Here is a 144,179-nt window from a genome sequence, read left to right as displayed (position 1 = left end):
TTTGCCAGCGCTAGACAAGGGCGGAGACTGAGCTGATGTCCCAGCCTGTGGCTCACTCGCCCGGCCGAGCCTCAGCTAATTGGCTTCACCCACATTCTCAGTCCACTGATTCAGGGGCAGCTGTTTAGGCACAGTTTTTCCCCACAGCAGGCACCAGCCTGGGGCTCTTTCTAAATGGCTGGAGTGGCCAGGAGCAAAGCCACTGTCAGACCCCTCCTCTACTATGGAAAGAGCTCATGGTGACAGGCTGAAATTGGGGGTTGAACTGAGGCAGTGTTTCTTTTTCCCAAGTGGAAAAACTGAATAACCTGTGTTTGTTGTTTGGCTATTTTAAGTACAGCAGAATGCTTACTAAGTTGATTTCACAACGTTCTGGACATGTTTACACAATAGAAGCATTTATATGAAGACTGTCCTTTTTCTTATCAAAAGATTTTCCCCCTCCCTCTAAATATTGATGCCTGATGGCTGGGGGCTTTCTCATATTTCCTCAGCTGAGTGTCCCATCCCTACCCCACCAGCCAGTTACACATGGGTCTTCCAAACCTTCCTGCTCAAAAATTTCCAGCCTCAAGACTCATCTTTGAGGGACCTCACACAAAACATTCTCTAGCTAAGCCAAGCCACAAGTCCACCTGACATTTTTTGGCTCTCAGACCGCCACTGGAAACCACAGAGAAGCACACTGACCCACAGGTGATGGGGACCAATCTGTCCTCAGCTTCCTTTAGCAGCAAGTCTCTCTTTCCCCCCATCCCCAACCTCCAACAGGCGAGCACAGACTCCTCTGCCTCTACTGTGCAAAGGAGCCCGACGTGACAATATTTGATTGACCCCTTGCAAAGTGGCCATTTGTTGTAGACACAGCTTGACCTCAGGATTCGCCACCAGTGCAGTTCTGCCATTTACTTCCTGGTCTACGATCATGAGTAAGGGTCATGCCTGAAATATGCCTCGGACCTCTGCAAAAGAACCCGAAATTCACATTACCCTGGAAACTAAGGACATAATTAATCAAGAATTGAATATCAGATAAAATGAAAACTGTAGAGAGATGTTATCATTGATGTTCTTTTTTGTAATCATGGCCTTGCTATCCCAGAGATTATTTCCTCAAAGAGCTATGTGAGTTGTGTCCTAGGATGGTAAATTGTACACTTTTTAGTGTTTATCTGATGGTATGTTCTAGTATCTTTGATTTAAAAACAGTGGAAGAGATGTCGCGGGATGTTACCTGTGTTACTGCCAAACAAGGCATGTATGGAATTGCTAAGTCTTCAAAGAAAGTAGGAAAGGAAGATGTTTTGATCTTTACTGGGTGCCTGGCACTAACCTGCAAGACTGAGTAGGGGCTTAAATTAGTTGGGAACGATCCATTCCTGGCTCCTCTCCATCTGTCTCACCCTATATCCAATCCAGTATGGTCCCTCCCCTGCATTTTCACTGCCACCATCTCATCCATCATTTTTCCTCTGGACTACTTCTACAGCCACCTACTGGTCTCCCCGCTTTAACTCCTGTCCCCCTCCCATCTGTTGTCCATGTGCAGCAATTTTTTTTTTTTTTTTCAGTATGCGGGCCTCTCACTGTTGTGGCCTCTCCCGTTGCGAAGCACAGGCTCTGGGCGCGCAGGCTCAGTGGCCATGGCTCACAGGCCCAGCCGCTCTGCGGCATGTGGGATCTTCCCGGACTGGGACACGAACCCGTGTCCCCTGCATTGGCAGACGGACTCTCAACCACAGCGCCACCAGGGAAGCCCATGTGCAGCTTTTTAAAGCATGCATCTGATCACACCACATGCTCTGCCAGGTGCCCTCCTCTCTCACTCTCAAAGGACACCGGACTTCTCCTATTTTTCAGGTCTTAGCTTAAAGGTCACCACCTTCTCTAAGTGCGTGCTCCCTGTTATTCTATCTCATTGCTCATTTTTTATTGCTTATTTGTTGGCTTTCCAGTTACTTGTCTGCCTCCCTCTACACGCTGTGACCTCCCCCGGGGAAGAGAGCAGGCTTGTTTGTTCACCAATGGGTGCCCCAAACCTAGCATGTTGATTGGTATGAACTAGGTACCCAATAAATGTGTGTTGGATGAATGACAAAGAAGAACTTGAATTGGGTGTTGATGGTAGAAAGGATCTGGCATTCAGAGGTTAAGATGTTGAAATTCATGGTAGTAAAAGGGCAAAGGTGAAGATGAAATCATAAAAGAGAAAAAGAGAAGTTGGAATGTGGCACATGTGTGAGGGCATTGGGGGCAGTCCAATACCCAGAAGATCTGGGTAAGGAGCAGTGGTAGGCAGTCTGAGTAAAGTAGGCCAGGGGTGTTGGGCCTTATTGTTGCCTGGGGTCCACCCTCTGGTCTGGTACTGTATATCTTACATGGGTGCCATCAACTTGGACCTCAGATAAGAAGCCAGAGTGAGAAATCCCAGAGACAACGCCATGATCAATTTTCAAAAGCACATATCCCGGGCTTCCCTGGTGCTGCAGTGGTTGAGAGTCTGCCTGCCGATGCAGGGGACACGGGTTCGTGCCCCGGTCTGGGAGGATCACACATGCCATGGAGTGGCTGGGCCCGTGAGCCATGGCCGCTGAGCCTGCACATCCGGAGCCTGTGCTCCACAATGGGAGAGGCCACAACAGTGAGAGGCCCGCGTACCGCAAAAAAAAAAAAAAGCACATTTTGAGACATTTCACATCCAAAAGATGATATTCTATACATTCAAAAGAAATGTGCCTTACACGCCTCACAGGGCTGTTCCATAAGGGATTTACAAACAAGATCTGAAAGAAATTTCAAAAGGCCTTCAGAATGCAAGTACCTACACTCAGGAAATGACATGAAAAGAGTGGCTCCTGGTACAGTGGTGATATATAACCCAGCCATTTACTAGAAGTATGGGGTTGGAGGTGAGAACTAGCTAGGGATTTGAGATGTCATTGAGAATCAATTTAATTCTCTACCTCTGTTGTTGACATGGAATTAAAACACCAGAGCAACAGAATACCTGGTCTCTTAAAAGTCTCTGGGGAGGAATAAATTACGGTGTTTACAGTAAATCTGATCTTTGTCACAGGATCTCCAGCCTTATTTCAACACAGTAATCCTATAGTAAAAAGGCCAGGTGGATGGGAGACAATCCTTGTATTCACAAGTGTTTCAGATCGCAGCCAAGTCTGTACTGATTTGATTAAAGTTATCTCACACCCAAGGGACTAGGTACAGATGTTGGTCAGCAAAGTGAGACTGGGGTGATGGTACTGGGTTTCTTAGGCCAAAGGAAAGTCCTTGACCCAGGAAAAGAAAAGCTAATGATAAAACCGTAGAGGAACAATCTCAGCCTTTATCCCTTTGATTTGAAAGGGCAGATATGGGAGAGTAATGTTGGCTTAGTTCCCAAAATGTTTATTAAGCTCCAGAAGAGAATGGTATTGGAATTTTAAGTACAGTGTTGTATGAGTTGCTCACCTGTAGGAAATTGTAGACATATACAACAATACCTAAATTATTTACTCCTTTCAGCTCACTGACTAATGGGTCACCATTCCACCCTAGCATGTTCTGACGTGCGTGCCAATGAGCAGAGCACAATAGAGAACACGCCCCAAAGATCAGGAGTGTCTGATCCAGAGAGTTATGTGAAAAAATAGTAAAAATCTAGAAGGCATTAAGGATTAGGCTTTAAGTTTCAAGATGTTGGATTCTTGCAGTGTTTCAAGGCCAGACAAGTGATTTGATATAAATAATCATGTTAAGAATGTTTGGGGGGGGGCTTCCCTGGTGGTGCAGTGGTTGAGAGTCTGCCTGCCGATGCAGGGGACACGGGTTCGTGCCCCGGTCCGGGAGGATCCCACATGCCACGGAGCAGCTGGGCCCGTGAGCCATGGCCGCTGAGCCTGCGTGTCTAACAGGAGAGGCCACAACAGTGAGAGGCCCGCGTATGTATAGGGAAGGGCTTGGAATAGCATGGGGCAGAATGAGATGATCCTGGCCAAATAAGTCCCATCTCTGTTCCTGAAGTTTGGATTCAATATCAAGGACTAGAATCGGGAGCATCATATTTGACCCCAGAGATGATCATTCTCAAAAGTGTCCAGTTTCCAAGCCGAGCATCTGCTGGGAGAATATCAACCGTGAGAGGGTCTGCTCATGGGCTGCAGATTATCACCTCCATTCATGCATCTCCTTTTCCATTTGTGACGCACAATAGACTTAACTATCTTTCCAGAGGCATACACGTCCGCCGGCTCCCACCCAAACACCGTTGCAAGTTCCCTCAAAAGCCCAGTAAACTAGCAACAGCTCCCTTCCCAAGAACTCTGGCTACAGCATATTAAATGAATATTTTATTACTAAAAAGAACACTAGGAACTTCCCTGGTGGTGCAGTGGTTAAGAATCCATCTGCCAATGCAGGGGACACGGGTTCAAGTCCTGGTCCGGGAAGATCCCACATGCCGCAGAGCAACTAAGCCCAAGCGCCACAACGACTGAGCCCATGCACTGCAACTACTGAAGCCCGTGCACCTAGAGCCCATGCTCCGCAGCAAGAGAAGCCCCTGCTTGATGCAACTGGAGAAAACCCAACACAGCCAAAAATAAACAAATAAATTTTTTTAAATTTTTAAAAAGGAACATTAACAAATATTACATACCCTGAGGCTGGCACATTACAGTAGATTAAGGTCCCAGAACCCATTAAGTCCCTGCAACAAGTATCATCTAATATCACTTAATCTCTTAGCAAATATTGCTGGCAGAAGTATTCGTTTCTCCCTGTACATGGCCAGTGATTATAGCTCTACTTGCAGAGCTACAGCTCTAGGAATATGGTAACAAAGCATGGAGTCCCTTCACTAAATGATGAGCATCTGATGGGCAGAGGAGAGTATGTACAGTGGCTGCCTTTGCATATGGAGGGATTTGGGCAAGAACAGGGTCACTATCTTAAGACCTACTCCCTCCACCCTTGGAAACACGGGGCAAATGCTGCCCAAGGTGGGTTACAGGGTAGGTAATCTCATCACACAGGCTTTTCTGATGAAGTTCCAAATATTGGCTGTCTTGATCTTGGATCTTAGACCTCTCCAGTGCTGAGAGGAATGGGGATGTGAGGAGTAACCAGGAAAGTAACAGTTGGCTTAGGGCTGGTTATCAGTCAATACCCAAGCTTGCTGTGTAGGAACCGGGTATACTGTTTCCTTCCATGACATCTAATTTTAATTGCCTGCATGTCTTAATTTACTCCCATCAGGTCTTTTATTAACTTTGTGGATGGGACACAGGCCCTGGTTTTTAGGGAAAGCTTCCAAATTAACAATTTCTCAATTAATTGAATTGGGCTAGTGTCAACTCATAGACTGTAGGATTCTCACCTTTATTCGTACAACACCTGTTTATGTCAAACAAGCACAATAGACACACATTATCTTTTAAGAGACATTTCTATTGGCTCCCACCCAAGTGCACTCAGAAATTTTTTTCCCAGTCACAAACCTTTAAGTTACCTTTGCCCTTTGAATTACCATTTAATCTATTCTCTCCTCCAGTCTCTGTATCTGGCCATTTTGGTTTTCCCACCAGCTTGGAAACTTAAAATGAAGGCTCTCTTCATATCCTGACTCCTAAAGCCACAATTAGGACCTTCAAACAATCATGCACAGTAACACAAAATAAAATTTTAAAATAAATGTCACATCCAAAGCAGCACCCAGAGTATCTCCAATCAATGTGTCTCCTTTTTATGTCATACCTGTCACCTCTCTCTTGCTAGGGGTCTCCTCCAAACAATAGCCTCCTCCCCTGTTGGGGAGAACCTCAAAACTACTATCTTTCTAGTAGGTTAATTCTGATGTGAATCATCTACCTGATTACTGTTAAACTCAATATCCCAAGTTTCTCCCATTCTTACTCAATTTTTCCCTAATCTTACTCAGAACTCCACCTGAAGAGTATATGTGAAGGGACTGTCTATTCCTCTACTATCATCTTGGTAAGATGGACCTATGTGTTTCTTGAAATTTTATGTAAACAAAGAGTACTACATGCAAATCCATTTGAAGAAAAGCAGTACATCATATGATACAGTGGTTTCTTTCTTTTTTTTTTTTTAGACACAGGGGAAATGTTTATTACATAAAAGAGCAGAAAACAAAATGGTATGTATATATTAGCCAATTACATAAAAAAACAGATACATGGAGCCAAGGGCTAATAAGTTATATGAAAAATGAGAATAAATTTTATGGTTATGACATCATAGACATTTTCTTTTCAAAATATTTTTACAGTTGTACATAATTTTTTTCAAAAATAAGTCATGTGAAAACCAAGAAGAAAAATCTAAAATCACTCTTAAAATATTCTTTTTTTTTTGAGGGATCATTTTTTTTTAACATCTTTATTGGAGTAAAATTACTCTACAATGTTGTGTTAGTTTCTGCTTTATACCAAAGTGAATCAGCTATACATATACATATATCTCCATATCTCCTCCCTCTTGTGTCTCCCTCCCACCCTCCCTATACCACCCCTCTAGGTGGTCACAAAGCACCGAGCTGATCTCCCTGTGCTATGCAGCTGCTTTCCACTAGCTACCTATTTTACGTTTGGTAGTGTATATATGTCCATGACACTCTCACTTCGTCCCAGCTTACCCTTCCCCCTCCCCATATCCTCAAGTGCATTCTCTACATCTGCGTCTTTATTCCTGTCCTGCCCCTAGGTTCATCAGAACCATTTGTTTTTTTTTAGATTCCATATATATATGTTAGCATATGTTATTTGTTTTTCTCTTTCTGACTTACTTCACTCTCTGTATGACAGCCTCTAGGTCCATCCACCTCACTACAAATAACTCAATTTCATTTCCTTTTTATGGCTGAGTGATATTCCATTGTATATATGCGCCACATCTTCTTTATCCCTTCATCTGTCGATGGACAGTTAGGTTGCTTCCATGTCCTGGCTATGATACAGTGGTTTCTAAACCTAGTTGATAATAAATCACTTGTGAAGTTTTTAAAACTGGAGGTTCTTGGCTTTTATCCCACAAAATTCTAGTCAAGTAGGTCCAAGATGGGGTCAAGGAATCTGTATTCTTACAACACCCCCCTGCCCGTCCCGCAAATAATTCTGACTACCAGCTGGGCTTGGGATCCAACCTAAGGTATTACTACCTTTCTAGAATAATCACTATGACTTTCTGGGGTTTGTTGTTTTGCTTTTTTTAAACTTTCTATTTTGAGATAATCATAGATTGACTTGCAGTTGTAAGAAACACAAAGAGATTCCACATACCCTTTACCTAGTTTTCTAGTTTCCTTCAGTAATAACCTAGTTTCATTTACCTAGTTTTCTTCAATAATATCTTGCAGAACCATAGGACAATATCAGAAGCAGGATATTAGCTTTGATACAATCCACCTATCTTGTTCAAATTTGCCCAGTTTTATTTATACTCATTTGTGTTTGTGTGTGTGTATTTAGTTCCATGCAATTTTACCTATGTGTAGACGGTGCCTGTACCACCACAGTCAAGGTACAAAGTAGTCAAGACACACCCCTTGTGTTGCCCTTTTAGAACCACATCTACCCTCTCCCCCTCACCCTGGTAACCACTAATCCGTTCTTCAGTTCTATGATTTTTTTTCATTTAAATAATGTTATAGAAATCAAATCAAGCAGTATATGTAATAGGCTGAAAAATGGTCTCCCAAAGATATTCATATCCTAATTCCTTGAACCTGTGAATACATTACCCTACATAGTGAAAGATACTTTGCAGATGTGATCATGTTAAGGATCTTCAGAGAGGGAGGCTTTCCAGGATTATCTGAATGAGTCCAAAAGTTCTGATTAGAGGGAGGCAAGAGATCAGAGATATAGTAGTAGGAGATGTGATGGAGACAGAGGTTGTGGGGATACAAGGAAAGGGCCACAAGCCAAGGGATGTAGATATCCTCTAGAAGCTGAAAAAGTCAAGGAAACGGATTTTCCCTTAGAGTTTCCAGAAGGCACGAACCCTGTCAACACCTTGACTTTTTAAAGCTTTAGAGGTTGATTTCAGAGTCCTAACTTCCAGAGCTATAAGATTAAAAATTTGTGTTTAAGCCACTACGTTTGTGGTAATTTGTTGCAGGAGCAACATAAAAGTAATACAGTATGTAACCTTTTGGGATACTGGCCTTTTTCTAGCTCAGTGTAATTCCACTGAGATTTATCCAAGTTGTTGTGTGAATCAATGTGGTCTGTTCCTTTTTATCGCTGAGTAGTGGTCCATGATGTTGATGTACCATTTGTTTATCCATTCACCTACTGAAGAACACTTGGGTTGTTTCCCCTTTGGGGCTATTACAAATAAAGCTGCTATAAACATGTATGGGTTTTAGTATGAAAATAGCTTGCATTTCTCTGGGATAAATGACAAAGACTGCAATTGTTGGGTCAAATGGTAATTAAGAATTTCATTTTATAAGAAACTGCCAAACTCGTTTTCATTTTGGATGGTACTATATAGTCCATTTTACATTCCCATCAGTAATGTACAAATGATTCGGCTTCATCTCCATCATTTGGTGCTGTCACTGTTTTTTCTTTTAATTTCAGCCATTCTGATAGGTATTTAGTGATATCTCATTTAGGTTCTAATTTTCATTTCCCTAATAGTGATTGATGATGAGCATCTTTACATACATGTACTTGCCTGTAAGTCTCCTCTGGTGAAGTGTCTGTTCTTGTCTTTTGAATGTTTTCTAACTGAATTATTTGTTTTTTCACCATTGAGTTTTACGAGTACTTTATATAGTTTAGATATTAGTCCCTGGTCAATATGTGGTTTGCAAATATTCTTTCTTAGTCTGTACCTTGTATTTTCATCTTAACAGGGTCTCTTGCAGAGTAAAACTTTTAAATTTTGATGAAGTCCATTTTATCAGTTTATCATTCTGGCAACAAGTCTAAGAACTCTTTGCCTAGTTTTAGATTCTGAAGATTTTTCTCCTAAGTTTTTTTCTCAAAGTTTTTAAATTTTACACTTTATTTTTCAGTTAGCGATCCATTTGGAATCAACTTTTGTACAATGTGTGAGGTTTAATTTTTTTAACCTATAGATGTTCAATCATCCAGCAACATTTGTTGAGAAGGCTATCCTACATTGAACTGCTTTTCCACTTTCCTCAAAAAAATCAAAGGAGCACATCTGTGTGGGTCTATATCTGGTTCTCTACTCTGTTCCGTGATGTACTGAAAATATGTCTATCCATCTGTTAATACCACATTGTCTTGATTCCTAGAGCTCCACAGTGAGCCTTAATAGTAGGTAGAGTGATTCCTCTCTCTTCATCCTTCTTTGTCAAGATGATTTTAGCTATTCTAGGATTTGCACCATAAATTTAGAAAAAGGTTGTTTATGTCTACAGAAAACTTTGCTGGTATTTTGATAGGAATTACATTAAACCTATCGATCAATTTAGGAAGAATTGATATCTTTACTATATTAAATTTTCCCATCAGTGAACACAGTATATCTTTCCATTTATTTAGGTGTTTTTTGATTTCTTTTATCAGCATTGTATAACTTTCAGTATATAGATCTTGTACATGTTTTGTTTAATTTATACATATTTTATTTGGGGGGGGATTTTCTACACAGACAATCATGTCATATGTAAGAAGGAACTTGCACTGATTTTCTGAGCCAATCAGAAAACCCTAATAGAAAGCATAAAGGATTCTGGACTGAAGAGTGCTGCCATGGAAAGACAAGTGATTGTTCTATGGAAGCAGAAGGGCTGGAGGTTTTTAAAAAGAGCGCTTGTCTCTATTCAAATACACAGAAAAAACTGTCAGTCCCACCATACCAGATTTCCTCCGTGTTGAGCTGGTCACTATGTCACAAGATAAAAAGCAGGTTGCCTTTGATTCCCGTAATTGAAACTGGCCCCATCAAGTATGACTTACACCGTCCTCTGCTTTGTAGATGAGAAAGTATGGGCCAACTGTGAAACTGACCTTTCACTCGGCCTGGGCTTGTGACTTCTCCACTTTTAGAAGCATCTTCTTACCATCACAAGGGTCCCAGAGTATCAGAAGCTATGCTCATCTAAGTAGGAAACAGACCTGGTCTCTTGGGCTCTGAGGGGTGACAGCAGAGAGCCTAAGACTGACTGAGTGTGTCCGCAGAGTCATGCCAAAAACAGAAACAAAGCTTCTGACATTTAGTTTGCCAATCTAACCACCAGCCAGCGTTTCCTCATTTTCATTTCCACTCTGTCCTTCACATAAGTACATCAATGCTTCACTGTGTTTATGATACATGGTGTGGATTAAAGAGCTGAAGGCAAAATGTTCTGCCTGGGAAGGCAATTACTTTGAACAACAGTTTCAGTGGGATTGAAAGGTGATCTTAAGCACATTAAATCCAGGTTCATATATTAATAAGGCTTCAGGGCTATCTCCCAAAACCCAAGGTCAGGGACGCCACAAGTCCCCAGGAAGGGATTGCAACTAGGGTTTGGAAATCTGTCAGGACTCCCTCTGAATCTCATCTCTTCTCCCAAAGCCTTACTTCAGATCTCTCTCTCTCTCTCCCTCCACGACCCCGTCCCCTGTCCCAACCCCCCACCTCCTTCCCCCTGTCTCTCTCTCTCTCAGTCACTCTCTGTGTTCTTCTGCTCTGAAATCCATGTGAAGAGAACCATGGTCCCAGAAATCTACCCATCACAGGCCTATCCACTGGAGAAGACTGCATCTCCCTCTGCCTGTGACTCCCAGGGAAAGGACTCTGATTGGTTGTTTGGTTGGGGGGGTGGGTCTACACTAAGAGCAAAAGTTGAGGCCAGGAGGGTGGGAAATTATTGTATGAAAAAACTCTGAAGAATTATTAAAGGATACGTTGGGGGAAAAATTCAATAAGGTCTGCACAGAAAAAAAATCAGTTAGATACTAAGACTTCTTTCCATCATAAACTTGGAAATAGAAATCCCCTAAGTCCCTATTAAGTCGGTTTGTTTCTGAGGCATCTAGGTTGAGTCTTACCATGCTGTCAAATCTGTCACACCTAGACTCACAACCCAACAGACTGGTCACAGTTTTATTTCTACGCTAAAATTGCAAAACTTGAAACATAAGAATATTAAAATTTTAAGCAACTTGGCTCAGAAAGTAAAGACAGATTTAGTGATGTGATAAAACCCTGGCACCAAAGAGGAGTGAAAGACATTAAAAATTATCATAAACCAAGGGTTTTAAATCTTCTTTTCCAGACGGTGTGGCCTAATATAAATCCTTTAACTTTTCTGCTTATTTATTTCTTAATTTATGAAATAGAAAAAATAACAGCTATCTGGCTTACCTTCTAGTATTTTTTGTAAATATCAAATGAGTTAGCATATATTTAAAAATGCTTTATAAACCATAGAGCACTATAAAACCATGCTACCGTAATCATGCTTGTCTTGGGATTCATGTTACTGAAAATAAACATAGTAATCCTATAAAACATCTTGTCTTTATTTACTTTAACACAAGGAGAAGTAAATTATATAAATTGTTCATACTTATTTTTATAAGACCCGTTTCAGGCTATTTGGGGCAGAAAATATTGTCATCACTTTGTTGGAGGCAAAAATGAGGACCAAATAAAATTACTTGTCAAATGTCACATGAATAGTCATGGAACAAGACCTTTTGGCTAGAATATGATATTTAAAAAAACAGCATCAAAACCTTGGTCCAGGTCATCATCCTGTTTACATTACAGGAGAAAGGTGTTCCTTTGTAACAAAAATGCCCAGGAAATGACCTCTGAGCCAATGCTTCTGGAAGATGGAAACACGGAGTTGAACAGTAGCTCCCTGAATTTCTAGCCGACCTTGCTCTGTTTTCTCCTAACAAATGGAAAGCACCACTATCCTTGGTAGTTTGGGCCCTCCCTACGCTTAATCCAGGGTGCCTCCAGCTCTCCAGGCCTCTGGGAACTATGCAAAAGACTGCTCCTCCCAGGATGTAATTTCCTGCTCTGAAGTCAAAAATGCTCCCTTGGGTACATTCAAGTTTCTCCCAACTGGTGCAAAGATTCCCGAGATGCAAGAAACAACAAGGTACCTCCCTCAGGCCTAAATTTTAGGGAGTGAGGTATTTGATTTCGGCAGGAAAAGTACCCATTAGAAAAGAGAATGTTTTTGCCCATATTCTCTTTTAAAAGACGAGCAGAATCATATGACACTTTTATAAATACTCCTGCAAAGAGACCAAAAAAATCTGCTATTCTAACACACCTCAAACGTGAGTCTAGCTTCAACAACCTGCCTTGGATAATATGGCTGAAACTGACAAAGGATTTTCCTTCCTGTGCACTGACTCCACCATGGTTGTCCTCAATCATGAGTGGCCCTTGTTTGTTTTTCTTCTCTTTAATAACTGAAATAGCTCTGAGAAGGTCTGAAACTGGAAAAACCAAGAGCCATTTCATGGCAATGGTATCATTAAAAGCATCTGTTGTTCTTTATTAGGGTGCATCCTACAATGAAAATGCCCAAAGAATCAGCCTGTGTTCATCTATTGTCAACACAGGTATCCCAGATTTATTCTGCTGGGTCAGGTTAATTGGAACATTATTGAAAAATACAGGTTTCCAATGAGAAGTGATTGAAAGTCTAGATAAATCACTCCAAATAATATATGGCTTTTTCCTATGAAGACCATGAACAATTTGTATGCCGTTTGATTTCCAAGGACAGAGGGTTTTCTGTATTAAACTGAAATCTAAAGTAAGGTACATTGATTTACAGGAAATTGTTCCTTTATACACAGATTCATCATTTACAAATACTATTTCAGGGGCCAGATTGAAGGCAGGCTTACGTTTTTCAAGCCAACTGTGTCATCAACTGTGTCCTTGTCTGTTTATAAACAGTTCTTCCCAAATTGAGGATCCAAGCTTCACAAAAATATTTGTTTTAACTCATTTCAAATAAGCAGCATAAATTTGAGTCTTGGGGCTCACTTCCAGGGAAAGCTGTATTCACACGTATTTCATAGAAAAAGAGAAGGGTGGACGGGGGTGGTTAAGGCATAAAAGGAGGAGCCAGTTAGGACGTTAGTGCCATTTTCCCGGGAAATTGTGTTGGCTCAAACTAAAAACGAATGATGTGTGTCCCCATCTCCTTTGATGTGAGAACTTTGAAAATCCCCCAGAATTTTCCATTTGCCACTCTGAGCTCACAGACAGACCTTTTATTGCCTTGTATATTTATTTGCAGATCTTAAAATGTCCATATGTCATGGAAGACATGAGTCCTTGATGACAGGTACTAAGACGTGTCCAAAACCTACCTTTCCAGGGCCCAGCGCCTGCGGTCTTGATTTAAGGGAAATAAACAGTGAGCACAGCCAGTGGCTTGGACAGGGCTCCCTCCTTTCAGTTTCATCTGAGATAAGATTGCAATCGAGTCAGGACATTCTCCATTTCTAATTCTCCTAATCCAAAGCCTTTCTTCTTTTGGTTAGGAAATTTTTCTTCTTTTTGGAAAAGCGCTGGAAGAAGGAAATTGTGTTGAGAACACCAAGAGGTGGGAGGATCTGCCCATCTTCCCGGGACGTGTCCACCTGCTGTGCCTATTGAGGAAGGTGGTATTATCAGTGTAGAGAAGACACAGTGGCAGGACGTGGTGGGCGGGGAACCTATTTTACGTCTGCTGTGTCTTTCCTCTTGAGTTTCAAAGAAAAATATTCAGTATCCAAAGCATGTGTAGTTCTAACAAGCCTGATGCCTTCCTGGAAGCCACAAACTATTCAAGGATGATGGAGAAACACCACAGTTTTGAAATTCCATGGAAGACGGCTGTGGTAGGGAAGGCATTTCCTGATACTTGACCAGGACACTGGTGACTTAGATTTCATTTGCCTTTGCCTTGGCTAGCTAATCATATGCTGAAATGAAAAGAAAGAGGGCATCAATCATCAGCCTTGATTCTGAAAGCTTATTTTTCATTCATATTGCCTTGAAAATAAGGTTTGATCTGGGTTGGTTTCCAAAGCAATACTTTATTATGCTTTGCTCCCCTGTGCCCTATCTCAGCATTTTGGAATTCAGGTTCTATCACAGGCAGAGGAAGGCAGCACCGGTCCCTTTACTTCATTTAGAATACAAAGAACCCTCCCTCTAACCCCATTCCCCATAGTCCACAGGTGACTGTACCAGAGAGAAGGAAAGAACAAGGGAGGCCTGTGCCCCTCACCCATCCTGCCCGCTCTCCCCAAATACAACCATCCAGCCTCGATGCCAAGGGCTTCAGCAGCAGAGAGGCAACATCTGCTTTGCTCTGCTTTCTACTGCAGACGAAGTGGATGGTTCTGATTCATGGCTCATTGTGTTTTACTTGGTCCTCCCCAGAATCTGATCCTATGTATTCTAGGACCAACTGTAAAGCTGCTCATTAAGATTGTGTTTGCAAGAAGCAACCAGATAACCATTTTGGCTTAACTGCCTGTGTAATTCCAATGATCCATTTGGTTGTGGAGAGAAGAGAGGAGGCTTTTTTGTTGTTGTTTTAGTTTAGTTTAGTTTTTTTTACTCTAAATTAACTAGGGTTCTTTTTGTTTTTTGTTTTGGTGCAGGGGAGGGTGTGGGGTTTTTTTAACTGATTTTTTAAAACTGTATCTCATATATTCCACTCCCTTTACCCTTTTTGCTTCTCTTCCTTCTTTCTGATTATGTCATGCTCCTTCTGTTTATAGACCAATGTTAATTTCCCTTTTGCATCTCTTCAGTTTCCACTGCCACCCACAGTCATAGATGTGTACTGATATTATAAATGTTGCAGTTTATAAACCTACTGTCCTCTCTGGAGGTTCTCAGTGCACACTTGACACTGATCACATTGATGTATCACACCCCTGAGGGACATCATGCCCCATGGGCTTTTCTTTCACAGTTTTCAGTTTTCTTTCTTATGTATTTTTTTCATTCTTTCTTTTTGGGGGGACACTATAGGTTTGGGTTTTGCATTCTTTCATTTCAAGCCTCATGTCCTTTAATTCTCCAGCTAACTGATGTTAACTGTGGCCCAGAACGTCCTCAGATTGTTCCATCTGTCCCTTGCCAACCTTTTTTATACATTACGCTATGAAGACACCCTAGGAGGTAAATTTGTTTCTATTTCCTTCATTTCACACATGGGGAGGCTGAAAGCAGAGAGAGCTTGAGTCTAGAGCACCAAACTAGAGGTAAGCAGTGATTCAAACTCCCAGCCCTTGCTTCTGGCTGCTCTCACCCAAGGGAGTCTGCTGTCTTCATCCAAGTTCTCCATCGAGTCCCAGGGACTATCCTTCCCTTTGTAGACCAGATTCTTCCACCTTTCACATCAGAAGATGCTCTATTCCAAAGCCCTGGGCACCCGTACCTCTCCTTCAATGTACACTGTAATGCTGGGACCACATTTGGGTCCAGATAAAATTATTCTTTAACTGGTCTTGGGTGGTTACTGTTTCATGATCCCTGACCTCCTTCCTCCCACCCCAGATCCCCAAAAGCCAAGAAAGAACATGATCACTTCTGCCCGCTATTTCTTTATTTAACCTTCCTGCCAATCAAACGCTTACCATCCGTTTCAGGTCATGACAGAAAATCTTAACTGTGGCGATTAGCCACAGCTCATCAACAGCTACAAGAACCCACTGGAATTTTTCTCAGAAATCAGTGCACTCATCTGTGATGTGCTGATTGAGATAATGAGCTGCAAGATGAAAATTAAGGAATAATAGAATGGATATCTTTTTTTTTTCCCTCCCACTAAGTAGCCAAAGGAAAGCAAAGGGAAAAGGAGACGGGGGAGGAAGTTAGGAACTAAAGTTTATTTTCTAACACATTCCTCATTTATTTTTTCCCACCTGAATCTGGTTAAGTCCACCTCTGTCCGAGGCTTTTGCAAATTTCTACCAGTTGTGGCTTTCAGGCTGGAGAAGAATATCTTTGGAAGAACGTAACTTGAATTTGTCTTTGGCTGCTTGAGTCTTTAAAGCTACGGGGCCAACAGCTTTTCTCCAAATCCCTTTCCTTTCACTCCTCCTTTTCCAAAGGATCAGCTTCAATATTGGCTTTTGTTTGGCTCCAGTACCTCGTATTAGATGTCTGAGCTTTAGTCATTGGCACACAGACACAACCCACAGTGCCCATTTGCCATTGTCCCCCTGGAATTCCAGAGGCATCTGAGCCCTGTCCCCCCAGGGCTCTCCACCAGGGGACCCAGTGTATTGAAGCAAATTCCCACATTGCCACATCCTGGCCCAGCCCCCATCCGCCACTCCCAAAGCAGGATGGAGTGAGGGTGAGAGACAAAGCCTGTCCTGGAGATTTTGGTCTTTGAAGGAAGAGCCCATCTCTTAGGGAGAGCAACAGAAGTGGAAATCTTCCTCTTTTTAGCTTTTTCAGTCACACAACCTCAGTTACAAGACTGTACGGTTGCAATGGAGGCTTTGGGAGATAGTGTGTGGGCATATTGTGGGCGAGTGTGTGTGCATGCGTGTGTGTGGGTAAGGTGGATGCTAGTGAAGAAGAAAGAATTTCTGGTAAATATCTCCAAAAAAGTTCTTTTTCAATTTCAGATTGCTCACATTCAAGACACTTTAAATACAGAGATGACAATACTTTCCCTAATCTTCATTGACCCTGTGGCTTATTTACTGAATTGTCTTTCATCTTAATGGGTAACTTTATGTATAGTCTACATTAAACATTTATGGTGTTTATTGCACAAGTAATTACACCACTCACCCCTCCAAATATAAAATGCATATGCATATACATACATACATCAACAGCTTGAAATGATATAGATATGTATATATATGTAATCATCAACAGCTTGAAACTAATTAAAAGTGAGGCATAAACTGATTAAATTTCACATCAAAAATATTGCTTCCCAAATTCATTTTAAAAAATATGTATATATAGTAAAATACATATATATGTATGCGTGTGTGTATGTGTGTGTGAAGAGAGAGACAGAGAAAACATTAATATTTGCATGCATGTTTCTCCTTTTCTATCTAGTTTTCTGTCATTTTCTTCTTTCTTTGCCACTGACCTTCTCTGACCCAGGGAAAGACTCCACTGATGAGACAAGGCAGTTGAGCAATGAGGAGAAAGCCCCAGCTCAGTCCCAGTGGCCGAGCCTACCGCTCTACCCCCAACAAAGCACATGACCCGAGCACATTTCCTTAAGGCCCTGTGCCTCACTTCTATTAACAAAAGAGCCTTATACAACTGGGTGGTGGGGAGATAATGGCGGATCACCCATGGCGTTGCAAACCCTCTCTATTGAGATACACAGTTTCATCATCCTTAAGGTCTTTAACATTTTAATGTCTCTGAATTTACAGTTCATTTTACAATGGATGATGCATCATATTGAGCAGCAGCATCTTTTCTTTCTTAATGTACATAAAACAGTAGCGTTTCTTACAATGGAGGATGGCTAAATTTAATAAAATACAGTTTGGGTTAAAAGTATTTTGCAGGTTTATGCTATTATCCAAAATTCACGTGCTTTCTTGTAAATACAAGATGAACCATGGAATTAGTCTCCCTGGCCCATTCTGAACAAGTAAAAGCATTCCCTGAGTGACAAAGTACCCGGCTGAACTAGAGGGAGGGACTAGACAAGTAGAAGGAAAAGTGTCTCTCAAACAATGTCATGCTTAGAAGAGGCCCTCACTCGGCTTCATGGCCTGCTGTCACTGTCCTGAAATTCTTAACGTTTTGAATAAGAGGCCCTGCGTGTTCATTTGACACTGGCCTAGAAAAATTATGTAGCCTGTCCTGATGGGAAATGTATTTGGTTAAAAAAATGAAAACCTATTCCATTCTTCTCACATTCACCTTCTGGCTGCTGGCATGAGAGACTTTCAATTTCTTAAAAAGAGTTCTGAACTTTGTAAGTACTTGAATCAGAGCATCTTCAAGCACATGGGGTTCTGTTTTCAGTCTGTATCATCTCCAGCTCACTTGGAGAGCAGCGACATACTGACCTCAGGATTTTGAAGGTTAGAAAAGGAGAAAATACTTCAAATCAAAACCTTTATCTTTTAAAATAAAAATCCTGAGGACTTCCCTGGCGGTCCAGTGGTTAAAACTCTGTGCTTCCAATGCAGAGGGCATGGGTTCGATCCCTGGTTGGGGAACTAAGATCCCACATGCCGCGGGGCATGGCCAAAAAATAAAAAAATAATAAAATAAAACAAACAAATAAAAATCCTTAAGAAAAGCACTTAAATTATTACAATTTGAGGGAGAAATCTCCCTTAGACTTCAGGATATCTTTTCATACACCCATGTTATATACGGCATCTCATAAAGTTTCTTTTTAAAAAAGAACAGTATTAAAAATAGAGGTAGTATAAGAATCTATTCTGGTTATTTTTTTTATCTCCAGACAATATCTACACATTTTGTTTTATTGGGGACCAATATGGTCCAAGCACATGGACAAATTTCTCTGCTAAAACCAAAGTGCATAAGGGAATTAAAGCTTTGAAATTTGTCATTTGGGTCAAATTTGATCCAGCAACAAGTTGTGAATATGATTCTATAAAATACACGCCATAAATTCAGAATTTCTGGCTGATTTGAGTGAGAATGTTGATGAGATGAAATGAACAGACTTACTTAGAATAACATGTTGGGTCTGTAAAACTGTCATAAGCCTATAGAGATTTTGCCCAAGTAGAAGACTAAATCTTGTCACTTTTCAAGCATGTTTCAAAATCTAGTATTTCTAATGGCTTCACAGGGTGACTGGCCTGCCTAAAAGCTTTAGGAAGCAAGAAGACACATAAAGCCTCTGGTAAAAGTCTCTGCTGCTATTTGAGCAACAAAAATTCAAACTAATGAACAAAACAAAGATAACAGTGTTAAAAATAAAAGGCAAAATTTTAAAAGATCGTGCAAAGGACACCAAGAATACCCAAACCCAGACATTTATTTTCTTCATGGCCCAAGGGAAATACACGCACTGCGGACAAGAACCAAAGGACACCCTTTATTACGATTAACGCTGGGGCCCAAACCACAATGTAAAACTGAAATGAATTAGGCTGGATTTGGAAGAGTTCCAAAAACAGACTCAACGATGTCTACCTTTATCTCAACAATCTAGCACAATCTGCCTAACATTAAGAGCTTAAATTCAGTGTTTTCAATATATTACATAAACAATGCAAAAGGTAGAGGGCAAGGTGTGGGATAAAGAGGAATTTAAAATCAGGGTCCTTGGGTTCTGGTTCTTCAGGAATTTCACATTGGGTCTTTGGATGGTTTGTCTCTTATCCTCACTGGGAGTCATCTCGTGATACTTGAGACTCTTCCTTCCGCCAGAGCCATATTTCTTATGGGTGTTCCCTTTCTATAACTACATCAGCCTCTAAGATTGTAGAGGTCTGCTTCAGGGGTCCAAAGTCTAGGGTACATATCTGAGTCCTTTAGTGTATTCTTCTCCAGGACAAATATAAAGAGGACATAGTCACCTTCTTCCAAAATGTCTAATATTATATATCACCAAGCTCCTTATTTTTCTGAGTTAGAATTTAATCTAACATCATCATTCCTCATCTTGCTTTCTCTGTTTCCTCTTAAATCTAGCAATCTCCCAAAAATGCATCATCGTATCTTGAACCCTACAGAGGGAACCTCCACCTCCATTCCTTTTACTTTTTATGAAGGTTCTGGAAGAATTGGGGTACGGAGAAGAAGAACAAAAGAAAAATAGAGGGAACAAGAGTCCTGCAAACAGGTCCTTTAAAAAAAAAGAGTCGCCTTTATAAAGTGGTCACTACTGTTATATCAAAAATTCATCATTAAAAAAAGTGTAGGGGACTTCCCTGGTAGCGCAGCGGTTAAGAATCCGCCTGCCAATGCAGGGAACACGGGTTCAAGCCCTGGTCCGGGAAGATCCCACACGCCGCGGAGCAACTGAGCCCGTGCACCACAACTACTTAGCCCGCGTGCAACAACTACTGAAGCCTGGGCACCTAGAGCCCGTGCTCCGCAACAAGAGAAGCCACCGCAATGAGAAGCCCGCACGCTGCAACGAAGAGTAGCCTCCGCTCGCCGCACCTAGAGAAGAGCCCGCGCGCGGCAACGAAGACCCAACGTGGACGAAAATTAATTAATTGATTAATTAATTATTAAAAGTGTAATACATATTAGGGGCCATATAACCGTAAAATTTTAACACTTTCCTTTTTAAGGCAAGCGGAAAATAATGTTTGAGAGCCAATAATTTAGAAAAATTGGTCTTAATGAATAAGTGCCCCAAACAATATTGTATTTCAGCGGTTCTCTGCCAGGAGCGATACTGCTCTGCACCCTTACCCCAGTGGGCATTTGGTAATGTCTGGAGACATTTTTGATTGTCACAGCTAAGGGGGCGCTACTGACATCTAGTGGGTGCTAGCCGGGGACGCTGCTAAATTTTGTTTAATGCACAGGGCAGCCCCCATGACTAAGAATGATGTGGCCCCAAATGTCAGTACTGCCAATGTTGAGAAACCCTGCTCTATGTTCCTGACAGACAAACAACAAAAAGAGGAGGAGCTGACTCATTAGGAATTGGCTTCACAGTCCTTAAAACGGGTGGTTTCAACTCCAGAGGAGTTGGCTGCTCGGGCCTGGACTTACGGACACAGACGTCCAGAGTCCAGTCTGCCTGCGCCTCTCTCCTTCACTCTTTGTCTCCCTAACTACACGTGTTTCTAGAGCCTCCATCTTCTCCAACAATAGGACACACTCTGCCCCCTGTCTATGACTTAAACAGCTGGAAGCTTGACGTTGATACACAGAAATCAGGAGCCCTGAAGCTCGAGGAAGCAAAAGTCTGTGCAGATGCTTAAAAATAGCTTGGCTCAAAGAGTGTCAAGAGGTAGACACTCTAATCATAAACACCTGGGAGCAGATTCTAAAACCGTTCCAAGTAGAATCTTAAATCTGACAAAGTCCTTTCTTGGTTTCATTTCACATGAAAATCAGAGTTTGAGGCGGTTGAGTTTATACCACTGATTTGTAAGAACTTTCAACAAGAATGCTGTCTTACTCACTTTAACTTTTAACAATCACCCCCCCCCCAGTGTTTTGGTTCTTTTGTACACATTTACTAACATCACACTTCTGCTTCTGTTTTTTTCTCTGATGTAATGTGGGGGAAAGACTTCTGTGGACATTCCTACTGGTGATATTTGCATTTTTGAACATTATCTGAATGACACCATGTTCCTCACACAATTGAAATCACAGAGACTTGCAGGTAGAAATCAGGATAGTTTCATACAGATAGAAATTATTACGCTGAGCAGGAAACCATAGTAATGGCACTCTAAAGTAGAAATCAGCTGTAGAAGAGCAATAAGAAGCAAACATTTATCTAAAAAAAACAAACAAAAAAATTAATTTAGAGTTCTATTATTCTACTGGAGCCATTTGTATTTTTCTTTTGTTTTTTTAAATAACAACAATGGTATTGAGCACATAGTATTGTTGTTGTTATTTTTAATTAATTAATTTATTTATTTTTGGCTGTGCTGGGTCTTTGTTGCTGCGCTCAGGCTTTCTCTAGTTGTGGCGAACGGGGGCTACTTTTCATTGTGGTGTGCAGGCTTCTCATTGTGGTGGCTTCTCTTGTTGCGGAGCCCGGCTTCTAGGCATGTGGGCTTCAGTAGTTGTGGCTTGCGGGCTCAGTAGTTGTGGCTCGCAGGCTCTAGAGCGCAGGCTCAGTAGTTGTGGTGCACGGGCTTAGTTGCTCCAACGCACATGGGATCTTCCCAGACTAGGGCTCGAACCCGTGTCCTCTGCTTTGGCAGGTGGATACTTAACCACTGCGCCACCTGGGAAATCCCTGTATTTTTCTTGTATACAAATGTATGTTTGTTTATACATGTGTGAATATATATGCATGCAGACTATACATATATATGTATATATATACACACACACACACACACATATATTCCTCTTGAAACTTCTCAGTTATTGATATTCATATTCTTATCAACAATAACTGTAAACTATGTAGTTGTGGGCATTATAAAAATGAGTCCCTACTTTAATATTTCCATACTAAAGTAGTGTTCCCTAAAGATTATGTTTTCTTTTCTGTCAGCCCAGAACCCAAAGAAGGTAGTACAGTTGACCCTTGAACAACACAGGTTTGAACTGCACGGGTCCTTTTACATGCGGATTTTTTTCTGTGGTAAATACTACAGTAGTTGGTTGAATCTGAGGATATGGAACCGTGGATATGGAGGGTGGACTGTAAGTTATACGTGGATTTTCAACTGCACGGGTGCTGGCGTCCCAACCCCTGAATTCTTCAAAGGTCGACTGTATAAGTGATCAGTTCTCAAGTTTCTGCTGTCCCCCTTAATCAATATCAATAATAAGCGAGGTCACTCTGCCCAAAAGAAAAAAAGAAAATATAAGAGATGAAAAGAAATAGCTGTGAGAAGAGAGTGATGTCCAGTAGGACCTGATATTACAGAAAAGGCCACAGGGCTTCCCTGGTGGTGCAGTGGTTGAGGGTCCGCCTGCCAATGCAGGGGACACGGGTTCGTGCCCCAGTCTGGGAAGATCAGAGCGGCTGGGCCTGTGAGCCATGGTCGCTGAGCCTGCGCGTCCGGAGCCTGTGCTCCGCAACGGGAGGGGCCACAGCAGTGAGAGGCCCACATACCGCAAAAAAAAGAAAAAAAAAAAGAAAAGGCCACAAAGTCATAGGGAAAAGGTTTCTAGCATAGATTTCAAAATATCTGTATTTTACTTCAGCGTCCCCACCCCTTTCTTTTTTTCTCTTTTTCTTTTTTCTTGGACAAGCCACTTCTTTGAGTCCTAATTTCCTCCCTTGTAAATAGGATAAGTGAATATATGTGAAAGTGCTTTGAAAGAGCAACGCACACCCACCAGGTTACATTCAACAACCTGAGATTATTGGAAGAATATGAACGCATGCCTCCTGCACCTCATAACCAGCCTTAAAACACTCTTTGCCGGCCAAACTTCATTTCACAAAATCAGCATTTCCATTTTAATGGGAAGGGTGTGTCCAATTCCAATTTTGAGGACTCTCATCTACCTTACAAGCCCCAGAGGCATCAGCCGCTGGGGGTGGAGCATTGGGGGGGTGACAGATACCTGAAGTGTGGTGGCAGAAACAGCTCTCTCCTGGCACAGACCAAGACCAGCAGGACCTGTGGGTCCTCCCCAGACGCTGTCATCTGCAACATATCTTCTCAAGAAACACAAGGCACAGACGTCCTTCCTCAGTGGTGACCTCTGGGTGGCAGGGGCGCTGTGTAAGACGCAGAGGCAACAGAGGTCTCAGGGGCTTCCGATGGGGAGCCTTGGAACTTCGTTAGACTGTGTCACTTGGTCGGGGGGCGTGGCTTCATATAAAGAATGTGGGCATTGAAGTGGCCTAGAGAAAACTCCCTAACCTCGCTGAGACATGAGGTGCCCTGCCTCGGACAGGCAGCTCTTCAGAAGGACTGAATGTGACAGCGGACGTACAGCCCCCGGATCATGCTGATCACCTGGGGACACCCCAGCCGACGCTGGGCTTGGGCTTCTTCATCCGCATCTTCCCCTTATGCACTAAGCTCGTTTTAAAAGGACCTGTCTCAGGGAACAGCGAATATCAGGGCGGCTCATGTACTGGGCCCGCTCTCCACGAAGGCTTGCGGAGGCAGGAGGAGGAGGTGGGTGTGAACTTCCTGGGATAAAGTGAGTGGTGATGGGTGAAGACAGCTGAATCTTCCCTGGTGGCTACAAGGAACGCAGGGAGAACGGGCTGAGCCTGAGGAAGCGCCCCGCAAGTAGCACTATATCCTGCTGGGGGAAACCTGGGATGCCTAGAGCCCACACCCATGTCTCTATGTACATGCTGCCCAGGACTTTCTTCCACTTCCTACTTCCTCCTTTGCTCCACCATGTAGCCTTTCTGTGCTTGTCAAAGGACAGGTTGGGAAAAAATTAAAGTACGGTGAAACTCCAACTAACCCACTAGTCCAATGACTCTCTGCTCAGTTAAAAAGATTTACTGAGTCAGGAAGGTCAAACAGTGGTCATTTTTTAAAAAGTTATGTAGAGATATTCTTCATCAATGTTTTCTCTCTCTTTACATCAAAAAAACAAAGGCTGGTTTTATTCCTTTCCACACAAAGCATCTGTAACAAAGCAAAAGGAGGATTTCAAATGACAGTTTCACCGTGGGGAGTGGCGGGTCTTTCGAGGACATTTAGCTTTTATGGACAAAACCCACTGAAGGTAAAACACATAAGGGCTTAGATACATAAAAATTGCCAGCATCAAGAAAAAGGCACAGGCTCATATTATCTGTGCTTATTTGCGGTATTACATAATTTATTGTACTTTTCATAAATATGCTGGCCTTGTGAATTGTCTTCATTTCACTATAGAAATTATGTTGAGTCATTTGCTATCTTGGTGCAGGATTTTCTTTTCTCTTTTCATATTTATAAATTTGTCCTCCTGGAAAATATCAAGGTCAATTTCTGCCATTTGTTGCAAAATGTAGAAGATTTAACTGAAGGTGATGTTGATTATGCATGCATTCAAAGGTAGATCTGGGTCTTAAATATTTATTTAAAAACTGAAAACACTTAGATAGGAACACATACAAAGGAACAAAGTAAACAAAACAAAAAAGTGGAAAATGAAATCTGAAATATGTTTTCTTAACCCTCAGTGTCATGCTATCTCAGGCGGAAGGATCTAATCTCTGCAAACACTGGTTTTTGGTTAATAATAACAGTCTAAGATGAAAATTATGAAGGTAGCATAATAGCTAACAAGTTAAGTTTTCAAACAAATAGAGGTTTTTATTTAGTTGCTGTTTTGTTCTTCTGGGGATCTACTTTTAAAAAAAATTTTAAAGACCAGAAATAGCAAATCCAACTCCAAAGCTATTCTGAAATGAAACAAAAAGTCAGGGAAAGTTAAGACTATGGACAATTTACAAAGCCACTTTTTATACAGTTGGGTTATAGCTCTGGAGTTCCAACGATTTCCTGGGCACAGCAGGGAGCAAAGGATTGAACCCAGTAGGTAAACATGGGAAGAAAACATCAGTGAACGGTATTCACCAATTGTCTTGTTCATTTTACAAAAACATGTAGCGGGACACAGTCTTCAAGTCAGAAATCAGATTCACTAAAACCTACAAGATAGAGATGATGGACAGAGGTTGAGGCATAAGGACAAAGGGGTGATGGAACAACTAAGAAAGAACTGCCTTGGAGGCTAGAAGTAAATGGAGAAGTTCTGAGGAAAACCGAACCACAATTTAGCTAAGGGCAAAAATAAAGACATTCTGGAACACACAACGATCCAGAAGATTAAATACCCATGCATCCTTGCATAGAGAATATTATCCACCTAAACAAGGAAATAAATCAAGAAATAGATTAAGGAAGCAGTGGCCCCAACAATAGAGCTGGGCAGGGGAATCCCTGGATGACCACTGAGTCTCTGGAGATCATTAATGCATCCACATTAGAGAAAAGAAAGGAGGCCCCCAGGAGCAAGTTTTCCAGGAAAAAAAAGCAAACTTGATGGGTCATCTGATCTAATAAAGCTCTTTCTTTTTAAGATTTGACTCTTTTCTGGCATTATTAATTTTTGGGGTAAAATATACATAACAAATTGTACCATTTTAGCCATTTTTAAGTGTACAGTTCTGTTGCAATAAGTACATTCACATTATTGTGCAACCATCAATTACTATCCATCTCCCAAACTTCTTCATCTTCTCCAACTGAAACTTTCTACCCATTAATCATTAACTCACTATTCACCCTTCCCTCAGACCAGAGTAACCACCATTCTACTTTCTGTCCCTAAGAGTTTGACTACTCTAGGTACTACACAAAAGTGGAATCATATACAAATTTGTCCTTTTGTGTCTGGCTTATTTCATGTAGCAAAATGTCTTCAAGATTCATCCATGTTGTAGCATGTGTCAAAACTTCCTTCCTTTTTAAGGCTGAATAATATTCCATTGTATGCACATACCACATTTTGTTCATCCATTCATCCATTGAAAGACACTTGTGTTGTTTCCACTTTTTGGTTATTTTGAATAGTGCTGCTATGAACATAAGTGTACAAATATCTGTTTGAGTCCCTGATTTCATTTCTTTTTCATATATATCAGAAATGGAATTACTGGACCATATGGTAATTCTATGTTTAATTTTTTGAGGAATCACCATACTGTTTTACATGACAGATCCACTCTTAACATTCCCATCAGCAATGCACAAGGGTTCCAACCACTCCAAAAGCTTGTCAACACTTGTTATTTTCTGTTTTCTCAATAATAGCCAACCTAATGGGTATTAAGTGGTATCTCATTGTGGTTTTGATTTGCATTTGCCTAATGATTAGTGATGCTGACCATCTTTTCATGTGCTTATTGGCCATTTGCATATATCTTCTTTGGAGTGATGTCTATTTAAGTCTTGTGCCCATTTTTTAATTGGGTTGTTTTTTGTTGTTATTGTTGAGTCGTGAGAATTCTTTATATATTCTCTGTAAAAATCCTTTATCAGATATTTGGTTTGCAAATATTTTCTCCCATTCTGTGGGTTACCTTTCATTCTGTTGGTGTACAAAAGTTTTAATTTTGAAGTCCACTTAATTATTTTTTCTTTTATTCTCTGTTTCTTTAGTGTGATATCCAAGAACTCATTGCCAAATCAAAAGACACAAAGATTTTCCTCCATGTTTTCTTCTAAGAGTTTTATAGTTTTAAATCTTATGTTTAGGTTTTAATCTATTTTGAGTTCATTTTCATATAAGGTAAGGGTCTAATTTCTTTCTTCTGTATGGGGGTATACAGTTTTCCTAACACCATATGTTGAAAAGACTGTCTTTTCTGTTTTTCTATTCCTTATTTTATTTATCTCTGATTTAATCTTTATGATTTCCTTCCTTCTACTAGCTTTGGAATTAGTTTGGTTTTTTCTAGTTCCTTAAGGTATAGGGTTAGGTTACTGATTTGAGGCTTTTCTTCTTTTCATGTATTTATAACTATAGATTTCCCTCTTAGAACTGCTTTTGCTTCATCCATTAAGTTGGTATGCTGTTTTTCTCATTTTCATTTGTCTCAAGATATTTTCTTTGTAATTTCTTCCTTAATCCATTGGTTGCTTAAGAGTATTTTGTTTTATTTCCACGTTTGTCAATTTTCTAGCTTTCCTTCTGCTGTTAATTTCTAGTTTCATTCTACTGTGATCAGAAAAGACACTTTGTATGATTTCAATCTTGTAAAATTTATTAAGACTTGTTTTTTGGTCTAAAATATTGTCTATCCTGGTTAATGATCTATGTGCAATTGAGAAAAATGTCTATTCTGTTGTCACTGGATAGAGTATTCTGTAACATTTTTATTAGGTCCAGTTGGTCTATAGTGTTGTTCAAGTCCTGTATTTCCTTTATAGATCTTCTGTCTGGTTGTTGTACGCATTATTGCAAGTGTGATATTGAAGATTCCTACTATTATTGTAGAGTTGTCTGTTTCTCTCTTCTATTCTATCAATTTTGCTTCATATACTTTGAAACTCTGATGTTTGGTATATAAATGTTTATTAATATCTTCTGGTGAATTGACCCATTTGTCATTATATAATGTCCTTCTCTGTGTCATAAGTTTTTTATTTAGTGTGTTTTATCTAATATTTGTATAGCCATCCTGCTCTCTTTTCATTACTATCTGCATGGAATATCTTTCTCCGTGCTTTCACTTTAAACTTATGCATGTCCTTACATCTGAAGTGTAGACAGCATAGAGTTGAATCTCATTTTTTTATTCCAATCTATATCTTTTGATTGGGAAATTTAATTTCTTTACATTTAAAGTGATTATTGATAATGAAGGACTTACTTTTGACATTTTGGTTTTTGTTGTATTTTCTTTTTTTTAATTTATTTTATTTTATTTTTAATACAGCAGGTTATTATTAGTTATCTAATTTACACATATTAGTGTATATATGTCAATCCCAATCTCCCAATTCATCCCACCATTTTGTTATTTGTTTTCTGCACGTATTATAGCATTTTCCCCACATTTCCTCCATTTCTGCATTTCTCTGTGTTTAGTTTTTTGTAGTGACACACTTTAATTCCCTTCTCATTTCCTTTTGTGTGTATTCTACAGATATTTTCTTTGTGGTAACCATCAGGATTACATATAACATCCTAAATTTATAATAATCAATTTTAAATTGATACCAACTTAACTTCAATCACATACAAAAACTATTCATTTATAGCTCATTTATAGTGGTCTTTTATTTCAGCTTAAAGGACTCCCTTAAGCATCTCCCGTTGGGCAGGTCTAGTGGTAATGAACTCTCTTAGTTTTTGTTTGTCTGGGAATCTCTTAATTTTCCCTCATTTTTTAAAGACAGTTTGACATATATAGAATTCTTGGTTGACAGGTTTTTTTTGTTTGTTTTGATTTGTTTTTTTTGCGGTACGCGGGCCTCTCACTGTTGTGGCCTCTCCCATTGCGGAGCACAGGCTCCGGACGCGCAGGCTCAGCGGCCATGGCCCGCGGGCCCAGCTGCTCCACGGCACGTGGGATCCTCCCGGACCGGAGCATGAACCAGTGTCCCCTGCATCGGCAGGCGGACTCCCAACCACTGCACCACCAGGGAAGCCCAACAGGTTTTTTTTCTTTCACCACTTTAACTATATTATCTCACTGCCTCTGGCCTTCAAGGTTTCTGCTGAGAAATCTGCTAGAAATCTTACTGAGGCTCCCTTGTGCATGATGTCACTTTCCTCTTGCTACTTCCAAGACTACGTCCTTGGTTTTTGACAGTTTAACTATAATGTGTCTGCATTTGGATCTCTTTAGATTTATCCTACTTAGATTTCAATGAGCTTCTTGAATTAGTATAACCATGTCTTTCCTCTAATTTTGGAAGTTATCATCCTTTAATTCTTCAAATAATCTTTCTGTTCTCTTCTCTCTCTTCTTCTTCTTCTGGAGTTCTCATAATGCATATATTGCTTTTTTATGGTATCCCATAAGTCCCTTAGGGTCTGTTCAATTTTTTTATTCTTTTTTCTTTTTGCTCCTCAGACTCAGTAATTTCAAATGACCTATCTTCATATTTGCTGACTCATTTTTCTGCCTGTTTGAGTTTGTCTTTGAATCTCTCTAGTACATTTTCCAATTCAGTTATTGTATCCTTCAGCTCCAGAATTTGTTTTTTAAATAATTTCTATCTTCTTGTAGATGCTCTCATTTCATTCAAATATTGTCTTCCTAATTTCCCTTAGTTCTTTGAGCATACTTAAGATAGTTGTTTTAAAGTAAGTCTGAAGCATATGCTTTTTCAGGGACTGTTTCCAGATATCTATTTTGTTTTTTTGAATGAGTCAAATTTCCTTGTTTCTTTGCGTGCCTGTGATCTTCTGTTGAAACTGGGCATTTGAAAAAACAGCTACCTTTTCCAGTCTTTGCAGACTGGCATGGAAGATCTTCACCAATTTGCAGGCCCCTGAGCCTTGAGATCAGTCTAGAATGAGAGCTTAAGGTCTGCCATGTAAGGACACAGTGAAAAGGAGGCCATGTACAAGCCAGGAAGGGAACCCTCACCAGGAAGTGACCACGCTGGTACCCTGACCTTGGATTTCCAGCTTCCAGAAACCATGAGAAAATAACTTTCTATTGTTTAAGCCACCAAGTCTATGGTATTTTGTTATGGTAGCTTGAGCCAACTAAGATAGTGTTTATTGAGCACTTTCTATGTGCCCAGTACTGGGTTAAACCATGAGAGTGAAAGAAAAAGAAAACATAGTCCTTGATCTTAGAAATCATGGAGTCCAGCTTGGGAAACAGACATATAAACCAATCATTTCAACATAAAATGATCAATACTTCTGTAGACACAAAACATAGAGCACCATGGGAGTACTGAGGAGGAAGGCTTTAAATCTGCTTATCATTGAATGGATCTATTTCATGTTTGGAGAGGTTCTTTTTTAAAAAAAAAAGAATTGTGTCTTATTCTTTTTTTTTTTTTTTTTGGCTGCGTTGGGTTTTCGTTGCTGCACATGAACTTTCTCTAGTTGCGGTGAGCGGGGGTTACTCTTTGTTGTGGTGCGTGGTTTTCTAGTTGCAGGGGCTTCTCTTGTTGCAGAGCACGGGCTCTAGGCACATGGGCTTCAGTAGTTGTGGCACGTGGGCTCTAAAGCACAGATTCAGTAGTTGTGGCTCACGGGCTTAGTTGCTCCACAGTATGTGGGATCTTCCTGGACCAGGGCTCGAACCTGCATCCCCTGCATTGGCAGGCGGATTCTTAACCAGTGCACCAACAGGGAAGCCCTGGAGATGTTCTTAAGCCCTTTACATTTATAAAATCCCAAGGTCCTATGTAATAGTGAGTTTCCATGTTGTGAGTTTGGGGCTGTTCTCTTCCTGTCCTTCAATGGGAGGTGCATCGGTGCATGAGTCAGCTGCTCTGCATTTTCTTGTCACTTTGGCATTTGATTTAACTCTGGGACACAGTCAAACCTCTCCAACTTTTTGTTTCTCAGTTTCTCCATCTATAAATTGAGATGCTGATACTTGTCATGAACTTCTACATAAGAGTAAATTCAATAGAGGCATAATGCTAGAAGTGAAAGGGAAAAACAAATGTGTGTTCTATTACAGATGATAAAAATGACATGGGACTATTACTAACAAGTATAATCAATAAGGCTAATTCTCTAAGTCAGCGCTTCTTGGATTATAATGGTCACAAAAATTATATGGGGATCTTGTCAAAATGAAGGTTTTGATTCAGAAAGTCTGGGTGACCCCAAGATTCTGCATTTCAAACAAGCTCCTGGAAATTTTATTGCTCCTGCTACATGGATTACACTTTGAGGAGCAAGAACTTTAATGATTTTAGGCCCTACTGTGAGTGCAGATGTAAGTTTCACAATTTCTAAACATGTATTTACTAACCAAAGCCATCAAAGCATCACTTAAGGTAGCAGTTCTCAAACTTTTGGTCTCAGAACCTCTTTTATCATCTTAAAAATTATTGTGAAACCAATAAATCATACCCATCTGTATTCACAATATTTGAAATTAAATCTGAGAACATTTTGAAACACAAGAATACATCAGCATATATCCTATTATCTGTCAGAATGATAATGTCATTCTACAATCTCGAAGTCTCAGGAAAACTCCACTATCCACTCATGAGAGAATGGGAATAAAAAATCAAATAATGTCTTTTTACTTGACAAAACTGCTCATTTAAGACACTGATTCTTTTTTTTTTTTGGTGTACACAGCTGTACTACAAACCCTACTAAATGAATCAGATAACAATTTAGTTTCTAATTCATTTAAAGATGTACTTATTGGGGACCTAATATACATAACTCAGCATGTTAGGTGCTAAGGCTGTTTCTCAACCCTGGGAACTTTTAAAAAATACCAGTTGGAGCCGCATTCAAACAGATTAAATTAGTATCTTTGGAAATTAATACTGTTTAAAAAGTTCAACAGGTAATTCTAATGTGCAGCCAGGACTGAAAACCATTGGGTTCAGAAGGCAGGGTATAAATAACAGAAGCCCAAAGTAGAGGAAGTATACACACAGGGTAGGCATTGCTTAGTGGGGTCATACGGGCAGGTTAGACTATTGGTTCTAATGCTAACTAGCTTACAATGTGCTTATCCTCCCTCATCACCAATTTCCTTAAATCAGAGATTTAATTTCCATAAATTGGGTTAGTAATGGTTCCATCTTAATAGAGTTGTTCTGAGGATCAAATGAGGTAAGGCATGGAAAGCACAGCTCCTGGCACACGGTAAAAGCTCATTAAATGTAAGCATTAGTAATTGCCCTGCAGAATCTTACCAGATAAGATGTGAATTAAGCCAGTCTTGCAGGGTGGAAACATTTCATAAGAACACTGGAGGAAGATAGAATTAATCTGAATGCAATCAGAACTCTCATTCTTGCCCCAACAGAAATGGGCTTAACACAGCTCAGGGGTGTGATTCAATAGGGTGTTTTTGTTTTTGTGTTTGTTTCTTTAATTCTTGATGGAGGAAAGGACCCAAACTAGTACATGTGGCTGGATGGAGAGGGTTTTTGGCTACTGTTGATGGGTTCTGAAAGAGTTTATTAATCTCTTAACACTAGAGCTTTCATGTCCTGAGAAAAGGGCTCCCCTGAAACCATGACAAGCCAGTCTGGCTATACTGCATAAACAGTCCAGTTTACTGTTAGTATATAAACAGTGCTTTGGCATTAACATAGAAAATCTGAATCAGAGTGTCCTATTCATAAATAAAATATTTGGATAAGAAGTGAAGCCACCACAGAGTTAATTTTTCTGTAAAGTCAAGAAGAAACAAGAGGAATAAATAGAAGAGCTGGTGTCAGCACCAGGTAATACTTTGGATATATGGCAATTACCTGGTTAATGTAGTCAGCGCAGAAAAATTCAAGAACGCCTCCAAATTGGTTATCCACACAGACTGAAGTATTCAAACAATGAACAAATCTCTACTTTGTGTTGGGTAGATGGGTAATGTTCAAAATATGTAACAAAATAGTATGGTACAGAAACTAAAAATCAGAACAGATACTTGCCCAATCCAATTCAATGTCATCTGTAAATAGGTGGTTCATCTGTACCTATGTGTACCCACTATCAGCTCTGGGGTAATTACCCTCTCTTGTCGCTTTTTTCTTACCACTCCTCCATGAAAATTGACTCTTCAAGATGTTTTACCTAAAATTTTGATGATCCCAGCTGCCTCTCCACACCCATCAGTTTAACCACTTCACATCAACAAAAATTTCTCCATTTTTTTGTTGCAGAGATATCGGAGAGAGGAAGAAAGGTTTTTTTAAATTATTAATGTTAATGCTCTGGGCCCTTTCAAAATAGGCCATTTAGAATAACACTGGAATTATAGAAAAAGTGCAGAGGAAAGCAACAAGGAGCAGAAATAGAAATGCACACTCCATTGATGGCAAACAAGGAGGTATAGTAAACCTGAAATACAGTACATAAGATAAGCTGACAAAAGCAATAAAGATCAAGTACCAAGCTGGAAGGTTCACAGCTGCAGTTCTCAGAGAATCAACAGAGTACAATTCTAGGAGGTTTGTCCCTTAGAGGTACAAAACCAGCCATCTCTTGTTTGAAACAAGAAGCATAGATACTCTTGGTAGCTTCAGGAAGCATGGAAGGTAAGATAAAATGAGGAATCGCAGAGACAAGCCACCTTCCAGGAAACAGTCTATGAGACAAGGAGGCAGAGTACTGAGTTTCTGAGTAGTTAGACAGACACAAGGTTTCAACCTTTATTCACTCACAGACACACACAACCCTGAGTATTAGGAAGACTTTCCGCTAGCCTGAAACACGGAACTCACGCATCTTCCACATAAAACGATCACAAATAGCTGGCCCAGAAAGAATTCGTCTCCTTCAAAGATACCACAAAGGGGGGCAGATGGATTAAACAGAAAGTTAAAGTATACAGAAAGCACTTACACCAGAAAAAAAAAGGTGCATTTAACAAATGAAAATGTAAACCAAAGATATCACTGAAACAATTTTAACTCATCAAGAAGCAACCACATCTCTAAATCAAAGGCATAAAGCAGAAATGTAAGAGCTCAGAGAAGTCATGGTTGGACAATAGAAGGAGGTGACACATGAGCTGATATAACTCAGAAAAAAGGGAAATCAGGAAAAAGAGAAATTAAAAACTAAAATTCTCCCATAAACAAAGCCTAAATTGAAGCAAACAACTGAGAAATACAACAAGGATTATAGAGAGGAGAATTGAGAAAAGCAAGTTTATATCCATATATATATAAAATTGAGGAGGGTCAAAAAGGTATAACTGATGTCCTTAAAGAAGGGAAAACCTAATGGAAGTGGAGAATATTTATTGAATGTTAAATTTCTTTAACTTTCAGGAATTAAGTAAAGATTTGATTCTACAATTAAGGTGATATAGAATGCCCCAGGAAAAACGGACATAGCAGAATTGATTTTGAGACAGTAAAGTTACTGATTTTAAAGATAAAATATCAAATCACCTATAGTGGAGGAAAAAGACTCACACCGTTCTCAAACTATTTTATTGTTATGTTCACAGCTAAAGGTCAGCAAGGCCTACAAAGTCTTCAATGAATGAAAATGACCTAAGAATTTTATTCTTAAATAAGGTGACCAACCTGCCCTAGTTTATTCAGGGCAGTCCCAGCTTTTGCACTGTTAGGTCTTACGTCCTGGGTACTCTTTCGGTCCCAGGCAAACTTTGGTCTCAAGTGTCCATGCAACACTCACTACAATGTCATGTATTAGGCCACAATGAGAAAATCCATTAATTCTAACATGTAGAAATAATACAAATAACATTCTCTGATTACATGAAATAAATCTAGAAATTAATATAAAAACTAAAAAGTAGGAAAATATCTCTACCACCTGCCAATCTAAAAAAGAGAAATTTAAAATGAGAATTGCAGAATATTTCAGAACGTAAGGATATAAAAACACCATGTAGGGAACTTCTTACTAACAGGTAAAGTAATGCTTCATAAAAAAGATTTGTGACCTTAAATACAAATAACAAAAAAGGAGAAGATTAAAAATAATCATTTAATGTTCCTCAAACAAAGATCCAAAAATTTTTAATAAAACATTAGCAAATAGAGCTCAGTAACATATACAAGAATGATACATCAAAACTAAGTAGAGTTTATCTCAGGATTGTAAAATTGGTTTAAGATTTAAAAATCAATCAATATATGATCATTTTTAAAATGCAAAGAAAAGCACTGAACAAAACTCAACACCCATTCAGGATTAAACAAACAAAACAAAAACAAACAAAATACCTCTCAGCAAACTAAGACCTTAGAAGATAACTTCCTGAATCCCTCATTTTGACAAAGGACATATGCCAAAAGCCAACAGTTAACATCACACCTAATGGGAAATTTCAAAACTTTTTCTCCCCATAATATTGAGAACAAGGCAAGGATGCCCACTCTCACCATTTTGATTCAACTTTGTATTAGAGGTCCGAAACTTTACAATACAACAAATAAACAAGCAGAGGCATAGTATCAGAAAGGAAGAAGAAAATCTGACTGCATTTTCAGGTAGCACTGTTTGTATAGAAAATGCTTTAAAATCTATAAAACTATTACTAAAAAATAACAAGACTAAAAATTATTTTACCAGAAAATAAGATGAAATAAAATTCCATTTATCTTAACACCAAAAACAAAACCCCATAAAATACTTAGGAATAAATTTAACAAAAGGCATGTAAGGTCTCAATAATATAAACTACAAAAAATCACTAACAGAAAGTAAAAATGCACAAAAGACTTGAGCACACACTTTACCAAGAAAGATATATAACTAATCATTAAGCACATGAAAAAGTCCTTAACATCATTAGTCACCAGGGGGTGCAAATTAAAACAATGAGATAACATTACTCTTCACCAGAATGACCAAAATTAGAAATTAAAAATTAAAAATACCACAGCAAATGTTGGTAAGGATGTAGAACTGGAATTCTCATATACTGTTGATGGGAATATGGTAAAACCACTTTGGAAAAAGTTCTGGTAGTGTCTTGTAAAACCCCAACTCCTAAGTTTTGACCTAAGAAAAATGAAAAATATATTCACAGACAACACTGTTCACTGTAGCTTTATTCATAATAGTCACACTCAGGGAAAAGCTCGGTGTCTGTTAATAGGATACCAGGGAATACTACTAAGCAATAACAAGAAACAACTACTGATACAGTCACCAACATGGATAAATCTCAAAAACAGGTTGAGTAAAAGAAACTTATGCAACAGAGTACATGCTGTATGAGTACATTATATGAGTTTCCAAAACAGGCAAAACTAAGCTATCTTGAGAAAAGATCAAAATAATGGTAGTCTCTGAAAGGGATGTGAGGCAGTGATTGAGTTGGAGGGGCAGGAGGAAAATTCGGGGGTTATGTTCATATTCTATATCTTGATAGGGTCTTAGGGTCTTAGTTACACATATGTATATATCTGTCAAAACCCAGCAAATGTATATTTAAGATATGTGTTTTTCATTGTATGTAACTCTTACACCAAAAGGAAAAATTGTAGCAAATGTTTAACCATTTTATGATATGTATGTGAAACAGGGGAAGTGAACTGATTTCTGTAATTTACTTTGAAATGAGTCAACAAAGTAAGATGGATTGCTGGATGGATAGACACATATGTCATAAAATGAGCATAGAAAAATGTTCTTGGTAGACTCTATGAGGTGAGTAAATCTGTACATTCCTTGTAAAATTATTTCAACTGTGTTCTATGTTTAAAGTTTACCACAGTAAAATTTTGGAAAATAATTTATCTCAAGAAGCTAGAAAGTAAATGACAAAAGTAGAGCAATAGGAAAGATTTGATAAGTATGAAAATTGAAATTAATCAATTCAAAACAAAAAATAATACAGTTAATAAATTCAAGGGCTACATATTTTAAAAACAATAAAGTGAATAAACAATTACCTAATTGAATAAAGAAAATAAGTATTAAGTAGAACTAATAGAAAATGATCACAGATACAAAGACTTCAACGGAATCATAGGAAAGTATTTCAACTCTCCGCAAATAAATTTGGGAACCAAAATGTAATGCATGATTGTTTATTAAAATAAAACTTTCGAAAACTGACACCAGAAGAGATTTTAAAAAACCTAATTAATTTAAAAAATGTTTCCATTATTTTAGTCAACATTTTTATGTGCTCTGTAATGAGAAGTTATTTTCAGATATGTAACACACCATTTTTCTTTTTTTAAGTTTTTTGGCCACTCTACACAGCACACAGGATCGTAGTTCCTGGACCAGGGATTGAACCCGTGTCCCCTACAGTGGAAGCATGGAGTCTTAACCACTGGACTGCCAGGGAAGTCCCACACCATATTTTCATAAATAGAAGTCTGTAAAAATTTCCTGCAAAGCTAAATTACAAAAATTCCACAAAGATGACATACAAAAAAAGGAAACCTAGACCATGCTCAATTACGAATACTGATGCAAAACCCTAAAGAAAAGATCAGCAAACAGAATCCTCCAGTAATGCCCAGATCATTAAATATTAGGAAATCTATTACTATATTAATATAGATCATCATATTAATTGGTTAAAAGAGAAAACTCTTATTATCATCTCCATAGATGCTTAAAGACCTTTAATATAATATCCATTGTAGATAAAAAATGTTAAATACTAAATACTAAAAATAGCTACTTCTTAACATGAATTACACACACATACACATATCTATATCTAATGTCTATTTAGATATAGATATAGTATATATCTAGATGCAGAGATAGAGAAAAAGGGAGAGGAAGGATGTGTGTATGAATGTATTTACGTACGTATGTATGTATGTATGTATACCAGCCTCTTGCTAAAGCATTATCTTTAAACTCTGCAACAAGAAAACATGTCCTTTGTCTGCAATATCGTTTATTTTGTTCCATAGCTACCAGTCACTGCAATTAGACCATAGGTAAAAACAGAGATATAAAATTTAAGGAGGCAGAATTATTTTTGCAGGTGATGTGATTGTTTTTTTGGAAACAACTGTTTTCTCTGGAAAACCTAAGGGAATCAGCTAAAAAGATATACCATAAAAAGTAAGAGAATTCTTCTGGGGGAGAGACTTTGATGACTAAGGTTCTGGGTGAGGGGGAGACTACATTTTCACTGTATATCCTTGCGTACCTTTGGAATTTTTTGCAGTATACATGTTATTACCTACTAATAAATAATAAAATTTAAAGCCAAAAACTACAAGTGAGGATATTTTAATCATCCCCTGCATAATACTATCTCTGCCAACTGAAGTAACTTTTGTGATAACACAAAAGGGAATTGTGATGTTTAAGAGAAAAGGAAGAAGTGACAGGGAAAAAAGGTTGTTCAATAAATGGATCTCTAGGGCTTAATTTTCTGCAGTTCATTCTATCTTTTAATAATCTATGAAAATTAAAGTCATTTAGAGAACAACATACATTTAAGACAAGAATATCAATAATAATAATAACGAGTGTTTAATTAGTGCTAACAGTTTGTCAGACACTATGTTCAGTGCTTTTCGTATGTTTATTTGTTTAATGTTCACAGCAATCCTACATGCTGTATCCTACATGCTGTATGTGCATATTATTGTCTGTCTCAGTAAATCTGAGTTTCCATTTGGTTCATTCCCATCAAACAGAGTACAGTGTAGACAAAGGCTGATGACAAAACCATCTGGCCACGTTTCTACAAGCCAGGGCACCGAGCAGAGTTTTCCAAGACCTCATCACCTCCCACACCTGGAACGGTTCCAGAAGCATAAGGTCCTGCACAGGTCATAAGATGATGATGATGGTCCCTGGGGTGGCCTGACCTTGAGCAAGTGTCAACATTCAAAGACAATGTTGCTGATGGTGCAATTTCCTGCATGGAATGCTCCACATTCCTGAGCACTCACAGTGATGGCTGATGGAAAGGCTCATCCAGGACCATGTACTGAGGGCCATGTGAGGGTGGACCTGTGAAGATGGAGAGGGCAACTGGGCGCTCTGCTTACAGCAGTTATTGGGTAGTGGTGACAGCTGTCACACAGGGGAAGCTGTAAGCATGGCACTTTGAGAAAATCCCACTCTATCTTTTCTCCACACCTCTGTCCTGAGTGCCTGAAATTCCAGAAGGAAGCATTGTTGTCTGCCAACTCCACTATTTAAATAAAAATAAAATTATATACATGTGTGGCTAACACTAAATAAAAGAGTGAATTATTTTAAAAGTGCAAAAGCATAGAAGTCTGTGTCAGATGTTTGTTCTAAATCTTACTAGTCCTTTAATAACTCTGTGCCACCAGGCAAGTTTACTTAATCTGAGTTTGTCTCCTCATCTGTAAAATGAGACTACTAGTTCTCATTTCATAGGGTTGTTGTGAGAATTAAATATAGACACACACACTCCATCTGATACAGAATCGAGTTAAATGCTAAAGCACCCAGTTAAATGTTCCACTAACATCAGTTTCCTCCTCCGCTTTCCTACCTAATTAGCCCTATCTTCTTGGCAGGCAATGCAAAAGCCCTTTGCTGAAACCAAACTTGACCCCCTTGCCAGGAGCTGGTCCTTTGTGCAGGGACCACCACGCCCTTTTGTTCACTCCACTCCCCTGACCCTTGACCCAGTCTACTCACTTCAGTTCATAGAGTGGTGAGCCAATCTTACAGTGAAAAGAGACATTTCCTACCTTTGAAAAAAAAAATGGGCAGAGAACCAGCAGACTTGTGGTGCCTTCCATTTCCCATCTGTAAATTTCTCAAAATACTTTCCAGTAAGCAATCTCCAGGGGCTCATAATGTGATTAATAATATTGTGTCTCAGTCGCTTCTAGTATTTCAGATGAAACAGTGTCTTAAGAAGGTACAGTTGGTGAATTGTGAGTGGGAGGCTATGTGATCTGTCTTCTTTCTATTCACATCTATGCTAGACTCTCAGAGGGGTGAGTGGGAATCAACTGGTCATTCAACACGTTAAAAGTTTGCTTGAATCTACCAATGAATTAAGAGTGCTGCTGTGGGTAAAATCCGATGTCACCTCGGGAATCTGGAGACCTCAACTCAGCGGGGCTAAAGAGAACTGACATCACAGAGCGGCTCTTCCTGGGGGCGCTTTAACACATGATTCTCAGTTTCATGTTTGTCTGAAATTCTATTGCCGGAAAGTTGAGTCTCGCAAGTGCAAGCGTTGAGTACGGTTTTCTCTCTGCAAAGCCTGTTTCAGTATCACTGACGGGAAGGGGGTGGTCGTTTTCCGGAGATGTGATTCCTAAAGCTTCCAGTCCGAACACCCGCGCCTCCCGCCTCCCCTCCCCCCCGCCCCCTCCCCCCACCACCGTCGTCAGAGCCGCATGCCCTTTTCCGGGCTTCCACTATTCTTCACTCCGTGTCAGATGGACGGGAACAGGCAGAGCCGGCGTTCCAGCCACCCTCTTTATCTGCCTTCACACTTCTTCCTCTGCCTATTCATGCCGCTGCGGAGGTCTGGACCAGCTTCCTGTAATCTTGGAGGGGAAAACTTCTCCCTTTAGCACAGCCTGTGAGCCTAGTTGTTTTGGGTAGCAGGTTTCCTCCTCTCTTCTCCCTTGAGTTCATATAGCTTCCTCTGCTCAGCCTGCTAGCCCTCCTCCAAGGGTGAGGACTCCCCTCTAAGCCCTAGGGTTTCAGCGAAGAGCGCAGGATTTCCCGAGCCAGGGATGTATACAGAGGAGGCACTGCTGGGCTCTACCGTGACGGCACCTCGCAGGGATCATCCCACTCTCTGTACAACACGTCGTATTGCTATCCCAGGGCACGGAGGCCGGTCCTGGCTTTGATATACCATTTCCTTCATTCCCCGAAGCGGAGCAAAGCAGAAAATCCTTCACCCTCCAAGTACACTAGCCCCCTACTCTCTTCCCGCTTTGCCTTGCTCTTCCTGCTTCAATCCCTAAGCTGGAGGAATTAGTTAAAATTATAGTCGAGTTAATAGCTAGAAAATCAAAATGCTGCATGAGATATAATCTTCCAGCTGAAATCTCTTCTGAGTACCGTAAATATTTAAAACATCAAATAATTTGAAAATAAAAGGGTTGGTAGATATACTTGAATTAGGGTAAGTTCTCTGATCCTTTTTGATTCAGACGGAGAAGTTTAGGTAGACACACCAATTTAAAATAGGGATGGCGTATATGAAAAAAAACTCCTGAATAGTCACTAGAAAATGATCATAGAGATAAGTCCACTTTAAATCTGGAAAGATAACATTTACCAGTGGAGACCCATAATAAAATACTGCATTTCTCACGTGGTCCTATAGCAGGAAGTCCAGTCTCATTACTTCCAGCCATCCTACATCCTGTCCCCTCATCTCCCTACCATATACCCTGATACAGCCCAGAATTCCCAGGTGTTACTATTAGCAATTCCTGGCTTTCCAGCCTCACGACCAGAGCAGGGACTCAGATTCATCCCTCAAGGTCACCTTCAGTGCCATTGCAAGATAACCACGCTGCCACTGGACAGTCCAAAGAGGTCTTCTGTTGGCCGTGCAGTGGCCATGAGGCTGAAACATATTGCAGTTGGTCCTGACCAAAGCTGTGGGCCTGAAACGGGGTCTCTGCTCCAATTCCTGCCCAATCCACGGCAGGTCATGAAGCTCGACTCCAAAGCACCACTCCTCCTGCAACAGCCAGCTCAGAAATGACTCTCTTTCTACCCTCTTGGGGAATTTACCTGGAGGGACTCACTGTTCTCTCCTGGGCCTGGGCCTTGGTTAAGACATCACCTTTATCCACATAGGTTTCCTTAACTTTGAATCTAAGAAAAAAGGAGTTGGAAATCTTACAGGCATATGGACAACTGCTGTATGAATCATTCACTTTCTCACAGTAAACTTAAAACTCTGGTTATTTACAGTTTCAACTGATTCCAACTCAGTGGAGAGCCTGCTGTGTTCTAGACTGTGAACTCCTTGAAGGCAGTCTTCTTGACTTCTGGATCCAATGCTTACAACCCCTAGAGCAGAATGTATGTTCAGCCAATACTGGATGCTTAGATCTGGTGCCCAGGGGCTACCTGCTCCTTCCAGGTGGCTGTGGTCTCGTCCAACTCTCTGCTGGAGTCTCCCAACTAATCTAAGCCTCTACTTCTCCTGGATTTGACCACTCACTTCTCACAGCTATTATCAGCAGCGCCATTGCCCTTGAGGTATGTTTGCCTGAAAGGTCCTGCAGCTGAGCCCTTCTTTGCTGGTGAGGTCAGGTGGGCTGTACTCTGACCTAGGCAGACTGGTGCTTACAGGTATCTCCTAAGAGCTCCATGAATATAAGCTCCCAGCTCACCACGAAGGTAATGGCAACTTTTCCAGGCACAGCCTTCTCATTACCCTTCCTTGACGCTAGATGTCCTGCCTGGAATGGACCAGATTGTGCCAGCTCTAAGTCAAGCCACATGGCAACCACCTTGCTTCTCTGTCGACCACACTTTCAGTCCCCAGGCTCCATGCTGTTTGGGAACACCTCCAGCCCAGCTTCTGCTTTTTCTAGGCTAGTATGAAAAATAATCTCACCTGGTTTGGGGTTACTTTTATTTCCAAAGATCTTCAACAATATAAGCATGAAAAATTCCTCTCTCTAAACTCAGAAGTTGCACTTGTATATGAAAATTGTATTATTATGTGTATGGGCTACTCCTAACTTGAGGGGGACCCAGGTCAACAGATAAACCATGTCCAGATGTCCTGGGATTAAACTGAGATAGATTCTAGGTAATTTGCTGGTATGGAATTAGAATCCAAACTGGAGACTGTATTGCATAATATGGAATATCTGGTTAGTTTGGATTGGTCTGTAATCTAAGAAGCCCTCTGGGAAGTATTGTTCAATCTCACAAGCACATGAGTAACACTGCTAACTGTGGCATCATTTTGAAACAGAAAAGACACAGTTCCTGACTTTAAGAATTTAACATGAAACACAGAAGACAGTAAAACAATTTTAAAATAAGATATTGTGTTCACTTATAACATTAGGAATGAAAAAAAGAAAACTAAAGAAAGAAACCCAAACGAATATTAAATAAATAAATATTAGTCATGCAGTAATTGAAAAAGCCAGGCTTTTATGTTGCCAATCATCAGTAAATTTCTAAATAATCCCACCCCACTAGCCCCATGGCCACCATGCTCTTGTTAGTGAGAATATTTATTTCTGTTTGAGAAGTAAAAGTTTCCTAACAAAGAGCACAGGATAGAATAATATAGCTTTGTCTCCACCTGCAGGAATGAAGAGACTGAATTCTTTTGTTGTTGTAGTTATCTGAAAATACGTAAGGCCTTTAGGATCACCATTAAAAATATGAGGTAGAATCAGTACTCAAGCTTTACTACACATTCTTCTATAATAAAGTAATAATTGGATCAAAACAGGGTCAGTTAAAAGAAGTACATAATTAACGTGAACGACTGTGCTTATTTCTATAACTTCTTTTTTTAAAACAAATTTTATTTATTTATTTATTTATTTGGCCATGCCACTCAGCTTTCAGGATCTCAGTTCCCCGACCAGGGATTGAACTCGGGCCGTGACAGTGAAAGCACCAAATTCTAACCACTAGACCACCAGGGAACTCCCTCTATAACTTCTTAATGAACTTATACACAGAGAAATGTTCACCATGACCAGTGTACACCTTGATGAACTATTTCAAAGTGAACACACTGGTAATCATCATCCAGAACAAGAAACAGGTCATCGCCAGCATCCCAGAAGCTCCCTTACAAACTGCACTTATTTTTTTTAATAATTCTTTTTTAAAATTGAAGTATAGTTAATTTACAATGCTGTGCCAATCTCTGCTGTACAGCAAAGTGACTCAGTTATACATGTAGAGACATTCTCTTTTTATATTATTTTCCATTATGGTTTATCACAGGATATTGAATATAGTTCCTTGTGCTATAGATCATGTAATAATTCTTGAATTCATCTTATTTTTTTAAATCTTTTTCTTTAACTCATATTTTTTAATTTATTTATTTTTAACATCTTTATTGGAGTATAATTGCTTTACAACGGTGTGTTAGTTTCTGCTGTACAACAAACTGAATCAGCTATACGTATACATATATCCCCATATCCCTTCCCTCTTGCGTCTCCCTCCCACCCTCCCTATCCCACCCCTCTAGGTGGTCACAAAGCACCGAGCTGATCTCCCTGACTGCACTTATTTTTAAAGCCAGATTTGAAAACCTTAGCCTTTAAGCTAGTCAGCCTAAGAAAGAGAGGAAGCCACAAGCCACAGACAGACTCCTGCTTCCCAAGCAGCCTGGTCCAGGCGCTGCCCCTGAGAGGCCCATCGCCAGCCCTGCTGTGACGGTGAGAAGGCAACAGCTCCTGTCTTTCACCGGGGCTCCAAACCCAATCAGCTCATGGTCATGTCCAAGGATAGGTCTGCCCTCATCTTCATTAAGCTAAGGCCCTATGAAAATGAAGCAGATCGAGGTTTGTCCTCAGAAAACCTCGTCCATGTATACTTCTTGCAGAATATTGGTGTGTAGTACTTGGGGAAGACTCCTCTCTGATTTGGACAAGAGTGGAGGTGCCCACTGGTCACTACAATCAGCATGGGCAGCATTCTACACCCATGCCAAGTAAGAAATGAAACTCTATTTATGACCCAAACTACAACTTCTAACTAAAATAAATCTTCATCTGATTTAAATTACCCTAAGCTGCCCATTGTCCAGTGTCTCGAAACTATTATTTCCTATAGTTTTTTTGGATTTGGAGTTGTTTCAGACAGGAGGGTACATCCAGTCCCTGTTACTCCATCTTGGCTGGAAGCAGAAATCTGAAAAGTTACTCTCTGACAGTCCTCCAGCCTCTTGAGAAGAATAGGTTTTTAGAAATACAAAACATGTGGTTATTCTTATGCTTTGCTATATAATGGGTACTGTTTTTTTCCCTTTACCACATATGTGTGGTTGCTCATTTTGTGACCACAAAGTCTGTAGATATTGTCAGGATTAGATTTAAAAGCAATTAACTATCCCACCGATTCAGCCAGGGAAGAACAAATTCACATCTTCATGTTAAGGACCTAAGGGAAAGGGACACCAGAGCCAGGCAGAGTGGAAGGGAAATTATAAAACTGAACAAACCATGACAGCATCGATTTTCTTTTTAGGTTTTAACGGGTTTGTTAGTCTGTTTCTAATATTTGTTAAAATCACTGTAACATATATATTTGGACATCTGTCACTCAAAGAGTTAAGCCAGACTCCACCGCGGAGCTCTGGAGGCTGGTGACCCCGCCAGGTGCTTTTAGTAAGAGGGAGGTAACAATGTGTCTAGTACATACATATTGTGGGCACACTTCGGCTATTCAAACCCAGACAGAGGAAACGGGGGAATGAAGGTGGGGAAGGGGGAGGGCTCAGAAAAGGGATAAAAAGAGAAAATGGCCCAAAACTCTCTGCTGTGGCTCTTCATGTGATGAAAGCCTGCATTGTGTGAAGCTGTGAGTCAAAAGAAGAAGGTTATTCAGCTATTGCAGACTGCATCTAAAATATGAAATAGTTCTCTTCCAGCCTCTTTGCTTCTCATGCTACAAAAAAAGTCCTTCTCATTAGCTACCACTTTTCTTCTACGGCACAAAGTCATTTCACATTTTCAGGGAAAAGAATTTAATTTTTTAAAACCTCTCTTCTCTAACCTGTCAACCAAATTTGCACGTTCCAGTGAATTGGGGTGAATGCTTGGTCCTAATTTGATGTTTGCCAAAAGCGTCCTCCGACCCTAATAAGCATCCATGGATTCTGTGGGGAGCGGTCCTCACGGCCCCTTCTTCTCTAAAGCAGCTCCCCTCGGCGTCCCCAGCCCCCAGGTCCTTCACCACCATCTATTTTCCTTGGATGAGAGCCTCCCAGTGAATAGGAAACATTTTTAAGAGGGGGTGGGGTGGTGTGAAAGAGATTTAGAGGCCAAATGGGGCCTTCGGAGGAAAAAGAATTCGGCATCCCTGGTATAACTCAATGGCATTCACTGTTGCAGAAAGTAACGAACTTTTTACTTAGTTAGCAGCAGTTCACCTCGCGTGCTCATCTAATTGGAGAATGTTTTCCAAGAAGAAAAGAGGGGTCGTGGTTCACAGCCACGCATCTGTGCGTGGTGCTAAGGGGCCACCCGCCTTTTCTTGTGTAGACTTTTGTGCAGGGAAAAGACTCTTCTCTTTGTGTCTCTGCCTGGTTCCTTGTGTGGCATCCTTTCATGGGAATAAACACCAGGGGAAATTATGTAGTGTATAATCCATTTTCAAAAAGGTAAATTTTGCCTGAAAATTCTGTGCTAGCACTTGATCATAATATTCTGTTTCCAAATAGCTTCAGAACTCCCTAAGTAATATTTGAGTGTATATAAATTTTCCAAATACTCATCCTGAAGCTGCGTCTCCTATTAAATTAGCTGAAAGCGTAATACCTTGAGAAACTACATTAATATGAATACCCGACCAGAAATAGCAATTTTCATTTGTTGTATTAAAATCTATAAATTACTTCACCCCGATACCACCATTGAATAGAAGGGACATTTCTTTCAGGGAAGGGTCAGCCCCAGTGCATGCAGGCCTGAGGGTGACTTTTCTGCTTCCTGGGGGGTCTCACCTTCCATGGAAACAAGTCATTCTGTTGCTTTATATATTAAAAGTTCTGAACTTTTAACTTTAATTTGGTTAGCTATCAGACTTGGGATATCTGTACACCCTATCAAATTTCTTCTTCTCTCTTTTTGAAGGCAAGCTTGCTGGTGTGAGGGCTGTTCCCGTGAGGAGTAGGTAGTGATTTGGGTTTCTAGTTTGAACAGTGTGTTTGTAAGTAAAAAATTCAAAACTCTCTCCTTATTTAACTTCCTGACACATGGTCTTGGAATATCTCTGTGAATTTGACTGTGGCAGACAGCAAATTAATCTTTCTAATATCCTACACAGGTTAAAATGCTAATCATTCTTTGGCCTTCAGAAAGTTTCTTCCAATTTAGGAAACACTGTGACTTACTCATACTAGAGACCTAATAAATACTTATGAATTTGATTTAATCTAGGATAATATCTCTAAGGACTATTTGGAAGCCAGATTATTGAACATTCCTGCAATGTTTTTTCCTGATAGCTCAGTTCTCAGGAACCGAGGTGGGTAATTTAGAAGTGATTTCTGGCCCTGGATCCCTTTCCTATGATGTCAGAGACACAGGACAGAGCTCTGGAGAGGCCCTTCCTCAGGGAAGCCACCCTAAGAATCTGATAGGATCTATTTAAGGGTTCTTGGGTGGCTCCTGATGGCTCAGCTGGGATTTATACCTTTGGTTTCAGCAGGACCCCAGGGTGCCATTTGGTTTTCCTCATCACCATGCCATTGAACCTGAGAAGCCACACAGTCTGGCTGGCACCTTTCCAGACCACTTCCTCTGGTGAGAAAATAATGAGTCGTTTTCATAACAAAGAAGAAAACATACTGCCTGTCTTGAATCCCCAGCATAGGCAAGAACAGTGTTGAGGTTCATCAAAGCCCAACAGAAGGGTGTGGAGATAACTCTCTCGCTAGTAAGAAGGATCAGTTTAAGGGGAAGCCATGACTGGTGCCAGCATACATTTCTCTTGCTTCCAGATTAGCTCCATCCCAGGCTAGAGGGTCTGGAATAGAGTTAGTGATCAGTGTAACAGCTGCTAATACTTATTGAGCACTTATCGTATATCCTGCACTGTTTCGAGGTCTTTCCACTAATTCATTTTATTCATACAACTCTATAAGGCAGATACTAATATCATTTCTATTTTACTGATGAAGAAACTGGAGCACGGAGATATTAGATATGTTGCCCAAGGTTACACAGTGTGATGGTGTAAAACTGTGTGCACAATTCTTGGAAAGTCCTCTTTTCAAAAAGTGGAGTATAATTCTCCCCCTCGCTTGGTTTGAATCAGACTTAGAGACTCAATTCGAATGAGTAGCATGTGGTGTAAGTGATGGAATATACTTCCTAGGTTAGGATAAAAGACATTGCCCCTTCTTCCCAGCTCTCTCTTGGATTGCTCACCCTGGGGAAAGCCAGTCATCACATCTTCAGAACTCTCCCCACGTGGGAAGACCAACAACCAGCACCGTGAAAGTGAGCCACCCTGGAAGTAGGTCCTTCTGCCTCAGTCAAGCCTTCAGATGACAGCAACCACACGACAGACCTTGAGCCAGAACTGCCCAGCTTAGCCACTTCTAAATCTCTGACCTATAGAAACTGTGAGCTGTTTATTGTTTGGAACTGCTAGGTCGGGGTAATTTGTTATGCATCAACGGATAACTAATACATACACATAGTTTCTGAGGGTCAGAGCCAAGATACCAGCCCAGGGGGTCTGAAGGCAGAGCCCACAGTTTACCACTGTCCCATTCCATCACTGCTCATACAAAGGAGATTATCTGATGAGCTCAGATTCCAGAAAAAGTGTTCAATAATTGGGAGGACAATTTAACCCAAGCTCCTGAACGTCCTGTGTTTCTAGACCCTTAGAAACCCAATGATGGCAATGCACACATCAGCTACATACAGTCACTCCTTTCCTTGGATGTTCTGAATGAATCCTGATAGAGACCTTTTTTTGCCTTATCCTGCTTTTTCTAAACTTCAGACAGACATTATCTCTCTACTACTTCAGACAAGCTTGTTACAGTATAATTTATCAGACTGAAGCTTCCTTTAGTGCCATTTCTATCCTGAGGCTATACCATAATCACCTTAACCAAATTGGATACTGACCTCAAGTATTAGGCTTCTTTTATCTTCTATTACTTTTAGGCTGAGAGGAAAATAGAAACAACTCATCTCTTAGATCCTACCTAAGTGATCTTAGATAGGATCACTTCTGCCAGTGGTTGTTTCCCACTATGTGTTGATTAGGACTGCTTAACTTTCAGAAGGTTGACCTTCTGCTGCCACCTTGCTGATACAATAAATGTTAATGCCCATAGCACTGGGCTTTGCACAGAGTGGATGCTTAGGAAGCGGTAGTTCGTATCTCTCTCCCATCACACCTCACATGTGCAATCAAGAGAAAGTTACTCTTCCTCAGAACTTGTTAGATAATTGTCAACAAATCACCATCATTTGACATAACCCCACTGGCTGCAGCAAATATGTGTTCTCCATTACCAACTTTTCAGTATCAAGGTATCTGGAGCATCCATTCAGGGATTCAGAAGGGACTTGATTACTTAGAGTCAAAGGCGACAGGCTGCCTTAAATATATTCCAGCCAAGAACAGCTAACCTGACCCTGGAATCTCAACACTCATTGCATGTCACCAGGGCAGAATCCACAGTCACAATCTCCTGCCCCCACTCCCGGAGGCTTTCGGCAGTCACGTCATTTCCCTGCTTAAAATCCAGAACAAAGTTCAAGGTTTTCACACCAGGTAATACAGAGTTTTCTACAAGTGGACCCTGGCCTAGCTCACCTCCCAACAATCCTCGTGATTTTCAACTTAAAAACATTGAACTCTATGTAATTTCTCTCCAACTTCACACGCCGTTTCTAACTCTTTAAGGATTCGGTGTAGAGTTCGTCTCATCTGGGATATCATCCTCTCATCCCACCTGACCTCCGCCTTTGTCCCCTTCTCTTCACTGCTGGACTGGACATCCTCCATGTTCCAACAATACTCTGAAGATAGCCCCATGTACTGGGTACGCTATGCTGACATTACCTGTTTGAATGCTTGTCCCCTCCAGTACATTATAAGCTTTGTCAAAAATGTAGGATCATATTTAACTTTGCATTCCTGGTATCTGGCGAATAGTAGGTACTTAATAAATGAGATAATGTATACAAAGTATTTAATACGACATCTGACATGCATGGTAAGTGATCACTTCACGTTGTTGTTGCTGTTGTGAATTTGTTGGATGATGGTTACTGCTCACCTATCCACAAGCAAAAAATAAAAATCGTTGCTCCCTTCCAGGCAAAAAGTGAAGAGAGAAAGGCTAAATGAAAAGAAAAGAAAGAAACGAAAAACACACTGTTTCATAGAAAACAATGAAGAATCTAAAGACACTAAAGATGAGCAATTAAATAGGCTAAGTCAAATGAGATTAATGAGAAAATCAAACAAAGCAAGGGGAATTTGTCAAACTTTCCTAGCAGGCCAGATAGTCTCCACTTGGAAAGCAGCTTTGAGGGAAGTGGTGAATTCCCTACAACCTGAGTCACTAAAAACTAGACCAGACAAACCACTTAAAAGTATACAGCAGTAGACTTCAGGGTACCGGCAAGAGTTAGTGGGCTTTTCATCTTTAATTTCTCTGATTCATTCATAAAATATTTATAATAAGGCTGCAAAACATTTGTTACATCTTTTCCCATTGTTCGCCTTCATTTTTCCAAGGGGAAAATGAACAGTGTTAATGTTTACTCAGCTAAGACTACCAGGCAAGGGGGCTGTGCAACTCCACAGTGGCTAGTATTTAACAATAACACTGGAAAAGATAGAGACAACCATTTTACTGGAAACTTTTTTGACACAACCTGATTATTTTGATTAGGTCTATATTGGGGGAAAAAAATCTTGGGGCAGATTGCTACTTGGTATTTGTTGATTTATTCTTTGAATAAAATTGGTCAGAATACATTTTCTTAAAATAACAACCACACATGACACACAAGTTGTACTTTATTTCTCTTGTTCCCTCACTCTCTCCTCCTCCTCCTTCCTCTGCTTGTTTGTTTCATCTAATGGTTCCTAGAAACAAAGCCAGACACTAGAATAAAAGAGCTGATATTACTATTCCCTTGCAGTTGTTTTCTTTAGCTTTTTAAAAACAGTCATATTTTCCCAACTCTCTGTTGATCAGAATTTTGCCTAAAAAATATCTTTCAGAGTATCTCTGAAAACACTGTTTTAGAATATTTCCAGCTCTCACTTTAGCTGGCATCTGGATGCTTTTTTTCCCCCCTCTCTCCCCACCCCACTAGCCCACCTGGATGCTTTGTTTTGATGTATTAAGATGTAATAGTACATGAAAAAAATAACTAAATTCTTAGGGTTTTTTTGACCCACTAGAGCACTACCTTAGATGTTAGAGGTGAAGGGAATGGATCTCCACTACAATCCTCTCATTTTAGTGCTAAGGAAACCAAGCCCCTGGATGTGCAGTAGGGTCACAAAGCTAGAGTGAGTCAAAGCCAGGACCAGAACCCAGATGTCTTCACTCTTTGTCTAGACCTTTGTCTGTTATACCAAGGACTAAATGGGTAGAGATCACTGAGTGGTGTGTGTGTTTTTTCTTCTTCTCCAATCCAAATTTCAGCAATATAACTGTAATGAAACTAAGAACAGCTAATATCCCGTGAATGCTTATTATGTGCACTGCATTATTCTACACTTTTTATGAGTTTTAGCTTGAGTCGCAAAACCATTATCCCCATCTTGCCAATGAGGAAAATGAGGCACAAGAAGGCAATGTTACTTTGCCAGGGTAACCTGCCTTAGGTTACCCTGACAGAGAGAGGATGGAACTCTAAGGCCTGAGCTCTAGAGGCTGTGTACCCACCACTACACCTGATGGCTTCTCAGTAAAAGCAGACCTTCCTTGGGGGCTGGGAAAGCAATGGAAATGCCTATTCCCCTGTCTAAGTGTTGATATTTCATTGATACTTCAGTGTCAAAGTTGTAGCTTTGCATTTTCATAACCCCTATTTTACATAATCATTACTAATGAATTTGTAATCTCACTTCTTCGGAATTTCCTGAATATAACTATGGTGATTTCTCAATAATGTGAAAACACAAACTTTGTAAATTTTGCATCTTTGTAAACTTTCTAGGTGTAAAATATTAAAAAGTTTGCCCCAAACTGCTGATAAAAATAATTATAAACAAGAAGATTGACAAAAGAACCAGTATTAAAATCTATAGGAAATAAATTTCTTAACATCCAAATACACAGATCAAAGAGAAGAGCTTTTGAGAATAATGTAAGTTGTACCAAACACTAAACATAATTCTCAGAGTTTTTCAAAACCGTATTTAAGGGCTTCCCTGGTGGTGCAGCAGTTAAGAATCCACCTGCCAATGCAGGGGACATGGCTTCGAGCCCTGGTCCAGGAAGATCCCACATGCCGCAGAGCAACTAAGCCTGTGCTCCACAACGACTGAGCCTGCGCTCTAGAGCCCGTGAGCCACAACTACTGAAACCTGCGTGCCTAGAGCCCGTGCTCCACAACAAGAGAAACCACCACAATGAGAAGCTCCCGCACCACAATGAAGAGTAGCCCCTGCTGGTCGCAACTAGAGAAAGCCCACATGCATCAATGAAGATGCAACGCAGTCAAAAATAAATAAAATAATTTTTTTTAAAAATCTTTTAAAAAACCCCGTATTTAATGTGTACTTTATATTCTGTTCTAAGCACCAGAAATGATTGGTAACAACTTATAAAAAATAACTTTCTATTAGAAGAAAGGAGTCTTCAAAATGTACACTACATTTATAAAGTTTTAAAATTATACGAAGTTTGGGAAAAAATAGAGAATATGGAAGGCTTTGAAAGTCGAGACTAAGGTTTTCCTTTGGCAGATATGAACTTGGGGCTTATTGGTGAGCATTCTATAAATAGCATGCTCTGGTTTGCCCTATTGATACAGTTAGGGAAGCAGTTGGCTGGGCCCTTTCCTGCAATTAGACAATCCCGCTCTGGGAACCGAGGGACCACTTTGGGGTTTGTCCACTCAGCACACACCACTCACACGTGGGTGTTCACCTTACCATTTTACACTAATCCACCCAAACTCCTTACCACCTTCGTGGTCCCCTCCGTGATTCATTTTTAGGTACATTTCAGCCAATAGTTAGATATCATGAAGCAAACAACAATGTCAGTAGATTCCTAACTTCCATTTCCGCCTGGACTGACAGAGTACAGCATGATAGGTTTTACACAAGCTATCACAGTGCTTCTTATTCTAAGGAATGCATTTACTTTTAAATAATAAGCAGCTGATTATTAGGTGGATGGTGCTCAAGTCATAGGGAAGAATTAACCTAGTTCTACAAAACTACCAGCATTAAAAGTATCCTGATTGAAATTAGGCTGGGGCAGAATTTCTATAGTCCAGTGACTACTATACTCCAGATAACAGACCAAAGATAGTGGCCCGGCTCTTTACTGACTGGGCACTGCCAATCTAAAATCAGACAATCTTCAGTTCAGAGTTTGTGTTTTGTTTTCTTTTCCTCCTGTTCTAATCAAAGCAGACGTAGAAACAGATAATCAGCTTCTAATTACTGAAAATCATTGTGTCCCGGCCTCTTCGGTTGTTAGTGGGAAAATATATAAATGGCATAACATCTTTTTTTCTTTGTCAGAAGAAAAAGAAAGAGCCACTGCTCAAGGCTCTCACCGTTAGGGGAATCCAGATCACACGAAGCTCTCTCCCCTCAAACAGCCTGGGAAGTCCATTTGGAAAGTGCTCATTGCTGCTTCAAGCCCAGCCCAAGCCTCTTCCCAAGAAACAAGTGTACATAAATATCCCACATGAGCTGCACTCTCAGAAGGCCACCCTCCTTCCTCTGGTTGCCTTGGAGACAGATTTGCTATTTCTCCCTTCCTGTAGCTAGGATGGAAGAAGAGTGGAGAGGTAAGAAGAGCAGAGAGGGGACAGAATTGGCTTGGATCCCTGCTCTGCCCCTGGGGAATGAGCCTCAACCTCTCGGACCCTCCTGATTCTCACTGAACAGCAGCAATGCCGATGTCTGCCTTGTGGGGTTTAGGTGACGGTGAGACGTGAAATATACAAAGTGCCTGGCCCCAAACTGGTGATTCAAAATGGCAAGTGTATAGAAGGAATTCGGTCCCTGGGAAATTGACAGGAGTATAGGTCTTTACTAGCTGGTCGCTGGTCTGAGACTAGGACCTCTGGCTAGAGTATCTGGTTGCTTTGGAAAACCCTTCAGGTCCTCAGCAGGGGCAAGAGAGCCCAGGGTAATTGGAAGAGGGATGTTTTTCTGTTTTCTAAAGGGACTGTAAGTAGAGTCAAGTACTTGTTTACTGGAACCATCCATAAGAGGTCAAGAACTGAGTTCTCAGGCCAGGAAGGGGAGTGTGAGAAGGGTCTCAGAGCCAGGAAGTAGATGGTAAATTATGTGACACCACAGTGCCAGGGATTAACTTTAGCAAAGTCCATTTCAGGTGTTTATTGAGAACTTCTCTGAGATTCAGAGACCAAGTCACTTCAGCTAATATTCAGGGGCTGGTGCCCCTGCGAAGAACACAAAGTAAGAGCCAGCTCTTGCCCTCAAACAATGAAGAGCTGGGGAAATAAAGATGATAAGCTCCTTGAGGGCAGGAAACATGTCTGTTATAACAGAAAGGGCCAGTGAAGTTACATTTACTCAAATCAGGGCTTAAATCAGGACTCTCCTGCAGAGACAAAACCTGGGCCAATGCACTTCCTCAACTCCTTGCTCCAGGGTCCAGTCACCGCTCTCTGTGATGACCGTGTGACAGGACTGACAGCAGGGCAGGGTCTTACTGGGGAGACCTGGGGGAAGGCTGAGGCTCACCGCACACTCTACCTCCATCTGGATGCCTCCGGGACAATCACACCTGGCTGATCTTGCTCGACATCAAGACGGTGCACAAAGAAGTGCCTGGAAATCTTGCAGTGTGACCTGAGCGGGGCGAGTGCCTTTCAGCATCTGTGGGAAATAAGCCAGAAAGGCTGTTGGATCTGTGACCTGCTGAGTGAGATTCCAGAGGGCAGGTGGGGCCCTGAGTCACTGGGAATCGGGGTGGTTCTCATCCCTCAGTCTTGAGTGGAATGACCCAAGAGGTGGCACTGTGTCCTCTTGCTGGCCTGTGCAGGCGGTAGAGCAGGGCAGAGCCACAGCTGGGCCCTCACCATCTGAGCGGCAGCCAGACAGACATGAGGCCCAGTCACTGAGGAGCAGCTGATGCCTGAGCGCAGCGAAGTTTTTTTTTAGTGAAAGTGAACATTAAAAAGACGATTAAGATTATCAAGTGAGGTCTTGTAGAAACAAGAGGAGAAGATGATGAGGCGGTGGTGAAAATGCCCGGTGAAAAAGCTCCTCGTGCAAAAGCCTCCCAGCAATAAAGATGCAGCAACTACTCGCTTCAGCTGTTACCAAACTTTTCAGTCATTAAAACTTGGAGAAATTAAAGCCCGTGATCTGAAGCCTTTTTCGTTATGAATGAGCCTTTCACAATTTAATTCTTGAACTGTTCTTAAAGCAAATTTGACAGTGAACTTTGTTCGGTATCCCGGCTGTTGGCTACAGCCACCTCCGCAGACACAAATGGATTTCTTTTTTTTTTCTATAATCGAGTGGATTATATTAATAACATAGAAAGGAAAAATGAATGCACACGTACTAGGAGCATGACACAGTAAGACATAGTGAGGAGGTGGGGAAAGCACTGGATCCAGCGACAGAAGACTTGGGCCTCAGTCAAGCTTCTGCAATTTACATGACACAAGTCACTTAATTGCCTCTAATGCTCAGTTTCTTTATCTGTGAGACATGGGAAAAGAAATAACATTTAACTATGAGGACCTCAGCAGGGAGACAATGATAGGCCTTACAGAAATGTGCTTTGTAAAAGCCCGGTCCTAACGTTACTGCTTGTAGCATCATCACTGGCTGTCTCTGAGGGCAGCTCCAATGAGAGGGAGTCTTGGTGTAGCTCGCGCTGTCTATGGGGCTCTGAGGGCACAGGAGTTCCACTGACAGCCCAGAGAGAAAACCCAACTGATACGTACGAGATACCAGCAGTAGTGGTGGGTGTTAATTAGGTAAATCACCAAATTACCACCTCTGATACAAACCAGAAAATGTTTATACCTTCTGATATCTTACTGATCTCTCATTTTCTTTGCAGGACAGATTTAAATTGTGGATGGTACTAAGTAGCTAATACCCTGAACAACAGCGCAGGGGATTTTGGTTTGCTCCACTTGGCACTGGGTTGCTGGGGGATGCTGCATTTTCATTAAGGCAAGGAGTTTGCCAAGGTGAACTGTACTCAAGTATTTCCCCACACTTTACAGATGAAAAAACTGAGGCTTAGAGAGAACAACTAATTTTTGCAAGGGCCCAGAGCCAACATCTGGAATTCATTATCCAAATAATGCTCTTAACCGTTGTGTCACATTGGACACAGAACACTTCGGAATCTGAAAAAGCACAAAAGATACTGCCTGGCTGGAAGGGCCACGAGTCGGTTGAACCACTTTAGAAAACAATTTGGCACTCTTTTATAATCTTGAACATTTTCATGCTCTACAACCCAGAAATTCCAGTCCAAGATAGAGGAATTCTCGTGCATGTGCACTGGTATATGTACACAGGAATGTATGGAAGCATTGTTCATAATGAAAACCAAAAAAACAAAACAAAAAATATCAAGAAAAGCCAGAAGTTCCTTTGATGGGAGGATGGACAAATAACTTGGGATATTATACAGCAGTGAGTATAAATGAACTGCAACTCAACACAGCTGCAAAGATGAATCTTTAACATTACACTATGTGGAGAAGAGTAAGTTACAGAAGGCTACCTGTAGAAGGACACCGTTTCAATTAAACTCAAAGCAAGCAAAACTAACAAATAACGAATGCAGATACATACATATGTGATAAAAGTTTGAAAAAAACCAAGTGAAAGGTAGGGACAAAATTCAAGCAAATGGCTCCCTCTAAGCATAGGCAAGGGTGGACTAAATGGCCACAGGTAGATGCAAAAGTATTGGAAATATTCTAGTTATTAAGCTGGGTGGTTAAGTCCATGGGTGACCGCTTTGTTATGCATTGTGCTACCACATAAATTAGATATATTACTCTGCATGAAGCAGATATAATTAAAACCTTCTTTTTTAAAGTTGCTACTGGGACTTTCCTGCAAAGGTAGGATGGCCATACAGCAGCCCCCGTCTCCCACCCTCACTCCTAGGTACCTAAAGCCTAGATGACTATAGAAAAAACCCCCCAGACCAAGGTGCATGGCTCCGATTACCCAAGTCTGTTTTTCTGGTCCCTCCAAGCTTGAAGGCTACCTGGGGCTCTGGGGCCTGGATAAACAACCCAGCCAGCACAGCAGAGCAGATGGGAAAGATCTAGGCCACCCACACAGCAATCAAGAGCTCCACTGGGTGGGCCAGAAACTGCAGTTGTCCCTGCCCTGTGGTAGCACTGAGCTACCTGTGGAGAGTGGAGGGGCGGGGGGCAGTGGGAGCGTCCGCGTTCCAGCATTCAGAGGCCCAGCCACCGAGCTGCCCCCAGGGGCCAGCAAGCGAGTGCCAGCGGGACCTCAACACCAGGCTCTCCAGCTGAGGCAATTGAAGTGAGTGGATAATTGCACATAATAGAGTTAAAATATAATTGCCTCATTAAAATGGGTTACTAAATCTCACTGTGCCTGGGTGTGAAAGAGAGAGACGGAGACGCGTGTGTTAAACTGCAAGAAAAACAAAATTGCATAAATGAATGCGAGTGGGAGCGATCTGAGAATGCCTGACTGTGCCACGAGGTCAGAGGAAACCCTGGTGACCATGGGGTCCTCTGAAGGACTGGTGAAGCCCACAGCTGGTAGCTGCTTCAGGCAGTGGTGACTCAGAGCGGGACCAACTAATGGTAAGCAGGTCTCACCTCCTGCTGGGGCATCTCCACTTTGGAAGATAAAGCTCTAGTCTTGTAGAGGAGAGATCCCTGTCCCTCCACTGTCTCCAGAGTTCCTCCTGGTGTGGCTACCCAAGCAAGCTGGACAACTGGCACTTCTGCTTTCCTGGCAGAATTCAGAGCAGGAATGGGAGCCGTCCGCCTGTGTGAGAGGGAAATCTAAGAATCAGAGAATGACTACAGGGGGAAACACCCCCAGGTAGCAGCACAGTCCTTGCCAACCTGTAAGGAAGCCCCTACAAGTGACATCTTCCCCTACTGCCCTGGAAGTGTGCACACAACTCTGGTGAGATCCGTAAACGATCCCCCCACGAACACACAGAGAAATAACACTCTTCTTCCGTCACAGGTGGCCACTGACCACAGTGCTTCCTGCTGTTGCCCCCTCCAAATCCGCCCCCCAAATCACCAATGCCCCATTGAAGAGCTCCTCTAGGGAGAAGACCCCAGCTCCTCGGCACTTTTAGAACATTTTAAAGAAAAAAACAGATATTTGTGAAAATAACTCCAAGTTCTTATTACCCCAAGAGCTGCAAGTGGTCATGCCTCACTTTCTTCTTAAGTTTCTAACATGCATTCAATCTGACAATGAGCACAACTTAGTCCAAAGGAGCAAGTTTAAGTTTTTTCTCAGAACACACACACATTAAAATATCGAGACTAATGACTTATTTTATTCTTTTGCGTTATGCGGGCCTCTCACTGTTGTGGCCTCTCCCATTGTGGAGCACAGGCTCCGGACGCGCAGGCTCAGTGACCATGGCTCACGGGCCCAGCCGCTCCGCGGCATGTGGGATCTTCCCGGACCGGGGCACGAATCCGCGTCCCCTGCATCAGCAGGTGGACTCTCAACCACTGCGCCACCAGGGAAGCCCGACTTATTTTCTTTTTGAGTATTAGAAAGCAGATAAACATTAACAATCTGGTGTCAGTGTCACTAACAAGACCCAAAACCCACTTCAGAATCCTGCAGTCAAGGGGTGTTTAGTGTAGGCGCAGCTTAGGTGAGGGACTGAAGATGCAAACAGAGGGGAAGGGGGGGTGACACACCCCAGCCCTAACCGTGCAGAGAACACTGGGTGTGCCCCATCGCCCTAACCAGCCTGCGTGACTCATCTCTGCTGGAAAGCCCTTGACTTCAAATGCAGATCTGCACTTATACGGACAGATTTGTCTCTATGCATGATTAAACACTCTCTTGATTCCTCAGATAAGTTCAGAAGTGCAAAAGAGGAGGAGGAGAAGCTTTTTAATTACAAGCCAGTCAGCCTGGCAAATAGAACTCTCAACCTGTCCAAGTCCTGGACTTCCGAACCTCGCCAAGATCCCCATCTGCTTCTTCTATGGGGCCTGGGGTGGCGGGTGCTGATTCAAGTTCCCACAGAAAGAATCAGACAGTCTTGGACCAAATGCTTAGCTCTAACAAACAAAGAGCCTCAGTTCTGGATAAAAGTCAAATTGTTAAGAAATTGCACCGCTCTGTTTTTTTTTTTTTTGGGGGGGGGGGGTGATGGTTGTGGGACAGGGCAGGATGGGGAAGTGACAGAACCAGACTTCAGCTCATCCTGATGTAAGTTTGGAGTTACAAATGCTACTCTCATTCCCTGTCTCCCCAGGTTTTGTTGGGTGCAGGCCAGGGCTTGCCTGGATGTCCATAATTTCCCGTGTGGCTCTCCCTCTCCCACCCCCATGCTCAGTTTCCTTGAGTGCCAGGATACTCCAGAGCCTCAGAATGGAGCCCTTGAAATGTTATGAAACAGGAATTGGCAATCCTTTCCTTTCAAGCTGCCAAGCTGGAGAATGGGCTTGTGGGGTATGGAGACACAGGAAAGGTGAATGCAATGTGTCAGCTGGTGTCATGACTCAACTTGTAAGGTGCCTCCAACTGTGCGCCCACCCCTCAAGTGGCAGCCACATGGAGGGCAGATGGGCAAGAAGAGGGGGGACAGAGGCAGTGATGGGGAGAGCGTGTAGAAGCCAGCAGCAGCCGGGTGACAGCTGCTGAGTCTCAGCCAGGCTGGCACGGCGATCAGGAAGCCTGGAGTGCCCCCCTCTGGTAAGTGAGCCAGGGGTTGGTTGCTAAATCCAGTAACAGAACCCTCCCTACAGGCACTTGGCATTTGAGCCTTAATGGTTTTGGCACTTGGCCTAATTGCTCAGAATATGTGCTCAGTTAGATAGAGAATGATTCCTTCATCCCACTCAGTAAGCATCTGCACACAGCACAGAAGCTGTGATATTTCTATTCCAATAAGTCCTTTGCCGACCACCAAAATTCCATGGAAAACTCTCAGAAGCTACTGGATATAAACCAAACTGAATTTTACATTACGTGTGTGCTTCAGGTTATGGAGGATTTTATAAATAGCAGAATGTCCACCAAACAAGAAAACTGCCTCCTTATTTTGTTCAAGAAACCATCTACAATGAATATTACAATGTTCAGTGATAAAAAGGATTCACATTTTATTATCTCAAAAAACTGGGAGCTGGAAACCAGTGTGTTAACGTTTTTATTTACCATAACTCACTTTGAGATGAGGTCATTTTGGTCAATTAAATCAGATTATCTCTAGTATATAAGATATCAAGATCTCTTAGAGATTAAAGTCATAGGCTAGTATTCAAAAACCAGTAAAAGCCAACAGAATCCACGTCACCCAACCCAGGGTTTGAGAGAGAAGGATAGAAGTGAACAATACGAATGTGAGGATTTAGCTGAATTCATCATGGGATCATAGTGACTGGTGCTGCCATCATTTCATACATCAGCTTAATTGGTAAGTCTATAGTTTACGTTTATAACTGCGGAGTAGGACACAGCCAGCGGATGCCAAAGGGGCATGGCAGAAGGAAATCGACATCATCATCAATAATTCTTTTTTTTAGATCTTTTTTTTTTTTTTTTTTTTTTGCGTTTCGCGGGCCTCTCACTGTTGTGGCCTCTCCCGTTGCGGAGCCCAGGCTCCGGACGTGCAGGCTCAGCGGCCATGGCTCACGGGCCCAGCCGCTCCGCGGCATGTGGGATCTTCCCAGACCGGGGCACGAACCCGTGTCCCCTGCATCGGCAGGCGGACTCTCAACCACTGCGCCACCAGGGAAGCCCAAAAATTCTTTTTAAGAAATAAATTTTACTGCCTCATTCCCTTGCTAAAAACTTTAATAGCAAAAATGCAAATAACGTACTTCTAAGTAACTAATGGTTCAAAGAAAAAATTATAATGAATAAAATTTAAATATTGAGAAATAGCTTCAAAGCATATAAAGCATAAACTGACAAAACTAAAAAGAAATATAAGCCAATCCACAATCACAGTTAAAAAACTTAAAAAAAAATATCTCTCAGTAGCTGATACAACATGCAGATCAAAAATCATGACTATAGATGATCTGCACAAGATTAACAATGTTTATCCTCTTAACACATGTGGAACGCTGCACCCAATAACTACAGAACACATCATTTTCAAGTGTAAGGGGGATATCGTTCACTTAAATAGGTCATATGCTGGACCCTAAAGCAAGTATGAACAAATATAAAAGGACTGATATACAATATATATTTCCTGGCTACAGTAGAATTAAGCTCAAAATCAATAATAAAAAGATAACTAGGAAATCTTCATATATTTGTAAATACATTTCTAAATAATACATGAGTCAAAAAAGAAATCACAATGGAAATGAGAGAATACTTTGAAGTGAAAGATAATAAAAATATGACATAAAATGTTATAGATATAGCTAAGTCTGTGTTAGAAGGAAATATAGATGAACATATTTAAGTGAATATATTACAAAAGAAGAAAATTTGAAAACTGATGATATAACTTCCACTTCAAGAAGGTAGAAAAAGGGAATTCCCTGGTGGTCCAGTTGTTAGGACTCCACACTTCCACTGTAGGGGGCATGGGTTGGATCCTTAGATCCTGGAGAACTAAGGTCCTGCAAACTGAGCAGCATGGCCAAAAAAAAAGAAGGTAGAAGAAGGAGAGCAAACAAAATACCAATAAAGTAGTAGGAAGGAAATAATACAGATAAGGAAAAAAATCAACAAAACAGAAAACAAACATAATCAATCACATCAAAAACAGATTCTCTGACAAGACTAGCAAAGTCCATAACTCTTAGCAAGACTAAAAAAGAAACAAAAAAAGAAATAAAGAAAACACAAATTACTATTACCAGGTCCACGGACATTAAAAAAGATAAGAGGATGACAATAAATTCAGATGAAATGGACATATACCTTGAAAAACAGAATTCAACAAAACTAACACAAGAAATAGACCATATGCATAGTCCTATATTTTTAAAACTAATCCTGTAATTTAAACCCTTCCCACAAAGACATCACCAGGTAAGCTGGTTTCACCTGGAATTCCTCTAAACATTTAAGGAAGAAGTAATAACAATTTTACACAAACTATTCCAGACAAGAGAAAAAGAGAAAACACGTCTCACTTTGTTTTAGGAGGTTTGGTTACCAAAACCTGACAAGGACATTGAAAAAAAAAGGAAAATTACAGAGCAATCCTTCTCATGAACATGATGCAAAAATTCTAAATAGAATATTAATAAAACAAATCAAGAGATATATAAAAAGAGATTGTACATTATGCCCATTGGATTTATTCCAGGAAGGCAAGGTTATTTTGACATTTGAAATTCTCCACATTAAGCAAATAATGGGGAGGGGTACCATATGGTTATCTAAGTAGAGAAAATTTTTTTTTGATAATATTCAATACTCATTCATAATTTAAAGTAATTAGAACAGAAGTGAACTTTATTAATTTGATAAAGCTTATCTACAAAATATCTACTAGTGAAAACTTTCCTTCCTTCCCCACATTTTAGAAGGGTGACTACCCTCTAAAGGGTAGTCAAGGGTGACTACCCTCACTGCTTCTATTCAACACTGTAACATCATACTGGTTAAACATTATACAGTACCATAGAGCTAGAAAAATTAAAAGAAGAATCAAAACTCCCATTAATCACCGACTATGTGATGGAATGTATGGATAAAGTTTACAAAAGAATCTACAGATAAAATTTAGAATTAATTGGTAAATTTAGCAAGGTCACTAGTCAACATACAAAAATAAACAAAACTAAATCCAGTGGTTTATACAAAAAGAGAAAATAATATGATCAATTTAGGATTATCCCAGGAATGCAAGAGTTCTTTGTCATCAGGAAAAAAATGAATGTCATTTACCAGATTAACAAGTAAAAGAAAAAAGTCACATGCACATCTCAATAGATTCTGAAAGTCACTTAATAAAATTCAACACTTATTCATAATTAATAACTAAAAGCATGTAAGAATATAAAGAACTTCCTCTCTGATTAAACAACTAAAAACCTAATTCCTAGTGGTGAGATACTGCAAGCATTACCTTTAAAATCAGAATTAAGTGTCTATTATCATTGCTATTAGTTACATCGTGCTAGAGGTTGTAGTCAGCACATTAAGGCAAGGAAAAGAAATAAAGGGCTTATAGATTGCAAAGAAAGAAACAAAAGTGTCATCTAGTCTCAAATAATATAAATGTCTATACAGAAAACCCAAAGTAAAATCACCAGAAATAAAAAGTTAGTTAATGCTTGGATCTAATGTAATCAAAACAGAAAAATCAATTCCATTTCTATACACAGCAACCAATAATTTAAAAATCTAACTTAAAAATAGATAACACTTACACTATAAACAAGACCTATAAGTTTCTTAGGAAAAAATATAACAACATTTTCTTAGATTTATATGGAGAAAATTATAAAAATTTTTCTAAGGGACACTAACCCTACCCTAACTAAATAGGGAAAATTCAACAGGTTCATAAATTGAATTATTTAAGATCATAGAGATATTAATTCTATCCAAATTTATATATAGATTCAAAGTAATCACAACCATATTCCCAATTGCTGTTTGAGAAATATAAAGTTGATTCTAAAACCTAAGTGAAATAGCAAAAAGCCAAGAATGGCCAAAGCACTCTAGGTGAAGAAAATAAAATGGAACACCCTACCTGATATCAAGATTTATTATAAAGCTCTGACAATTCAAGTATCAGTTATTGGTGTGCAGGAATAAATACACCCATGAGAAGAATGCAACAAAGATCCAGAAATGTATCCACATATGTGGAAATTAGATATATGACAGAGATGGCACTAGCCTCACCCCACCATGATGACATACAGAAAGTAGGAAGCAATACTAATTCTGCACCATCCCTTAGGACCTGCGGTTACCAAGAGCAACACCACTGCTAATGATTTACCACTTGCAAAAAGAGAGTCTTTCGGTAAATCATAAGAGTGAATTTGCACATTTTTGGTTTCTGCAAATTCCATCATGGTTTAATATTGTATGATTCATTACCTTAACCTGTTACTACTCAGTGGATAAGTGATTTTCTTCTTTGTAAGATTCAGAATAAAAGCAGGGTACCTTGATGTTTTTCTTTTTGTTGTTTACTTTGTTTTTAACGACAGCCTTTTGGCTTTTGAATGCTTGCTTTGCTTACATCTTTGTTTATGAAAAGGAACTAATACAGTTGTTAAGCAAGAAAGATTCCTGATCTGCTATTAAATACATATTACAAGTCTGTGGAATATTAATCAAATCTTTGGTTTCCTTTTTAAGACATGGCTTCTAAGGCAAGTGCATTTTTCTACCTCAGTTCAGTCCCCATTACCATTTTATATTCCATCAGAGGCCTGGCTAGCAACAGTAGCCAGCTCTTGCCTGAATCCTGCAAACTAGGCTCATACATATGACACCTGTAGAAAGGCTGGGCTCTACAGAGGAGACCTAACTTTTGATGATGGCTTGCATAAGGAAAATCACTCTTGTTCCTTGTCATTTTGCAGTTTGTCGGCAAAAAACTAATGCTTGTTTCCAGGGGAATTTCAAATCTTGACATTAATGGAAATAAAGAGCATACTCAAGTAAATTAATTTCCTGGTGGCAAAGCTATAAACTTTGAAAACTCTAGATTGGCTTGGACTTTCCCTCTTTAAAATACACAATGACAAAACACTTTGTAAAAAAATGATATATCCCCTCAGAGCAAGCAAATATTTCATATGGATATTTTTGGCCCTATCAAAAATTTTCCCCAATTCATCTCATTTTTATAAACTTAGTACAATTTATTTTTACTTATTACGTTATCAGTGCTAGGAAAGTTTTTATTTTTTAATATTCACTGGCATTAATGTTAGTTGAATTTGATAGGCTAGCATGCTGTTATTAATATGATTATTATATTCATTTCATAGCCAATTTATGGTAGTTTTATATTTGGATCCATACAAATAATTATGTTATCCATTTCCAAAAGCACATTCTGAGGAGGAATAAATATGTATTTTCCAGATAGTTGTGCTTAAATACAACTATAGCCCAAAAGTAACCATATGTAGACCTATTTATAATTGTTAACAGCATATTTAACTAATAGGAAAAATAAACTGACCTACGGCAAGTATTCAACATTATTATGTGACTCTGCATTTTACTTATATTTTTATTTAAAAATCCATTATTGTATAAAAGATGAAAACTTGTTGCTTAATACAAGGCCACAAAGATTTACACCTATGTTTCCTTCTCAGAGTTTTAGTTTTTAGCTTTTACATTTAGATCTTCAGTTTTGAGTTGATTTTTGGATATGGTATGAGATATAGGTCCAGCTTCAATCTTTTCCATGTGGCTTTCCAGTTGTTCCAGTGCCATTTGTTAAAAAGACTATTCTTTCCCCATTGAATGGTCTTGGCAGCCTTGTAAAAAATCAGTTGATGATGGATGCACGGGTGTGTTTCTGAACTCTACATTGTCCCATTGAACTATACGTCTCTCCTTATGCTACTATCACACTGTTCTGATTACTGTGGCATTGTAACCAGTTTTGAAACTGGGAAGATTCAAGATTGTTTTGGCTATTCAAGGTCCCCCGTATGGCCATATGAATTTTAGAATCAGCCTGGAACACAAAAAGGCAGATGGAAGTTTGATAGAGTTTGCATTGAATCTATAGATCAATTTGGGGAATATTGCCATCTTAACAATCTTCAGTCTTCCAATCCATGAACATGAAATATCTTTCCATTTATTTAGGGCATCTTTAATTTCTTTCAACAGGGTATTGTAGTTTTCAGTGGAAAAGTATTTCACTTCTTTGCTTAAATCTACTGAGTATTTTATTCTTTGTGGTGCTACCATAAATGGAATTGTTTTCTTATTTTAATTTTCAGATTGTTCATTGCTAATGTTTAGAAATACAAGAGACTTTTGCATACTGATCTTGTATACTGCAACATTGCTACATTGTTTATTAGTTCTTATAGTTTTTTTTATTCTTTAGTATTATATATATATATATATATATATATATATATAGACCATAATCATCAGCAAATAAACATGGTGTTTCTTCTTCCATTTCAATCTGTGTGCCTTTAATATTTTCTTACCTAATTGCTCTGCTAGAATTTCTGGTATAATGTGGAATAGAAGTGGAAAGAGTGTACATCCTTATCTCATTCATAATCTTGGCAGGGGGGAGTCTTCAGTTTTTCATCACTAAGTACAACGTTAGCAGTGTGTTTTTCATAAATGTCCTTTCAGTTGAAGAAATTCTCTTCTATTCCTGGTTTGTTGAGTGTTTTTTTATGTTAGCATGAAAGGGTGTTGGATTTTACTGCATCTGTTGAGGTGATCATGCATTTTTTCCTTCATTTATTCGATTAATATGGTATAGTACATTGACTGACTTTCATGTTAAACTGACCTTGCATCTGGAATAAATCCACTTAATCATAGTATATAATGCTTTAATATGTTGCTAGATTCTGTTTGCTAGTATTTTGTTAAGGATTTTGTGTCAATATTCACAAAGGATATTGGTCTGTAGTTTTCTTGTGGTGCCTTTTCTGGCTTCGTCATACCAATAACAAATACTGGGCTCACAGAATATGTTAGGATGTGCTCCCTGCTCTTCTATTTTTTGGAAGAATTTGATAAGAATTAGTGTTAATCCTTCAAACATTTGGTAGAATTCACCAGTGAAGACATCTAGTCCTGGGCTTTTTTTAAAATTAGAGGTGTTTTTATTATTGCCTCAGTCTCTTTGCTATAGGTCTCTTCAGATTTTCTATTTCTTCCTGAGTCAGTTTAGATAGTTTGTTTTTTTATAATATTTGTCCATTTCATCTATATTATCTGTTGACATGTATTTATTTGTAGTATTGTTATCATTTTTATTTCTGTGAGGTAGTAATATCCCTTCTTTTCATATCTGATTTTAGTAATTTTGTGTCTTTTCTTTCTTTGTCCAGCTAAAGGGTAGTCAATTTTTTAAAAAAAAGTTTTCAAAGAACCAACTTTTCTGTTCTGTATTTTCCTGTATTTTTAAATATATAAACACCTCTCTACATGCAATACTGATTGGTCAGCACATCCAGTAACTGAAATAACATTATTCTTAACATGATGAGCAGGGACCACTCCTAGAAACTTCTTCTTACATGTCTTTAAACACCTGTCTGCATGCATTACACAATGGTCAGCCCATACATTCTCAGAAATAACGCCCTTTTCAACATGCAATTTTTGAAACATCTTTTTTACATGTGTACTCAAACACATCTGTACATGCATTACAGAATGGTTAGCGCATCCATTTGCTGAAATAACACTGTTACTTCTCTGTTCTATATTTTCTTCTGTCTGCTATAATCTTTACTATTTCCTTCTTCTTGCTTTCCGTTGTTTGCTTTTCTTTCCCTAGTTTTTTTTTTTTTTTTTTTTTTTTGTGGTGCACAGGCTTCTCACTGTTGTGGCCTCTCCCATTGTGGAGCACAGGCTCCGGACGCGCAGGCTCAGCGGCCATGGCTCACGGGCCCAGCCGCTCCACGGCATGTGGGATCCTCCCAGACCGGGGCAGGAACCCGTGTCCCCTGCATCGGCAGACGGACTCCCAACCACTGCGCCACGAGGGAAGCCCAAGAGCTACTTTTACTTTTCCCTAGTTTTTTAAGGTATAAAGGTAGGTTTTTAGTTTATTTTTCTTTAATGTAGGCTATAAATTTCCCTCTGAGCACTGTTTTTGCTGTATCCCATAAGAATTGATATGCTGTTTAATACCAAACTTTTATCTCAAAGTTTTCTCTAATTTCCTTATTTCTTCTTTGACCCATTGGTTATTTAAGAGTATGCTATTTAATTTCCACATATTCATTTTCAAAATTTCCTTTTGTTATTGATTTCTAATTTCATGTCATTGTGGCTGGAGAACACACTTTAATCTTTGTAAATTTACTGAGACTTGTATTGTGGCCTAACATGTGGTCTTAGATAATACAGCATGTGCCCATGAGAGGGCTGTATACTCTGTTGCTGGATGGAGTGTTCTGTAGATGTCTATTAAATCTAGTTGGTTTATAGGGTTGCCCATGTCTTCTATTTCCTTGCTATTCTTTATTTCTTTGCTAATTTGAGTTACTGTCTAGTACCCTTTCATTTCAGCTTCAAGAACCCATAACCATTCATGTATGGTATGATTGTTTTTTTATCTTAGAATGTCTTACTTTCTCCTATATTTTCAGTTTTGCTGGATATAGAATTCCAACAGTTGTTCTTCCATCATTTTGAATATGTCATCCAGTGCTTTCTGGCCTCTGTGGTTTCTGATGAGAAATCAGGTGTTATTGGGGATCACTTGCAAATGATGAGTTCTCTCTCTTGCTTTCAAGATTCCTTCTTGGTCTTTGGCTTTTGATAGTTTGTGATGTGTCTTGATGTATTTCTTTGAATTTATCCTACATAGAGCTTGGTGAATTTCTTGAGTGTGTGTATTAAGGTTTTCATTAAATTTGCAAAGTTTCCTGCCAATATTTCTTCAGATATTCTTTTGGTCCTTTTCTCCCTCTTTTTTCTTTCTGAGACTCCCATTGTGTGAATATTGTTGATAATATCCCAAAGGTCTCTGAGGTTCTGTTCCTTCTCTTTTCTTTCTGTTCCTCAGACTGGATAATCTCAATTGACCTTTCTTCAAGTTTGCTGACATTTTTTTTCTGCCTGCTCAAATCTGATGAACTCCTATAGTGAATTTTTCATTTCAGTTAATATACTTTTCAACTGCAGAAGTTTTTCTATAATTTTTATAAAATTATGGCTAAATTATTTTTGATTATAAATTTATAACTATAAAAACATCCTTTTTGAAATTTCTCCCTCTTTATTGATATTCTCTATTTGGTAAGATATTGTTCTCATACTTACTTTCAGCCCTTGAACATATTTAAAAGAGATGTTTTAAAGTCTTTTGTCTAGTAAGTCTAACATCTGGGCTTCTTCAGGGACAGCTTCTATTGACTGTTTTTTTTTTCCTTCTGTGTATTGGCCATACTTTGAGCACCTTGCCTTTTTTTTTCTTCTTGAAGCATAAGCATTTTTAATATTATGATGTGACCATTCTGTTGGGAAATCAGATTTTCTCACCCCATCCCTCAGAGTCTGCTGTTGGTGCTTTTCGTGGTTGCTATTGCATGTTTCAGTGACCTTCCTGAACTAATTTTGTAAAATCTATATTCTTTTGTTGTGCATGACCAGTTAAAGTGGTCCATTAGCTTAGTTGTCAGCTAATGACTGGAGATTTCAATGTCTGGAACCAAAAAAATCTCCCAGTCTTTGCTGAGATGTTGTGAGAGTTGGGGCATTCCTTCAACATTCAGCCAGGTAGCTTCTAACTTTACTTCAGCCTTCACTTTCTGCTTCCACAAAGCCTCAAGGTTACCCAGAGGTGAGTGCTTAGGGTCTTTCTGGTCTTTCTTGAGCATGCACAGTGCTAGACATGTGCACTAGATTTCTAGATTGCCAAGAATGTCAGAGTGTTTCAAAACCCTTATTAAGTATTTCATTTCTAACTTTTCTTCCCAAGCTTTTACCTTAGTCTACCATTTCTCCTAACTTCAGGCAGCAGAGAAGTGTCCTCCCCTTGACTGGCCCCTCCCCTCAACTGGCCCCTCCCCCTGGGTAGTGGCTTTAGCACTGGGCGAGTTCCAAGTTAGGCAAGAGAAAAATAAGCTTTTCAAATGGGTCTCCCAGGGAGGCAAGTCAAGTAAGGACAATCTTTGCAAACGTGGTCCATTCTGCTTTCTCCAGTACCAGGAAATGTGCGATGCTATTTTCAAGGCTATTGCTGAGTTTGGGAGCAAAGTATAGGACTTGCCTAAGTTAAATACCACAAAGCATACCAAGACTCAGCTTGTTTTGCTTAGTTTTTTAATAAGCACAATCTAACTGCTATTAGTTTTTAGTTGGTTTCTAGAATTCTGAAAAAGTTGATCTTGACAGTTTTTGAAGGCCAGTTTTATTGTTTCTTTTAGGGAGAGGCAGAATTTTGGAATTCCTTAATCCAACGTTTTTGTTGATGTCCCCAACCTATAAGACAATTTTGCATCTTAATCAAATAGCTAATTAATGTAACCCAGTCATTATGATCATCAAAGAATTAAAAATGTATGGTTGTGTTTTAAAACTTTCTTTTCTATGCTCTCAGCCTCTTCAACCTCAAGTACATACATGTGGCTTTCATAAAAAATGATGTTAGTTCATTTTTTCCTCTTACCTACATGCACAAACACCCTATCAAACTGCATTGTGTCTACTTATAATACATGTGATATCTGTGCAAGACAGGGAATTCAATGACAGAAGCACATCTTAGTGGTCTTTTAAAACCTTGTTGCTTATCACAGAGACTGCCCCAGTTGGTACATAATAAATGTGTTTAATAACAAGCACAATGAAAAATATTAGCTAACACGTATTGAGTTCTAACTTTACCCCAGGCCCTGTGTTAAACAATTTTTTTAAACTCTTTTTAAAATTGTGGAATATATAGACAAGAGTTCACGTCACGTATATGTAAATTTTAGAAAATAACAAAATGAATATACATATGCCAACACTCCATTGTGAGAACAGAAGATTAGTAACTTCTAAAGATCCTGTGAGATAATCTTGAATTCCGTGTTAATCATTTCCTATACTTCCTTATAGCTTTACCACATGTGTATCCATGAATAATGTATACATTTGTTTTATCTTTTATCTTAAAATTCTATAAATGGACTCATACTATATTATTCTGTGATTTTTTTTTTTTGTTCAACATTATGTATTTGGAAATTACTTCATTTTTCACTACTGTAGAGTATTCCACTATATGGATAGACCTAAGGACGTGAGCTAATAGCAGTCAGAAAAGGCCAGGCTATGGTGAGATAATAAAAAACTCCTAAGGCAAGGAAAAAAATTTGAGGATCAAGCCCTAGAGTATGCGAAATTTTAAAGGTCACAAAGAGGCAAAAGAACCAGGGAAGGAGGTTGAGAGGGGTTTGGCTAATGAAGTGGAAGGAAAACTAGCAGAAAGTTGTGCTGTGAAAGCCTAGGGAGTATAGTATTTCAGACATAAGTGTGTGGAATACTATTGAAAGTTTAATAAAATAAGGAATGAGAAGAAACCATTGGATTTGACAACATAAAATACTACGGAGATCTCATCAGGGTTAGTTGTGTTGTAGTGGTGACGCTGAAGCCATATGGGGCTAATTTAAGACATAATGGCAGCAGAAATATAAGACAGCATGCATAGATGATCATAAAAAAAAACAGCTGAGAAATGGAGGTGTGAGGATCTGGGAGGTAGGAAGTTTTAAAAAATACTAGCAACACTAGAGCATTGTGTATGCTGTTGAGAATAATCCTACAGAGAAGTCACAAGTTGCTGAAGCAAAAGAGAGGGATAACTCAGAAACATCTCTGAGAAGGTGAGAGAATGGAGTCCAGAGTCCAGATGAAGGGAACAGCCTGTCACAGGAGGAGGGGGACTGTCTCCAACACAAAAGGAGGAAAGATGAAGATGAGTGCAATATATGAGGGTAGAAAAATGCAGATTAGCCTAACAGCTGTTTTCTCAATTAATTATGAAGGTCATTAACTAAGTGAAGGTGGAAAAGTCATCTTGAAAAGTGGGGAGGTGAGTTTACCAGAGACAGAGTAGAACTACAAAGCAATATTCAGTGCCATATGAAGACTGTGATCATGAATTTAAAAAGTCAATCAGTCTATTTGTGTGATTTTTCTCAGTAAATATTCACCTGTTCAAGTACAAGCACAAAGAAAGAAATGGAAACGTTCAATCAGAGAGGGTTTTGGTCAGGCAAATACCTTTTCTCTCTGAAGGAAAGGCTGACACGCATTACCTAAGGTTATACTTACTCCATCTCAAAATAGTTCAAGATGCAAACTATGAACTAAATAGCAAATACAGTGTTAAGCTAATGAATTAACACTTACAATGGTTTATTTTAACTAAGTTTTCAAGATCACACTGATATCACATTCTGCTCATCAATCTTTCATTGGTTATCTCAATTTGGTTATCTAATTGGTTATCTCAGATGCATAAAAATACTGCAATGATTGCTGCTCTAAAAACAGTTTAATATTTTATTTGAAAATATTAGGTAAAAAACTAAATATACTTTTTTCCTAGAAATCAAAGGAATTCAAGTAAGTAAGCAATCTTTTCTCATGATATAAATTATATAAAATTTAAGCTCTTGATTTATATCATACTTTATTTTCTATCTTTTATATATCACATATACTCATTGAAGGAAAAAGACTAAAAATACAGATTAAATACCAAAAGAGATGAAACATAATCAATCACTCTTGCTCCAAAAAAATCATATTTCAGATAAATGAACATGCCATGTTCTATAAATACTAATTTGTTATATATTCTGTATTTGCTATATAAATAGTAATTTTATCTTACTACTTTTCAAAATATTTTAACCTAGTCAATTTTTTCCTTATGCCTCATTTTCTCATTTATAATTTAGAGACTTAGCTCTTTTTATGGATTTACCAGAAATTAAGATATTTTGCTAATAAAAATCTGTCCTCAAAATCTTACCAACAAAGTCAAAGTCAAGTCACATCAAACACATTTAGATGTTTTTTTTTTTTTTAAAAAAAACAAAAACAAAAACAGTGATTTTGAATCTTACTCTTGGTACAGTTCTAAAGTCAGAGCCCAAACAAGGGGCCACAACAGGGCTAGACATAATGTCAATTAGCAATTGCTACTCTGGCATTTTTCCTGCAGGGTTAGAGTATACCTTATTTCTTTGGTTTGAACACCAAAGTGTGTAGATGGTTGAAGTTAGAGTCCACATTGTACCACAAATATTCTTTTTTAAACACTAGATTTACACGCAGCACAGGATGCCTACATCCCATATGAAGTGCCAAACTTCACCTTGAATTCAGTCTAGGGCAGACACAGAGTAGAAGTCACCTTTAAATTACTTCTCCTCTTTTCCTATTTTTGCTGAACGTACATTTCTGCTCCTCAGTTTAAGTATACCTACTCACAATATCTAGCAAAAAAGCAAATGAATTTTTAGGTAAAGAGATTTATTAGGTCATATCTTCAAACTAATTCCTAAGTTTATTTTTTAATGTACAGTTAATTTAGAACTAATCTTGTAAAAAAAAAAATCCCTCAAACCTCTCATACTACTCTTTTCCCACGTATTTATATTCCAGAATTGAGGGGAACTGCAGAGCTGGAGAGACGTGGAGTGCAGATACAGAGCAATGCCAACTCAGGTCAACACGTGTTACTTACTTTCACTTTACAGTGACCAAAGCAAAGCAATTATTGGGAGCTGCATTCTTATGATACAAAGAAAACTGTAACCATCAAATTTCAAAGTAAAGATTAAAAGACTAAAAACCAAGAAAACCATTAGTGTTTTAGGAATGCAATATTTTGCTAACATATTCAAAGATAATCAGGAGAGAAGTGTCTGCACTTGCTGCGGCGATCGGTGTAGAATGCTCTCTGGATCTTTGTATTCATTGACTGGATTCAGCACAGCTGCATACATTTCACCATAGGCTCTGCAGACTAATTCTGTAGACTGTTTTATGATCTGCTCTCTATTGATAAACAAACAAAATGTGAACACATAATCTGAGAATGAAACACTAAGCATTGTAAGAAAGCTCCATACATGAACCAACGAATTTTGTTTTCATAATTATCACATATATATTATTAAAAACCATTGTACAACTACATAAGTTAGTTATTTTGGTTTGGGGATAAAAGGTTTTTTTACATTTATTATTTCTTTATTAAATCTTCTCCATTAGTATGCAGGTTGCAGGAGGGCAGGAGCTGTGTTTTGTTCACTGCCTTATCTTTAGGGCTAGAACAGTGCCTGATATACTGTGGATTACTAAACAAGAAACAGAAACCGTGACCCACCATCAATGTACTGATTTTGCAAACATGACTGATAACACATTAACCTTAAAGAGGCTTATAATTATTCAAATTTATCAATACTTCAAATCTCAGAATACCTTACAATATACTGTCCTTTCACCTATAGCTCCTCAAATTTATCAATACTTCAAATCTCAGAATAACTTACAATATACTGTCTTTTCACCTATAGCTCCTACACTAATAACCATATCTCCTAGATTTCTTATCTCTCGCAGAAATGTGACACTTGCTACAACAAATCACAGCATTTTCAGATACACATTTCTACATAAGTACATAAAAGAATAGAAATAGTTTAAAAAAAACTGAAGCAAATGTTTTTAGAAAATAATAACACTGGGCTCATTAAATCTGCATTAACCCCTTATGTTTTCATGACATTTACTTCATCATCCTCAGCTACTTCTATTTCTATATACCTACTGATGAAAACATATTTTTCTGATTTTTATAACTAAATTAAAAATGTGTCTTTAAAGCTTTACTCCCAAACCTACTTCCCTATGTCTCCTGCTTCTGTCAATGGCATAACTATGTCTCATCACCTCAGTTCAGGCCCTAACAAACTTTTGTTGCCTGGAGTATCTAAGAAAAACTCCTACCCAGTCTTTCCCCATCCAGTCTGTTCCCCATGTAACATATCATGAGCACTGCTCTTAGATTAATCTTTCTAAAGCAAACCTTTTATCGTGTCTCCCCCCTACCCAGGGCCTTTCTTCAAGGAGGTTCCATGGCTTCTTCTGGTTTCAGAGAAATCAAAATTCCTTACCCTATCACTCAGAACCCTTTATAACACCTTCTGCATCACTACTCTAATGCTGCAATCCAGCACAACTCCTGACTGTTCTATCTGCCCTGCTCTTCCTGACCTCAATTCCCTTGCTTACTCACGTACCTCCATTTGCATAGAATGTCTGTCTCATCCACTTTAAATGCCCTTAATTCTCAGTAAAAATGTACTCTCTCATCCAAGAAGCCTCTCTGATCTTCTGAGCTAGAAATAATCCATTTTTAGAACATCCATGACCAAACTAATACATCTGTAAAATTATCTTCAGAAATAAGTGGATCTGTGGTCTAAAAAAGAACAAAACTAGTTAGATGGAAAGAGAAGGGGAGTCCACTTGGATCTTGAGTCATCAGCACACTGTTCTCATGGGGTCTCAAACTCTTGATTTAAGCAACTTTGATTTGTTGGAGCAACCTAACGTTTTCCCCAAATTGCTAAAGCTCCCAAAATGAGACTGGGTAGAAGGAAGATATGCTGAGCAAATTTTCTGAGCAGAGTGGAGTAATGCTATTGGCTGTACCACCTTTTTGTTGGAAGGGAGGATGGTAGAAACTGGTTTGGAAATCTACTTATCCAGATGAGGCTTTGAGATTTTTTTTTAATCTGTTGATTAGTGATTGTTTCTATAATTAACTGAGCCTAACAATAAATGCAACAAAATGACATAAAAGTTATTTTCCATAAATGATATAGCTGAAAATACTCTAACTAGCATTTGAAAAATCTGTTAACTATACACTCGATACCCATTTTGCAAGAAGTTAAATAATGGCTTTTATCTTTTTTATTCCAGTTTTATTGAGATATAATTGACATACAGCACTGTATAAGGTGTACAACATAATGATTTGATTTACATCCATCATTAATGATTATCACAATAACTTTAGTGAACATCCATCATCTCATATAGGTTGAAAATTAAAGAAATAAAATTCTTTTTCTTGTGATGACAACTTTTAGGATTTACTCTTAACAACTTCCATATATAATCAGCAGTGTTAATTATATTTATCATGTTGTACATTACATCCCTGGTACTTTAAATAATGGGTTTTAGCTACAGCACTTTTAGTTCTTTACTAAAAGCAGTAAGATGTTTTATTTGAATTGTTGTATTTTATTTTTTATTGAAGTGTAGCAGATTTACAATGCTGTCGCAATCTCTGCTATACAGCACAGTGACGTTTACACATAGATTCTTTTTGTAATATTCTTCTCCATTATGGTTTATCCCAGGAGACTGGATATAATTCTCTGTGCTATAAACTTGGACTTTGTTGTTTACCCATTCTAAATGTAATCGTTTGCATCTACCAGCCCCAAATTCCCAGCCCATCCCTCTCCCTCCCCTTCTAAAAGCAGTAAGATTTTTGGAGGTGTAGAAGGCATTCATTACTCACACCTCATACTCTAAAATCTACACTCAGTCTGAACACAGTGTATACTTATGCTACGTAAGGAATACACAAACAGGGCTACTCCTTCTCACAAGAAGTTTAAAATCAGAATAAGGTACAATAATGAATATTAAACACATTTTTTAAAAATCCAGAGGAGAGAGCAGAAGCAAGAAAAACTACAATCCCGCAGCCTGTGGAACAAAAACCACATTCACAGATAGATAGACAAGATGAAAAGGTAGAGGGCTATGTACCAGATTAAGGAACAAGATAAAACCCCAGAAACACAACTAAATGAAGTGGAGACAGGCAACCTTCCAGAAAAAGAATTCAGAATAATGATAGTGAAGATGATCCAGGACCTCGGAAAAAGAATGGAGGCAAAGATCGAGAAGATGTAAGAAATGTTTAATGAAGACCTAGAAGAATTAAAGAACAAACAAACAGAGATGAATAATACAATAACTGAAATGAAAACTACACTAGAAGGAGTCAACAGCATATTAACTGAGGCAGAAGAATGGATAAGTGACCTGGAAGACAGAATGCTGGAATTCACTGCTGCGGAACAGAATAAAGAAAAAAGAATGAAAAGAAATGAAGACAAGCCTAAGAGACCTCTGGAACAACATTAAATGCAACAACATATGCATTATAGGGGTCCCAGAAGGAGAAGAGAGACAGAAAGGACCAGAGAAAATATTTGAAGAGATTATAATCGAAAACTTCCCTAACACTGGAAAGGAAATAGCCACCCAAGTCCAGGAAGCGCAGAGAGTCCCATACAGGATAAACTCAAGGAGAAACATGCCGAGACACATAGCAATCAAACTGGCAAAAATTAAAGACAAAGAAAAATTACTGAAAGCAGCAAGGGAAAAATGACAAATAACATACAAGGGAACTCCCATAACGTTAACAGTTGATTTCTCAGCAGAAACTCTATAAGCCAGAAGGGAGTAGCATGATATACTTAAAGTGATGAAAGGGAAGAACTTACAACCAAGATTACTCTACCCAGCAAGGATCTCATTCAGATTCGATGGAGAAATCAAAAGCATTACAGAGAAGCAAAAGCTAAGAGAATTCAGCACCACCAAACCAACTCTACCACAAGTGCTAAAGGAACTTCTCTAAGTCGGAAACACAAGAGAAGAAAGGACCTACAAAAACAAATCCAAAACAATTAAGAAAATGGTCATAGGAACATATATATCGATAATTACCTTAAACATGAATGGATTAAATGCTACAACCAAGAGACACAGACTTGCTGAATGGATACAAAAGCAAGACCCATATATATGCTGTCTACAAGAGACCCACTTCAGACCTACGGACACATACAGACTGAAAGTGAGGGGATGGAAAAAGATATTCCATGCAAATGGAAATCAAAAGAAAGCTGGAGTAGCAATACTCATATCAGATAAAATAGACTTTAAAATAAAGAATGTTACAAGAGACAAGGAAGGACACTCCATAATGATCAAGGGGTCAATCCAAGAAGATATAACAATTATAAATATATATGCACCCAACATAGGAGCACCTCAATACATAAGGCAAATGCTAACAGCTATAAAAGAGGAAATCAACAGTAACACAATAATAGTGGGGGACATTAACACCTCACTTACACAAACGGACAGATCATCCAAAATGAAAATAAATAAGGAAACAGAAGTTTTAAATGACACAACAGACCAGATAGATTTAATTGATATTTATAGGACATTCCATCCCAAAACAGATTACACTTTCTTCTCAAGTGTGCACAGAACATTCTCCAGGATAGATCACATCTTGGGTCACAAATCAAGCCTCAGTAAATTTAAGAAAACTGAAATCATATCAAGCATCTTTTCTGACCACAACACTATAAGATGAGAAATCAATTACAGGGGAAAAAACGTAAAAAACACAAACACATAGAGGCTAAACAATACATTACCAAATAACCAAGAGATCACTGAAGAAATCAAAAAATACCTAGAGACAAATGACAATGAAAACACGATGATCCAAAACCTATGGGATGCAGCAAAAGCAGTTCTAAGAGGGAAGTTTATACCTATACAAGCCTACCTCAAGAAACAAGAAAAATCTCAACCAATCTAACCTTACACTAAAGGAACTAGAGAAAGAAGAACAAACAAAACCCAAAGTTAGCAGAAGGAAAGAACACATAAAGATCAGAGCAGAAATAAATGAAATAGAAACAAAGAAAACAATAGCAAAGATCAATAAAACTAAAAGCTGGTTCTTTGAGAAGATGAACAAAATTGATAAACCATTAGCCAGACTCATCAAGAAAAAGAGGGAGAGGACTCAAATCAGTAAAATTAGAAATGAAAAAGGAGAGGTTACAACAGACACCGCAGAAATACAAAGCATCCTGAGACTACTACAAGCAACTCTATGCCAATAAAATGGACAACCTGGAAGAAATGGACAAATTCTTAGAAAGGTATAACCTTCCAAGACTGAACCAGGAAGAAATAGAAAATATGAACAGACAAATCACAAGTAAGAAAGTGAAACTGTGATTAAAAATCTTCCAACAAACAAAAGTACAGGACCAGATGGCTTCACGGGTGAATTCTATCAAACATTTAGAGAAGAGCTAACACCCATCCTTCTCAAACTCTTCCAAAAAATTGCAGAGGAAGGAACACTCCCTAACTCATTCTATGAGGCCACCATCACCCTGATACCAAAACCAGACAAAGACACTAGAAAAAAAGAATATTACAGACTAATATCACTGATGAATATAGATGCAAAAATCCTCAACAAAATACTAGCAAACAGAATCCAACAACACATTAAAATTTAATTGATATTTATAGGATTAAAAGGATCATACACCATGATCCAGTGGGATTTATCCCAGGGATGCAAGGATTCTTCAATACATGCAAATCAATCAATGTGATACACCATATTAACGAATTGAAGAATAAAAACCATATGATCATCTCAATTGATGCAGAAAAAGCTTTTGACAAAATTCAACACCCGTTTATGATAAAACTCTCCAGAAAGTGGGCATAGAGGGAACCTACCTCAACATAATAAAGGCCATATACGACAAACTCACAGAAAACATCATTCTCAATGGTGAAAAACTGAAAGCATTTCCTCTAAGATCAGGAACAAGACAAGGATTTCCACTCTCACCACTATTATTCAACATAGTTTTGGAAGTCCTAGCCATGGCAATCAGAGAAGAAAAAGAAATAAAAGGAATACAAATTGGAAAAGAATAACTAAAACTGTCACTGTTTGCAGATGACATGATACTATACATAGAGAATCCTAAAGGTGCCACCAGAAAACTACTAGAGCTGATCAATGAATTTGGTAACGTTGCAGGATACAAAATTAACGCACAGAAATCTCTTGCATTCTTACACACTAATGGTGAAAAATCTGAAAGAGAAATTAAGGAAACACTCCCATTTACCACTGCAACAGAAAGAATAAAATACCTAGGAATAAACCTACCTAGGGAGACAAAAGACCTGTATGCAGAAAACTATAAGACACTGATGAAAGAAATTAAAGATGATAGCAACAGATGGAGAGATATACCATGTTCTTGGATTAGAAAAATCAATATTGTGAAAATGACTATACTACCCAAAGCAATCTACAGATTCAATGCAATCCCTATCAAATTACCAATGGCATTTTTTACGGAACTAGAACAAAAAATCTTAAAATTTGTATAGACACACAAAAGACCCCGAATAGCCAAAGCAGTCTTGAGGGAAAAAAAACGGAGCTGGAAGAATCAGACTCCCTGACTTCAGACTATACTATAAAGCTACAGTAATCAAGACAACATGGTACTGGCACAAAAACAGAAACATAAATCAATGGAACAAGATAGAAAGCCCAGAGATAAACCCACGCACCTATGGTCAACTAATCTATGACAAAGGAGGCAAGGATATACAATGGAGAAAAGACAGTCTCTTCAATAAGTGGTGCTGGGAAAACTGGACAGCTAAATGTAAAAGAATGAAATTAGGACACTCCCTAACACCATACACAAAAATAAACTCAAAATGGATTAGAGACCTAAATGTAAGACCAGACACTATAAAAGTCTTAGAGAAAAACATAGGAAGAACACTCTTTGACATAAATCAGAGCAAGATCTTTTTTGATCCACCTCCTAGAGTAATGGAAATAAAAACAGAAATAAACAAATGGGACCTAATGAAATGTCAAAGCTTTTGCACAGCAAAGGAAACCATAAACAAGATGAAAAGACAACCCTCATGATGGGAGAAAATATTTGCAAACGAATCAACGGACAAAGGATTAATCTCCAAAATATATAAACAGCTCATGCAGCTCAACATTAAAAAAACAAACAACCCAATCCCAAAATGGGCAAAAGACCTAAATAGACATTTCTCCAAAGAAGACATACAGATGGCCAAGAAGCACATGAAAAGCTGCTCAACATCACTAATTATTAGAGAAATGCAAATCAAAACTGCAATGAGGTATCACCTCACACCAGTTAGAATGGGCATCATCAGAAAATCTACAAACAACAAATGCTGGAGAGGGTGTGGAGAAAAGGGAACCCTCTTGCACTGCTGGTGGGAATGTAAATTGATAAATCCACTATGGAGAACAGTATGGAGGCTCCTTAAAGAACTAAAAACAGAATCACCATATGACTCAGCAATCCCACTACTGGGCATATACCCAGACAAAACCATAATTCAAAAAGACACATGCACCCCAATGTTCATTGCAGCACTATTTACAATAGCCAGGTCACGGAAGCAACCTAAATGCCTGTCAACAGACGAATGGATAAAGAAAATGTGGTACATGTATACAAATGGATTATTACTCAGCCATAAAAAGGAACATAACTGGGTCATTTGTTGAGAGCTGGATGGATCTAGAGACTGTCATACAGAGTGAAGTAAGTCAGAAAGAGAAAAACAAATATCGTATATTAACGCATATATGTGGAACCAAGAAAAATGGTACAGATGAACCGGTTTTCAGCGCCAAAATAGAGACACAGATGTAAAGAACAAACGTGTGGACACCAAGAGGGGAAAATGGCGGGAGGATGGGCGTGGGGGGGGGTGATGAATTGGGCCATTGGGATTGACATGTATACACTGATGTGTATTAAATTGATGACGAATAAGAAAAAAGAAAACAAAAGTGCTCATAACTTAATAAGAAAAAAAATCCAGAGGATAGAAATGCAATGGAAATAGACATTCTCCAAGTGAATCTGAGTCAAATCCGAAGTGTAAAGAGCAAGAACTGTGCCTATAGTGATTCCATATTTCTGGACAAATGTTAAGAGTTCATTTATCACTACCAAAGCCAGGTACATGTCCATACACTCATGTTCATTAAAATCTTTCTAATGAATTATATATGGTAGAGATAAAATGGAATAGTGAAGGAGATTACTGTCAGAAGATCTTGACTCTAGTTGAAGTTCTGCTACTTACTGCTGCCTTGAACAAGTAATTTAACCATTCCAGGACTTAATTTCACTATTGTAAAACAAAATACTGACCTCGATAATCTTTACAAGACACTTCCAGCTTTAAAATTATATCATTTCATTGAGAGTTAAGAGCATTTTAATGAACTGTGGTTAAAAAATCTCTATGTGTTTATTTACACCCATACATACACATATACATACAGACACACACATTACTTTGGAGAATTCGGTTCCCTAAACAATGAGTTGTAGTAAGCATATCAGTTATTTGTATAAAAATGGGTGGTGTTTCTAAAGTGCTAAAGCAATTTTCTTGCCATTTTGCTATCTCCTCCTTCTTATTTATAATGCTAATTACTATGTAAGTTCATCCTTTATGTGAAAAAGTATACACATGTATCTGTATATCTGCCTGCCTGCCTGGTGTCATGGCCCAAATTATTCACTAATACCATGTACGAAATACAGAGTTCAAATAATGATAAATCATTACAGTGACAAATAAAATCAATATTCAAAATAGAAAAATTCAGGAATTCTATAAATACAAAATGACCAGAAAATCATCTCAGTCTAGTCATGTGCTTCTGAAAACGTGGAATGTCCTTATCTACTGATCACTTCGTCTACAGGTAAAGAATAGCAGTACCTTTTTTTTCCTTTAAGTCATGTATGTTATTTTCCAGCATGGGTACCCACCTCAGATTTTACTTTCTGTATTTTGATCAATCACAGCCAATCACATAGCTGATGGACAGAGTACATTTAGAACTGTTTCTCTATGTCAAAATTCTAAAGGTAAGTTCTGCTTTTCACATGACCAACAGATATGCAAAAGGCCAGTTAAAATGGAAAAGCAAAATCTGAATGCAAGCCAACATTCATCTATAAAGTTAGACGATTAATTTTCTTGGTCTCTTTACTACCATAAAATTCTCATAGTAATTTCAAAAAATTTAAAATCATGACTCATACAAATAATGTCAAAAATTTAATAACTCAATGAGGAGATTACTAAGATGGTAAAGCTGGTTAAAACATTCTGAGGAACTGGTCATTTACAGGTATTTAAAAAGGAAGGTTAGAATAAATTAAGTTACATATAAAATGAGTTAACGTACCATGGAGCAAGAAAAAACACAGGACATGGAAAACCATGGAACCTTTATTCAATAGTAAACAGAGAATCAAACAAGGTGCATTCCTCTAAATAATTAAATAATTTTTGATGGACCTGTTAACAATGTTTCAGTATGACACTGAAAAGACATGCTGGGGCTTCCCTGGTGGTGCAGTGGTTAAGAATCTGCCTGCCAATGCAGGGGACATGGGTTTGAGCCCTGGTTCGGGAAGATCCCACATGCCGTGGTGCAACTAAGCCCATGCAGCACAACTCCTGAGCCTGCGCTCTAGAGCCCGTGAGCTACAACTACTGAGCCCACATGCCACAACTACTGAAGCCCACGCACCTAGAGCCCGTGCCTGGCAACAATAGAAGCCACCGCAATGAGAAGCCCGCACACCGCAAAAAAGAGCAGCCCCCTCTCGCCGCAACTAGAGAAAGCCTGCGCACAACAACGAAGACCCAACAAAGCCAAATATAACTAAATAAATTAATTAATTAAAAAAAAAAGACATGCTGTTCTCCCAGACCCTATATGCCTTATTTTCATGTTTTGGAAAGTCTTTCTTACTTTTGCAAAGTACAGTTTTTCTTTTCCCATATAGTCTGTTATAGCAGTATATATCAAAGATATAGCTAATGTGCTATGAGAAAAAGGAAGAAGAAATAAATGAGGAGATGAGTTTGTTACATAATTTCACATAAAGGCAACATATTTTAGTTACCTATGCATGGGAATTCCATACCTTAAGAAATTTAACTTGTCCAGTTATAAATGTCATAATGCCATAAAAATATGGTATTATAAATTACAAAAATACTAACAAAGATAATTGTATAACTAAACGGAGATACCATTCTCATTTTAAAATATGTTCACTGAAATTATGTATATTTTAAATAATTATTTAATGTACTGAGCCGTGATAAGAAATGAACTGCTTACTTCCAGAATCAGTGAGCTTGTCATTAATCAGTACTTTAGGATTTTGGTTGCTATAACAACGTAATACAACTTTCATCATTACCATAAACCCAGCACTTCTAAAAATAACTTATTTCAACATTCAGGTTCTGTGATCCCTAAAATTGAGCTTTATTACAGCGCTACAGTTAAGAGTGCAATTAAACACGCCACAGGAGAAAAGAAGGTGTTAACAGTTTAAACCTGAAAAACTAAGAAAAAAATATACTTATAATAGACTGGTTTAAAAACGTACATTTTTGATTTCTCTTTATCACAATATAAACAGCAAAGGTGCCATAGTGGGTCAGCTTTCTGTCATTCACAGTAAAATTAAAGCATATTTTAGATGAAACCAAGGCACATATCTCACATAAGCCTTATCTATCACACATGCCTAACATTTCTGAGCTTCCTCTAAAAATAATAAAACAATGTAATCTCAACATAGAAAGAGTTAATAAAAATACAGTACAAGCTAGTGTTAAAGAGAATAGGCTCTGGAATACTGGATTCGAATCTTGGCTCTGCTTCTTGCTAATTGTGTCACCTTGTTTCAATTATTTAACCTTTCTAAAAATGTCCTCTTCTGAAAAATGGAGGATTAAGCGAAGGCGACCCTTTCAAGAATCACTCTAGTTGAGATGCTAAGATTAGATTGCAGAGGTTGGTGTGGCAATGATAGAGAGAGCAAGGGCGAAAACAGAATAGATCCAAGGCTAACATGATAATACAGGCACAGATGATACTACCTTGGGCCAGAGTGGCAACTGTGGAGATGGTCAAAAGTGACCAGAGTCTCCTCTCATATATTTCTTTCTAGATAAATATTTAATAAAATGGTTCCACGGCAATTTTGACTGGAGTTATGCTGAATTTACAGATTACTACACTACATACCCAGTTAGAGATGAATACCATGTGTTCATGTTGGAACATTGGAAATCTACAACAAACATCACACTTGATGATGAAACATCAGAAACATTAAAGTTCAAAATAAAATATGCACACTCACCATTACATCTACTGTTTACTTTGGAGCACCTAGCCAGTACAATGAGTTTAGTCATAAAACTGAAAAGAATTAATGAAACTCATTAACTTTAGATGTCTGTACCAAAAACAAAAAATCAAGGCAAACAATTGATAAACTAATAGAACTAAGAATTTAGTTAACTGGCCAGATTCAAAATTAACATAAAATTTAGTACTTTCCCTGTACATCAGCAATATCTAATCAGAACATGTAATGGAAAATAAAAGACCTTATAAAAGCCACAGAATTGTTTCCTAGGAATAAACCCAATAACATACATGGAAAATTATATGAAGAAACTGTAAATCTTTCTTGAAAATTCTAAAAGAAGATCTGGATAAACAGGCATACCATGTTCATAGATGGGAATACTCACTAGTGGCTTTCTTATTTTCTTTTTGTTCATTTTTACATTAGCTTGGTGAATGTTTTATATGCACTTTAAAAGAATGTTATTTTCCATAGTCAGTTTCCATATTGGGCTGAGCTGATTAGTGACATTGTTCAGTTCTTTTACACTGAGCTAGTTTTCTAATTTTCCTATCAATTATTGACAGAGGAGGGTTGAAATATCAAAATGTCCATTTATCTATTCTTCCTCAATTCTATAAACTTATACTTCATGTTTTATGAAGTTCTGCTACTAGTTGCCCATATTTACTATTATATCTTCTTCATGAATTGATCCTATTATTGTGAAATATCCCTCTTTATCTTTGGTATTATCTGTCCATCAGTCTAATTTTTCTGATATTAATATCAGAATATAGCTACTTCAACTTTATTATAATTTTTATTTACATGGTATATCTTATACCATATTTTTAAACTGTGTCCCTATATTTAAAGTGGATTTGTTATAGACAGCAGACAGTTGGGCCATGCATTTTCACCCAGTCTAAAACCACTGCTTTTTAACTGGAGTGTGTAGTTCTTTTACATTTAATATAGTTACTTATAAGGATGAATTTAAGTCTATCATCTTGTTAGCTGTTTTATATTTGTCCCATCTGTTCTTTTCTTCTCCTTTTCTGCCTTCTTTTGATATAACAGTTTTTTTAACATTCTATTTTATCTGTTGGCATGTTAGACAATATTTTAGTGCTTGCTGTAAGGTTTACAATCTACCTTCAAACAATATTATACACTTCATGAGTAAACTTACAACATCACAACAGTATACTTCTACTTCCCTCCCACTCCATCTTTTGTGCTCTTGTAGTCATAAACTTGATTTCTCTGTGTTAAGAACTCCACAATTGTTATTATTTTTATTTCAAACTGTCTACTATCTTTTATATTTAGCATTTCCTGCACTTGTCATTCCTCTGTGTAAATAGGAGTTTTCTTCTGGTATCACTTTCCTTCAGCCTGAAGAACTTCCTTTATCATTTCTTGCAGTATACTAATGCTAAATCTTTTTTTTTTTTTTTTTTTTTTTTTTTTGCGGTACACGGGCCTCTCACTGTTGTGGCCTCTCCCGTTGCGGAGCACAGGCTCCGGACACGCAGGCTCAGCAGCCATGGGTCACGGGCCTAGTCGCTCCGTGGCATGTGGGATCTTCCCGGACTGGGGCACGAACCCGTTTCCCCTGCATCGGCAGGCAGACTCTCAACCACTGCACCACCAGGGAAGCCCAATCCTCTCTACTTTTGTTTATCTTATCTCAAAATGTATTTATTTCACTTTCAGTTTCAAAAATACTTCTGATGAATACACAAAGTTGAAAGTGTTTTATCATCCACCTTTTTAAAGATGGTATTCTATTGTTTTCTGGTTTGAACTCTTTCTAACAAGAAGTCAGTAGTATACTTATCATTGTTCCCCACATATAATACATCTTTTTTTCCTCTGGCTGCTTTTTAAGTTTTTTTCTCTTTATCACTGGTTTTCAATAATTTAATTATGGTGTACCTTGGTACAGCTTTCCTTGTGATTTATTTAGCTTCTTCACTCTGTGGGTTGTTTTCCATCACATTTGAAAAAAATTCTTTTATGCCTTCAAATTTTTTATGCCTCAATCTCACTATGACACTCCACTTGTACACCTGTATTAGAATGTTTATTATTATCTCACAATTCACCTAGACCCTCTTCATCTTTTTTCCAGCTTTTAATTTTTTCCTATCTGTACTTCCATTTGGACAATTTCTATTGTCCTTCTTTCAAGTTGACTTATCTTTCCCTCTAGAATGTCCAACTGAAAGTTAAGCCTATCCAGTGAGATTTTCATTTTAGATACTGTAATTTTCAGGCCTAGAATTCCCATTTTGTAAAATTCCTAACTTTTCCTCTCAATATAATTTTCCTTTAAGTCCTTGAACACACTTAAATAGTTGTTTTAAAGACCTTACCTGCTAATTCTGTAAACTATGTCAGTAAGTCGACAGATTTTGCTTCTAGTTTTGGTTCATATTTTCCTACTACTTAAAACCTAAGTGTTTTTTTTTATGGCGTGCTCAGCACTATAAATGCTGCACTGTTGATTGTCTGTATTCTGTCATACTTACAAGTGCTAAGTTTTGTTCTGGAAGGCAGTTAATTTAGTAAAGATCCACGTGATCTTCTAGAGGTTTTTAAGCTTTATTAGTGTGAGTCAAAAGTAGTCTTTACTGTAGAACAGACTAGCTTAACTTTTAAGGCTTGGACTTTCCAAGGTCTCTAAGGCACTGTTTGAGACTGTTTCCATTAGTCGTTATTTCTCTGGTAGGCTCACCCCACCCCCACTCCCAAACCTGCCGTTATTTTTGTTTACACAGGTATCCCTGAGAGTTAAAGATAGGTGGCTTAAAAGGAGGCAGTTAAAGAGAAGTAAATTATTCTCTCACTGTTGTGGCCTCTCCCGTCGCGGAGCACAAGCTCCGGATGGGCAGGCTCAGCGGCCATGGCTCACGGGCCTAGCCGCTCCACGGCATGTGGGATCTTCCTGGACCGGGGCACGAACCCGTGTCCCCTGCATCGGCAGGCGGACTCTCAACCACTGTGCCAACCAGGGAAGCCCCTACCTCTTTTAAAAAACCAAAGTAATTCTTTTTAAAGATACCTGCTTTGTTTCTAGCATATATAATAGAGGAAGATTCCTGAATAAAAGAATCCTCAAATCATATCCACTTTTCTACATGCTCACTTTAGGAAGTATCTATGGTCTCCTTATTTCTTAAATTACTCATATAAACAATTCTGACTCAGTAAGAAAAGACACTGAGAATATTTTATAAATATGCATAGCTGTGGTTTCTGTAGTCAAACCTCTATTTTTTTTACCATTAAAAGGTAAATGTTGGAGTCTGGCGTTGAAAAAAGAACAACGCCCTTCTAATTCATCACAAGGAAGGAAGAATTCTTTAAGGATCTTTTAATTTTCTATTCTTTTCTTCATTATCTATACAATCTCACTTTCTGGCTACCTAAATGTATTCAATAGTTTATGCCAAGGATGAAGTGCTCAGTCAAAATCTCCTTTGAAAGGCAGTCAAACTACAAGACAAGAAAAAGGGAGACAAGAATGACAGGTGTCCCAAAGGTACTGAAATCACAGAGACAAGCAAAGTTCAGGAGAACAGAACATTAACAAAACAAAATGAGACAGGAATAAAAAAAAGAAAGTTTTACATTTCAAAGCTCTATTTCAAAGAAACAATTGACATTTTAAATACAATATGAATAGAAAGAAATTGAGAACATAAAGACATGAAAATATTTTTGCTTAAAAATGAATTATCATTTTGAAAAGGTTCAAAATTTAACTAAATGAAAGTTATCTCCTATTATTTCAAATGCTTTATAAATAAGATCAAATATAATACCATGACTATACAGTAGGAGAAATAAGAACAGAAAGTATTTTTGAGGGTAGGACCTGCCATCAATCAAAAAAAGGGGAAAAAGCAGTCAGAATATCTGCTTTAATGCTGAATCTTAAATGTGTTAAATGACTTACATTTTCATAGCAACCTGATTTTTAAAATAAGTAGCCAAACTGATACCATAATTTTTCTTCTTAAAAAAACCTGAAAATACATTCATAGGTTACATTTAATTTTAGAATACTTTGCAAAAAACATTTTAGAAATTTTCTGAATGAAAAAAGGAGTAAATAGGTACTGACCAATTCTTAGTTGCACTATTATTTACATAAACCATATGTATATCTCAATTTTTTAATGTCATTATAATTAGCATGAATTTATAACAGGATGCTAGGTCCATACTATACAATCAAAATACTAATTTAAAAGTTTAGATTTTTAAGTAATGTACCACAAACGATGTTCATTTGACTCTGTTAATAAAACAGAGATGGCTACGTAACACTTTGAAGTTTTTACAGAAAAAGACAATATAAGCTAAATTAAAATATAAACAATGTGAAAAAATATTTGCAAATTATGTAACAGACCAATTATCCTTAATTATATTATCCTTAATATAGAATGAGATCACACAGAAATTATTACCACATTAAATTATTACTGTTAAACAATGGGACAATAAAAGTGGAAAGCTAAAATATTTCTTCAGTGACAGAACACAAACATTTGATTTCAAATATCATTTAAGCTTTAGAAGATCTCAGAAGTCCTCAGAGATAAAGAATTCAGTAGATCCATACGAAGTGCTTAATCCCACTGCTAATTCAGTAACTTTATTTTAAACTCTTACTAAGAAAAGAAAAAAGATCTATTAAGAGGTATCCTTGAGTATAAGGACATATACTTTTAAATTTTGATAAACGTTGCCAAATTGACCTCTAAAAGGATTATACTAATTTATACTCTCACCAACAGTGTAAAAATGCCTATTTTCCCAGACCATTTCAATTGCCATATAACAAACTTTTTATTTTCAGTAATTTAATAGGCAGAAATTCTCACTGCTGTTTTAATTTGCATGTTTTGATAATTATCTTCTCATATATTTGTTTGCCATTTGCACTTCTTCTATGAACTGTCCAAATATATGGTGCATTATTTTGTACTGATTTGTGGGATCTCATTCTATATAGGATAATACAATTAAGCATAATAGGTCTGTTATATAATTTGCAATTTTTTTCCACATTATTGTTCATATTTTAATTTAGTTTATATAGTCTTTTTCTGTGAAAACTTCGAAGTGTTATGTAGCCAAATCTGTCTGTTTTTTTCTTACGGCATCTGGACTACATGCCATCCTTTGAAACACATTAAAATTTCCCCTCAAGCATTATAGAGTCACACCCCAGTATCCGAGGGGGACTGGTTCCAGGACTCCCTCAGATATCAAAGTTCAGGATGCTCAAATCCCTTATATAAAATGGCACAGTATTTGCATCTAATCTCCACACACCCTCCCATAAACTTTAAATCATCTCTAGATTACTTCTAATACCTGATACAATGTAAATGCTATGTAAATAGCTGCCAGTGTGCAGCAAATTCAAGCTCTACTTTTTGGAACTTTCCAGAATTGTTTTTTTTTTGGGGGGGGGGCAACTATTTTCAATCCGCAGTTGGTGGAATATGCGGATGTGGAACCTGCAGATATGGAGAGTTGACTATTAGGAAAAGAATACTGGTATGTTTTATACTTATAGTGATGCTCCAAAGAATTTAACATTCAAATACTAAGTACTGAAACGTGTAGTTAAATATAAAAGAACTGCAGGTATTTGGTTAAAAAAAGTAACTAAGAAACACATGCAATTTGAATTACGGCATAATGGAATTCGTTTTATAATCTCTCAGGTCTTTAGAATTCTGGTTATGTGTACAGTATGAGACCTTCTAGGATAATAAAATAGAAGAGTCAAAAAAGATTAAAACCATTTACTCTGACCACACCTAATATGGGAATTCCCTAGTTCTATGTCTGGGAGAATCCATTTCCAGCCAATTCTAATTGACACCAAATTCTTCCTCATGTTGAGCCAAAAGCTGCCTCCTTGCTCTACGTATTGCTCCCCAGAACAAGAGAAAATAAGTGGACCACCCCTGTATCACTGTCTCCTTTCAGATATTTGAAGCACTTTTTTCAAGTTTGACAGTTCTTTCTTTACCATACTTTTTAATGTATTTGTTCATGCGTGTAACTGACATGTCAGACTATAATCTCCATTAAGATAGTGAAAATGCCTTTTAAATCTTACTCTGTAGTGCCTGGTACACAAAGAGTATAATCTCTCACTTTCTTCTAATTGTAATATTCTAATATTTTAATGTATAGTTCTTTGTCCTGAACATATTCCTGATAAATATGTGATACTGAACAATTTCATAATATATCTACAGAAACTGCTTGGGTCCAAAATAGTCTAAACAGTAGGTCATCTATGTTGCACAATAAATATATTACTGATTCTTTCATGACATATTCAGTGCCATTTTGACATGTGTGTTAATACAAGGGAATTTGGTATTATCATTGTGTGGCTTCAATTATATAATTCATATTATTTTAAAAAATCATTCACTACATGGAGATTTTGAAGCTACAAACATGTAAGGAAAACGTATGAACAGGGTAAGGTCAGATCTCTTAGGGGTGCTAAGGCAGAAAAAAAAGGTTGAGAACCATCAATCTTTAATGACAAATCTCCTATTCTTGAAAATAATTTTTTCTTATAAATGTGCTTGGCATTTAAAAATATGTGACTCTTTACCAGCTAATTGGGACCCAAAAATACTTACTTCACTGTGGCACTTAGAAGAAAGTTCAGCTGTGGCATTAACAGGTTGTCTGGGGCTGACAGATAGCGATCAAACTGAACCTAAACAAAACAGAGAAATCCAAAACACAAAGTGCATATATCTGCTGACAGCCCAAATAAGCATCCCTTTTAAGGATTAAATCTTAGTAAAAATCCCATATTCCAAATAACGAGTTCTTCATGAACAAAATGAGTTATTCCTTACACATTTTAACTAAAAACTCACTGAAAGTGTCAACTCTTTAATGCAGTCAGTATCAGCAATACCTACTTTCAAAATTCCGATCCAAGCCATTTATCCTGATCTCCCTCACCAAACTTCTTGGGTAATAATATTAGCAAGAAGTAAAGTCTTCAGATTTCAAGTCTACCTTACTTTCTTAAATCCAATGTATCTCTTAATTATTCACTCCTCTATTCATTAAATTAATATTCATGGAGTACCTGTTATTGGTAAGGTGCCATATAACATAATGTAAATATAACAGTGAGCAAAGGAGGGCAGTCCCTAGCTTCACAGAGCTTATGGCCTAGTGAGAGAGGTAGTAAACAAAAAATAATGTAAATAAAGGAAAAACCAAGGTACAATAAAAGCATCAATCAGGAGGACACAGACCTAATCTGTATGTTCGGCAAAAGCATTTCTGAGGAAAGGTCGTTTTAGCTGAAATCTTAATGATGAATAGACGTTAGGTTAAGTGTATAGTGGGGCTGGTGTGGAGGAAGGCTTAGGTGAGAAAGAGGATGGCTGCCAGAGATCACTCCATGCAGGACTTGCATGGTTTCTAGAAGATGTTAATTCTTACTGTAAAAGCATTAGGAAACCATTGAAGAAGGGAAATAATCTGATTTAAATTTTAAGAAGCTAAATCTGGCTACAGCAAGAAGAATGGAAGGGGAGGTTGTAACAGCAGCAGATGCAAGGACACCACATAGGTAGCTCTTGCGGCATCTCAGACGCCAAGGGCAACTGGGGTGAAGAGAAGATTAGATATCTGAGAGAATCAGAGAGCAAAATCATCAAGATTTGGTTAGTGACAGATAGGATGAAGGGGTTGCCTCCCAGGCTTTGGATCTGTATAATTCACAGCATTATCACAATTCACAACTGTACTCTTTATACATTTATTTAGTTGTGTGATAACTGCATCTCTTACTAGATCATGCCTATTTTCATCCCAGTTCTCAGCATGATACCTAGATAATAGCAGATACTTGGTTAATAATTGCTGAAATAATTAGTGGACAGATGCTCTTATACTTTCTGAGTTAAGAACACTTGGAAAAGGACCTGGGGTTGGGGATGGTGGGGAAGAGTTAGAAGAGCTCAGTTTGGGATATGGTGAACTGAGGCGCCTTTGAAGCATCCAAGTTGGGGCACCAGACAGTTATAGATAAAACAATGGATCACACATAAAACTCAATCAAGAGTTTGTTTCTTTACAGAGACCTAAGATATTCAACTCAATTGTTTTTAAAGTTAAGATCAGGCATATACGAACCTGTAATAGGGCTTAAATATATTTTGTGAGTTTATATTATGAACTGGATATGCGTCACTGGAGAAGGAGAAATAGGCGGGACACACACATTTACTGAGTACTAACTAAGGTTACTGACCTCTTCGTAGACCTATATCCTCATTTTGCTGGGGTGGGGGGGGGCGGGGGAGGGCAGTAAATACCTTAAAGTGGAATTACTGGGCGGTATGGTGAGTGTACATTTAACTTTCTAAGAAACTTATCTTTTTTAATGAATGTAAAATTTATTCATTTTCATTTATTTTTGCACTTTTCAGAATCAAATCTTCTTTGCATTTCTACAGTTTTTACTGTTATGTTGGATATACACAAGTTACAACTTACTTTTTATATACTGTCTTTTATCATGACATAATGTTCCTTATTTATGATATTTAGTGTTTTTAAAATCTACCTTGTCTAATATTAACTGTCAGCTCTGTATTCTTTGCATTTGTTGGGTATCTTGTGGGTCTACCCCTTTATTTTCAGTTAAATTTAGCTCTGTCAGATGATAGATAGGAAATCCCGGGCATCAAAGAAGTCACCCAAGAGAACTATTTATCAAAGTCAAACCATTGTGGTAGTGAGTATTGAAACACATAGGATAGGCAGTACATATAGTAGGTAAGAGCATAAGTACTGGGTTGAATGGGGTTGTTAGGAGGATTAGAGGGTTAGTACATTAAAAATGTGTGTCATGCTCAATATATGTTAATGGACATTGTCATTACTTACTGTTTGTTATTACTACCACTAGAATTAGTATCATAAAGCTTCCAAAGGGGATCATTCCTATGAGGACTAAATGAATGTCATCCAACTGATGGCTGTGTGTGTGTGTGTGTGTATACACACACACATATATATGCAAAGTATGTACTTAAGATGTGGAAACATGCTACAAAAAGTGGTGCTCATGCAGAAAGGGATGTGCAAGCAAGCTCATCACTTGAAAAGAAGGTAATAAAGTGGAGGTTCGGTGAGCGTCACGGTCAAGAGTAATATTTAAAGACTGGAATCCAATTTCAGTTATCAACTCAGGAAGAAGTCAAGAACTATAAGCCCCAGGATCACTGACAGATGGAAGTCTATAATGATATATAGCTAACTTCTTCATGTCTCTCATTCCTTTCTCCATGAGGTTAGGAGTAAAGCTCTGAAACTGAAGAAAATCTAAACAGGAATAATGACACTATTAGGGTATGGTGCAATATTACTACAAATGTATGTCTTGGTCAGATCTCCTTAGTTAAAGGAATACATGTGCAATCATTATGACTGGACCCAACGTGAATACAGCATATGAAGAGATAAAATTCTCACCCAAGATAAAAATTATCACATGGGAAAAAATAAGAATAATGTTCCATAAGGAAACATATGTTGAAATACTTTATTATGTACTTACCATCGCAGCCTTCAGTGCCACAGAATCTAGGTTGGGAAAATTAGCTAAAGGGCCCTTAAAAAAAAAAAAAAAAACAAGATGAAAATAGGTGCTATATGTTACAATTCACTTGTCAAATACAGTCCATTAGTAGATTGCCCGAATTTGAAAATTTAGCTTATTTCCAAAAAACTCAAGTGTCCTATCTCCAACCTCAATTAAAAGAGGGACTATGATTTGTTCATTTTTGTAAAACTAGCATGAAGGCACTCAATAATATTTGTTGGAGTGAGAAGCACATAAGTTTATTAACAATGCAAATAAAAGGATACTTCAGATTTAATCATAAGCAAGAAAAAAAGGGCAATAAAGCACTGAGGAATGACAGTAAGACATGGGGGCTTTAAGAGTTCCCTTGATAATTTTAGATAACATAAAAAGGCAGCAGAATTTGCTCCTACTGGTGGAAATTTGCTTATTACCTTATCAAAAGAAAAAATTCAAACCTTGTGGAGTCCCTGGGCTATAAAATATTCTTCATGTTAATGTTATTTACAAGTTTTTTGCTTTTTAAAGAGGCTTACATGGTTTTCTAGGGTTCCCACCACTCCATTTTCTAATTCTACTGGAGTTCTATAACTTAACAAGATCAGATGTTAGCCCCAGATATTACCTTTCCAAAGTAATAGACCATGATTTCCTAAATTAAAAGGGGGAATGACTGCTATTTATATAGTATTCTATGCACTTAATAAATCAGTGGTGATAAAGGACTAAAAAATTTACCAATATGAATATTCTTTATATATTTTCAATACTAATTTTTGTATATTTTCATTACTTGTAACCCAAACTATCTGTAGTAAAAAAGACAGTATTTTGGGACACCCTACTATATCTCAGATAGTCCTCCAAGAACTACACAGGTATTATCTCAATCTTAGAACAGTCCTATGTTACAGATATTATTACCCTCAATCTACAGATGAGGAACCAGAGAGAGAAGTCACCTTCCCCGTGAAAAATTGCTGCTAACTGTCTAGCTCTAGATTCCGTACTCTAAATTGGTGTATCTCTCTAGTTAGGAAGATCCATGTGCTTACCTGTTCGGGTTTGTGTTGCTGTATGGTGTTATAGATATAACTCACGCCTGCTCTAGTTAAAACATAAGAAGCTTGCTCATTTATAAGTGTGTCCAAATGTGCTTCAATCTAAAATAAAACACAATTAAAAGAAAATATTTTAAAAGAAGAATAAGACTGATTGAGAGTAGAAGTAGACTAGCCTGGAGTCTTAGCTCTTCATCATGGGCATGTTCCTTGCAGCGGCTATGAGGCCAAAATATGAGGGATAGGGACTGCTCCTACACAAAGACTTTTCCTTCCCCAAAGAGGAAGTCCTCTTACAAAAGGGAGGGAAAGTCTTACTTGAACATTCCAGGACTAGCCACTAGTCGAAAAATTTGGGTTGCTTCTTAGCTCTTTTAAAAGCTGGTATTAAGCAAAACACAAACAAAAACTACTCATAAACAACAGTGTAAAATAAAATACTTAGAAAGAATTCTGGGAAGATGAGGACCTGATGTCCCTCACATCCACACTGCCTCATGCTCCCAACTTGCTGGACTAACTCAACCAATCAAATACATCATCTGGAGAAGTCTGAAGGAAATCCCATGGGGGCTGAGGCAGTAAGTTCTCCAGAGGAAAGCAGATTTGCGACAACTAGGGGACTGCTGAGGAACCAGCAGAAGGCTGGTCAAAGATGTCAAGTTCAGGAGCTGCCTAAAAAGACCCAGCTAGCAGGTGTGAGTTGTACGTGGTCACCTGTTTTGTGCTATTCTTGGGGAAGCTACCTAACGCTAATGGGGGCAGAAGCCACGGAAGGAGACTACCTGATGGGATGAAGTATTCCCAGGTGGGACGAAGTCAGCTGCTCCTTCCTTTAACCAGTACAGGCCTGTAAGTCTACACATCTTCCTGTTGTCTCTCACTGGATAGTCCCCTCAGTTTTACCAGCTTGTTTACCAGTGGCATAGTATGCTATTAAGAGATGCTATCTATTACCATCTGAATGTTTGCCATTGTGCAAGTCACTCCAGCAGCTGAGCCCCTCCCCGTAAAAAACTTACAACTGATTTAAAAGAAGTGAGTACGTTCTATGAGAAAACCCACCTGAATAATGAGGACAAGTATCTTTTCCTGAGGCAACACTATTGAAAGACGCAGGGTACCTTACTTTTTTTTTAAGTGAATGCCCAAGAAAGTACAATTAGAACCTTAGAACCCTTACTTACTAGTCTTATTGGAAATCCAAGAAAAACAAGATTGCAAATGGAAATATTTAATGAAAGAGTTATTGCTAAGAACCAAATTAGTATCTGAAAGAAAAGTGGAAGAATAGTAATACAGAGTAAATATCAAAGAAATATATTAAAGAGATTTAAACAGAAATTAGAAGGCAAATTTAGGAGATAAAGCCAACTAAGGACAGGAGCTTCAGAATATAAAAAGTAACAGATGGAGAAGTGATAATTAATTACAGATAACAGAAAACTTTACTGAGCAAAAAACAAAAGGGTAGAATCTTCAGACTGAAAAGGCTTTGCAAAATCCAAGATGGAAATAATAGAAAAAGAGACATACCAAAAAATATCCTGAGGAAATATCTGAACTCAAAGGAAAATCCTTGTAAGCTTCCACATGAATAAAATAGGTTATCACAAACAAAAGAGAATCAGACTAGCCTAGATTTCTTACTTGAAACACTGGAAGAAGAAAGAATGGAAGAAAATTAATAGACTAGTGATAGAAAAGATCTGAAAATCAAGAATCTTTTACTCGACAAGGAAGACTATCACTGTGGGGCCCGTGCCTTCCAGCATCCACACCCTTGCCCAGTCCTCTCCACACTGACCCTGGCTGGTCCACGTGGCCAGCGTCAGCCACCAGCCCATCAGCAAGAATGATGCAGGCTCAATGAGCACTTGCATGGTGGGGCTTGTCCTCTTGGAATGCAAAAAACGACTTTGGAATGTTTGAGGAACAAAGATAATTGGTGATAAAACAGATTACTGGACAACTGATATATGTGCACATCTTGAGAAGAGATTTAGACAAATGGCAGAGTCTCGGGTTGAATTAGTGATAAATACATTAAAAACCAATGACTATTTTAAAAAAAGATTTTACTAATTATACTTAAACAATTATGCAAAAAAGAAAAAGCAATCATACTTCATTATATTTCTTTTAAAATAAAGAATTAGAAAGTAGAAAACATCACAAACTTAGAGGTCTCAAACTCATTCCTTAGAAAAACCCAAAACGACAAATTTTTACTGTAGCCACTGCCAAACTGTTTATATACTTGTGATAACAAAGAAGACTCAGAGTTGTTGTTGTTTTTTTAAAATATTATATCTACCAAAAATCACTATTTCAAAATCAAAAGCCAAGTATCTGATAAATTTTATAAATGGCCTTGTTGTGACTCTTAAGTGATACCATTTGGCTTATAGGACCAGAGCGATTGGCATAACAAACTGTAATGTTGTGCCTAACACTGATTTACACATAGATAAAAATATATCTGTCCTCTGCAACACCTTCTGCACTAGCTACACAGCTTGAAAAATATAGCACGTTATTCCCAGTATGGAAACTGAAACAGTTCAAATTAGTCAGAAAAGCTCCATTCTACCACCACATACTATGGCTTGAATAGAATATCTTACCTGTTACATACTCTGGCTTCTCCAAAACGAAACTAAAATACTGAATATGCATGGGGGCAGGGAGGGGTTCTATCAGACTATAACAAGGGATTCATATAAATCAGGTCACTGAAATTATCTTAAAGCCAGTAACTGAGATCATGTATAGCAAAAAGATTTCATCACAGTGAGCAGTCATTTTATGGCAAAATTAACCTGGAACTGTAGCATTTCCAGACGTCTGTCAGTGAATTCAAACAGAGCTAATGTTGTCTTCATCATATATAGTGAATTGACCATGAAGGTGGCCATGTCAGCTGTGCCTAAATTGCTGGCTGATACAGTACACATCTGGAGGAGAGGATCCAAGACACATGATAAAACCTATAAATGAAAAATAAAATCAAACGTATTCCTTATTTCCCAACCAGTGATACAGGTCTGTGTTAACGGCACTTCAGAATGAATGTCAAACTAATGGGGAGCGGGCAAACTTACAGAAGCGCGTAAGAAAAAGATTAAATGGTACCATAACTGTAATAGTTTTTAAAACAAGCATCACTGAGTATATACTTTTTTTTTTTGCGGTACACAGGCCTCTCACTGTTGTGGCCCCTCCCGTTGTGGAGCACAGGCTCCGGACGCGCAGGCTCAGCGGCCATGGCTCACGGGCCTAGCCGCGCTGCTGCATGTAGGATCTTCCCAGACCGGGGCACGAACCCGTGTCCCCTGCATCGGCAGGCGGACTCTCAACCACTTGCACCACCAGGGAAGCCCTGAATGTATACTTTTTAAATTAAAGGGAACTGGTTTAATATTTGAAGGAAAAAGCAATGAGAAGGATTGTCAAGATACATGGGTTATAAAGTGCCAGAATTTCAAAAGAATGTACAATAGAGGAGCAATAAGAATCATTAAAAGTGAATTTACAACATACCTGCACAAAATCGGCTTGACGGGCATCTAATGGTACAACTGAAGAATCATGAGATGCCAAAACTTCACGCAACAACATGAGTGTCTGATTTAATGCAGAACTTGGTCCAAGATCAGGTGGTGGGAGTTCAACCTAAAATGAAGGATGACTTATCCACTGCTTATATTTTTCTACTAAATTTTAGTGTCTAAATAAATGCCAGCTCACAGTAAAATAATTCATATGAAAGACGTAAAGCTTTGCTGACACATTACAAAATCTATAATCTATCAATAGCTTATTTTTTATCATACTAATCAAAATCAGCACAGAAAATGACACAAAAGTTTTTTGTTAGATTATCTCAGAATTAATACATCACAATTAAAAGTACAGAGTTTGAACTTTAATTCAAAAAATTACGAGGAAACTTAGCAGTCTTTGAATTGTATAATTATATTTTCATATAGATTTGAAATGGCCTGTTTTGTTTTTTAGCCCAAGTCTTAAGAAAGAAGTAATACAGAGACCAGCACTTCACCTACTATAATATTATTGAGAATCATCACTCACCTGCATGCCCCAATGTCAGATACTGTGGCTCAATATGTATAGGTTCAGAGTCTAGAAATCTATCTTTCAACAAGCACCCCAAGTGGTTTTCAGGACACTGACACTAAAACCTTGAATTCTGGAGTTAAAGAGATTAATTTTACATTTTGTAACTAGCACTTACTAGTTGTGTGACCTTGGAAAAGTTATTTAAATTCTCAGAGGGATTCTGTAAAGATTAAATGGGATCGCTGCATCTCAACTACTGAGTATCTGATACTTATTAACTGGCTATGTTCATCATCCCTACTTGACACCATCATGATATCCCAGAAGAGGCGCCTGTGAATTTTTTCAAAACATTTTTCAAAGTACTTATACTAATATAGTCACATTTTGTAAATGAAACAAAATCTGGTACTGAGAAATCCATGTAACACTACACTCTCATGTCAGGTAGATAGAAAGGCATAAGAATTTTATAATATCAGTATTTATATTAAGAATGTTTCATGTATAAAAGTTAATACATAAGTGACATCAGCAGGAATGGCAAAGTATGGACCTCTGAAAATCCTCCCTCCTTCATAAAAGCAACAAAAACAAAAATTATGAGACATGCCAACAAACAAAAAAGTATGATCATTTACAGAAAAAACATTCAATAGCAACTCCCTGAGGAAGCCCAGATGTTGGAAATACTAGCCAAAGACTTTAAGTCAGCTCTTTTAAATATGTTCAAAAACTAAAGGAAACAGTTAATGAATTAAAGGAAAGTATGAGAAAAAATCTTACAAAATAGAGAATATCAATAAAAAGATAGAAATGGTTAAAAAAAATAACCAAATAGAAATGTTAGAGTTGAAAAAGCACAATAACTGAAATGAAAAATTCACTACAGGGAATCAACAGGAGATCTGAGCAGACAGAATAAATAATCAGTGAACTTGAAGATAGGTCAATTAAGGTTAACTGCTGTGAGGAATAGAAGGAAAAAAGAATGAAAGAAAATTAACAGAGCCTCAGACACCTATGCAACACCATCAACATCATCAGTACAATGGGGACCTCAGAAGGAGGAAAAAAGGGGGCATGCAAAAAGAATATTTAAAGAAATAGTGGGAGAAGACTTAGCAAATTTGATTTAAAAAATTAATCTAAACATCCAAGAAGTTCATGAACTCCAAGCAGAATAAACTTAAATAGATCCACACTGGGACACATGATCAAACTGTCAAAAGACAAAGAGAGAATCTTGAAATCAACAAGAGAGAAGTAATTCATTCTGAACAAAGGATTCTCAATAAGCTTAACAGTTGATTTTTCATCAGAAAACATGGAGATTAGAAGGCACTGGATGATATATTCAAGGGCTGAAAGAAATATACTGTCAACCAAGAATTCTATATTCAACAAAACTACTCTGTAAGACTGAAGAAGAAATTAAGACATTCCCAAAACTACTCTGCAAGAATGAAGAAGAACTTAAGACATTCCCAATAAACAAAACCAAGAATTCTTTACCAGCAAACCTGCTCTACAAGAAATATGAAAGGGAATCCTTCAAGCTAAAATGAAAGGACACTAGACAGTAACTCAAATTTGCAAGAATAAAGAACAGCAGTCAAGTTTCTGACATCAGTAAATACAAAAGGCAGTTTAATGTACTTTCTGCTTTTAACTTTTTCCTGGATTTAAAAGACAACTGAATGAAGCAATCATTTTAAATCTATGTTGATAAGCACACAATGCAGAAAGATGTAGTTTGTAACAACAGTATCATAAAGGAAGGGGAAAATGGGGCTATACAGGAGCAAAGCTTTAGTACACTATTGAAAGTAAGTTGGTATTGATCCAAACTAGCTAGATTATTAAAAAATTAAGATGGTAATTATTATTCCCAGGGCACCACTAAGAAAATAACTAACTACACACATACACATACATATATATTTACATAAACAATAAGGGAACTAAAGCAGTGTACTAGAAAATATTTACTTAACACAAAAGAAGGCAGTAATGGAGGGACAGAGAAATAAAAGCACTTAGAACATACAAAAACATGGTGCAAAATGGCAGACATAAATGCTACTTTATCAGCAATTAAATTAAATGTAAACATGCTAACCAAAAAAGCAGAGGCTGGCAGATGGATAAAAGAAAAAATGGGACTTCCCTGGTGGTGCAGTGGTTAAGAATCCGCCTGCCAATGCAGGGGACACGGGTTCGAGCCCTGGTCCGGGAAGATCCCACGTGCCGCGGAGCAACTAAGCCCGTGCGCCACAACTACTGAGCCTGTGCTCTAGAGTCCACGAGCCACAACTACTGAGTCCGTGTGCCACAACCACTGAAGCCCGCGCCCCTAGAGCCCGTGCTCCTCAACAAGAGAAGCCACCACAATGAGAAGCCCACGCACCACGACGAAGAGTAGCCCACACTCGCCGCAACTAGAGAAAGCCCGTGCAGCAGCGAAGACCCAACACAGCCAAAAATAAATAAATTAAATAAAATTTTAAAAAAAATGTACAGCTGCCTGCCACAGCACTGGGGGTGGAAGATGGGTAGTCGCAACTATGCTAAGAGTTGAAGTTCACCAAAATTGACTGCAATTTATTACTATTCAAGCCTTCCACTAGAAATTGCAGTTCTTCAATAGACTCCAGAGTTCCAAAATAGTTACATTAGACGAATACTGCTAGTCCAACTGTCATCTAGGTGGGGTGACAGATTCCTGGTGCTTCCTACTTTGCCATCTTCCCTGGAAATGACTGATCTTTGTATATTGATCTTGTCACCAATTACCTTTCTAAATCCATTTACTAGTTCTACAACTTCTCAATTAATTCTCTTGGTTTTTGAAGTACAGTCAGAGCATCCACAAATAATCTAATATTTCCTCCTGTAAAATATTTATATATGTCATTTCTTTATCTGAACTTCCTATTATTTAAACATGTTATTGGCAAATATTCTTTTCTTGTTCTTTCTTGACTTAAATAGAATACATTACTAGTGCTTCTATGTTAATCATGAGGTTGGCTGTTAGTTTTATTAATCTTTATACGGTTAAGTAAGTATTTTTACTTTTTTATTTACTAATATTTTCCCCTCAACAATTTAATTAAATATGAGAATATAATTTAACACTGAAACTTTTAATATATTTCCTAACACTGAAATATTCTCATATTCTTGGGAATAACCAATACTTGGTTTTAATATAATACTCGATTTATTTTTACAATTATTTACCTTTTTAAAAAACTTCAAAAGTGACTGATCTGAGGTTTTCACTTTTGTACTGTCTTTAAAAGGTTTTTATGTCAGTGTTACACCACCTAAAAGGAACTGGGAAGCTTTCCATATTTTTCTGTGTTCTGGAGAATTCTGTCCTTTGTAGGTGTAAATAAAGCTATCTATATAACATGAATTAAGTCTAGCAGCATGCTCATTAATGATTTTTCTTTCTTCCCTAGGTGTATTCAAGTTTCCTACCTCATTTTGAATCATTTTTTGTCAATTTTATTTTCTTAAAATCATCCTTTTTATATATTTTAGAATAAAATTTATATATTTTAATATGGTATTCTCTAGTAAGTTTAATCCTCATCTCTGGTTATTATCTCTAATTCTGATATTATAATTTTAAATTTTATTTTTTCCTTGGTTAAAGAATTGCTAGAAGGTTGTCAATTTTGTTGACCTTTTCAACAAATAATCAGTTTTGCTGTTTCCTGCTGTTTCCTGTTTCCTAATTTATCATAGAAATGTACTTCCACCTTTTCTTTTACCATTTTGCTTTATTATCCTCTTTCAAATTTCATAATAAGAATGCCTACTACATGTCACTTCCAGTTTTTAGCCCAGATGTTTTCCAATTGGTAAAGCTTTGGGTAACGCGCTCATGTGTGTTTCCCATATTGCAATTTGGCTCTTGTCCCCACCACATGAATAAAACTGCCCTCAGTAAGTCATGGATCATCTATATATTGACAAAGATAACAAACCTGCCACCCCTGTTTTACTAGAACTCTTCATATAGTATCTGTCATCAACCATGCCCTCCTTCTTGAAACTCTATTCTCTTGGCTTTTCTGATAAAACCCTCTTCTCATTTCTCTCTTGCCTCTCCAATCATCCTTCCTCGGCATTCTACCATGGCAGGGCTTATTTTCTTCTCTTAAATGTCCCTGTTTCTCAAGACTGTGTGTCCTGGAAGCTCTACTCTTATTAAACATGATTCCTAGTGACCTCAGACAAACACATGGATTCAACTACCTTTTACATGCAAAACTCCATAAATCCAAATGTACAGCTTCCTATTAGATCAGACTGATTGCAGAAGGATATCCCACATGTATCTTGTCTAACTTAGACAATATCATCATTTTTATCCCCCCAGTTTTACACTTTCTCTCTATTCCAGATACTTGTGATTAGTATCAGTATTCCCAGATTGGTAACTTAGGAATTATTTTAGAACTCTTCCCTCTCATTTAACCACATTCAAGCAGTCACCAACTTTTGCAGGTTTACCTTTAGCCCCCAAGAATCTGTCCGCTTATGGCTCTTCCTTAGAGTATGTATTTTCATAAAAACGACTTCGACAATCCCTTAACTATCCTGTCTGCAACTTGGCTCTCTATCTACATGCCACACCAGTTTCCAACTGATTTTTTTTTTTTTTTTTTTTTTTTTAAATAAATTTATTTATTTATTTATTTATTTATGCCGTGTTGGGTCTTCGTTTCTGTGCGAGGGCTTTCTCTAGTTGCGGCGAGCGGGGGCCACTCTTCATCGCGGTGCGCGGGCCTCTCACCGTCGCGGCCTCTCTTGTTGCGGAGCACAGGCTCCAGACGCGCAGGCTCAGTAGCTGTGGCGCACGGGCTTAGTTGCTCCGCGGCATGTGGGATCCTCCCAGACCAGGGCTCGAACCCGTGTCCCCTGCATTGGCAGGCAGATTCTCAACCACTGCGCCACCAGGGAAGCCCCCAACTGATTTTTAATAAATGAAAATTTGTGTATTGATGACTCTTAGCTCGCATATTCTATTTGTTTCCTCTCCTTAGGATGACCTCTACCCACTCCTTTTTTACCTATCTAATCCCCCATGTCCTTCAAGGTCCATCTTATTAACTCCCTCTCTGGGAAGCTCCCTCTCTGTCTATGAATATTATTATACACATGCTTCTTATTGTGCTAGCTTAGCACCTTGGGCACGTCTTTCGTAAAACATGTATTCTATAGTAATCACCGATTTATTAGACTATTTTCCATGAGAGGAAAAGTAACCTGAGACCAACAGACCTTGACTGTTTGCTTTGTACTCATTAGCAAGCACATGTTTGTTCACATTCAAAGTCTATATCGTGTATGAATGATTTTAGAAAACTTCTGTCTAAATAAGAACTCATGTAAACATATCTATAATGAGGACTGATTGACTGTTAGTAAACTTCCTGTGATACAGGAAAACACATAAGGGAAATACTCCAGCTCCACAAATTCATGCTGCTTTTCCAAAAAATATGAGTCTTGCACGGGGGTCAGAAAGCAGACTCTTATTAAGGCTTCTCTGAGCTTAGGAATGTAAAAATACACCAGGTACTTTGGATTGGATTGCTACTGACTGTTCCACACTATACTACAAACCTGTATCTAATATAACCAGGCTGTTAGATAGACCAGTATAATTAAAAAAAAAAAAAAAAAGCCAGAATGGTGATTGTGATGCATCCTTGAAAAACGTGAGTCTTTAATAATGAAATAAAAACAAAGAAGGATTTGATCATTATAAACCCATCCCTTAAGGTCTTTCCAATTTACTGCTGCACAACACAATGCTCAGTTTAAAATATTAGCTCTCACAGAACTCTTTCAGGTTTTTGTTGTTTGTTTTTGTGAGAGTTTTTTGTTACCTTGTTTGTTTCCATAATTATTTACAGTATATAACTCAAAGGAACATAAATTTCATAAGGACAAAGCTGGACCAAGAGTGTAAAACTTAAGTAAGCTGTTTAGAAAAAACATTTAGTAAAAGTTCAAGTTTTCCAATCTGTATGTCATTTTAGCCCTGACCTATTAAATATAGTAAGTTTGCTTTAATTACAAATTTTTGGTTATTGAAAAATGGTAGTGAAACTAGGGCTTGAGATTCTACTACTAATTATGACTCAAAATTACACTGTTCCAGGAACAGATTATAAGCCTACATCCTGTAAGCCGCCTCAAAATGAATTTTGTTGTTCACAGGAAGAACTCAAAAGAACGCTGAATGGAATGGGAAAAAATTGTCACCAATATGGAAACAGTAAAACAACATTTAAATGTGAAAAACTCACATTCACATAGTTCAAGAATTGCATTTTTCAAACGTACCTTGTCCATTAATTTGCTGGCATGAAGACTCAAGCTACTGAAGAATATTTTTTTGCTCAGCAAATGCATTTCTTCAATGGTAGTCAACAATGTAGCTGCACTATTTCCAACAATGCCACTAAAAGCAAAGAATATTTCAGGTTGCAAAACAGGCCAAAACAACCCAGCTCTTTAACTGAGTAGAATTCCTTAAAAAGATCTAGATTTAAATAAAAGGTTTTATATAACCTGTGAATTAAAAACAATTACCCTACTTTCATATAAAAATGAGGGTTTTTTTCCTTTTAAGTTAGGTGATGAACAAATGAAAACAAACCAGTGTTTTAAATATTTCACAATCTCTTAGAAAAGCAGTGGGTTAGAACAAACACTTGTAATATGCAAACCCATGTCTCTATTTTTCCTCTATTATAGTAAATGCATGTTTTGATTATACAAGAAAATCTGATTTTAATCTTAAGGAAGCCATTCCATCAATAGCTCTATTGAGAAAATAATTTTTATTAATACTGAGTTTTTTAAATTAAAACTGTTATACCGTATCAATAACACACCTGTAAATTATAAAGCTTCTCAATTTTTATACAGCTACCTAAATAGCAATATATTTAGACTAATTACGAAAAATCCGATAACATTTTGAAATAATTATTCTACATTCCATAATTCTCAATTTTATATTACAAGGATATTTCTTAGACTTATCCAATGGGGTTTCTCATTTTTGGCAGAATGTAAGACAAGCATGTATATAAAACAACTCCCTATTTTATTCTCCTATTCATGTACTGAAAGTGACTCTTCTGTTCCTGATACTGGCATGCTTGATAAAAAGTAATTTAAAATCACTTTTTAATAGGCTAATACGAAAACTATCAAAAACATAGCTTGGAAGAACACTTTTAACACAACTACACATATAACATGGTCTTATAGTGACATCTACAATAAGGCTCAAGTGTATGTATACCACCAAAAGACATTTGCAAGGAGAAAATGAATGCAAATTTTGGAGTTGAAGATCATATTTTATCTGATTAAGAACCACTTGTCTTATCTATAAAGTCACTTTTATTTAGAGAAGATAAGACAGCTATTACTTAGAGGAGATAAAGCTATCTTCTGTTTTATCACTAATGGAAAACTGAATGCTAAAGAAACCTTTATGTAAACCTTCAGAATAGGACATTTTACTAATTATGCCCTACTCTGAGTATAACATATAGTTGCTTTAGGTGCCATGGATCTCTTTTACTAATACAGGAGGACTCAAAAAATACTTATATTATAGACTTACACTGCTATGTGTGTGTGTGTGTGTGTGTCTGTGTGTGTGTGTGTGTGTGTGTGTACTTATGCTTGGAGAAGAAAGGGAAGAGGAAACGACGGACCTCAAAAGTACAGTATGTATAATATGCATATAATGATTCATATGGTGTGGAGGTTCTACTAGTTACACTTAGTCATGCATAGAATACACACACAAAAAATATTACACTGTGTTCTAACTGAAATGAAGTGTCACATGGGATTTAACAAGCACATTTCACCATTCCACTTACCTGATTGTATGGTGATAAAATTTGAGGAGGTTAGAAATTTTATATAATAAAACTGCCCCAGGTTCAGCAACTATTACTTGTTCAATTCGAACCTATTAAAAAACACGTGAGAAAAAACTAAACATTTCCTAAAAGTGTAACTTTTCTTCATTAATCACATGTGGTAGGAATAGCATTAAAAAGATTAAATTTTATTATTGCAGAAATCACAAAATTCCTTCTAAATAAAGAATTTCTGAATATTAAATCACAGAGGATGGTAAAACAATACAGAAACTTTAGCACAGATATGCTCTACAAAAAAATGATCCATTACCTACAGATTTTGGTTCAAGGCAATTGCTATCAGAAATAATCAATACAATGAGGTCATCTTGAGGTTTTTCACCAGCATATAATGTAATTTAGTTTAGCACTAAATTGCAAAGCAGCTGTTACATTCCTAAAAACAGATTATCAGTGAAAAGGTACTGCTCTATGAATGAATATTAAGGAAAAAAATGAAAAAAAAAATCTTCTCTTTAAACGACTATACCAAGTTTCTTTCTATTAGAGAATAGGAAAGCAGATAAACCCTGAATTAGCACCAACCTATTTGGCCAATTATAATACTGCCAGGGCAATATCTCAGATCTAGCTCAAGATTAACTTGATATGCTCAAGTTTAACTACTAGGAATCTTTTCTAATTCAAAGCCATCCCTCACTAATCTTTCCCTTACTTTATATTCCCTAATTAACAAATACAATCTAAACCACACTGAATGTGCTTACTTCCATATTATATTACATCTATGCTTATTAAGCTGCTGATAACATATGTGTCTTCTTGTTTCCTAACTGGATTCTAAACACAGACATTGTGTTTTCTGGTTCTCTTACATCTCTGCAGCATTTGGTAGGACAGTACATACACAAGAGATGCTCAATAAACAAATGCTTTTGAAAACATTTAGATTTTGGAGTATGTCATAATACCAACGAATGTGATCTGCTAAAATGATATTTCATAAATACATGTATATGAGTATACAAAAACCTCTTGCATAGAAAATTGGCAATGATTATTTTAAAATGCGTTTTATTACCCTACATTGTGTTAATCGGACAAAATTACGGCCTGAATTCAAGCTGCTGTTTCTTTAAAATCAGAATAAGTCATTAATTTAACCAGCTACCATATAACATACATAAAAACAAAATATTTTACCTTTAGGGGCCTGCATACACCCTCAGTAATATGTCCAACAACTTCTTGAATATTTTCTTCAACACCTACAATTAATTATAACATAACTAAAATTTTTTTTCCATATTATACTTTGCTTCACATAAGTTCAGAAAATTAACAAACACTAATACATATGATTAATGGTATTAATAAACATTTAAAATAACAATTAACAATATTTTATTAAGTTTAATATCTTTAGGACATTACTAATTATATTAATATGAGTCTAAAGCCCTATCAATTGATTTGACTGTTGATTACTGAACATTATTTCTTTGTGAAAAAGAGTAAATGTATGAAAAAAAAGACTGTGAAATTTATTAACTAAAGGAGGTGATGTGAAGATGTATTAGCATTCGTTCCACAAACTCCCTACTCAAGGCAGTAGTGCTAAGCACACAAACTACGGGTATAAAGATGGAAAACACGCCTTACAATCTAATGGAAAAACCGACATTTACTGATTATTGACTATTTATCAAGGTCTGTACTGGGTACTTGACATGTACTGCTTGTAACCACCTTCATTTTTACAGATGGAGAGACTCAGGTTTAGAAGAATTCATGCCATTCCCACAGAATAACTTGTTTCTAACTCCAATTATTTTCTTCCCACTTCTTAATGTTACCTCTCGTGTAAATTTTCCTACATCTTTTAACAAATACATTCTTTTAAACTGGGTAATTAGCATAACAGAAAACAACTTTAAAAAGTGCAGACTTTGTGCCAACCTATCATATACGTTGAATCTAATCTCAATACCGAAGAGTTAAAAACGAGGAGGTTAAGTCCTGCACCCATTCGTACACTGGCCTCTCCTGCAGATGTGCTAAACCAGGATGACGTGGGGCTGAGCTTCCAAAATAGGTAAGTGATACCAGTCACAACATCTCTCTTCACTTCCTAGCAAAGCCAGAGCATCTTAATTACCTACTAATCCCTTCTACAACAGGCATCTTAAGGTAGTCACAACTAAGAAGATTTGAAATTCTGTAAGCACGTTTGCAACTCAAAAATAATCATTTTTCTTCTTTGAAATCAAGACCAAAGTTTTAGGTACATTTAGTACATAGCTAATTATTTATTTATTTATTTATTTATTTCGCTTCATCAGGTCTCAGTTGCGGCACGCTGGTTCTTCGTTGAGGCATGCAGGATCTTTTGTTGTGACGCACAGGCTCTTCATTGCAGCGTGCGGGCTTATCTCTAGTTGTGGTGCACAGGCTCCAGGGCGCATGGGCTCTGTAGTTTGCGGCACGCAGGCTCTCTAGTTGTGGCGCACGGGCTTAGTTGCCCCGCAGCATGTGGGATCTTAGTTCTCCGACCAGGGATCAAACCTGCGTCCCCTGCACTGGAAGGCGGATTCTCTACCACTGGACCACCAGGGAAGTCCCAGTACACAGGTAATTATTCAAAAAACTTTAAAATAGTCACATGAGAATGAAAAAAGGGGCTGGATAGTAGAAATGAAAGAAGTAGTAGCTTAACGACCTTAAGCCAGTCACTGACTGAGCCTGTGTACGCATAGATAAAATGAAGAGGACATCACCTTTTGCCTTTAAAGGATGGTGGCTGAGATAATGTAAGCCAGACACTCCAGAGATGCCTTAAAAGTGAAGCAGAGGGGTCTAGGCTTACAAGGAAAGGTCCCAAGGGTCCAGTATAAAAATGTGATCAGTTGTGTGACAAAATGAAAGTGATGGAAAAGAAAGTCTATCAGCAGAAAAAGGGGGAAACTAGAGACAGGAAGATTAATTAGGATGCTTATTAAATCACCTAGTGTGAAGAGTTGATCTCCATGAAGAAAACAGCAATAAGAACAGAGACAGAGAAGTCCTGCGTGATTTACTAGATCTAGGCATGAGCGGTAACGATCAGAGGACCCACCTTGTGTAGTTACATGCTTTAAGAGAGCTTCAAGGTGTTCTTTTTCAGAAGCAGTAGCCTGATGGAGCCAAGCTAACATATCTCCTACATATCTAATGAAAAAACTAAATGTTAGTAAAGATTTCCTTCAGAAAAACATCGAATACTCCAATACTGTCTGACTACTATACCTCAAAGGGTCATGGGAGTGCATTTCAATGGGTCTAGGTGTACCTCCTGGGCCCCCTCTTGTAAGAGCATCAATAAATCCACGAACAACTGTACTTCTTCTGGCTGTTCCAAACTCATCTAAGGTATACCTAGAAGAAACAAGTTATTAACGAACAGTTGCTTTTCTTCCTAATGGTTACATCAAACTATTCATGCACTTTCTAAGGTATCTAAAGCTTTTTTACACAATTCTCTCAAGCAATACTGTTTTAAACAACAAAAAATATTTATGAAATAACTTTATCATAATGATAATTCAACCTAAAGGTGCATCTCTTTATGCCTAAGAAAGAATGCTGGGATTTGGAATCAGTAACAGAGGCAGTGGCAATAAGGGATAGAGCAGGGGATTTGGTAAAAGTAAAAATCAAGACAAGGTGGAAATCCGGGACTCTTCAGGTTTCAGTGGCCCCCTTGTCCAAAACATGACATTCCACTGCACGCATAAGGCCTAATATCTAGTTCTCAGAGGCTGGTTACAGTTAGAACTCTGCAATCCAAAATATAAGACTTTTCCTTCTACATTAAAAAATTCTCATTTATATTTATTCAATATTATCAAAATTTACCATCAAAGTTTGTACAAAATATACTATTCATATTTAAAAGCTTATTTTGACTCCAATGTTAAACATATGTTCCTTAAATTTACTGACAACTATGCATACAGAGCAAATACTTTTACATATATTTACAAGTTATCAATTATGGTTGGGGGGAAAAAAAAGACTTTCAAAGGTGAGGAATTTGTAGGAAAGAAAAGCTTTGAATGAAAGAATCAGACAATTTGGGATCAAATTATAGGATGGCTTAGAGTTACCAACAGTAACTGTTTCTTCGACTAGAATCAGCCTTTGTTTCCCATTATCACCACCCGATGCCCAACTGAAAGTTGTATTTTAAAACTACATAGGAAAACAAAATATTTTTTTCATAGTCCAATGTCAGCAGATTCTAGACCAATTAACTTTTAAATCCCTAAACAGTACTCTACTAAATGTTGAGAATTATTTCATTATCTTACATATAAATTAAAGTTATCAAAATTTCCCAAAGGTTTCCAGAAGAATTTCTTAGGCTATACTGCTTTCTTTAGTATGCTACTGATTTAATGAAAAACCCACATTTTTTTTAACATAAGAAAGCTGGAAGATGGAATATTTTTAAATAAAAGTGTAGTGAAGTAACCAATAGCTGTAAATTTTTAGGACTTTGAACCTTTTTAAAGGACTGTTCACTAGTAACCAGATCATGGTTGTTTGTGGTTTTTTGGTTTTGGTTAAAAAGAAATGGTTTTGAAATTCCCTGCAGTGACATACCAGCTATATACGTCAAGATGAAAACGCAGTATCAAGCTAAGTGTTGCTAAAGTACACAATTGCCTTGCATTCACTTTCTATTTTTTAAAATAAATTAGAACCAAAATGCTTGTTTCTATTTTTTGCCTCATGCTCTGAAATTATAAATGTTCAGGGTAAAGAATGCATTCCTTTAAATCAGTGGTCCCCAACCTTTTTGGCACCAGGGACCCGTTTCGTGGACGACAATTCTTCCACATAAGGGTGGGGGGGGGATGGCTCAGGCTGTAACGCAAGCGATAGGGGCGACGGGGAGCCGCAGATGAAGCTTCCCTCTCTCACCGCTCACCTCCTGCTGTGCGGCCCGGTTCCTAACAGGCCGAGGACCCATACCGGTCTGCGGCCCAGGGGCTGGGGACCCCTGCTTTAAATGATCATCAATTCCATGAAATGACTTGTGATCAGACAACTCCTTATGACAGCACGAAATTCACAAACTTTTAACTTTTTAAATATGTAAAACTAATCTTCACCCTCTGGACCCAAATGGCTATGTAATAAACAGAAACAATGTAACTTCTGTTTCTAGGACTATTCACTGTGACCACAAGTTATATGAGAAACCAGTGAATCCACTGGCATTTTAAATGGGGGAGGGGCAATTTAAAAAGCCTAACAAACACCAGAATCTGTTTACTATAAAATATAAATAAACAATATTAATGCTTATTTTCCTGCAATAAATATAATTTGAAGAACAGCATGAACTAAAAGGAACCTTCAATGATACCTGAAGACATGAAACATCTTTTCCCAGAGACAGAAGAAAATTTCTTTGACCAAAACGGATTCTCTTCCAACAAAGGTCAAAAACTGAAAATGTAGCTTTACAAAGGTGACTGTTAAAATTATGTAAATATGCCTCTAGTTAAAATAAAAATTTAAATCTCCATTTTTTTACATCTAGCCATAGCAGAAAAAGAAAAATTCTGGTCAAAAAGCAAATTAAAAGATGAAAAAATTCGTCCAAAAAAGAATTAAAAGATAAAATAGTGTAGAAACCTAAGAAATGCAACAAATAAAAAATGAAGAAAAATCAGCACTGTACACGTTACTATGTTCTTTAATAATTTATATGCTGAAGGTTTACCAATGCAAAGAAGACAACATCAATTTGTTCATTTCTACTTGTAATAAATTTCTTTTTGAAGAAACTTCTGTACTTGATTAATTAAAAGTCAATAATGCATTAGCATTTGGTTATATAATACCTAAGAAAAACTGAGTATGGCAACTTTCCCCAAAGACTTCAATAACTGACATTTTCTTGTACGTGATACTTACACACGCGAGACACAATAATGAACCGTGAAGCTTTTACACATCACTTAAATCAAGTTCATATAGTGCCATCTGGTGGTTAACATGATATACTATTAAGTTTTCCCTAAATTTAAAGAAACCACCACTTTTGGAAATAGGTGATTACTTAAGATGAAAGGCCCATTTCCTCTTTCTTAGCATTCATCTTATGGTACTTACCTGTCACTAAAATCCTCCCTCTTCCCCATTCAACCCGCAAATGCTTCTTACAACCTTCCATACTGCACTACTGCCCCCATCCCCTGTGTGTCCTCTGGAGATAAATCTTTGCCTATTTTAGTTCTATTCTTTGTCTTTCAAGCATTTTGCCCTACTGTCGTGCAGGCCTTAAATACACTTCTCTTTAGTTGAAAACTTTCCACTTTATCTCCTTTCAAAATAGAAATAATAGCTAATATTTTGTGATGAGCAAAGCATTATGGTAAACACCTTATGGGAACATTCTAATTTAATCTTCCCAACAACCCGGCAAGACAGGCACTATTTTTATCCTCATTTTACAGCTCCAGGAAACTGAAGCTTATAAAGGTGCATGGGTTCATCAAAAAATCTAACTCAGAGCTCACCTTTTAAACCATTATGCAATATTGCTCCTTTCCAAGTGTTGATCAAGAATCAAAATTTAGAAAAAATGTTTATAAGGTAGAAGTCAGCTGAACTTTTCAGATGCCCAAAACAGACAAAGGCATTTTTTAAAAAGGATTAACCTTGTGAACAATTATGAATCTGTGGACAATGTTACACAGTATTAAACAAACACCAAATGTTTCAAGTACCAAAAAACTCATAATCAAACACCAATACCTTACAGTGAAAAAGCTGGGAAAGAAATTTCGAAGTCGATAAGCTCTGCTGCGCTGGTGGTCAAGAGTGAACATCAGCTTATGACAGGCACCTGCACAACATGCAGGGCTATTATGATCCAGCTCCCGCTACTAACCCAGCAGCCAGGGCAAGCTTTTGCAGTTTCCTAAAGGTGCAAGTTCCTCCTCAATCCACACCTTTGCACCTGCTGCTCCCTCAACCTGGGATGTTCTCTCCTCCCTTATCGTCCTGGAAAATGCTTATCAACCTTAAGAAGTCATTTCATACCTACTTCCTGAGGGGAATTTCCTCTACTATTCACCCCCTTCCCCACCACAGACTACTTGAGCCACAAAGCACTTGAGACTTGACTTTTACAAAAGCAATTAATATAGTCATTAAAGTGGATTTGTTTATTTGTTCAATAAAACAAAGCAATTTGAAGGCAATGTTTTATTGATGTTAAGTCTGCTGCACTTAGAACTGTGCTTAACACATAGTGAGTACTCAGTAAGTAGCACTGGGATGTTATTATTTTATGTAGCTGTCCAGCATTTGTGTTCTGGAACCTTATTACGGGACAAGTAATGTTCCAGTCAGAAAACAGAGTAAGAAAGAAATCCTCTAAAAATACATATGCATATGAAGGGCATGGCTCAGAGCAGGATTAATGCCTATGCAGTAGTGCCCTGGCTTTCTGTTTCCTGAATTTTAACTCCCCACTTGGTCTTCCTATTTCCATACTATTCCAGGCATTAAAAGTAAAAAGGTATTTACTTCTATTTTATATGAAAAGTAAAAGAAAATTAAAATACAGAATAAAAAATTTATAAGTTAATAATGCATAAAGTTCTTATCCAAAGCATTATCACATAGCACTTGGCTGACATAACTTACAGGATCAAATACCTGCACTCTTTCTTTCTTGAGTCCTACTAATGGAATTCTAATTTTAAATTTTCTTTTTTCATCTCTGGGCAATTATTATTTGTCAGTCTATTCGACCTTCTCTCCGGGGCAGGGTTGATACAGGAGTTTTAGTTACACACAATTCCTAGGTCATTAACGAGATGACAGATTGTGGAAAAGCCCCTAGCCTCTACACAAATAAGAGGTAGTCTAGATATAGGGACACCTTGGTTTTCATCTCCATGTTGCACTCTACAGCAAGTAATAATATGCAAATAAGCTGATGCCCCAATGGTACCGAGATAAAAACATCACTGTAAATTATTATATTGCTCAAACTATTGTATATGAATTTGATAATACTGAAAGTCAATGTAAATTATCGAAGAAAAAGTAAGTTGTTGTTTTCTTTTAATAAGGAAAAAGTCACCCACTTATATAAGACAGGTCTATCCTGCAGGGCTTCCATTGCCTGAGTCAGTACTGGAGATATGTCACATGATTCTTGTGTCAATGCTCTGCATTCACCTGAAAAATCATTATAACACTTATTGTGTTATATAATCATTATAACATTATAACACTTGTTAAATTAAAATTAGGTCTTTATTATGTCTGTTGTACAGCCAGAGTCTAAATACTGTATTAAAAAAATGCTTGGAAAAGCCTAGAGAACATGCCAATCAAAAACTAGTTCATGCTGTCAAACTAAAAATGTAAGCTTAAATACCTATATAACTGCAAATGACCACATCTGCTATCTGGTATACCATATATATATATATATATATATAGGCTGTGTTGGGTTTTTGTTGCTGCGCATGGGCTTTCTCTAGTTGTAGCGAGCAGGGACTACTCTTTGTTGTGGTGGGCGGGCTTCTCATTGCGGTGGCTTCTCTTGTTGCGGAGCACGGGCTCTAGGCGCGCTGGCCTCAGCAGTTGCAGCACGTGGGCTCAGTGGTTGTGGCACATGGGCTCAGTAGTTGTGGCTCGCGGGCTCTAGAGCACAGGCTCAGTAGCTGTGGTGCACGGGCTTAGTTGCTCCACAGCACATGGGATCTTCCTGGACCAAGGCTTGAACCCGTGTCCCCTGCATTGGCAGGCGGATTCTTAACCACTGCGCCACCAGGGAAGTCCCCACATATTTTATTATTATAAAAAACTACGGGGCTTCCCTGGTGGCGCAGTGGTTGAGTGTCCGCCTGCCGATGCAGGGGACAAGGGTTCGTGCCCCGGTCTGGGAAGATCCCACATGCCGCGGAGCGGCTGGGCCCGTGAGCCATGGCCGCTGAGCCTGCACGTCCATAGCCTGTGCTCCGCAACGGGAGAGGCCACAGCAGTGAGAGGCCCGCGTACCGCAAAAAAAAACAAAAAACAAAACTACAGTTCTGAAGAAACCAGTCAATGAACAAACATGCACTAAATAACTGCTATACACATGGCAATGTCAAGGAGGAAAGGGAGTACAAAACATATATTACCAGTTCCTTACCTTGGGAGCAATCTTCAAGGAGTTTGCTAAAATGTTTATATGGGTAACTAATATATAGTATTAAGATTATAATTTCAAAATTGTTTAGATTTTAAACTGTTTAAAAAATCTGTACACCAATATGTCCTTTATTTTACTGTCCTATCTATAAAATACTTATTAAATGTCTACTCTGCTCAAAAAACTCAGAGCATGTTCAGAAGTTCCCAACCTTTTGGAATATGAGGACCTCACGCTAGCAGTATATTTTTCTGGCATACACTGACTGAGAAAAACATACACGTGTATGGGATTGGAGCTATCTTACGATGACTCCAGGGTCCTTAGGAGTCAGAATGTCAGTTTGGAACTTCCAAGTTAGACGTCATGGGAGCACAAAGAAATATGAGGCAATGTCCTTGCCTTTATGAAAACAGAAATCTAACTGGAGAGCTAAGACATACATATATGAAAAGTAAAGTTATGTTAGAGTAGTAAATTATTGAATACCAAATAAATATATTCAGCAGTTAGTGTTCAGAGATGGGAAAAGCCACTATGATTTAATGTAGTTGTGGAGAGTTCCAGGAAGATGTAGAACCTAAGCCTGACTTTGAAGACTGAGGTAGGATTTGGATATAAAGAGGGAAAGCCAGACCATACTCCAAATAGGAGTAAACAGTGCAAACAAGAGAAGCAGAAAAACAAACAAGTTTTGGGGCTTCCCTGGTAGCGCAGTGGATAAGAATCTGCCTGCCAATGCAGAGGACAGAGGTTCGATCCCTGGTCCGGGAAAAGCCCACATGCCATGCAGCAATTGAGCCCGTGCACCACAACTACTGAGCCTATACTCTATAGCCCGCGAGCCACAACTACTGGAGCCCGCGCACCTAGAGCCTGTGCTCAGCAACAAGAAAAGCCACCACAATGAGAAGCCCGCGCACCGCAATGAAGAGTAGCTCCCGTTCGCCGCAACTAAGGAAAGCCTGAGTGCAGCAACGAAGACCCAACACAGCCGTACATACGTACATAAATATTAAAAAAAAAAAAAAAGAAACAAGTTTTGGAGATAAAGAGTAAATCATCTGAAACAGATAAGGTTTTTCACAGTCAAGTACAAGTATACTGGTTAACTGGATTTAATCCCAACTCCTTCCAACAGTCAGCTGGTAACATCTATTAAAATATCCTGTGCACATGTTCCATTCTTGAAGTCTTAACTACTTTGTTTTTAACGGGCAATTCTATGAACAGACTACTGAAACATTTTAAGGCAAATCTAAAGCAAATAAACCATTTGTGATAGGCAAAACAATGGTCCTCCAAAGACCCCTAATCCCTGAAACCTGTGAATATGCCATCTTACGTGGCAAAAGGGACTTTGCAGATGGAATTAAGGTGACAGACCTTAAAATAGGGACATTTTCCCAGATAACCCAAGTGGGTCCAAGGTAATCATACAGGTCTTAAAAGTAAAAAAGGCTCGCAGAAGAGTTAGAGATATGAGATGGAAGAGGAGGCAGGAGAGATTCAACGTGAGAAAGTGACTCCATCCACCCATTACTGGCTTCAAAGATGGAGGAAGGGGCCACAAGCCAAAGAATGCAGGCAGCCTCCAGAAGCTGGGAAAGACCCTCAGTGACAGCCAGCAAGGCAACCCAGAGCTCAGTCCTCAGACTCAAAGAACTAAGTTATGCCAACAAACGGAATGAGCAAGGAAACAGACTACACCTTAGAGCCTCCAGAAATGAATGCAGCCCTGCCCACATTTCAATTTTAGCATGGTGATTTCTGACTACAGAACTATAAAATAATAAATTTGTGTTATTTTAAGCCATTAAGATTGTGTTAAATTTGTTACAGCAGTAATAGAAAAACTCACCATTTGTTATAGTTGTAGTAACTACTACATGTAAATAACAAGAGATGTCTAATCAACTTTAAGATAATCTGGGGCAGAAATACTGATTTTATTTTTTTATTCCCATCCTTAATCATAGACAGTGCTTGAATGATAGTAGATGTTTATGAGACACATACAAAGACAATATGTTCAAATATAAAGTTTTTCTTTTTAAAAATAGTTTTTGATTACTAAGATCAAAATGATATCAAATAAAGACTAAGTGAAATAACAAAATCAAACACTAATATTCATGAATCTAGACTGCATAGAAGAAATCACTTACTTTGAGCCCACCGGTAAAGTCTTTCATAAGATGTTTCTTGAAGCAAGGCCATCTGTTCCATAATTTCTAAACTAAAAACATTAAAGGTTTATTATAATTTATTAAAAAGTTTTAGCCAATAGCTATTGAATACATCTAAGAACCTAATCACTTTATTTAATTACAGAGTGATTTGGTTATAGCCTATTAACTTTTTATCATCTTGTGGAATAATTTTTCAGTAAATCTTTATAATTAAATGTCGCCAAGTTTAACACCATCACTTAGATACCCAACTGCTGTTTTACTCTAAACGTATCAGGGTATAACTTTCTCCTTATCCAAAGATACATAAAGATTAAACTTCTATTTCACAAAATGTCATAATGTCATATACTTTAAGAAGAACCTAGAAAATCGTTAAATTTTGGAAATATAAAAGGTAACACAATCATGAACTGAAAAGACTACTCACCCTGCTGTCTGTTGGTTTGTACGCAAGAGAACTTTGACATCATTATGAATCTGTTTTACTCTTCCCAATGCCTTGAAAAAATCCTTTAAAATTAAAGCATATCCTTTTTAACTATAGATCGAGAATACAGAATTTACAAAAGAAGCAATTAACAAGATTGAAAATGGTTGCCAAAGGACTTAGAGATGGGAAGGAGTGGAGTAGGTGATGTAGGTTTTCTTTATAATAAGCCATGTTGTACTCTTTGACTTCTAAACACAACCCAAAAAAAGTATATGTATTGCTTTGAAAAATAAGGTAATTTAAAATATGCACCTTAATTGCTAAATTTAAAAACATTTTTAAATCAAAAAAAATTTCAGGTGGTAAAATAAAGCTTTAAAAAAGAATGATTTCTCTATAACATCTGTAACTGCTATGCTTTAAGTGATTTTAACAGAAAGCAAAATACCTCAGTGATAGGTCCTTCTCTTGTACCTCGGAGAAGACTCATTTCATCAGAAGTCAGCTGGAACTTGGATAAGAAGGCATCTGCAACTTGTGCTCTTATTTCTAATGTTTGACTGTAATATTTTTAAAAAGGCAACAAAAAATCAAGCACACTATGCATTTGCATAGCTTTAAAACAAGTTACATCTGACATAACTTTTAAAACAAAGGTGTGGAAGAGTCTCAATATCTTCAAAAGCCTTATTTCTGCCTCAAATATTAGAAGCCCATCAGGCATGTAGGTGATAAAATTGGCTGATATTGTTCTACCTCAGTAGAAGCCACAGTAAAATGATTAATCATTAAGCAAAAGAAGAAATAAGTTCATGAATGGTCCGGGTATTACAGTCCTTAGCCACTTAGGTGTACTTGCATAGTTCACCTCTTGAAAACAAAGTTATCTTACAGAAGAGAAATATGCCAGTTAATTTCTTCTCAGTCACTAAAAAAATCCTAAGCCTTTGAAGCTTGCACATGAAGTACACAACAACCAAAAATCAGGCCTATTATTTTTTTATTTTAGGTTAGAAATAGTAGTCAAGAATTCATTTAGTAATCCCTCATTAATTAAAAAAAAATCACTCTTCCACTCTCCCTTCCCCACTTTTTCTGCATACGATCATAATAAGAAAAAGTCTTTTCAATTATATTATCCGAACGCAACCTATCTAGACTAGCTGACAATTAGCAAAAGGCGCACTCTAGTCTGCAGGGACCTGAAGGACTGAGCAGGATCCCATCTAAGGGCAAGTCAGGAATACAAACTACAAGAGCAGAAATTCAACATCCCTGCCTTCTAGATCTTAGATTTGAAGATATATAAATAAAATTATAAGTGTTTCACTAGTAGTATTCACAGGGCAGTAATATTCTACAATCTAACAATATTCAAACGAAACTGAACAAAGATAAACATTAACCCTATCTGAACAGACAGTACAACGCATGCCATCTTTGTTTTGTTTGTACTCGAGTTGTGAGGTTTTATATTCAGTCAAATGCTCCCGCTGAATGACACAGAAGGTTAGAAAGGAAAAGTCCTCCAGGTGGCAGTAATGTTCTGTTTTTCTCAAATAATGTAAATCACCTAATTAAATTTATACAGATTTAAATAGCCTATGTCCTTAATCATCTTATTAATACTGATGCTGATAACTAAGTTACCTAAACAGGTTTTGTTTTATATTTTTAGATAAAGCTCAAATCGTTACCATACAGGATTTAAAGCAATTTTAACACTTCATAAAATTCCCTGAGACTATACAAATTAACCATTTCAATGAAAACCTTTTGAGAGTTTCTTTTGGATCTTTATAGTCAATTTATCACACAACGGAAAATTCATTGCTTTATTGGTTCATTTTGTTTTAACTAAATCTAGTACAGTTGACCCTTGAACAACGTGGGGGTCAGGGACGCCGACCCCAGCCCCCAACCCCCTGCCCTGTGCAATGGAAAATCTGCACCAGCCAGATTCAGCTTTACAGCCAGCCCTCTGCACCAGAGGATTCAACCCACCATGGACTGTGTAGGACTGCAGTATGTATTAACTGAAAAAAACCCCACATATAAGTGGACCTGTGCAGTTCAAACCCGTATTGCTCAAGGATCAACTGTAAATTCAAGATATTATCTAAATCACATTATTCTTTAGTTTTACCATATATAGTCTTCCCAGGTAAAAGTTCACAACCATTCTTGACAAAGTTGAGGAGTATTTGTACAATCAAGTACAAATACTTACCTCCAAGGTGTAAAGGCCCTGAGCTAGGGTCTGAAGTGACAAAAGGTAGACATGAGGCAGACCCTGCCCTACTGTACAACACAAATGAAATATGGTAACTTTTGGAGGGCTTTTAGTATCTAAATTAAAAGTATGAAATTAATGTTAAAATAAAACATATAAATGGTTATTATAAATTAAAACTTCTAAGAGTATTTGATGTGTATTCATGTAACCACTGTATATGATGTAAGTTATATAAAACATAAGTGAATATGGCAAATGCATACTGTGGAATAATATGCAGCAAATAAAAAATGAGGTCGAGCTATATGTATTTACACAAAATTATCTATAAGGCACTTTATAGGTGCAAAAAACAAGTCACAGAAAAATATGTACAGCAACCCCATGTACTTTTAAAAAGAAACTTTACACATACACAGGAATTTTTAGGACATGTATTCACATACTGCCTGAGTATATAAAATAAACAGATTATTTCATTTTTATAATGATTCTTTTAAACCATCCCAGAACATGATTTATGAATCTTGTGGTATTTTTTTCCCTGAAAATATACTCCTGTTATATTTTAACTCTAACTTCTAAACTCATCTCCACCAAATAATTTCAAAATAATTGAAAAAGGCTAGCAAAAAAAAAAGGGGGCGGGGGGGAGGCATAAGATATAGACCAAAACAAAAAAAAGCAAAGAAATATACATGGCAAAACAAAATGAAAAAACGGTTGATCTACCAATATTCGGTGAAATGTATATTAAAATAGTGTGATACCATTTTTCACCTATAAAATTGCTGTTTTTAATGACAACATCTAGTGTCTACAGGGTTTAATAAAATAGACATTCTCATATATTGCTGATGAAAGTGGAAACTGGCATAACCTTTCCGGAGAGAAATTTAGGCAATATGTATGAAGATATTTTTTAAAATTTCTACCATTTGATTCTTTAATTACAATTAAATTCTAGGACTTTATCCTAAGAAAATAATCTGAAATGCACAAAATGATTTAAAAACATTTACCAAACCATTATGTTTAATAATGGAAACAATATCTGATAATTTAAGAATGCTTGTTCATTCACAAGAAAAAATACAATACCACATTAAAAAACATGTTTTTTAAAAATAAAAGATATAGGAAAATGAACATGAAATTTTAAGTGAGTGAAGTAAAATATAACTATGCACACATACTAACTCTGGGAGAAGATATACCAAACTGTTAACAGTGGCTATGTCTGGGTAGTGAAACTATATCTGATTGTAATTTTCTTCTTAAGTTTTACATATATAAAAGAAAGAAGAAGAAAGAAGAAAGATGTGATGCTCCCCCTGCCTTCTCCTAATTTTTTACCAGGCAATGAAAGAATATGTATCATATATGCTCTATATTTTTACATGTATATTTGTGCAAAATAAATCCTTTTTATATTTTTATGTTACCAACTTCAAAACCTAAATTAAAATAGTTTATAACAAATAATTAAAATTACAAAACCATTAAAAAATAAAATAGTAAGAAAGAAAGAGGGACTTGCCTGGTGGCAAGTGGTTAAGAATCCGCCTGCCAATGCAGGGGACACGGGTTCGAGCCCTGGTCCGGGAAGATCCCACATGCCGCGAAGCAACTAAGCCCACACGCCGCAACTACTGAGCCTGTGCTCTAGAGCCCACAAGCCACATTACTGAAGCCCACGTGCCCTGGGCCCACACGCTGCAACTACTGAAGCCCACGTGCTCTAGGGCCCGTGTGCTGCAACTACTGAGCTCGCGTGCTGCAACTACTGAAGCCCGTGTGCCTACAGCCTGTGCTCCACAACAAGAGAAGCCACTGCAATGAGAAGCCCGCGCACCGCAACGAAGAGGAGCCCCTGCTTGCCCCAACTAGAGAAAGCCTGCGCCCAGGAACAAAGAACCAACGTAGCCAAAAATAAATAAAATTTAAAAAAAAAGAAAAAGAGAAAGAATGAGAACTTAAATAACAGCTGAGGGCTTCCCTGGTGGCGCAGTGGTTGAGAATCTGCCTGCCAATGCAGGGGACACGGGTTCGAGCCCTGGTCTGGGAAGATCCCACATGCCGCGGAGCAACCAGCCCCGTGAGCCACAATTACTGAGCCTGCGCGTCTGGAGCCTGTGCTCCGCAACAAGAGAGGCCGCGATAGTGAGAGGCCCGTGCACCGTGATGAGGAGTGGCCCCCACTTGCCACAACTAGAGAAAGCCCTCGCACAGAAACGAAGACCCAACACAGCCAAAAATAAATAAATAAATTAAAAAAAAATAACAGCTGAGGAAAGCTATCCCAATTAAGTGCAGAACAGCCTAAGCTTCCAGCCACCAAAGCCAATGCCAATGTAGAAACAAGATGTGCCACACAACTTTGTCTAATAAAAGGGAGAAATATGGAGGGTAACGCTCCTTGAGGTATGTCAGACAGTGTGTTCAGCACACTATACCCTGTGACATAGTTTATTATTCCTTTTTTCAGATGTGATAACTGAGAGTGAGGGAGGTTAAGAAATAACTCGTTAAAGATTAAAACTCCAATGAGCTCTTACCCAAGATTTGTATTAGAATTCAGGTTTTCAAGGTCTACATTCTTTCCACTAACATACTACACCTCAAAAATAAACATAAATATAAGCCAGAGACTATGTTTTTCTGAGTCCAGAGAGAAATTTGGCTGGTAGGCCTTTCCAAGAGACAAAAAAATACATAATAGTGATTTCAGTGGTATTCAAAAAGATGGAGGTATGTTCATCTGGACACAGCCTTTCCTAATCATCAATGAAACCCATCTTCTGACTGTCAATTAAACATCAAGGGCAAATGTTAAACTGCAGTTCTGTGAAGACAATTCTACACCAAACTTTAGCTATTAGAGCAACAGCTGTCAAAATGACCTCCTTCTAACTCAGCTGGAAAAAATATTCATATCATTTATAAATTTGTCTGAATAAGAATATCATGTTATCCAAATAAGCCCATAGAATTTCTATTTCTAAAGCCAAATGCTTGTCTAAGTTTCTCGTTAAAAAGGAAAAAGTAATTTTTTAAAATGGAAAAACAACTCTGCCAGCACCCAGGAATGTTGATTTCTGCTATGTAATTTTCTTAAAATACATTCACACAAATGTTCATTTGGCACATCAAATCCATAGCTCTTGGGATACTTAGAATATCACAAATGTTTGCTTCCCAGAAACATGCCAGGCCAAAACACTTTTTTCATAGGCTTACTAAAATAATAAACACAAACAACCTTGCTTAAATAGTTTTGACAACATATGAACAGAAGGACAATATTCTAATATTGCCTCCTGCAGACATTAACCAGTCCCATACATGTTACGAGCTCCAATAAAATGCTTATTTTTCAGTTTTTATTTTATGTTCCTTTCCTGACATTGAAATAGCTATATTTCATATTCATTCACTCAAAATTATTTATTGAATCTACAGTGTGTTACGCATTGGAGACACAAAAAGAGAATAAGAAATTGTCATCGTTCTCAAGGAGCTCACAGTTCAGTAGGAAAGAGAGTCAATCAAACCAATAATTAGTCACGAGACTGTACTACACACTACAGTAAAGATGGCAAGAGAAAGATTTATAACTCAGACCAGAAACTCAGACCACAAACTTTGTATACAGGATCGGTGATCTGTTACTCTTAGTTTTAGTCACAATTTTCAATTGAATCCATGTATGTTTTTATAGTCAGCCAACAATAACTTAACAGAAAAATTCATGTGTGGGTCTCTAACTGCAAATTTCTTTTCTAGGAAACTTTTCTTTCAAAAGATTAGTTGTGCTACTAAAAACATTCTAATTCGATGCTCAAGGCACATGCTTAGTTCTGAGTACAGAAATCCAGCACCTGCCTTTCCTTAGAGAGTTGGCTGCTCTGTAGAGCCAACCATCTCTTCACATCAGCTGAGGCTGCAATTTTTCTCATCGTGGTCCATGCACCAATGGGAGAGACCTGTGTGGTGATGGAACGGTTCTGTATCTTGACTGTAGCAGGATGCATAATCAGAAATAAAAAATAAAAGACAATTGTGGAAAAAGATAATAAAATTACTAAAAATTTGAAAAATCCACATTTTAAAAAGCAGTCATTTTTTAATTCTATGGCAAACAAACAATGCATCATCACTTCCAAAGAGGGATAATCTCTCAATCATCCCAATTATCAATGTTCCTAAACTATTGTTTTATGTTTATTTTACTCTTGGATAACTGCTTAGAACCTCATACTTTGTATCATTTTTGAGTCACGTCTTTGATCATTGTTTTAACTTTGAAGTTATCTATAATTTTCTTTCCGAGTTATCTCCAAATTAATGAAGAGTTGATTATGTAAAGAAAAACTTACCTTTCAGCTTGAAGCTTAGTGGTTTTTATTATTAAATCTTGAGTCTGTTCCTTTGCTGCCTAAAATTATAAACATATCTATTATCAGTACATTTCAATTTTTTTCAACTTCAGAAAACTAATACTGCCACTTACTGGAGTTCAGACTATAGCAAATGAGATCACACTCCAGAACTCAAAAGTTTAAAAAAGGCCCAAGTAACTGAAATAGATGTTTCAAGGCTCATACACTACGTTTAATAAGAACTCACTCAGAATTCTCAATACACACATAATGCTAAGGCTTACAAGAAAGAAAAAGGTATCACAACAATGTTTATTAAGGAATTTAATAGTTCCTGGTGCTTTTCAGTGGAACAGAAGCACTGCCAGAGCCAGTTAAGGATGAAGAATAGGACTTCAGCTATAGACATGCTGAGTTGAGGTACCGGGAAACCTCTGAATGAAGTTGTAAGTTAAGTCACTGATACGCTGCTGTGGAACTCAAGAGAAATACCCAAGATGGAGGTAACAATTTGAGAGTTGGGATACCCAAAAATAAAACCCTCATAGGATTTTGGAGAACATTAAAGATAGCCCCATCTAAAGGACAGAGGGCTGTTCCTGACCAAGTCATACTAAACAATCCTCTCTCTCCCAAACCAGAGCTGAAAGGATCAGGAGTGAAAACTTGATGAAAAGGTATTTCAAGGATTAGGAAAATATTTATAAAGTGAATTGAAACAAATAACAAGTGTAACCAATGAGATTCTCTCTCAAAGACCTGAACTGGGAAACACTACAAAAATAAGGCAGTTACTAACGAGAAGAGAAACAAGTCAGTGGTTGTGAGGCAGGTAGAAACAGAGGGCATTAAATGAGTCAGAAGTATGTAGGTCAATGTTAACTCTACAGCCAAACTAGAGGTTTGGAACTGCTTTAATAAACAGACCTAAACTTATATACATTTTCCTGAGATATTTTTTAGGCTGATCATAGATCATAATTAAGCTGGGTCTTTATTGGGCATAGCATTAGTTTGAAATTCCTAAGGCTTTCTACTAAGGAATTTATTTCTGCTGCATTTGTGGAACATTATGGGATTGAAAAGTTTATCAAAATTCTACAGTTATCTCTATACTGGTAAGATCAAAATATAAAGGCTTCTGGAGTTAATTGCAAAATATTAGTAAACCATCACCAAAGAGACACAAAGACATTTATAGTTCAAAAAAAAAAGCATAATATTTATATTCAAACTTCCTACAGGGCATGATGTATTAGATATCCACACATTTTGTAGACCTATCTAGCAATTTCTGAAAGCTTATCAGGAACTAGGCTAAAATCCAGCCATTATACAGTACCTGTAGGCGACATGTCATATCTTGACAACAGCTGTTCATTGCCTGAACATCTTCATGTATGCTTTCAAGTTCCTGAAAAGGAAAAAAGTAACATCAAGCAGTATATATAGTTAAAGAAATTTCTCTTCTCTCAGCCAAATCCTTATTTTTGTCCCTTTCTTGCCAAAGCATGACAAAAGATCCCATATTTAAGACTGAAAATGATTAAAAAGAATAATATCTAGTATAAGAAAAGATGTAAAAAAAAAAACCTAGTATATTCTTTTTAGAGGGTCTGACAATAGGAAAATGGCAAATGCTTTAAGAATATGAATACCTGTTTATTCAGAAATTCTCATACTAAGAATTTATCCTAAGAAATTAATCAGATAAGTGTGCAACAATATATGTAAGAGATGATCAACACAGAGTTGCCTAAAAATGGAAAACGTGAAATGTTTCCAACCATACAATGGAAACCTGTGCATACATTAACAATGATAATATCTGTGTGTGTGTGTGTGTGTATGTAAGTTAGCATGGAAAGATGTCTATATAAAGCTAAAAAAAGGCTTATAAAGCAATACATATAATACCTTCCCTTTTTTTTTTAGACAAATACATATATATGTGTGCAGAAGAACACAGGGAAGACTATGAAGGGCTATACAGTAAAATACTGACAGGTTATTTCTGTGTAATAGAATCATAAGTAATATCGATAGTTCCTTCTATTTCTGACTTTATTATTTATCTTTTCTATAATGAATTATTTATAACTTTTAATTAATAAAAAACAAGAAAATTTGAAAACCCAATAAACTAACAATAGTCCCTCCTCCTATATGGTTGAAAGTAATCACATATTAGATCATGCCAAAAATCTGTTAAGTCTCCCAGTAACATTCTTTCCCTATATACTCCCACCTGCAGCCCCCTCCACATATGCAAGAATTTAACTGGTCACTAAGTTCTATCATTTATAGCCCTTATTATGTACATGTCATCCATTTCTTTTTTTACAACCCAAACAGCCACTACTCGAGTTCAGTTCAATTGCCTTCTCCTGTATGGACTGATAAAAAACGGTCTTCCAACAGGCCTCCCAGGCTCCAAACTCTTTACTAAATCATTCTCTACAATCTTTACTGAACCAATCTCTTAATATGAAAGAATGATATCACAGAATTATGTTAACTTCATACTGCACTATTATCTTCTTTTTCCCAATTCAATTCAGTGTAACACAATAGAAAGATATGCAAGGAAAGAAAGTTTCAGTGGTAGACAGGGTCTTACTATGGTCTCTTTCAACACAATGCCCAAACCTTCAAATAAAAACAAGACAGTTTTATGAAGGGATGGGCCAATCATAGGGCAAGAGATAAGAAAGCAACCAAGCAGGACTACGAACAAAATGTAAGGATGAACCAGAGTTAGGAAATCACTTACAAGAATATGATCATACATCCTAGTTCCAGAATTAAATTTTTTCCTTTCTCTATATAAAGTACTTTGAATTATAAAAATCATAGCACCAGACATTTTCAAATGTTACTCTCTGTATCTTACCATTAATAGGATGTAAATCAAACTATTTAAGTGCTAAACTGCTTTAAACAATAAAAGAATGATTTCAAAATAGCAATTAATGTCAGCAATAGCAAATAGGTACTAATAGGCAAATTAATCTATTTCCTTAAATCTCACTGTATAAGACTAGCACTATGACATTATCAGCCAACAAGGTCAAGAATAACTACTCCTAATATTTACTTTAGCTACTATAGCACACTGAATGAATCTGATTTGTAAAATAATAGAAACTACACCTCTTAATATATGACTTAAATGCAGAGATTTGCTAAATTGTAATTCAAGAACCTTTACATTGCTTGTATGTAAAGTCTTCATTTGAACTCAAACTGCCTTTTATTCCCGATTAAATAAAATTACAGGTTGTTAAATACAATTGCAGTATGATAACCTTTAAAGAAATCTTTTATTATGGAAAAATTTCAAAATTATCTAAAAGTTGAGATAATGTGAATGCCTATGTACACATCACACGGCTTTAACAATTAGCAACTCATGACCACTCTTGTTTAATCAATCTCTGTACCCACTTTCTAACTCTCTTCCCATCCACTTTCTCCCTCCCCAAGCTGAATTATTTTGAATTCCAGATAGCATATCATTTCATCCATAAACATATCAGTATGCACGTCTAAGAGAACTCAAAAAAAAATGCCGTTTACCCATCTAAACATTCAACAATAATCCCTTAATATCAAATTTCTATTCAGTGTTCAAATTTTCCCAGTTGTTTCAGTGTTCTTAATAATTTGTTCAAGTCGGGAACCAAATGAGATTCACAAACATCAATTGGTTGATATTTCCTTTATTTCTTTAAATAAATTGTCTTTCTCTGACAGTTTATTTGTTGAAGAAACCAGTTCATTTGCCTGCACGATTCCCAGCACACCAGACCTGCTGACTGCTTCTTCAGGCTGTTAACATACTCTTCTGTCCCCAGTAGTTCCTATAAACTTGCAATTAGATCTAGAAGTTTGATTATATTCTGGTCCAATTTTCTGGCAAGAATTCTTCATAGGTCATGTTGTATACCTTTGTTAGGAGGCACATATATGACTGTTTCTTTTTGTGAGATAAGCAGTTACTGATGATCAGTGGTTTCAACTTGGGCAAATCTGTCCCCCAAGGGGGCATCTGGCAATGTCTGGAAACATTTTTGGTTGGAACAACTTGAGGAAAGGTGGCGCTCCTGGTATCTAGTGGATAGAGGCCAGGATGCTGCCAAACATCCTACAAAGCAGAAGACCACCCTCAACAACTATCTGGCCCAAAATGTCAATAGTGCCAAGACTAAGAAACCCTGAGCTAGATCCTTTAAACAGTGGTTACAAAATCTTCTATCATTTCTTCATTTATTAAGTGGAATATTACTATAAAGGGAAGCCTTGCCTCAACAATTGTATATAGTTGGTACCAAAGACAGGATAAATGCTTGACTCTTTCCTTTTATTTAGTAGTTTTCAAAACAATAAGTTGGTTCCTTCTTATCCACCTAAGATAATCAGTGAGGGTTCTGTTGGGTTTTAGTATCGTTATGAACTCATGGATTTAAATATGCTTGATGTGTTTCAGTCCACTGCAGTCTTTCTTACTGATGCTCAAATCATCCTATATTTGGCCAGTGGAAACCTCTTAAGTTAGCTCCAGAGTCCTTCTGACACTTCCCAGTAGTCTTAGACAGCTTCCTCACTTTGGTACTTCCCTCCAGGGGGAAATGGTGTTTAGAGAGTACAATTTAGATGTGCTCATCACTACTCTCTCTCCCTATTTTTATGAACACTACCAAACTTCCCTTTTATTCTTCCAGATTATTAGCCTTCAGCCAATGAAATCCTACTACACTGTTAAAAATAATCTGTCTCACTAGAACCATGTATGACACTTTCACACAACTCACACAGAACTATTAACTACGTAATATCACTCAGTAATATTAACATAATTAATGAAGTATTATATAATACATAAATAAAATATAACATAATAAATAAAATTCATTTTCACCCTATGGTGAGTAGACTGCTCACTCAAGCGTAATGAAACATTATTTATTAACTGAAGTCATTGATCTTAATTAATCTGAAAATTTCATAATTTAGGATGCAGTAAAGTAACTCAATCCTAATTAATCTCCAGTGGAGAAGTGGTTATCTAAGGGAGGTTTATTCAGTGAGGGACTATTTCTACTGGAAAACCACTCAGAGAAGTGCTATTTTTTGTTTGTTTGTTTGTTTCAAAAGCTAAGATTCCTAAAAGAATATCCTGGAACAAATATTACAACTTTCCAAAAAGCAGCACTAGTGGAGGTTAGACATTTAGAAATCACACTAATTCAAAGAAAGACCTAGAAGCTGCTTGAGTAAGTAGCTAAATTTCTATTTGAGCACGGTACACGAGTTGCAAACATATCAACTCTATACATAGAGAAGCTCAGCACAGAGCCAGGCATATAGTAAGTTCTCAATAAATGGTAAGTGAAAAGTTTACATACTTCCTTCACTTCCTTGAAAATGCTTACAAACTCTTCATTGATGGCCAAACTTCTGCGTTCAATATCTCCACGTAAATTTCTTCGAGCGCGCAAACTATTTTCAACAAAAAAGGTTGAGAGTGCCTTGAGAGCTTCCAACATCTCCTACATAATTGATAATAAAAGAACATTATTGGGACCGATTTTCAAATGTTTTTCTAATCTCAAGCAAAAATTTAATGAAATCATTTCCAAATAATTTGTTTCCATTACACAATCCAAAAAATACTGGATAACCTACACATTACTGAACAGTAAGCTTATTTCTGAGACACAATAAGGACATACTTACTTGTGCATTGTGACATATATACGTTATTCAAAGCAGAACTGTTTGGAACTGCAAAGATTAGAAAAAACCCTAATGTCCATCTAAAAAGGATTGGTTTAAACACATTATGATACAGCCATTGAAAAAAAGTGGAAATTCTTGGGACTTCCCTGGTGGCGCAGTGGTTAAGAATCTGCCTGCCAATGCAGGGGACATGGGTTTGAGCCCTGGTCCGGGAAGATCCCACATGCCGCGGAGCAACTAAGCCCATGCGCCACAACTACTAACCCTGTGCTCTAGAGCCCGCGAGCCACAACTACTGAGCCCGTGCGCCACAACTACTGAAGCCTGCACGCCTAGAGCACGTGCTCTGCAACAAGAGAAGCCACCGCGATGAGAAGCCCGCACCACAAGGAAGAGTAGCCCCCGCTCGCCGAAACTAGAGAAAGCCCGCGCGCAGCAAAGACCCAACGCAGCCAAAAATAAATAAATTAAAAAAAAAAAAAGAATTAACATGTAACAAGAAATAACTGCTGCGGCACTGTGCTGAGCATTTCACCTGGATTCTCGCATTGAACCCGCACAACCCTGAGGTTACTGGCAGTATTCCCAATTTAGAAACTTAACATAAGCTCACAGAAGTTAAAGGACTTATTGAAACCATAATGCACCAATTTGGTGGTTATATCTAATAAGTGGTGGTCCTAGAGCCAATCTTTCTTACTCATTATAGTATAATGCTATTGTTTACACACCAATTCTTATTGACAGCTTACTGTCAGTTACCTAAAAATTTATCTATAAAAGTTAAATTTTTATAGATAAAAATTCTATATCTATAGATAAAAAATTCTATTTTTATCTATAAAAAATGTACCTATAAAATTCTCACTTATACACATTCTTTTTTCTTTATGCCACCATGGCATGACCAATATACCTAGCGACTCAGTGATACAGAAGAGATAATCTGCTACCACGGGAGATGAAAAGTCCAATCTAAGTTTCAGGAGGTACCTGGGAGAGGATGCGGACAGTTTATCTTGTAAAGAAATACAGCATGAGCCCATACATCATAGACAGTACTGAGCTCACAACAAAAACTAGTAGCCATGAGCAGGTGGTAGCCCTTTCACGTTGCAAATTATTTTAATTGTTTTCACCTGTCAATGGAAAGGCTCAAGGATGCTTAGCCCTGACCTCCTGTTCCTCCTAAGCTCCCCCATTCGCGCTGCCTTATTTTGTAGTTTGCTCTTTTGCATGTTTCTTCTCCTGCCCGGGGGTCTCCTCTCCCCTCCCTGCTCAGACCCCCGAACACCTGCGGGGGCAGGGAACTTCACCGTTTGCCTTCCCGATCCAGAGTCTTCGAAGCACAGTTTCAATTAAATATGGGGCAACACCCAGGAAACCTCTTTGCTCTTCCAGGGGCTCCCCGGCCTCCCCTTTCTCACCTGCCCCACGCCGGCAGCGCAGCGGGTCCCGCGGGCCTGGGGTCCCCTACGTGGCGCGGACAAGGGACGAGCCCGAGGGCGCCGGACAGACACCGCCCCCAGCCCGGGTCCGACCCGCGGACGACGCAGCACCCTCGACCCCTCCAGTCCCGCTCACCTTGTCGTTGTCCAGCCGTGTGTCCAGGATCTTATGCAGCTTCCGCGATAGCGGGTTGTTAGTCTGCGCCGAGGGCCCGCCGGCCCCATTGTTGAGGCCGTTGGTAGCCCCGGTGGCGGGCACTGCGGCTACTTCCCCGCTGCCCTCGGCCATAGCCGCGCGTCCCGCCCCCCAACTCTGCTCCAGCCACCTCAGCCCAGAGCACTACCGCGCCGGCAGCCCCGTAGCCTGCCGCGCATGCGCCCTCGGAAGGCTCTGCTTCGCCCACTCCTGTGCCGCCAGGCTGCTAAAAGTGGTAACAGCTGCTGGGAGGGTAGAGAAGTCGGGGGAGGAGGAGCAAGACCCGCCGGGTGAGAGGAGAGTAACGCGAGATTTTGCAAAGCGGACTGAGAGGAGAGTAACGCGAGATTTTGCAAAGCGGACTGGGAGGAGAGTAACGCGAGATTTTGCAAAGCGGACTGAGAGGAGAGTAACGCGAGATTTTGCAAAGTGGAGTGAAATTCAAATCAGGTTTGGAGTTTGGCGATTACGGTTTATGGCATTAAAGGTACTTCGGGATCCTGAATCTGTGAAAGTCTGAGCTAGACTTAAGTAAAATACACTGAGGCCTGTGCCTGGGCAACTATGTTCAGTAAAAGCTAACTCTAGTTAAATTCACTTTAGAATACTTTGTAACCGTTTCCTGCTATGAAGGAGTTTTAAATGCAGATGTGGGAAGAATTCCAAAATATAGTATGTGAAAAAGCAAGGCGAGTTACAGTGTGTATAGTGTGATCACTTGTGTGGTGTGTGTGTGTGTGGTGTGTGTGTGAAATAGAGGTACGTGTAAATTTAGGCTTTGCTTCTTTTTTTTTTTTTCAGGATGGCATTCCTTTGGAAGAGAGGCTTCCAATTTTCATTTTGTACCTTTCCAAACGGACTGAATTTTCTGATCTTCCCCGTGGGTTCCTTAATATATCAACAGCGGTTATTAAGGTAAGGTAATTATGGCCTACTCTTCTGTGTTTATTTGTACTTCTCTGAGTTTGCAATTGTAAAAAAAAAAAAAGAAAACAAAATAATTTGAAAATTAGGATGATATAGTAGGATGAAGACAGGGAAATTATTATAAAATTTAAATATATTTAAAGCAATTTGTATATTTTTTAATGTTCACCTATCATTCTTTTATAAAGCTAACAATAACTTCTAAGTTAAGGGCTTGAAATCAATACTTTTAAACAGTTCAAATCAGTATTTTCCAACAGTTAAAATAAATATTCAGGTAAGCCTCATCAGAGACCTAGGTTTTATATATGTATATATTTATATATGTGTATATATAATATTTATATATAACAATTTTTATTGGAGATAAAGGTTTTCTTTTATTGAAAATGTAAAAGATATTTATGTATATTGAACTCCTTAATATAGTAGACACTGAACATATTAGAGACAGGCTCTGACCTAAATATTTTAATTTAACGGGCGAGCAAATACATGCATGTAAAAGAGTAGAGCATTTTTATATAACAAAGCATTTTTTAAAATAAATTTATTTATTTATTTGTTTGATTTTGGCTGCGTTAGGATTCGTTTCTTCGCGCGGGCTTTCTCTAGTGTGGCGAGTGGGGGCTACTCTTCGTTGCGGTGCGTGGGCTTCTCATTGCGGTGGCTTCTCTTTGCTGCGGAGCATGGGCTCTAGGTGCGTGGCTTCAGTAGTTGTGGCACATGGGCTCAGTAGTTGTGGCTCACGGGCTCTAGAGTGCAGGCTCAGTAGTTGCGGCGCACAGGCTTAGTTGCTCCGCGGCATGTGGGATCTGCCCGGACCAGGGCTTGAACCCATGTCCCCTGCATTGGCAGGCAGATTCTTAACCACTGTGCCACCAGGGAAGTCCCTAACAAAGCATTTTTATATAACCACAGAAGAACCATGCTGAAGTGTAAAACGTGGACATTCTTACCTTCCAAGTAGCAGTTGAAAGGAGGGCCACTTCAGTTTCCCCCTCTTCCCCTTTGGTTGGTTATTAAAGCTTTCCTGCTCTTTGGCTTCTGAAATAAGTGGAAGTCACATCATTTTGGTCACTGTGATTTCATCAAAGTATAATATGGCATTTATTAAAGCCATGTCTGGTGAATCATAGAATAAAATAGAATGCTCAGTCCTCTACATTCTTCCCTGTATTAAAAACAATAGCTTCTATTATTTAGTGTCCAAATTTATTGAGAATCAGGCTCCATGCTGGATCCTTTTAATACACTGTTGTTATCTGCATAACTACCCTGCAACATAGGGATCATTACCATTTTATCATGTCATTGGTATTCTGTTTATGATGAGTAATCCAAGGCTACACAAGTCTTTCCGAGGACATAAGACTACCTCACATCTCACCGTTAGTTACCAGCTAAGTTGGCAGTAGTTTTCAAATTCTACTTCTGCTTCCTCAGTTTTCATTTTGAGTTGTGTACACCTCTCACTTGGAATGTAGGCGAAAACTTTTGCATCCAAACTTTCAAATGTATTCTGTGTCGGTGTTGTCTTGACACTGTTCTTACTGCCTTTGCACTGACACCAGCACTATTTCTCTAAAACAGATTTGGTCCTATCGCTTTTTTTGCTTTAAAAACCATGATGGCTGGGCCTCCCTGGTGGCGCAGTGGTTGAGAGTCCGCCTGCCGATGCAGGGGATGCGGGTTCGTGCCCCGGTCTGGGGGGATCCCATATGCCGCGGAGCGGCTGGGCCCGTGAGCCATGGCCGCTGGGCCTGCGCGTCCGGAGCCTGTGCTCCGCAACGGGAGAGGCCACAACAGTGAGAGGCCCGCATACCGCAAAAAGAAAAAAAAAAAAAAAAAAAAAAAAAAAAAAAAAAAACCATGATGGCAGTTATTGAATAAAATAACTTTTTAGTATGGTGTACACATACCTTCATAATCAGATCTCAGAATATCACTGTAGTTTTATTTCTAGGTGCTTGCTTGTGATTACAGCACTCAAGCCACCTGTATTTTCTGGGCCACAAACACATCCCAAACTTGGAAGTCTCGATACGTTGGCTCATACAACTCACTCTTCCAGGAATGTGTGCTCCTGTGAAACTGGTGAAATCCTATCTGTCCTTCTAGCTCCACTCAAATATCACTTCTTCTCTGTACCTTCACGTAGCTTCCCATCTGGCTTTGGGCAGAATTAATTGATATGTCATGCAAATTCCATAGCACTTAATATAATACAACACCTCTAATAACTTGTGTCATATAATTATTTTTAAATTTACTTAAGTTTTGTGTTCCTCCACTAGACTCTAAGTACCTGGATGATGGGGACTTTGCCCTCCTGGTTTCCAGCACAATATCTTACACAATATATGTGCTTATTAAAGGCTTACTGAATGAAAAGTATTGAAATGAAGTTTTTGTGTTTTTCTAATTTTTTAAATTTTGGCTGTGTTGGGTCTTCATTGCTGTGCATGGGCTTTTCTCTAGTTGCAGCGAGTGTGGGCTACTCTTCATTGTGGTGTGTGGTCTTCTCATTGTGGTGGCTTCTCTTGTTGCAGAGCACGGGCTCTAGAGCACAGGCTCAGTAGTTACAGCTCACGGGCTCTAGAGGACAGGCTCAGTAGTTGTGGCACACGGGTTTAGCTGCTCCGTGGCATGTGGGATCTTCCCGGACCAGGGATTGAACCTGTGTCCCCTGCATTGGCAGGCGGACTCCCAACCACTGCACCACCAGGGAAGTCCCGAAATGAAGTTTTACAGCTTTATAAGTTAGAGTTTTTTTCTTTTGAAGTATAGTTGATTTACAGTGTTGTGTTAGTTTCTGCTGTACAGCAAAGTGATTCAGTTATATATACGTATATGTATATATATATATTATTTTTCAGATTCTTTTCTATTATAGGTTATTTCAAGGTATTGAATGTAGTTCCCTGTGCCATACAGTAGGACCTTGTTGTTTATCTATTTTGCATATAGTAGTATCTGTTAATCCCAAGCTCCTAATTTATTCCTCCCCTTCTTCACCTTTGATAACCGTAAGTTTGTTTTCTATGTCTGTGAGTCTATTTCTGGTTTATAAATAAATTAATTTGTATCTTTTTTTAGATTCCACATATAAGTGACATTATATGATATTTGTCTTTCTCAGTCTGACTGACTTCACTTAGTATGATAATCTCTATGTCCATCCATGTTGCTGCAAATGACATTATTTCATTCCTTTTTATGGCTGAGTTATATTCCATTGTATAAATCTTCTTTATCCATTCATCTGTTGATGACACTTAGGTTGCTTCCATGTCTTGGCTATTGTAAATAGTGCTGCTATGAACATTGAGGTGCATGCATCTTTTCAAATTAGAGTTTTCATCTTTTCCAGATATATGCCCAGGAGTGGGATTGCTGTATCATACAAAGATGAACTCAAAATGACTGAAAGACTTAAATATAAGACATGAAACTATAAAACTCCTAGAAGAGAACATAGGCAAAAAATGCTCTGACATAATCATAACAATGTTTTCTTAGATCAGTCTCTCAAGACGAAAGAAATAAAAGCAAAAATAAACAAATGGGGCTTACTCGAATTTATAAGCTCTTGCACAGCAAAGGAAACCATGAACAAAATGAAAAGACAACCTACAGAATGGGAGAAAATATTTGCAAATGATGCAACCTACAAGGGCTTAATATCCAAAATATACAAACAGCTCATACAGCTAAATATCAAAACAAACAACCAATCAAAATATGGGCAGAAGACCTAAATAGACATTTCTCCAAAGACATACAGATGGCCAACAGGCACATGAAAAGATGCTCAACATCCCTAATTATTAGAGAAATGCAAATCAAAACTACAATGAGGTATCACCTCACACTGGTCAGGATGGCCATCCTCAAAAAGCCTACAAACAGTAAATGCTGGAGAGGGTGTGGAGAAGAGGGAACCTTCCTACACTGTTGATGGGAATGTAAACTGGTGCAGCCATTATGGAGAACGGTATGGAGTTTCCTTAAAAAACTAAAAATGGAATTAGAGTTCTTACTTGCAATGAATAGGAACTGACTGGGGATGACTTAAATAGAAATTTATTTAACAAGAGGATTTGGGGTAAGTCTCAGAATTAATAGCAAGGATGAAGGACCACACTTGGAAGAGAACATGGGGAAACAAAAGGAAGCTGGGGACACATTACCATCATCAAAATCACTCCAGAGAACAGCTCATCCTGGACCCCAATGTCATTACTGCTGAAGCCTGGACCGACAGGTCACTTCACCCACTGACCCTGAACTTGAGGATGCCTCCACCGTACAACTGCCAGTGCTGTCTCTGGAGACTGTGTTGTTTAAAATTCTGCCACCTCCTGAGGAGTTGTCCCCATCTACGCTTTTTGTGTCCGTTTCTCTTGATTCCCTGCAGTGCCAGTTTCTTTGTGTCCTCAGGTTTTGTTTCTACATTTGTGTGTCTGGTTAGTTGAACCTAAAGCACATGTCCATGTTCTGTTTTTTACAAAGGCTGAGAAATCGAGTATGAAATTTTTACCTTTCATTGTTAGTTATGTCCATTTCTCCATGGAAGTCCTAGTAACATGTACTGTCTCTCCTGTGTATTTCTCTCAGGGACTTTGAAGCATCGGTCCCACATTTCCTATCTCTTTTTAATCACGACTCCCTGAGCCTTTTCTTTGCACCTTCTATTACCTGCTTTACTGCCTAGTCCTTGATTTTTAGTCATTGAGGCTTCTCACATGGAAATAGTTCCTGATTTCTCTCTTTTCTCTGAAACCTCATGAATTTTGAAAGCTGCTTCAAATATTTCGTTTTCTTTTCTTGATTCAGGCGTATTTTCTGCCATAGCTCTCATCCTTCAGTTTGTCCTTAAAATTCTCCAATTTTAAGGTTTCATAAGTGAAACCTTAGCAGTCATGAATGTAATGATTTCATACCTCTTTAGCAATAAAATGATTTCAAACCTGCAAATGAAATCTGCAGAATGAATAACTGCGGCTGGTCTGACTGGAGCCTGGGTAAGGGCCGGCTTTCTTTGCTAAGTACACCTTTTTTTCTCATCTGTGCAGCCTCCCCTTGGCTGCCTGTACCAGTTGGAGTTTGGGGTTGCAAAGTAACAGACAATAATTTACTGGAAGGATGTGAAAGGCAGGCTGAAGGTCCAGCTGGGAACCAGCAGCAACTCCGGATCTCAGTAAGTGGAACCGCTTGTTGGTTTTTAGGGCACTGCTGCTAGTTCTTTTTTCTGCCTTTGCTCAACATTCAGAGTCCTAAAGCGAGTAAACTTTGACCACATGCCCATCCATTGGTCAGGACACCATGTTTTATGGTTCCAACCTGTTACCAAACCAAACTTGGGTGCGCTCAGCCAAAGCACAGCAAAGCCAATCTACCAACACCAGGTTGTAGTGAAGAAAAGTGCAGCATTTATTGCAAAGTGCCAAGTGTGGGGCAAAGCAAGGGAAGAGTGCAGCTCATGCTCAAAAGACCAGAACTCCCCAGTGGCTTTCAGGGAAGGTTTTTAAAGACTCTGAGGGAGAGAGTCCCAGGGTGCATGATCAGCTTGTGCAGAATTCTCTGATTGGTTGATGGTAAGGTAACAGGGTGATGTTTCAGGAATCTTCGTCATCAACCTTCTGGTTCCAACCAGTTTGGGGTCTACGTGCTGGTAGTCAGCATGCAGTTAACTTCTTCCATCTGGTTGGGGTTTTAGTATCTATAAAACGATTCAAGGATATGACTCAGGATTTTATCTATAGCCATTGAGGAAGAATTAAAGGTTCTTGATTTTGTTTTATGGGTGAACTACTATGATATTGTCTTGTTTGACTGTTTTCCTTTGTTTCTGCATTTTTTTCACTTCTCTGATTAAATTTGCTCTTTGGAACTCTGGAAAGGCCTAGGAGGCTAAAGCTTTTTACAAACAAGAGGCAGGGGACATGAGGATGTCTGTGCCTGGGAAGGCCCTACAGGGTCCTGCTTGGTTTCAAACCCAACAGCACACAGTACTGGAGAGGTAATTCTGGTCAACATAATAACTATACATTTGTGGTCTGTGAGACAGATTAAGAAATAATCTATATTTAAAAGGTGCAAAATCCAACTAGATAAAGAGTTTAGTTACAGCCCCAGCACTGGGGGTAGATGGGACTGTCATGCAGATTTTAATTAGCTTCGAGCAAACAGAGATTAGTTGCAACTCAGTGGGGTGGGAGATAGTGTGAGTATGAGATGTCGTGCACCCAAATTAGACAATTATATTTATGACAGGGGTTATAGTAAGAGTTGTGTCAGAAGTTAGAGTAAAAATAAAATGGCTAAGAAGTAGCCAGATGAAACCATTTCTAGATGAACAGGATTGGCATATTAACAGGGAGCTCAGGTAGATTATTCTGGAAATTGCCACTAGGTTCCAGGTCTCTGTCCAGAATCTCTAACCACAGCCTGAAACTTTTTAAGTAAAGAGATGATAAAATGACTTAGCAACTCCAGGAATATGTAAAAATAAGCATGGAGAAAATAATGATAAAATCCTTGGAATCAATATTTTTGTACCAGTTTGGAATGTTAAGGGCAAATCTAGGTGACCACAACTGCAGAAAATAAATGAAAAAGAAAATGGGAAATTTGAGCAGTGTATATAATCATCTGAAAAATATAGGTTGTCGTGTTTTTAAATCTGACATATTAAACTTGTAATTTCAACTTGAAAATTTTTTGTGTGTGATTTTAATTTTAAAAGGTATAATAGTATTTGATAAGTTTTAACAGCATTTATAAGTTTAAATAAATCTGAATCATCAAATCTTTATTATTAGGTTTTCAAGTATCATTTAAGTACTTAAGAATATTTTGTGGGTTAGGTTTGTAATTCTACCTGCTTATCTGTTTGAAGTACTTTAGAAAACCAGATATATGAAATATTTAAGTTGAAATGTTTTAGATAATTAAGTCAATCACAAAAAAATACTTAAATATTTAGGAGAACATAACTTGCATGACTTTAATATGAAGTATTTAAAATAATACATGAATTAAATTTATGAGTTGTACTTAAATGCTTGGAGAAATTTAATATCTTAAATTTAGAAACAAGTTGAGTATTAATTAACAATCACTAGGTTTGTAAGTAGATTTACTTAATATTTAAGTTGTATCTTCAACTTACAATCAAAATTGTAAGGTATGAACTATTAGTGAAAATGAATACAGATGTAAGAATTCCTTTCTACACACAAAAGCTATCTTTATACATTTTTTAAAAACCCCAGAAACCTTAATTATCAAATGATAATTCTCCAGAAAGCTATTGATATGTTGAAACCACTGGTAAAATGGTTGGTACCATGGTTCCAGAGTCAGAAAGCCTGGTTTGAATCTCAACTCTGCCACTATATGCCCCCGGGCAAGTCATATTTTGCCTCCAATTCTCAATCTCCTCCTGTACAAAATGCTATAACACTACCTGGGTTATTGAGTAATGAAGGCTAGATGAAGTAAGATGAGTGTAAGAGGTATTACATAATCAAGAAAGTAACACATAGTTGCCGCATTTATCTGAGCTATTTCACACACTCTCAGTGGAACTATGCAATTATCCATTCCTGCCCAAGTTTCATACAACAGTCCCACATTATCAGATAAATAAAGCATATATATTTTTTTCACACACTTCCTATCTCCTTTCAGCTTCAAGTTTCATCTGGCACTCACGTGTACGCATACATGTAAATACATAGTTTAATACTAAGGTGTAAACATCCATGCACTTTCCAGAGTTTCTTCTGGCCATTCCCTCTTTCCTTATACATATGCATGTATTCTCCAATAACAAGCCTCATTGTGTCTACTTGTTCATTCTTGTGGTCCGAATCTACAGGGTTGCCAGCTGGCCTCTCTTATTTAACACATACTACACGTAATCACCAGATAGTAATGTCTCCAATTTAAATAGCCACAGGTACTATTTTCATTGTCCAGTTTCTGTGCTGCAGCTTTAACATATAAACAATCTATTTCCCCTTCTTTTGATTTGGTCTCCACCTGTCACTGTTCTGCATAGGTCTGACAGCTTTTGGCTTTTAATTGATTGTTACTGATTTTGTTTTCAGAATAGACGAGTCCATGGCCTCTTATCAGAATTAAGCAGTCCACCAGTCACGGGGAATCTGATGTCTGTTGAACTCTTTTTCTGCTTGAGTTTCCCACCTACGCTGCGCTGTGCTTTGGCCATCCCATCCATCCCTTTGCCTGGAACGCATTTCCTCTCTTCCTCCCTTGACTAGCACTTACTCATTCTTTTAGAGTCTCAGGAGCCTCCTCTTCCAAAGATGTACCGAGTCAGGCCAGCTGTCCCTTGTGCTCTCGAATCACCCTCCAGGTGGTTCTCTCACTGCACTTTCACACTCTATGTCATTATCGACACATTTTTATGATATTATTCGTGCTAATCTGTGAGCTCCCTGAGTCTAGAAACCATCTCATTCATCTTTGAATACTTGGCACTTCATGCAGTTTCTGAAATGTTGTTGGAATTTGATAAGTATTTGTTGAATAAATGAAAAATTAATATGAATAAATGAATAGACTGATGTATTTGAATAAACGATGACCCAAATTGTAGAAAATATATTCTATTCTAAACCAAGCTGAAAACACAGCATTTCTGTTAATATTAATGTCCTCACCCTTCATTCATTTTCCCAGAGGAGAAACTCAAGGTTACCTCTGCTTCATCTCCACTACGCCCCTCACTTTCCCTGGTAATGAATCGTGTATTGAAATCCTTCACAGAACTCTTGTATCTACCACCTCTAGTTCCCCCTTCCTAGTCCCGTCGGTACCTCCCTATTCAAGACTAGAATTTTCTCAACAATTTATTAACCACTTCCCTTCTTTCTCTTTCACAGTTCGTTATAAAATAGTCTTTTATAGTCCATGAAATAGTCTCATAGTACATTGGTACCAGATTTTTTTCTTAAATACAGTTCTTGATATGTCTTGATGTATTGATATATCACTTCCTGGATCAAAACCTTCAATGCATCCCTATTCCAAATGTGAAGCAGTGATCCCCAAACTTTTCAAAAGTATCACCCCCCTTCAGCTAAAACATTTTGAGAGTGTGCAGTGTACAGATACATACATATTTATAACTATATATTTAAGTTATGACTGTAATAACATGCTAGAGACATAAATGGGCATACGTTGCATTCTTAAACAGGCACAAAAACATAAAAGGTTGAGATAAAGAGAAAATATATTTTGAATAATTTTTATTTTATTAAGGTTCAGAGAACTTTTTAAGTCTAAATTTTTATTCATATTATATCATACATGTTTACTTACATATGCATACAATTTATAGATATGTCTGCTTAATTGTTTTACATTAAAAGATTATATGTATTTGTTCATATTTATGGTATGTATATATATATGTTTCATTATTTTTTAAAACTTTGGTTAATACTTTGTGATACAGCAACTGAAGTGGCTGCTCTCATTCCAAGTTCAGTTTATTTTAATACCTCGTTCAAGGGCTATCATGGAAAAAAACTCAAGATTTCGCAAAGGCACAATACTGTTATACCATTGATAAGAAGGTTCATCATAAATAACATGGGGTCTATACCTATATTTCAAATATCACTTTTTCTAATACTATTTCTTATCACCTCTCATTAGATTATCCTCGGTTTTGTCTTGTAATGTAGGTGATGAACATCTTATACTTGGAGGATAAGGAATGTCAGCTCTGCCACTTTTTAATTTATTTGTGATTGTATTATTAGCACTATCTTCAATCTGTGGGTTCTCTGAAGGCATCTTTTTAGGCTATTTGCCATTTTGGAGGATGTTTAGTTAAAATTAGATGACATAATCTATAATCCACCAAACTGGACCCTCACGTCTGCAAGCTCATTGCAAGGTAGCCTGTTGCGGTGAGCAACGCACTGAAAACTAGCAAAAAACTATGACTCCCTCCCAGTCCTGGCATTATGGAGCACCCACCCTTCCCTCAGGGTG

At 38.0% G+C, this 144,179-nt stretch overlaps 1 protein-coding gene and 1 long non-coding RNA gene across 5 annotated transcripts; one reads left to right on the top strand and one right to left on the bottom strand.

The window, feature by feature from the left end:
• Positions 1 to 70,211: 70,211 nt before the first annotated feature.
• COG6 (component of oligomeric golgi complex 6) lies at positions 70,212 to 133,447 on the bottom strand. 3 transcript variants are annotated; one of them, XM_081215020.1, is made up of 19 exons: positions 133,152 to 133,446; positions 131,234 to 131,377; positions 127,168 to 127,239; positions 125,823 to 125,881; positions 119,656 to 119,767; positions 119,205 to 119,287; positions 118,751 to 118,821; positions 115,525 to 115,618; positions 110,657 to 110,785; positions 110,487 to 110,578; positions 108,575 to 108,639; positions 107,366 to 107,457; positions 105,804 to 105,921; positions 98,892 to 99,023; positions 98,171 to 98,338; positions 95,343 to 95,450; positions 94,261 to 94,314; positions 91,310 to 91,389; positions 70,212 to 73,461 (listed from the first exon to the last, which is right to left on the bottom strand). In XM_081215020.1, the coding sequence occupies exons 1-19, from the start codon at positions 133,302 to 133,304 to the stop codon at positions 73,314 to 73,316; spliced, it is 1,974 nt and encodes a 657-aa protein (XP_081071146.1). In that variant the 5' UTR covers positions 133,305 to 133,446; the 3' UTR covers positions 70,212 to 73,313. The 3 variants fall into 3 exon arrangements, with proteins under 3 accessions (XP_081071146.1, XP_081071147.1, XP_081071148.1); XM_081215021.1 differs by lacking the exon at positions 70,212 to 73,461 and adding an exon at positions 74,715 to 74,893 and having other exon boundaries at positions 133,152 to 133,447; XM_081215022.1 differs by lacking the exon at positions 70,212 to 73,461 and adding an exon at positions 89,272 to 89,302 and having other exon boundaries at positions 133,152 to 133,447.
• Positions 133,448 to 133,630: 183 nt separating this feature from the next.
• On the top strand, positions 133,631 to 139,287 carry LOC308605210. Of its 2 annotated transcripts, none has more exons than XR_014013648.1 (3): positions 133,631 to 133,698; positions 134,013 to 134,126; positions 137,512 to 139,287. It is a non-coding gene; the product is annotated as an uncharacterized lncRNA (long non-coding RNA). The 2 variants fall into 2 exon arrangements; XR_014013649.1 differs by lacking the exon at positions 133,631 to 133,698 and adding an exon at positions 133,711 to 133,900.
• Positions 139,288 to 144,179: the final 4,892 nt, after the last annotated feature.

Source organism: Mesoplodon bidens (assembly GCF_964165515.1).
Source record: "Mesoplodon bidens genome assembly, chromosome: 17".
NCBI lineage: Eukaryota > Metazoa > Chordata > Mammalia > Artiodactyla > Ziphiidae > Mesoplodon > Mesoplodon bidens.
This window is presented reverse-complemented; position numbering and strand designations above follow the sequence as displayed.

What these genes read in the sequence shown, in the direction of transcription:
- COG6 (XM_081215020.1), bottom strand. Translation starts at nt 133,304, where the DNA reads ATGGCCGAGGGCAGCGGGGAAGTAGCCGCAGTGCCCGCCACCGGGGCT. An exon ending in AAAGCATGTAACTACACAAG is followed by an intron (nt 108,640 to 110,486) that starts GTGGGTCCTCTG and finishes AATTAATTGTAG; the next exon opens with GTGTTGAAGAAAATATTCAA. An exon ending in CTTCTAAGTGCCACAGTGAA is followed by an intron (nt 73,462 to 91,309) that starts GTAAGTATTTTT and finishes GTTTATCAATAG; the next exon opens with AGAGCAGATCATAAAACAGT.